The sequence below is a fragment of the Episyrphus balteatus genome, chromosome 2 (genome assembly GCF_945859705.1).
Source record: "Episyrphus balteatus chromosome 2, idEpiBalt1.1, whole genome shotgun sequence".
Lineage (NCBI taxonomy): Eukaryota > Metazoa > Arthropoda > Insecta > Diptera > Syrphidae > Episyrphus > Episyrphus balteatus.
Genome location: NC_079135.1, coordinates 123,659,343 through 123,803,521, shown reverse-complemented (window position 1 = coordinate 123,803,521; position 144,179 = coordinate 123,659,343). Strand labels below are relative to the sequence as shown.

Sequence of the window (144,179 nt, the reverse complement as noted above, 5' to 3'; positions counted from 1 at the left end):
TAAAAGCGGATGGGAAATCAATGATTTTTCAAAGAAAATCCATTTTACTTTTGAGTTCTGTTTTATTATTTTCTTTCATAAGATGCACTAAGTTTTGGCCGAAATTCTATAGGAGAGGACATTGATCCTTTGATGATGGGAATGGAAATTAAAAACATGATATTAAATGGGAATTGATGGAAGAAGGAAAGTTTTCAATGTAAGTACATTGTTGCAAAGTTTTAAGTTGCAAACGAACTTGAATGCACGGATCTTTTGAAATGGAAAAATAAACCGATTTATTAAACTGTAAGACATTTTACAGGGCTCTGAAAAGAAAATAACGGATGGCAACAAGAAAAACTATTTTTAAGTAGCGAAAATGTTGGGTGTTAAATCAAATTTTAGGTAACGTTGCGTTGTAAAGGGTATATTTATGGTGTAAAAATGCTTTTCACACCAGAGTCTAATTGAAACTTGAAATTAAATAGTATTTGGCAAAAAAGATTTTGTTATTTTATGGCAGAAGCGTGGTAAAGGCGTAAGTACATAGTTTAGTTATCAACTAGAGTTAAATTTTAAAGCAAGGCATAAAAGTGTCCGAACACATTTCTTTTCCAACCTAACCGTGTTAAAGTCGGGCAAAGGGGGTATTACATCTTTTGGTCAATGATCGAAATAAACCTTAAACATAGATAATAATTAATAGTTCTTCAATTTTATAACATCAATTTTTTGATAAAAGCTTTTAAAAAAAAAGTTATGGTTAATATAAAAAAAGTGAGCATAGTATTTTACGAAATTCATTATACTTCCTAAATGGTAGGTTTTAGAGTAAAAAGTTACGTAACATATTTTGTGGGAAATAAAATTTACTACAACTTTGTCTCATAACATTTTTCTCTAGGACCAAAACTAGCTCAACTACAAGCGATAGTCGTAAAACTGTTCAAAACAAAATGGCGGCCAAAGTCGTTCCGATATTTTTGTGAAAAATGGGGGGTTTAGCTTCTGTACTAGTGCACTTTCATATTTTGAGTCCGAATTGCAGTTGCGAATTATTTCTTAGATTTCCATACAACCAAAAATCTAAAATGACTGGACTAAAACATCCTACTCGAGCACATTGTCCAGAATGAATTCATACCATACTTTTGACTTTGACTATCAATATCTCAACAAAAGATTACTTTACAAATAACTTTGTTTGAAAAAAATGTTTCCCTACATTTGACATCAATTTAGAAAAGTTATCAAAATATTCCTTTTTTACGGTTTTTTTGAAAAAAAATCGAAATTTTTGGTATTTGAAAAATTCCAATTATTTAGCTATTTTACAATTGGAAATAAAATTTTTAATTTCAAAATCCCAAAACTACAGGAATGTAGCTTTCACATGCTTTTTGTTTTGTCATGATACGATCATTTTTAACTGAGATGCAGCCTATCGAAAATCAGTAACAAAAATTACAATTTTTTTTTTGTTCCCTTAATTTTTTGGGCAAGTGTATAATATGTGAATGTTGTAAACACTTAAAAGATCCACACCTCTAATTATTAATATCATTTTTTTACATAACCTCAAAACTATTGAAAAAGTGTAAAAAAAAAACTTACAAGAAATAGTGTAATTTGGATCAAATTTTGTTAAAACGTATGCTCTAATGTTTGAATTGAGCTTAAATTTAGTAGAAAACATTAATTTTTCGGTTTTAAATTATTTTTTTCTGAAAAAATTACCAAAAAATTAATGTAAAATATGTTTGGTTTTTAAAATTTCAATCAGAATTTTATTGTTAGGTACTTTTAATTTTAGATGTTATAGTAAAAATTATAGAAAATATTATAGAAAAATATAGTCAAAAACTGAAACAACCAAAAAAGCATTTTTGGGTTTAATTTTTTATTGAATGCTTGTAAAAAAATATAGAAAATATCTGCAAAATTAACAAAGATAAATTTGTAAAAGCAAAATTTACGAAAAAAAAACTTTTTTTTGTATTTCTTAAAAAAAATTTTTTCTTAAGCCTTCTTTCAAAACGGATCAATGTTTTTCTTTTGTTTTTTTTTTTTTATGTTTGCAAGTTTTTATAAATATTATAAAAAAAATATTTTGTAAAAAACTGTAAGAAAATTAAAAAAAAAAAATCATGTGTGCAATTCACACGTGGTAGAAGCGAAACCTTAAAAAATCATTTTTCTTGAAAAAAATAGAAAAAATCTACCTATTTTTATTCTCAAATCCATGTTTTTTATATGACAACCTATACAAATTTTATATCATCTGAAAGCTTTTTTGAACTCGATCAATTTCCATCAAAAAAAAGCGAAAAAACACGTATTTTTATCTTCTCACGCTATTAAATCCATTTTTTCCCTGACAACGTATAAAAAAATTTAATACCATCTGAAAGCTTATTGTCTTAGCTTAAAATATTTATATCGATCAGACCTATTAGACATCTACAAAAAGAGCTAGAATTTTTTAAACTCGATGAAATTTCATAAAAAAAGCAAAAAAAAAATTATTTTTATGTTCTCATGCTATTAAATCAATTTTTTGGTTTGACAACCTATAAAAAATTTATACCATGTGAAAGCTTATTGTTTCATTGTATAATGATGTATAAATCTTATTTCAAAGATGTCTACAAGAGAAGTTAGAATTTTTTAAAGTCAACCATGTCGAATTTCCAGACTGAGATTACGGTACTTCCTACACTGGTAGCTGGTCATCGCCAACAGATCTCCACAGGTGTTTTGGATATTTTTTTTTAAATTTTTTTTCAATTTAAGATTGTGTAACTTGTAGAGCACGTAACGTTATGTGTGATATATCAAATAAAAGGTTATGTTATCAACATGCGTATTAAAGTTAAATCAAATTTGTATGTGCACTATATCAAAAGATATAACGTGTGTTGGAAAAGAACATCTTTTTACCGTTATCTCCGAATTTTGAATATGAAATTAATTGAAATTTTGTACAATTATAAATTATTTAATTACCTATCTACAGTACAAATTTCATTCATCTATCTATTAAAACAAAAAAGTTATAAGAAGTTGAAGTCGTGTCGCGTTTTCGTTTCATCTTGTTTCAAATCACTACGATACTAAAGAAGTTTTCACTTCAAAAAAAAAGAAAAAATCATGTGTGCAATTCACACGTGGTTGAAGTGAAACCTTAAAAATCATTTAAAAAAAATCGAAAAAATATAACTTTTTTTTATTCCATCACTTTTTTGAAGTGAAAACTTCTTTAGTATCGTAGTGATTTGAAACAAGATGAAACGAAAACGCGACACGACTTCAACTTGTTATAACTTTTTTGTTTTAATAGATAGTTGAATGAAATTTGTACTGTAGATAGGTAATTAAATAAATTAGAATTGTACAAAATTTCAATTAATTTCGTATTCAAAATTCGGAGATAACGGTAAAAAGATGTTCTTTTCCAACACACGTTATATCTTTTGATATAGTGCACATACAAATTTGATTTAACTTTAATACGCATGCTGATAACATAACCTTTTTTTTGATATATCACACATAACGTTACGTGCTCTACAAGTTACACAATCTTAAATTCAAAAAATTTAAAAATACCTAAAAACACCTGTGGAGATCTGTTGGCGATGACCAGCTACCAGTGTAGGAAGTACCGTAATCTCAGTCTGGAAATTCGACATGGTTAACTTTAAAAAATTCTAACTTCTCTTGTATGCATCTTTGAAATAAGATTTGTACATCATTATACAAGGTGAAACAATAAGCTTTCACATGGTACAAAATTTTTTATAGGTTGTCAAACAAAAAAATTGATTTAATAGCATGAGAACATAAAAATAAATGTTTTTTTTTTTTGCTTTTTGGATGAAATTTCATCGAGTTTAAAAAATTCTAGCTCTTTTTGTAGATGTCTCATAGACTTGATCGATATATATATTTTGAGCTAAGACAATAAGCTTTCAGATGGTGTAAAAAATTTTATAGGTTGTTAGATACAAAATGCATTTAATAGCGTGAGAAGATAAAAATACGTGTTTTTTGATGGAAATTGATCGAGTTCAAAAAATTCTAGCTCTTTTTGTAGATGTCTCATAGACCTGATCGATATATATATTTTGAGCTAAGACAACAAGCTTTCAGATGATATAAAATTTATATAGGTTGTCATATAAAAATCATGGATTTGAAGGTGATAGAATAAAAATAGGTAGATTTTTTCTATTTTAATTTTTTTTGCAAGAAAAATGATTTTTTAAGGTTTCACTTCTACCACGTGTTAATTGCACACATGATTTTTTTTTTATAATGACAACCTACAATAAATTGTATACCATCTGAAAGCTTATTATTTCAGCTCAAAATATTTATATCGACCATGTCTATACAACATCTACAAAAAGAGCTAGAATTTTTTTAACCCAATTAGTTTTCATAAAAAAAGCAAAACAATCAATCTCTTTTCTCTTCTAACGCCATTAAATCCATTTTTTAAAAGACAACCTATAATAAATTTTATATCATTATTATTTCACCTTTTATATGACGCTTCAACCATATTTCTACCATGCCTACAAAAAAAGTAAGATTTTTTAAGGCCAACCATGTCGAAATTTCAAACTGAGATTACGGTACTTCCTCTACTGCTGGCTGGTCATCGGCAACAAATGATGTTTTGACGTATTTTTCAAGTTTTTCAATTAAAGATTATATAACTTGTAGAGCACGTACTGTTATGTGTGATAAATTAAATGAAAGGTAACATTATCAGCATGCGTATTAAAGTTAAATAAATTTGTTACCTATCTACTGTATAAATTTCATTCATCTATCTATTAAAAAAAAAATGTTATGATCAATTGATTTTTCGTGTCGCTTTTTTGTTTCATCTTGTTTCAAATCTCTACCTACGATACTAAAGAAGTTTTCACTTCAAAAATCCAAAAAATTTTTCCTACCAACAAAATATACTAGCATATCTAATTTATATATTAAAACCATTTAAAATGATTTTTTGTGCATTAAAACAAATTTTATATATTTTTTATATGTATTTAATTTAACATAAAAATTAAGATTTATTTTTTTCATTTTTTTACACAAAAATGTTTAAAATTAAAATTATTACTCTGTATTTGGCCATACAAAGAGACATAATCTGAACCATTTCTTTTTTTAATAATCGTTACTCTATATTTGGCTAGACAAAAAATTCTATCGAAAAACGCTCCACATCAAATCATCCTTCCATTTAAATACTTGAATTCTTTTAAAGTTATTTCCTGGTTCAATAAATTAATATTGTATAGAATATGGCACAAAAGTCAAGTATCTTTTACAATGAAAAACTGTTCAAAACACTTGACGAGAATTTATATTTAATTCTTGTTTTTTTTTTTTTTTGTCAACATTATTGCCATCCTGCTTACTATCCTGGAAATAGAACGCAATAATACTTATAGATATTGAAGTGAATTCAGGAGAAGTTTTGTTTTAAAACAATTTAGAAGTGTTATTGGTAAAGCACTTGTAACAGGTTGCTAAGCACTTAAAGGCTTTTAAATACACAGGAAGTTATAATAAACCATAGAAACAAAGTTTACGCCTATAAAAAGCCCTTCTCATCATTCAAAAAGGACGAGTACAAAAGTATACTGTTTTCTCCACACAAGTTCTATATTTACTTATATGATTTGAAATTAAATTCATTTTAATTGCTACTTTATGTTACACATAGTAACGAAATGAAATAAAAAAAAATCAATTTAATAAAAGGATCTTCTAAGAAATTACTTACACACTATGGCAACTAAGTTTATCTGAACAACCTCCTTAAAAACTCACAATCTTCTCAAGATTATATTTTTTATGGACTGCTCCACTTTCAATTCAAGTCTCCAAAAACTTAGCTTTTATCCATGTTCGCGCTATTAAAAGCCCATAATATCACTTAAAGGACCAAACAGGAGCAGGCTACAAAAAAAAAAAAAATAAATAAAATACATTTTCGTTAAGAATGTAGAACATAAAACTCCCACACTAAATCATGTAGATGGGAGAATGTTGTTGTATGTGGTAAAAATAAAATTTGCGAATCGATTCTTATAACCGAAACGCCATGTTGGCATCTGTGTTTTCTCCGGTTCTGTTCAAACGAACGAAGCAATTAAATGCGATTTATGCCGTTGTCTCTAGGATTCTCTCCATTCTCCACTATACTCTCACTCACTCATACAACACGCACAACAAAGTAAATTGTACATAACTTTGTATAGGTTTTGTACACACAATTTATTAAGCGCCAAAACGAATGCTGAGTCTCACTTAATTATGCAACCATTGTCACTTGTGTCAAGTTTTAGGTTTGAGCAAAGATTTTTGTGTTCCTTATACACTAAGAGAAAATATCGGAAGAGAGTTATACAGAGTCTTTGTTTGAGACAGCCGTTAAAAACAATTTTTTTGAGAATTTTTTTTTTAAATCTGTTATTGTAAAGTCGATGTTCAAATCAGTTTAAAACTTTGGCCTCTAGAGGGCGCTGTATTAATTGCATTTATAAATCGTATAGCCTATAACCTGCCGACAAGTAAAACGCTTCTAACGATACCCCATTTGCAATATTTTTGATAAGAAAGTTAGAAGTTATGAGGGAACATATATGAAACATTATCACTTACAAAAATGTTTTGCGCTGTACCGGAGTAAAAAGTATTAAAAAGCGAGTAAGGAATACGTCTAAGTACTTCAGTCTGAAGTCTTCAGACAGCAGAGAAAAAAAGAGAGATGGAGAGAGTGGGAAAGAGAGCGAGAGGAAGTGATAACGATAAGTCGAAGAAAAAAGATAAAGAAACATTAACTGGCATAGTAACTATATTTGCCGAAATAATATCATACCGAATAATTTTTCCAAGTGCATGTTATCCTTTTTTTCCAACTTCCCTTTTATGTCCATTTTAATTTATTTGAATTTCCCAGCAAACCTACAAATTTTATCCACCTGCCATGTGGAAATGATTTATACTAAAAACCTTATTCTGGTGCGAATGTTGCTATATAAGATTCTGCCTTTTCGCCCATTTCTTTTTTGTGTGTGAATGATTTATCGTTCTGTCTTGCCCGCCTCTGGTATACACCTCAAATGAATATTGCTTTTTGAAAAATTAACAGAAAACAATCTGCACGCATTTGGTTTCGAAACCTTGTAGAAAGGTAATCGGACCAGAAAAAAAAAAAAAAACACTTGAGAAAAAAAAGAAGCTACACATTTATTAATTCCCATTACTCTGGTTGGTACTAAAAATTTATATTGTCCTTGAACAATTATTTATCAATTAATTAGTTCCCTTTGAATGGAGATATTTTCAAGCTCCAATTAGTCCGAAAATTCCAAAATACCATCATGGAGTAACTTCTGAAGTTTTCCCATTTAAATATAATATGAGCCTCATTCATATTGAAATCGCAAATAACCACCAACACATCGTCCTTTCACACAATAATTTTGCCTAATATAAAATCCAATATCAATTTTATCTCCACTGAATTCGAAATGCATTTTAAATACATGCACAGTTCAGGCACATTCAAAATGTATATATAGTATACTTTGGGGCTTGGAAAATATGTATATATGCAATTCAAAAATCCTTTTTGCAACACAGAGCTAATTCTATTCATTATATTCCTTCTTCCTTGCAGCGATTTCCTTAGTTGCAACATTTTCATATTTCACATTTCAGCAATTCCACGCTTTTATTCATTCATATGGTATAGATAGAGGCTAGAGGTATCTTTCTATAGTGTGTATTCTGAGCATGACATAAGGATGTGTGTGGTAAGAGAGAGCTTACATCGATGGTAGGTTACTAGTTCCATGTTATATGTAGCTTGGGCCTCTCAAGTCTTGCAATTAGGAATGCAATTCATTGATTCGCATTCACTTTGATCACGTGTGCACTCTGTGGTAGCACATTCTCTAACCGAACTCTCCTTTTTCTATATATCTATGTGATGGGTTGGGTAGGTACTTCCAGTGTTAGTACCCTATTCAATAGAATTGGAAATTATTACTATTTCATCGCTAGACGATGATATTTTTTTAACATGAGCGGAATTTCAATTGAAAGTCGGATTTTTTCTGAACAAGATATTTTTTACGAATTTGTAATACCTAATAGTTTGGCCTAGGGTCCTAATTTTCATAAATTTATCGGTTTTCACCTCAGACCTCTTAAAAAACATTCAAGAAAATTTAAAATGAAATTAACAATTTTCCGGAACATAGCGTTTTATCTTTGCTCTTATATTCTAAGGTCCTATCAAATCAAATATTTTGTATGTACGAGTAATTGTTGGAGCTTTCATTTGATAACTTTATGAACATTTTTCAAGGCAAGTTGGAAATCGAATAAGGATATTTATTACAGATAGTATTGTGTTGTGCCTTTTTATTATAGGGTCCTAATTAGCAAAATCATTTTTTTTTTAATTGGATTGTATTTCATGGCTTTAAAAATGACATTTTAAGATAATTTGAAATCAAAATAACATATTTTTTGTTATTGTCATTCACTGAGGAGTTTGAAAAGACACCGCAAATGACAAAGGAAACAAAATTAAAAATTTTCCAAAATCGAACGTACAATTTTCATATTAAGGGTCATTACTTACAAAATATGTTTGGCATGGTCCTCACCGGATTATTTAAAAAAAAAAAAGAAGTTGTCTGTAAAGCCGGTTTACGGACGATGATTTTACGTGATAACGTCGTAAGAAAACAGGTTGTGTGCTTTGAAAATGAGCCATTTGAAGCGTGTATTTATTTCAAACAATCATAATTTACAAGAAAAAGCTAAAAAAAATACCTTTTTTCTTTTTTCATTATATTAATTTTTTTATTTTAAAAGCTCACAAAAAAAAATTATACCATTAAAAAGCCAAATATTTCTTCTAAATAATAAAACCATTTTTAAATTTTTACAATGAGAAAAAGTTTGAAAATAATTTATTGAAAACAATCATTTCTTATGAAAAAAGTGAAAAAATCACTTCCCCAAAAACTCATTTTTTTGATACAACAACCTATAATACATTTTATACCACCTAAAAGCTTATTGCTTCAGCTCAAAATATATATAGGTATAGATCATGTCTATTAGATATCTACAAAGAGAACTAGAATTTTTTGAACTCGATCAAAAGTCATTAAAAAAAGCAAAAAAACATTTATTTTTATGTTCCCATGCTATTAAATGAATTTTTTACCTAACAACCTATACAAAATTGTATATCATGTGAAATCTTATTGTTTCACCTTTCAAATGACGTATCAATCTCATTTCAAAGATGCCTACAAGAGAAGTTAGAATTTTTTAAAGTCAACCATGTGGAATTTCCAGACTGAGACTACGGTACTTCCCACACTGGTGGCTGTTCATGGCGCAACAGATCTCCACTGGTGGTTTGAGGTTTTTCGCAAGTTTCTTGATTTAACATTGTGTGGCTTGTAGTTAGTCTAGCGTTATGTGTGATATACCAAATGAAAGGTAATTGTATCAGGATGCTCATAAATGTTTAATCAAATTTCTATCTGCTCTCGGTAAAAAGTTATAACCTGTTGAATTTAAAAATTTTATCTCAAAATTGTGTTTACAAAAATGATTCAAATTTCGCACACATATAGTCGTAGTCATGGTCTATCATTACTCCATATGTAATATTCCTCTACCTGTTAAAGAAAAACATATAAAAATAAAAAACGATGAAAATCGGATAAAAACGGCAAAAAAACCTGTTTTCTAAAAACTTATTTTTCTCCGTTTTCAGTCAAAACTCTTTTAACGATTCCAATTTTTTGCACATGTATGCGCATTTATCAGCCCTACATGTCCTATATAATTTGAATTTTTTTGAATGCTCCAAAAAAAGATACATTTTTTCCTTCATCGTTCACCTGGCACCTTTAGAATTGTCAAAAAAAATTTCCCCTACCCATAATCAACATTTTGTCATACCCACAACACCTGATCAACGTTCAAACAAAACGTTATAGCGGAGTTCCAGAATTTTTTAGAATTTTTTTTTTAAATGCAGTTATCCTTAAATCAGTCTTTTCTATCTATAGCAAAAAAAATCAACTCTCTACGACCACGCGTTTAGATTTTAGCCCAAATGTCATCTTTCCGTTTTACCCTTGTTTACCCTATTAAATGACGGAATTTTCAAAAATCCTGCATTTGGATTAAACTTTAGGTTATTATCTTTCAAATAAACTATAGGAGATTTTTTTATATCTAATAGTTTATTTTTAATTTTTAATTGAAATTTTTTGCCGCACTGCGAAAGTGCGAGAGTGGAACGGGAGAAAATGGCGTCACTTTTTTGTGGTGGCTGCCATGGTTCATCGATTTATAAGACGTTATCACGTCAAAAAATATCTTTCAAGCGAAGTTGAAACAGAACTAGCAAATTTCGATTTTTCAAAAGACACTAATAAAGATAATTACTAGAACATATCTTAAAAGCAGTTTTTGGACTTCAGAGTATTGATTTTGAGACCCATAATTCTTGGAGACGTTTTCGGAAGAATTAATTTATTGTTTTCTGCATTTATTTGAAGATTTTCTAAGCTTTAACAAGTAAATAGCAATTATTCTTTCAGATATGTGGTGTTTCTTAAGACCTTATGTTCTGAGTTCAAACATGGGGACTTTATGTTTCAAATATACAAAGCAAATAATTATATATTGATATTATTAGATATTAAGTCAAGACCCATAATTTTTGGGACCCTACTATTAAGATAGAAGGTTTTTCTTCAGGACTATAATTTTATCAACCGGAAATTGAAAACCAATTTTTCTTTAATAAAAGTTGTATGTTCTAGACCTTTGAGAACCAATCTATAAAATGAAAATAAGTCTTACAACCTTGGACTCTGAGTTGTTTAAAAATTGTTTACTCTAAATTTTCGGGACCTTGCCTTCAAGAACCAGTTATTTTGTTTTTCTGTTCTAATTGTTTCTCTTATATTTCAACCAAAATTTGCACTCTTGTACTCTTGTCATTTTTGGAACTGCCTGGGGTCTTGTTTGCTATATTTTTATTGTTTCTTCTTTTTTTTTCTTAAAATAATCTATGGAATGTGAATCTAAAAAAAATTAAAATTGAAAAGATGTTTTTGATTTCTAACATTCAATTATAGTTTTTGGGACCCTATTCTAAGAACCTGTTAAATTTTATATGCTTGTACCTACATCAGAAGTTCTTCTCAGATTTTGAAATGGAATTAAAAGACTTATTTTTTTGGTTTAAGGAATATTCTAAAATATTTAATTGTTGGGCTTTTAATTTTTGGGACCCTAATATTTTGTATACCCCATTGGACCCATAATTTTTAAAACTTTATGTATTTAATTTACCTCTACTTCTACTTATAATGTTTGTGTTAGAATTTTGGTTAAGACCTTAAAAATAATAATAAAATTTGTGGGCCCTTTTTTTCTCATTCTCTCACTTTCAATTATAAATTTCTTGAGTATCTTCAAAATTTGAATATAACTTTGAAAGTAAATACGAAACCAAGAACTGAGTTCCCGATCTCTAACCATCAACTCTTGGACCCTACAATAAAGAATCTATTACTTTTTCACTTCTTTCGTCCAATTTCTTGCTTCAAAAACTAAGATAAGTTTATTTTTTTAAATACGGTTGGTCCGATATAAAATATCTATTAATTTTGTAAACCATTACTCTGCTTGGACCCCATTTTAAGTAATTTCTTATTTTTTGTATAGCTTCAGTATTCTGAATTTGATTAAATTCGGCAAATCCTTCCCTGTTTTTAGTAAAATCAAAATCAGTTTCGACTTTGTATGTCTCCCGGTATGTGTTACTGAACACTGATAATGGAATATTATCTTGCATAAAGGGATACGAATGGATATAGTCTTAGATAAATTTTCTATACTCTGAGTGTCTTAACCCTATTAGATTTGCAGCCACAAAGCCATCTCTCTCTTTCTGTGATACAAATAATACCATATCCCCGATATACCAAAAGACTGTTGGTGATCTAGATTTTTTTTTTTATTGGTTAAGCACCGTATCTAATACATTTGTATATGTTGTATAGTATCCCCATAACGAAGCATGTTCATCCTTAATTCAAATTCAATTACCCAAATCTGACAGACAGATTTATTTTGCCATAGATACTATCTCGCAAGTATTTATCCAAAATTCAAATGTTACCCTTTTATATGGAAATGGCTTAAAGGGTTGCGAGCGAGAAGGGCTGAGCGGATTCTGGATTTGGCTTTAGTTCTGACCCCGGAACTGGAAATAATGTAATCAGATGGTCAGTAGTAATACGATTATGATTTCAATTTGCCATTTCAAGTAAAATGAGCCATTTTGGTTATATTCGACTGGAAAGGCAATTACATCAGGCTGGCTGCTAAATAAATGAATATTAGATGCTTCCGGAAAATTTTGGACTTACACATAACCTCTCTAAGTCTGGGGTGCATTTAAAAAAAAAGTCCAAAAAGTAATAGCCCTTCTAGTTTTCTTTAAAGAGCTCTTGATTATTCTTTAATAATAAATAAATGAGTGCTCAAAACCTTCGTTCGAATATAAACCAGAAGTATACTTGTATAATAACAATATACTTAGGCTATATTTACGTATGTATGTGAATTATGGTTGCGAAAGTCTTGCTTTGAGCAATGTAGTCTATCTCCGGAGTCCGGAATGTCTTGGACTATAAAGTCTCTGGGTGCGTTAAATTACCATACATATTAATGTGGGTGTGCTATGTGCTTGCTAGGGTAATTTCTATAGAGAGCCAAGTCCCTCTGGGTGAATTCTTCACAGTCATACGTATACACATAGCATATTATAATAGAGGAGTTGGCAAGTCAGAGCTCAGAAATGAAGACAAGAAGTAATGTGTTTTGGCATTACTTATATTCAAAAAGGAAAATATTATAGAATAAGGTAGGTTGTGTGGATTTCTCTGAGTATTTATATTTACAGGGTGATTCTAATTTTAAAAGATCGCATTTTAAGAAATAATGAGTTTTGACAAAGTTTTTCATTTCTTCATCATACTTTTATAGCCCATTTATATATATAACGTTTATTCTAATTTTTTCCTAGCTTTACCCACCATCATAATTAAATAATTTGAAATCATCATTCCAATGTTTTTGAATGCACGTTATAATGTGGAAGTGTTTTTAAAAACATTTTATTTTATACGTTATTCCTATGTATTGAAAACACCCTATTAATTTATTTGTATGATATTGATTTTCAAGAAGACTATATTAAAGCTGCTATATCTCTAAGGTATATCTTCATCTACATACTTGACGAATAAAGTCAGAAAACGAAATTATATCTTATAAGTCTTGGATCTTAGATGGCAAAGAGTAAATGTAAATTTATACCATATAATGACACTTTTTAGTTTTTATGTTTTGACTTATTATAAAATTCAATAAATTTTTATTGCCAATAAACTTATAAAAAATAGCTGTTATGTTAAAGTGAACTAAAATTGCCATTTGAAGCGGTTTCTGTGTATAGCACACCGAAAATGGCCAATGAGTGAAAAAAAAAACGACCAAACCTAAGTAGATATAGTGTTTTGAAAACCATTAAACCCGGAGTTCGTTGATTTTTTAATAACTTTTTTTTGACGTGATAACGTCTTATAAATCGATGAACCATGGCAGCCACCACAAAAAAGTGACGCCATTTTCTCCCGTTCCACTCTCGCACTTTCGCAGTGCGGCAAAAAATTTCAATTCAAAATTAAAAATAAACTATTAGAGATACAAAAATCTTCTATAGCTTATTTGAAAGATAATAACCTAAAGCTTAATCTAAATGAAGGATTTTTAAAAATTCTGTCATTTAATAGGGTAAACAGGGGTAAAACGGAAAGATGAAATTTGGGCTAAAATCTAAACGAAAAGTCGTAGAGAATTGATTTTTTTTGCTATAGATAGATGAGATTAATTATAAGAAGATTAAGAATAACTGCATTTCAGAAAAAATTCTAAAAAAATTTGAAACTAAGCTATAATGTTTTGTTTGAACGTTGTACACGTGTTGGGGCTATGACAAAATGATGATTTTGGGTAAAGGAAATTTTTTTTTGACAATTCTAAAGATGCCAGGTAAAAGATGAGGGGAAACAAAATAAGGCGTCTAATACAGATTTTTTTCCAACACTCTGCGTTTCAAAATATGAATTTTTGAAAAACACCTTGTTTTTTTGTTGTATTTTTGGGTAATTTTTGATTTTTGGCTTTTTTTTGGAGTGTTCAAAAATATCAAACTTATAGGACATGAAGGTTTTGGCCTTATGCATACATGTGCAAAAACGGAAGAAACAAGTTTTTAAAAAACACGTTTTTTGACCGTTTTTAACCGATTTTCATCGTTTTTTATTTTTATCTTTTTTTCTTTAATAGACACAGGAATAAAGTATATGGAGTAATGATAGACCATGACTACAACTATATGTGTGCAAAGTTTCAATCATTTTCAAAAACACAATTTTGAAATAACGGTAAAATAAAATTTTAGAATTCAACAGATTATAACTTTTGGCCAAGAGCAGATAGAAATTTTATTAAACTGTTATGAGCATCCTGATACAATTACCTTTCATTTGGTATACCACACATAACGGTAGACTAACTACAAGCTACACAATGTTAAATCAAGAAACTTGCGAAAAACCTCAAAACACCAACGGAGATCTGTTGCCCCCCGAACAGCCACCAGTGATGGAAGTACCGTAATCTCAGTCTGGAAATTCGACATGGTTGAATTTAAAAAATTCTAACTTCTCTTGTAGACATCTTTGAAATGAGATTGTTACGTCATATGAAAGGTGGTAATAAGCTTTCACATTGTATAAAATTTTGTATAGGTTGTTGAACAAAAAAATTGATTCCATAGCCTGAGAACATAAAAATAAATGTTTTTTTTTGCTTTTTTTAATGAAATTTGATCGAGTTCAAAAAATTCTAGCTCTTTTTGTAGATGTCTCATAGACCTGATCGATTTATATATTTTAAGCTAAGACAATGAGCTTTCAGATGGTATAAAATTTTTTACAGGTTGTTAGGGGAAAAAATGGAACTAATGACGTGAGAAGATAAAAATTCAAGTTTTCTTTTCTTTTTTTTGATGAAAATGATTGTTTTCAATAAATTATTTTTATACTTTTTGCGCATTGTAAAAATTTAAAAATGGTTTTATTCTTAAAAAGAAACAGGTATTTGGCTTTTAAATTGCATAATTTTTTTTTTAGCTTTTAAAATAAAAAAATTAATATAATGAGAAAATAAAAAAGGTATTTTTTTTTTAAGCTTTTTCTTGTAAATTATGATTGTTTGAAAAAAGTAAACGCTTTAATTGACTCATTTTAAACAAAAGCACACACCACACAACCTGTTTTCTGACGACGTTATCACGTAAAATCATCGTCCGTAAACCGGCCTTACAGACAACCCCTTTTTTCCAAATTAAGTAAATTTCTTAGAAAATGGCCTCTCGCGGCTATACGGGAGGAATAGACAAGACACCCCCTTGAAATGATGATTAATAAATTGCTACAAAATAGCATATCAATATTATTTTAGAACTTTTTTTTCCAAAAAATTATTTATTTTTAAAAGACGGCTCTAATGATTTCGAATTTATTTTTCTAAAAATGTATACATAAGTCATACTACATATTTTTTTTTTAGCTCAATTTCATTTTAAAAGTTCGTCACGTGAGTTCTTATTTGTCCTATAGACCATTTTTGCCGAAACTCTTTCGGCCACGCTCTTTCTATTGTTGCAATCAGAATCGTCCTATCTCTTTTAGTTTTCGAGATAAAAAAATGATTTTGTCCTATAGACCAAATTTTTTCGATGAATTTTTTTGCTTATTTGTCCTATATACGTTTTTGTATGTAGTAGGACAAATACTTTTTTTTTATAATTATGCAAAAATTGGGCTTAAATGTCCTATATCCAATGAAGTTATATTTTTCACACAAAATTACTTACGTCCCCATAATAGCTCCTCCAAGGAAGAGGTGATATACTCAAATTTTGAAGTCATTGCGCATTGCCAAAAGTATCTTTGCTTAATGCTAAGGTACCTAACAATCTCTAATGAAAAAAAGAAGGACATCATCCATGTCGTCCCGTTTCTGCGTGAACCACGTATCTACACAGCAAATTTTGTTCATTTTTTAAATGAAATATACATTTTTTTTGATTAAAAGTATGAATTGAACAAAATCAAATCAAGTTATGTTTAAGACATAATGAGTTGTCTTCAAACTAAATCCCTTGTATAATATTTTCGTTTATTTTTTTAAACTCATAGTGGAGTAACTAAAGCTCAAAAATTGGCAATATTAGGGAACCCGGCCGAACAGCTTAGATTTTGATGATCTTTTTTTTCAAACGTCGGTAATTAAAAATACTTTAAAGGGTATAGATTAAAAATTGCCGGTGTTGCCGTTTTGATTTTTTAAATTTTATTGAAGATTTTTGTGAACAAAAAAATTTTTTTTTCAAAAATTTTTCTTAAATTTCACGAATTAATTGATGCCAAAAGATTGTCTAGAAAATTCAAGGAAAAAAAATATATGGGAGTGAGAAACAATCTTTCATCGTTCAAGCGATAGATGCAATTTTCTTATTAATTGACTTCAAACACAAAAAAAAATATTTGAACACAACGGCAACACCTACAATATTCAAATGTACATTTTTAAAAAGCTAGAAGCTTAGTCATATTTGTAAAATTAAAATTAAGTCAATTGAATTAAGGGCTTTTGAAAGAATGGTAACTCAACTCAGATTTTTGAAAAAAAAATTATTGAAAAAATTTTAACATGTCGTTTTTAAAACTTTTTCGTAATATAAAATGCATTTTTTTTTTCAATTTTTTTTGGCCACATTTATTATAATTTGAAATTATAAAAGGAAATGTCAATATTTATTACGGTTTATGAAAAAAATTAAAAAGCAATTCATTTTCGAAGAACTTTTTTGAATAGATGTTTTGGAAAAAAAATTTAACTTATTTTTTTTTTTAAGTTCAACTTCTAAATATAAAATTATTTTTTATTAATTTAATAACCCTTACTGTTGAAAGCTAAAAAGCAAAAATTTAAAGTTCTTATTTACCAAAGTCTTTGAGAAAATCAATTATTTTAATGCAAAAATTCAGTTTTTATCAAAAAAACCCATTGAAATTGAAGAATTTTTTTATTTTTTTTTTAAACTGTAATATATGTTGCCTTTTCCTCTTCGGAATTCAACTGATAATATTTATGGCCAAAAATTTTTTTTAAATAAATTCATATTTTATTACAAAAAGTTTGGAAAAAAGTCATTTAAAATTTTTTTTTTAAACATTTATTTTTTAAATTCTGAGTTTGAGGACCATTTTTTCAAAAACTCTTCATTAAATTTAGTGGATTTAAATTTAAGAGATAAGAATGAGCTTCTGGCTTTTTAAAAATGTATTTTAAAATATTGTAGGTGTTGCCGTTGTTTTCAAAATATTTTTTTTGTGTTTGAAGTCAGATTGTGAGAAAATTGCATTTATCGCTTTAACGATGGAAGATTGTCCCTTACTTCTTTATACTTTTTTTCATTAAATTACCTAGAGAATGTTTTGCTATCATTTGTTTTATGAAATTTAAGCAAAAAAAATGGTTTTGTTAAAAAAAAATTTAATTTTAATTTTAAAAAACAATACGGCAACATCGGCAATTTTTAATCTATAGACTTTAAAGTATTTTTAATTACCTACGTTTGAAAAAAAAATCGTCAAAATCAGAGCTGTTCGGCTGGGTTCCCTAATAATTTGCTTTAGTTACTCTACTATCAAATAAAGAACGTATTGAGTTTCGATTTCAACAAAAATATTTGGTTTCCTATTTTTTCTGTTTTTTGTGTCTTATATCCAATACAAATTTCACTGGAGAAAAAATTTTTAGCTTTTGTTTTTCATGTGTTTGTATTTACCGTATGGACTGGTGTTCTGGTGTTCTGGGTCCATTTTACTACTTTTTTTTTAAACTCAATTAAATCAATATTGAAAAACCCTAACATGCAGATTGCTTTATGTTTGGTTGGGAAAATATCTAATCTTTCAAAAAACTTACAAAGCACTGTGATTAGGCTAAAAAAAATAAGCAAACCACCATTTTAGTTTTACGTGCGACCCAGTCGTGTATTTTATTTTTGTTTACCTCTAAAAAATGTAACAATTTTGGTTGCTGAAATAAAATTTGTTTCTTCAAATTTAAAATAAAAGACAAATTTATTCAAATAAAATGAATTTGTTAAAATTTAATTTATTTTTATTCATTAATTAATGTTTATATAATAACAATCACATTTATTTCTTAATTTTTTTTTTTTTTGTTTTCTTTATTTTTATTTAATAATAACCTAACTTTAATATTCACAACTTTTCACCGTATGCATGTGTTTTTTTTTTTTTTTTTTTTTTCTCTAAAAACTTAATTCTCCTTCAGTGTAACATTATTTCTTAATTTAAATATTATAATTTAAGACTTTATTTTTTAATGGATTTTATTTCTTCACTTTATGCAAAAATCTCTGTAAAAATTCTACACGATTCTGTTGGCGGAACTTTGACGCCATTTTCTCGTATCGTGTCGTGTCTCACTTCTGTTTTTTTTTTTGTCTTGTATTTCTATTGTTATTCGCTTAAAATCTATAAGTAGGTGTATGTTATATTTTTTCTTATTTAGTTTTTGGTGTGTTTTTTTTTTTTTTAATTTTAAATTAGCTTGGCCAACGGGAGAAAAGACATCATATTTATATAAATATTTTTTTTATTATCAAATTGAGAGGGACAGTAATATATATTTTAATATATTTTTTGTTTGGGTGTCTAGTGGGTTATTTTTATTTGTTTGTATTTTTTGTTCATGCATAATAAAGGACGAGAAACATCTATTTTTTTGGTTTAATTTTTACTCTACAATCCATAAGGTTATTTATTTTATTTCTTATTCAATGAGTAATAAAGTTTTATACTTAAAACATCTATATAACATTGTTATAGTTTTTTTTTTTTTTTTTATTTTGTTTTGTTAGAAAAATTGTTATTTGATTTTTTTGTTACGTGTTTGGAATTTTGTATTACTAAATTTTTCATTTTTTCTGTATTAAATATTTTCTTAAAGATAATTTTAAAAACATTTTTTGTATTATTAATCTAATGTTCTTAAATTTAAATATATATTGACACATTCGCTAGAATTTAATTAATTTTCTTGCAAAAACAATCCTTGGCCATTTCGATTTTTTTTTTTTATTAATTTTATGTTTAAATTTAATTTTTATAATAAAGAAAAAAATTATTGAAAAACTAAATAATATTGTTTTGACATTTTGTTAGGTAAGTTTGTTTGACACTTAATGAGTAGTATAAGTATACAGTAAATATATAGAGAATTTTTTTTTTCTTTTTTTTTTTATCTTAAATTTATATAAAGAGAGAAAATGTTATATTGTATAGTTTTTTTTTTTGGTACAATTTCTAAATGCTTAATTTCTGCATTGGTAGGTAATTGTTATGTTTTTTTTTTTGAATTTAAAATTTTTCTTTGTTAACAAAATTATTAAATAAAATTTGTTTTTTTTTTTTATTAATATTAATCCTTCTAAGAGCACGTTCTTTTTATTAATTTCATTGTATAACCTAGTTATACAGAAATTTATTTTAAATTTAAATTTTATTTATTTATACATGTTTTTTTTTTTATTTAATATTTTTTTCTTGTAAGTTGTAGTGTAAAAATTTTCTGTATAAAAAATAACATAATAACATTATTATAATGGGCCATACAAAAAAAAAAAAAATGTTTTATGTATAAATTTTTTTATTTGGTTTTTTTTTAATAATTTTTTGAATTACTTCGTATCCTTTTCCTAAAATAAAAAATTAAATTTCCGCAGTTTTTTATTTCACTTTATTCTTTTTTAACCTAAATACTTGCAACCTTGATGTGTTGCCGGATGTTAAAGTTGTGGGTATGTGTGGAAAAAAACTTTTCCTCGTAGGAAGAGCGAGGACAGACAAACCAGTTTTTTTTTCCTGTGTTTTGAGAAAACAATAAAAGTACGTTGCGACCATTTTGCATTATTCAGATATTTCCATCCGCCTTTATACCTACATTTACATTAAATTTTTTCTTATTTTTAATGTTCAGGATATTCAAGTTCCATTTTTATATATATTTTTTTTTTTTTCTTTTGGTTGTGTAGGTGTTTTACAATTCATTTCCAGTTTGTCGGATTTTTTTTTCCTGCAAGAAAAGTTGTTTTTTTTGTCGGCTTCTGCAATGGGGTCAGTAGTGTGAGTTTAATTTTCAGTAATGAATGTACTTTTTCTGGCTTTAAGAATCCTGGGAAGTGCTTAATATAAAGCAATTTAAGGACTATAACATCTTAGATAGAAGAAAATCTTTAGTAATAAATTTGTTGAAAATTTAAATAATCCTCCGAGCAGATACAGGACATAATATTTGGTTTACTTTAGTGGATTTAACTTTGAATGTAAATATACTGGATAGCTGGCTTGTTTTATATATGTACCTGTACCTACGTGTAATTTAAGAAGTTGGTCTTTGCTAGTATTTTGTCAAGTTTAAGTCTTTTTAAATAGATTTTTGAACTATTTTGATAAAATTCTTCGCAATATTTTTATGCTTTGTCGCAATATTAATTTTTTTACTTTGCACATTATGAGTGACCACTAAAAGCTAGCAAATTTTCACTATATGCGGTTGATGTATCTATACATTTTCATTGACATGAATGTGGTTTATTTTTCTCAATTAGCAAATTTCGCATTTTTTTTTTGGTACAAGTTTTTCAAAGTCTATCATGTTCATATTTTGCAAAGTTTATTTGACTTATAAAATCAATTTTGATCAATTCTGTGCAAAGTAAAATAATGATATTAACATGTCTGTTTGCGATATATATAAAAAGCCTTGCGAACTTATAAATATTCTGAAATAAAATCATAACGTTTGTGGTGTTAAATATACTACCTAGTGACGTACACTTTTAAATGATCCTGTGTGTATTTTTACATTCATTTTTATCTTTTATTGTTAATATTGGCATCGCATAGTTATGATTTTCAGATTTGCAAAAAAATATATATGCGAAAAAGGTGTTAATAAAAATACTTATGCAGAATATTAAAAAAAAAATGTTGCAAAAAGGCCAAAAAGTTGTACATGAGCCATTGCGAGAAAATATGCAAATGTATTGAATAAAATAAATACGCCAGCTAAAAAAAAATAACAACACTTACATTTTTTTGTAATGCAAAAAAACACAAATTTGGACAAAGTTCGTATAGAAATTCAATTGCAAAATCAAATATGCGAAATATTATTTCTTTCTACCATATTACTTTTGCGAAAAAATAAATTGTTGCGTATTATTGTATTGACTTGCAAAATATATATGAATTGCGAAAAAATTGTTTGATATTGAATTCAACCATACAAAATTAGCTTTTTCTGACTCTGCAAAGAAAGCTAAACAATAAAAAGCAAAATATGGAAAGCAAAAATTGCAATAAACTCATCAGAATCATTTTATTTTCAAAATTATAATGTTAATCTGATATTTTGCAAGAATGCGAATCAGCAAGTTGCGAAATATTAACTGAGAAGAAAAGATTATATAAAGAATTGACTCTTAGCTTTTTACAAATTACCATGATATAAAATATACTAACAAAAAATGCGAAAGCAAAAAATTTATTGCGGAACTGCAAAAGTTATCAAAATCAATTTCTAATAAATGCTAATTGAGTTAATAGTTTTATTTAAGATATCACGATTGCAAAATCAGAAATTCTTTAAAAATTGCTAATAAAATTACTGAAAACTCGTTGCGAAGATATATAATGAAGAAAGAAATGTTAAATTTTTATAAAGTCTGCCGGCAAAGCATAATAGAAGCAAATAAAAATAAAAATTATCAAAATCTGAAAAAGCTTAATTGCAAAGTAAAATGAAACTATGATCGCAATGAATTCCGCAGTTAAGATATTTTTTGTGTCAAAATTTCACAAATAAAATGAAAATATGATGTAAAAAAAGGGAAAAACTATTATTTGAAAAATGAGTCTTGATTGCGAAATAAATAATAATTTGCAAAATGACATAAAAATTTGCAAAGAAATGGCAAAATATCTGCAAATTCATTGCGACGAAATAATTAATTTTGAAAGTCAGAATTAACTCAATTGCGAAAGCACAATTGCAAAATGATAAAAATGCAATTTGAAATATAACAAAGAAACAAAAGAAATAATTATTGCGGAAAATTATTTTGGAAATGTTTTGTATGAAGTTGGTCTTTCTTAATTACACTTCGCAAACAAAACCATCAATCTATGCTAATTGAATGATTTTATATGACGTTGTGAAAGATGCAACTTGCAACAAGGTATAAGAACCTTGTGCGAAATGGTGCTCATTTGCCAAGAAAGTTATTTGCGAAATCAGAATCCCTTGCAATTTCAAAATCAAAAATTTGCGAAAAGATAAAAATGTTTTGCAACATAATTATGTATTTGTTTTGCAAAATAGCCATTGCGAAATTTGTTTACGAAAACTACCCTTACCGTCTCGTATGTGATTATGATATCAATCTTGAAGTTGCTCTAAAACTCGAAATCTCTTGGGACAAGAATACCAGAAACATTAAAGTTAGGTATTTGTGTGAGATGACGAAAACAAAAACTTAACAACTCCTTGCAATTCCTTAAGAATAATATTTATTTAATGATTCCCCCTAATAACCACGCACGTTTGTTAACTTTTCTCATTAAAATCAATAAGCAATAACCCTATCTTTTTGTGGAAAATCCCTTTTAAAACAAGAAAAAGACCATAAAATCACCATTATGGGATTTAAAAGTACGAAATTCCTGTTCAAATATTAAATTTTATTGAGCAATTTAAAAACTTTCTCATATACATACCTACTATTTGCTTGCTTTTGAAAACTAAACCGTTTTTCGTATTCGTGTACATGTAAGTTTGTATAAACCCTACTCACAAATTCAATTACTGTCCTTGTTTAACTTTTGAGTGACTGTGTTACTTTACCTATACACATTCTGGTACAAAATCCTTGTTTTCAAGATAAAGGATTGCCATAAAAAAAAATGGACGTAAGCTGGTAAGATATCTTGTGTAGGTGGTTTTGGTTGGCTTATATAGCGATTTGATGTGTTTTCATACTAAAATTCATATAAACTTTCAGTAATGTCCTCGTGTTTCCTGCGACAGTATATATTTCCTTATCTTACATGCAGTCCAGTTTTCCTGTCATGTTTTCTTTTTTTTCTTTTTATAATCAGATATTTTATGTAGTTCAGTTTTGTAATGTCGTATGCAGTTTCCGGTCGACTTTAAGGAAGTATTATATCTGAAAGAGTGCCACCGTAACCCCATGAGAGGAGGACTTTCAGGAGATTTTATAGTAGTTATTTTTTTCTTGCCAAGTGGAGATTTAAGTTTCATGGGAAAATGTTGCATTTTTATGTTTATTTGAATTTATTTTTGATGAAGAGATAAGAATACGAAAAGAGAGGACTTTTAAAATAAAAAAAAAAAAACTCTTTATTACCACAGGGTGTTTCAGAGGGAAATGGATATCGATTGAAAATTTCTAGAATAACGAAGTCAGCAACTTTCCAGCATAGTTTTCCACAAGAGTGAATGAAAAAAAAAAAATAGATTTTTTTTTTTACATTTTTGTTGGGCGCCATTTTTTGAGATGGCAGAGAAGAAATAAGAAAAAATAAATTTGCTTCCATCTTTGATCCAATCATATCCATTTCAAACTGACATCCTGTAACACCCTACACCGGCCATTTGCCTTATCTTGTTTTTGAAGTGTTTCTTCTATTTTTTTTTTGTTGGCATTTGGTCATTATCCTTAAAATTTTTTGGGGCAGCTTTTTCTTCTTGCAGACTTTGGTTATTTTTAAAAATGGTGGATGGATAAAGTATACTCTTTCTTTTTTTAGGTTATTTTTTGGGTTTTTTTTTAAATATTATTTTTTTTTTTTAGTATTAACTACTGCCAGAGACCTCTACAGCGATAGCAGTAGTTGCATGTCCTGTCATGCAATTTCCATTGGTGTGTACAGGGATGTCACTATTTGTTGTAAGCGCCGAAGTGTCTGCGACCGTTATCGTCGGTGGCACCAATGGCTTCATCACTTTGGTAGGCGTTTGTATGGGTGATTCAGACGATACTATCGAGTGTGAGTCGCCATTTTGGTCGATGCCAGAAAACGGTACATTGCCGTTGCCATTGTGATGTTGATGCTGCTGATGGTGGTTGTCTGTGTCTATAGTTGTTGTTGCTGCTGGTGGTGGTGGTGGGGGCAGGGAATCTAATTGATTCGTCTCCATTAGGATAATGTCGTTCATTTGTTTAATCTCTTCGGTAGATGGTGGATCGGGAAGGCTGATTATGCTGTCGAAGCCATTTTCGGTGTTGGCGCTGCTGTTGTAGTCATCAGCAGGAAATGTTTTTATTTCCGCAGCGGTTGGTTCACTGCTCTTTTCTATGACGATGGTGGTGGTGGGAATTTGTGGAGTAGCTTTCTCATCGTTAGCCTTCTCATCGTCGACCTCCTTTTCATCCTCTTTTTCATCTTCGTTCTCATTACCGTTGTCGTGAATTGAACCATTTGTCACTTCATTGACAACAACTGTGTCCTGCTTCAATAGAGCGGCTGTGATTTTTGGCTTCGATTCTACAACGGTGCCGGTGGTGGTTCCAGTTCCCTGTCCATGTCCATTCATATCATGTACCTTGTCACTCGACGACGCTGAAGGTGCTGTTTGTATGGAGGAAGAATTACATTTTGGAGCTGGCGGTGGACTCTTTTCATGGCAATGACCATTTTCTGGATGTCCATTATCATCGTTGTGGTTCTCAGGCTGAGGATGTTTTGACTCGGCATGTGGATGTGGCGCCTTAGTGGCTATCGGGGACGGAGTTGTGTAATCTTGTTGTTCGATGGTATAGAGTTCTTGATTGCCATAGGAATAGCGTTTGTTCGAGTCCACCGACGACGATGAACTCAAATCGGATTGCGACAAACCGGTGTTGGAATTTTTGGCAAATCTTTGGCATTCTTCGAATTCATCAACTTCGTCGATTTGATGTAGATGATTTGTATCAATATCATCGTGATTGATGAGATTCTCGGCGGTGGCAGATGGAGGTGGTGGATGTACTTGGACTTTTTCGTGATTGGATAAAAGTGCTTCGGTGTCGCTTTGGACAATTTTAACATCAGCATCAATATTGAATGGACGTTTTTCTGGTTCGACTGGACTGCCAGGCATGATTTTTGAATCAGCACCACGAGATACTTCGACAACAAAGACGCCATCTTTTTCGGAATTGTTGTAATGCATTTTTGTTACTCGAGTGTCACGGGAGATGTCCTAGAAGAAATACAAGAAGAACAAGAGATAACAAATAAATGAGATGAATTAAATTTTTGCTTAAAGATATACGGAATGTAGAGAGATGACAAAAAAAGACAATTATTAATTTTAGAATGCAATGTACAATCATCCAAGAAATGAGGATATGAAGCATTTAAAAAGAAGTTAAATTTTTAAAAAGTACGATGCAATAGTATACAGCTTTTATTGATATTATACAAAATTAAAAAAAGGGCTTGACAACACGGATAGAAATTATAATATTGCATTTGACTATTTTTTTTTTTAAGTCAATTGTAGATTTCTCAATACAGAAAAGGGAAACCAATAAAAATGTTCTGTTTCGAGTTAAGAATCCCCCAAAACCTTCGCAAAAGTATATTTTGGATCTTGATTGAAAAATCTTTTAGACCAGTGTTATTTTTTTCCCCTAAAAACCCGTAAAAATTATGTGACACTTTTGTGTGTAACGCTCCATGAATTTCTGTTTTTAGCAAAGTTCTGATGGAGAGCACCCAAACTAGATTTTTTTTTTTACACAATTTTTGAACTTTCCTTCGGGAAACGATGTTAAATTAATAAAAATTACTTTTCTTGTCAAAATAAATTTGATAAAATATCATCTTCTCGTGCCAGATTGAATTGACCGATTTAACCCTTTCGGACCCAGCGTTACTCTCGTGTAACATATTTTTAAAAATTTGTAAAAAATATTCAATAAAATAATTTTTTAGGTTTCGTTGGCTTAATTGAAAGATAATAATGCCTAGTTACTGGATTATTACAAAAAGTTAGTCAGATATCATTTTCTTGTCAAAAAAGGGACTGAAGCTAAAATTTTTTTTTATATAGGAATGGTCATAATTTTGAAAGAAAAGGTATAAAAAATGTTAATCCACAAAGTGTTTTGTTTTTTGCTTTAGAAGAAGTAGCATACATTATACAGTACCTTGCCATATTATTAGGCCCAAGCGAAAAAAATACAATTTTTCGGTTCAGTTTTTGCTCAGTTTTTAAAGTTTTTGTCGAAATATCTTGAATTTTTTTTGTCCCATTTACTTGCACATATCATGTAGATTGACTCGAAAAAAGTTTAAAAATTCATACTTTTTGATAAAAATAACGTACAAAAGGGGATAAGCTCCAAGAAACGTACCCTGTGGAATTCACGCCCGGATAATTACCAGACCGGTCCAATACTTAATTTCTTGTACCGAGGAATAACATGACATTCTTAACTTTATGGCAAGGACCCAATCTTGCATAAGTATAGAAGCTCTGATCGTCTGGAAAGTAAAAAATGTTCTTAGGTTTGGGGTAGTTTTTTTCTTTTTTATAAGACCAGACGAGCACAGCTATTCAAAGTACATTATTCCAATAAAAAATCATCCTCTGGTCATTATTGGCTGTTGTACTATCTCAGGGAAAGGATAAATTTCTTTTTATATTGTGTAAAACGCCATAACTCCAGACCAACACAAAAAGGAGCTTGGGAACGTTTTGATTCTACGATTTCGGAATAGGCTCGAGGCTCTAAGCTTCTATATTTATGCAAGATTGGGTCCTTGCCATAAAGTTAAGAATGTCACGTTATTCCTCGGTACAAGAAATTAAGTATTGGACCGGTCTGGTAATTATCCGGGCGTGAATTCCACAGGGTACGTTTCTTGGAGCTTATCCCCTTTTGTACGTTATTTTTATCAAAAAGTATGAATTTTTAAACTTTTTTCGAGTCAATCTACATGATATGTGCAAGTAAATGGGACAAAAAAAATTCAAGATATTTCGACAAAAACTTTAAAAACTGAGCAAAAACTGAACCGAAAAATTGTATTTTTTTCGCTTGGGCCTAATAATATGGCAAGGTACTGTAGTTCCATAAAAAGTTATTTTCTCAGTTGTCCGAATTTTTTTGGTGGTCATAGGCAGTGCATGTTACTTACATGTAACATGAGAGTAACACTTTAGTTTTGCTACTTATTATTTTGGAAAATAACTTTTTGCTATTCATAATTCTTAGTTGTGATCTTTTTGATACTGAAAAAACATTTTTTAATATTGATTTTCATAGCTTGGGTTCGAAAGGGTTAAAAGATTTTATTGTTATTTCGGAAGTATTATCTTTAAATCATATTTTTGAGCTGATATCACCGAATTTTAACTTAAAACTATAATACTGACGTGATTTCAATCCAAAAAATATAGTTTAACGACAAACAAAAAAAACTGCCGTTTTCTTGAAAAATAAGCGTTTTTGCCGGTAGAAATTGTTTGAAAGAAGTTGTTTCAAGTGGCAAATGAAGATGTTAATAAGGAACTCCCTAATTTCCATATGTCGGCTTAAAATCGTTTTAATGTAGCTTAAAACTTAGCATTTTTAGTAAAGCAAGGCTGAAATTATAATATTTCTGCGTAATAAAAACAGACGGTGGGTTTTCCTAAAATAAAAAAAATTACAAGAGTAAACAATTGTTTGCTTAGAAGCTCTGCATGGGCAGACATTTTTGAGAGGAAACGCCTAAATTTAAGGTTAGTAAACTTAAAGTAGGTACTATAGAAAATAAAAGTTTTAAATACTGAATTTCATTTTACTATAGTACTACAACTTTTGAGATGTATTATATCCGAAAATTCCAAAGTCGACATACATAGATCTCCTAATGTACAGTATCTTACTAGTCCGAAATTTTTCAAAAACGAAGTCCTTTATTAAAAAAAAAATAATAATAAAAATATGGTGAAAGAATGTGAATTTTCCACCGAAATACACCAAGGTTTATGGCAGTCATTACAAAACATTTCATTAGGTAGATATGTAAAAACTTCATTACATCCCAAAACTTAAATTAAGGGGCAAAGAAGGTTTCTTAAACCTAAGCTCATTGCAAAAATTCCAGCTTCACCAATTTTGAACAGATTTTAAGTTATTTGCCTTAGAGGTAAGATCGAACACATTCAATATTATAATTTGAAGTTCAAGTTGGGTTAAATGCCTTGAGGTAACGAGCAAAAAAAATTAAACGTTTTCATCCCAATTCAAAGATATAGGTCCCCGGTCCTTAGTAAAACAATCATCTAATTTATTTATTTATCATATTGTTTTTTTTTTGTTTCATGTAAGTGACAACTAATAGTTTTCTGTCGTGTTGCTGAAGATTACCAGTACACTGGTTGAAGTGCATCCATTTAAGTAAACTATTTTTTTTTCGGTGTTTTCTTTTTTTTTTTGTAAATAAATACGTTTGCTTAAAAAATTAAAAAATAAATTAATAAAAAAAAAAAAATGAATAAGTTTACTCAAATCTTATGGTTTTAATTTATATTAAAATTGAAATTATTCAAAATAATCTACAATTTATTGGGGTTTGAACAAAACAATCTTTTTGTTTTGAACCCAAATGAGGTGCAAAATGCAGCTAACGCCTAGTTGCATACCGAAAGACCAGTGATTTATCATTCCCTTACATAGTTTCGATCTTGCTATAAAAGCAAATTTTAACTAACGTTTTAACTAACCATTTATTCTAGGATCTCAATGATGTTTTTTTTTAATTTAAATGATTTTATTTTAGGCTAGCAATTTTCGTCTTTATTTTATCTTTAGTTCGATGCCTTATTGTTAAGAAATCTAGTTTTTAAAAGTGAGTGAGTGATCAAATCGGCAGTGCATTTCAGGCTTCAGGGGATAAACTAGATAATACATATTTTTTTTATTTTGTCAAGTCATTTGAGTTTGACTCGAGAAAAGGAAAAATTATTTAATTTAGGGGAAGTGGGGGCAAGACCGCCCACTTAGTATTTGACTGTCTTAAAAACCAATAAAAAACATCTTTTAAATAGAATAAAGTTTTTATTCATTAAGTTTAATGTTTTTTTGCAGAAACTCTCATTATTATAAAAAAAAAATTAAAAAATACTAAACAAAAGATAATACGTTTTAAAAAAAAACATTAAACAAAAAACCGTATTGCCCCCACATGGGGGTAAGACCGCCCTATCAAATTTTGTTGGTAGAAAGACCGTTTCTATTGTTTTAAATGCAGCCTATTTGTAATAATAACACTATTATGCTATATTTTCATCAGTTCTCACTCCAGCACAAGCTTTTTGGTACCATTTGGTACTTAATCCAACCATACTTTGGATTGGATCAAAAAAACAGTTGCAGATAGAAGGTACAAATATAATTTGCAAAGTGCTCTTCATCAGAATCATCAATTACAGTATTGTTTGGCGCTTGTTGCTTAGCTTTTTGGAAGATTTAACGGTGAACTTCTTTTTTCACTTTTTTTGAGCTACCAGAGCTTCCAATTCCGCCCATGGGCGGTCTTGCCCCAGTCATATTATATTTGATGTTCTGTATTATTATTTTTTTTAAATTTATCTTTATGACTCCTTCTTTCGCAGAAAATACTTTTTAATATTCACTTTCTATTATAATAAAAGGAAAAGTTAAAAATTTTAATTATTTCAGTGTAAAAAATACAACTGACTTTTCACATGAACGATAACAATTTGATGAAAAATCACAAAATTTGGCGTAACTCTTCGGGGTCTTAACCGAAATTGCTAAAACTTACAGACATGATCCTATTTTATATTACAAGTGTTGCCAATTTTACTTTTTTTCATACAACATAGTACGAAAACCGACTTGCGCTCATAGGCGGTCATTATGGGAACCATTTTTGAATCATATATTCAAGACTTGGCTTAACTTAATTATTTTCAAGAATAGCAAAATCCCTTTAATAAGATATCGATTTTCCGTGAAAGAATGAAAGCAACTATAAATATTTCCTCAGTAAGCCAAATTTTGTACTAAATTAATTAAACATTTGTGCAACTGTTTTACTAGTCGGCCACCTATTTCGAATAGATAAAGGAGAATGGGCAAGTTTGTATGGAACACGGACGTTACGCGGCCAGGAATGAATTTGTTGTTTTATGATGTAGGTAATTGAGTCTTACATATGTATATTGCGCAGAAGTTTTATCCTTGTGACGTACCTAAAAAAAAGGATAAAATGAATTTTTTGCATATAACACTTACATAATACAGATTGTCTCCATATTTTAACTTAAATGTATATTTTAGGTGCAAAATATGTTACTCTGTCTTTTTCCCTGAGTCTGAAGACCTTTTTCTTGAATATCCAACCAATAGAACCCAAACTATAAGCATTTTAAAACAACAATTTCAATCCTATTTTGTGAGTTTTGCTATTCAATTTTTTGTTATTTTGAATTGTTTAAAATTTTTCTAATAAAATTTTGTAATTTTTGTCTTAAAAATCTTATATTATGAGTTCTATTGATCTGATTTTCAAAATTAATGTCTTCAGACTCAGGAAAAATGACAGAGCATCATATTTTATGTTTCAAATAAAAACATAATTCAATTTGTACATCATACATTGAAGAATGCATTAACAATACTAATATTGCAATATCTTACATTCTTAACGCAATACAGCAAAACGTCCATAACGAAAGTTTTTCCTAAGTTATAGTTCATTCATTTGATACCAATTTTATTAATGGCCGCTCAACATCCAAAATGCCCATTCTCTTTTATCATAATGTAACTGTGGTTTCGTGTGAGGTATTATAAATTATTTGTCCATACAAAAATATTACATGATATTAACATAAAATGGGTCACTAAACACACCCTAATATTTACTTTAATCTCTTTCAATAAACATTTCGACTTAATTTTAAACCGATCTATTAGTAATATAGACCCATAATATTACATTTAAAAGAAGACATATAGAAATTTAAAACGTGGTTCTATGAAGCTAAATAACCATAAACTAACATACATATATTTAGCTTGATAGGTACTAACTAAAAGTTCAAATTAAAAATTCCCTTTACTCTTGTCCATCAGTATTCTTCATAATGGATGAATATGTATGTACGTACTTTACAATACAATAAAGGACTCTATTTTGTAAAGGTATTCAAATACTTAAATATTCAATTATGGCGAATTATAAATTTTAATTAGGTATGTGGTCATTATTTTTCCTTGTTAAATGTGATGGTACAAATAAAATGCTGACCTAGAAATTCATTCATCCGAATTATATCGATCGGTTTCCGACCGACCCTTAGTCTTAACACCCAGTTAGCACCACAGAGAGGATACTTAATCCTAACAACTCTGTTCTAAGAATTTTATAAATTAAAGTTTAAAGTTAATACGAGTATAATATTCATATATAAAAAAGAGAAAAATAGATAGCACATCAAATATTTCTTTATAATATTTACATCATATACGAATATATTAGGTTTAGCAAAACAAAAAAAAAAAGATATAAAAGAGACAAATTTTGAAACAGATTTACAACATCGAGATAAAGATAATTATTATCAAAAAACGAAGATTTGAATCTGAGCATCCTTAAAAAAAATTTGTATTCTATGTACAAGACCATCAAGCAAAAAAGCATACTCTGTCCTTATATGGCACATCTTACATGTATTTGTATACCATAAACGACCACACACATTTAGACATTCACATCACATCACAACACAACACTCAACTTACATTTCGCTCTTCAGTCTCAACAATGAGGTGATTATTTTTAAGGGTCATCGTGGTAATTGAACCATTTGCCCCGGAATAATTACTATGCATTGTTCCAGGACTCGAACCATTGGCGGCAGCGGAGACGACGACGACGTTGGCGATGGTGTTGGTGGAGGTTGTGGCACCAGTAGAACAAGCAGCGTTGGTGGTGGTTGTAGATTGTGGTGGAATATTTGATGATACCATTTGTTGTTGTTGTTGGCGTGATGATTCAATGTTGCAACAATGAACCGTTAGTGTGGAATTTTCTTCTTGGAAATCACCCGAATTATAAGCTTTAATTTCACCTAAGTCCATTGTATCGGATGCTGACCTACTATTTGAATTGCTACCATTACAATTACGACCATCACCATCGCTAGCATTGCCGTTTGTTGCCTCGTTTGAATCAGTGCAAATTTCGAGACTTGGAGTTTGTGTTGTGGCGCCGCCAAATGCAAGTGAGGATGCACGCAACTGAAAATGTACAGAGAGAGAGAGAGAGAGAGAGAGAGAAGAGAAAAAAAAAGAAAATTGGATACACGAGTAGAGATACATTATGATACTGCTTGGCCGTGATGGTGAAAAATGTTTTTTTTTTTGGTTTTAATTTTGGGTTTGAAAGACTTGGAGAAAGGCTTGGAGATTTTTAATTTAAAAGAGTTCATATAAAATACTGCACCCATCATTCTAGGGAAATTTAAAATCTAGCCAACAAATTGAATGGTGAAAATTGTGGTTTAATTTAGACACTGCTCCAAAAATCAAAAAATGTATGGAATTCTTTTCAAGAAAATAGTATGACGTCAGAATCTGTTTCTCATTGCAACGTTTCATAATAAAGACTGGCTAAAATTAAACTTATTAAAAGTTGAAAAATATCTAGTCATCTTATTATAACAAAACTCATTTATTAGTTATTTAAGCTTTGTATAGGAAAAAAAATGTTGCGTATACGCCACCGTAACCTATATCGAAATATCGAAAGTGTTCATATTTGGAATATTCAGCCATTGGACGAACCATCTACATCTCTCTACCGGCTGTAGAGAGATGAGATTTCACTCAGAAAAACCGACAAGATAAAGAGTTGCCACAGTATAAAGTTAATTTTTTAAGTTTTTTTTTAATTATTAGAACCGTTTTTTTTTTATTTTTTCCCAAACAACTAATTTGATTCAAAGAATTTTTTTGAAACACAAAAGCATTTATATCATTTTTGTTTAAAAATAAAATTTAAAAAAAAATTGATTTTTTTTATCACATTTTAGAAAACGGAACATTGAATTTTTTTGAAATTTAGGATTAAAAAATTATTTAAAAAAAATTATCTCTGGCGAGTTTTGATTTTTTTTCTCTAAAAATCCAGCCTAATAAAGGAAATTAAATTGCATACTTGTTTCAGAGGTCAATTATATTAAAAAGATGTTTTTTTTTTTTCATTTGAAAAACGAATTCTGTTTTTTTATTTATTTTTTTTTAGGTGTGTCAAAGTGATCAATTATTCAACTTTCTTGTAATTTTAATAATAATTATCACAAAACAGTCAAATTACTGACACTTTCAGCCTGATGCGAGTGGAGTATCCACATTGTTTATAATAACCGTTTAAATTTTTCAATACACTCAGAGAAAAGTATTTAAAATCGGAATGGATATTTGTGACTATTTTAATAGACTATCGAAAGATTCTCCAAATTAACCGTTAATTAGTCAATTTTAACTATAAAAATAGTTATTTTGTTAAACTTGGCTATTTAATAGTTACATTAAAGTATTAAATAGTCAGTTTAACTTTTGAAATATTTGTTTTGTTAAAATTTAATATTTAATAAATTATTTGGAGAAAACTTCAGTTATAACTATTACACAAATAAATCCCGATAGTAACCATTTTTTTCTCTAAGTGTAGATATAAATGTTGCGTATACACCACAGTGACCCACGTAGCTAGTATTTAATAACGGACTCTTTAACTCAAACAATTCAGATACATTCACAATCAGATACATTCATCAATATGTATTTCAAAATGTCTTAATATTATTACCTAGTGACATTTCTTTTACAAACCAACAAAACAAACAAATCCCACAAAAGCTGAACAAACTTTTGAAGCTTATAACATAATTGTTAAGTATTTTTTTGTGCAAATAGAACACAATATTTCTAATAAATGGCATTTAATTGGCAGTTAATGTTGAAAGTTTGACTTTTTTGAAAATAAGCAAATTTATGTAAAAACTATGAAATTCAGCATAAATAGTTTTTCTGAATAAATTTTTTTTTATTTTAGACCAGTGCCGAAGCCTTCAAAAACATTAAAAAGTAAGAAAAAATCATAGTTGGATGAAACCCATTGGAAAAGGAGGTGAATATGATAAAAATTATAGGAAAAATATATTTAATGGTAAAAAATGGTATATCTCGATTTCCGGCAAAACTACAAGTTCTATGGAAAAAAGTTGTATGGCAAAGTTGTAGGTAATAAAAAGATCTACAACTAATGCAGTAACAATTTTTTCACATAACCTCAAAATTTATATGAAAAATTAAAAAAACCGAGTTTTTGGTTTTTTATTTTTATCTTTCTTCAAAAAGATGTTTTTTTCTACAAAATTTGGTGAAAACCTAACTTATTATGTCTCAAATACACAGTAATTTATTTGATTTAAAATATTAATTTTTTAACCTTATTTTGACTTAATATCAAAAAACACCCTAATTTTCAATCGAAAATTCACGTGTCAAAATATCAGTTTTTTTTTTCAAAAAATCGGTGGGTAATTTGTTCGTTAAAATCTCTTCTTTCTGATGGTGTAAACATAAATTTACATTAGTATACCATAGTACATATTCTCGGAAAATGCAAAAAATGAAAAAACCTTAAATTCGAAAAAAATTTGTTATCATTATTAACAATTTTGGCCTATTTATTAAAATTTACACTTTTACTACTCAATAACCAATAGATTTATCAATGTAACATAAAATCTAAAGGTTTTTGAGTAATTAAAGTGTAAATTTTTATAAATAGGCCAAAATTGTTAATAATGTAGAGCGGACAATTTTATAAAAGAAAATGATTAAATCTAGCCTTTTGGATGAACCATTAAAAAGATAAAAAATTCTAAACACAAATACACAATCTTTCCCATACAAATCGTATGGGAAATAGAAATTGCGATGCGGCGGTACTAAATGTTAACATTAAAGGCTGAAACTTTTACAGTATTTTTTTTTCGTCATTTCCAACAATATTTTCAACAATGCTTTGAACAAAAAAAAAAAAATTTTTTAATCAGTCTAATATATATAATATATTGTTTAAACTTTATTTTTTGTATTCCTTTAATTACGAAATAACTAAGTTAGTAATCAAGATATTGAATTTTTAAAAAATATGTGTTATTTTTAAAGGCCAAGTCGTTTGAAATTATTAATTTTAAAATTTACAATCTTGGGTTACAAGAATTGATGTTTTACTATGCGAATTTATTACAAAAGTTAAGTTTTTTGTACTTTATTTTTTTTGAAGGTCCATTGTGATCGAGGATAATCCAAGTCAAAAAGTTAGGAACACTATGTTTTTGAAATATGAAGTTAATTTTTTTAATCTAGGAAAAAAATGTAGAGTTACGAAATTATGAAGTTGAATACGTATATAAGTGTTGTAAGTGTTGTAAAAGTACGAGCTTGATGAGACTTTAAATGTTATTTTCTGTATTTTTTATAACAGCTCCGTTCTCTTAAAGTTTTATACATATCTCTTAAATACTTGGTACACGACAATGAAAACTATCTTCCATACAAAAATATTACTCTTTCCTTAATTCCTATTGACATAACAGTAACTCACTCTCTATGATACCGATTGGCTTTATGAGTTCTTTGCTACTATAAATATACCCAAGTATTTTTTATCAAAAAAAAAAAAAAAAAAAACATGATACAGTATCCATAGTCCGCTACAAGAATATCCTGAAACACTCTCTCATCATGACATTTAGAAAGAATCCTCTGTGCACTGCAAATAAAACCAACCAACCTAAAAAAAAAGTAGATACGAAAATACAAGGAAAAAAAAACTGTAAATGTCATCCCTTTTATATCAATACCAGCCTTGTTGCGCTCGATATAAATAACCTTTTAGCCAATGTGAGCACTTGAAAGAATCACCTTGAGGACCATATACCCAACACATATGAGATATATATAAACAGACATACATGTATCTATGCTGATGGCCAGACCATCTATCCTTTATCCAAAACAGAACATGGACAAAAACCAATATTTACTTGTTTTTTTTTTTGTTTTTTTTTTTTTGCAGTAGGACAAAAATCAACGACGAAAATACCTTTGAAATTTCGATTTTTTCATCATGGCCATGGAAGAACGAAAAAAAAAAAAATAACCAAAATCATATACATTCCGAAACACCAGTGAACTATATGGACACAATCGAGACATTCAGGACGAAATAAAAAAGTTCACAGAAACAAAAAAAAAATAAAAAGAAAGAGCAGATTCAGATTCGATTCAGGAACTCAATTGATGCGCACTGTTGCCCATCAAAAATGATGTCACGTTGCGTGGCATGAAACTCCTTTTTTCGATTATATTCGAGTTGTGTGTTCACATTCACGTTCTGGAAAGCAGGACCGTAGTTTAAAAATTTGAAATGGCGCCCAATTTATAACACATTTTCCAAAGATCCATGGAAAAGAACTTTCACAGTTTGAGATATCTTTTCAATTTAACTCAATATTGGTTAATTCTTACAGTCCTGACAACGATTATCAAAAATCCCCCCCCCCCCCCCATTTTCATTCCTAGATTTTTCCAATGAGAATCAATAAACTCAATACCACTTTACTTAGTCCTTTTTTTAACTTCGAAACATCATTCCATAACACCCCCTTTGTTACGTTCCTGCCACACGTCATGATTTCATCCTCTTTCCCAGCCAATACTTATTGCTCTTCCTCTTAACCCATCTGAGCCAGAAACTGATAAAGGCATAGAAAACCTTATTTCCTGAAATTTCCCTCGCCTTTCTGCGAATTTTATTGTGAACGTGGCTAGTAGATTGTTTTTTTTTTTTTGTGTTGGAAAGGGGAAGAAGGAGAGCTTGAGCAACGAGGGGTGAATAACATCCGCTTAGTGCGGGAATTTTTATCTGACGATATCACGAAACGAAATATGGAGCAATTTCCTTTTTATATAGGTACATTTTTTTTCTCCTCTCCTTTTTTTTTTATTTTTGCTTCACTCCACTCATCCTGATAGATAATTTCATTTATGAGTAAATATTGTTTCAACACTTCAGAAAAATAACAAAAAAAGAAATCCTGTTCGTCCTGTAAAACATCCTGGGCGTTTGGTTCGTTCGAAATTCGTTTGTTGGGGAAAAGCATGGTTTGGGTTGTTATCGAAGGTGCGTGTGTCAAGGCGTTTATGTTTTTATTATTTTTTTTTTTACCTATATTTGTATTCTATCAAGTTATTATTATTATATACTTTTTTTCTGTTTCTTCCTTGAGGATAACGAAACGTTTTGTGCGTGTTCAAGTTTAAGTTGTTAGTTATTTGATACTTGGAAACATAGAAAGTAACGATTTGCTTGAGGATAATTGAACAATTTATCATCATTTTGAAGAAAAAAATGAAACAGTTTGAAAAGTTTATGATTTCCGTTTTGTTTTTAATTCTGTTTAGGAGATTTATAATATTGATACGGTATAATCAAATATGTATGTGCGAGTAGGCATATTTGTTTTTATATAACAAGATCATCAAATATCAAAGCCTGGTGGAGGAGAGTCTTAGTTAAGCAGGAACATGTCAAAACTATGACTAGATTTTCAGCCAAAAATACTTTACTTTTTGATGCTACCCACACATTTTTTAGTTTAAACCACTGACAATTATTAAAAGACAAAAATGAAATATGACAGGAAAATAAAAAAAATCATGTGTGCAATTCACACGTGGTAGAAGTGAAACCTTAAAAAATCAAAAAAAAAAAAAAAAAAAAATCTACCTTTTTTTATTCCATCACCTTTAAATCCATATTTTTTGTATGGCAGCCTATAATAAATTTTATATCATCTGAAAGCTTATTATTTCACCTTGTATATGTCGCTTCAATCATATTTCTACCATGCCTACAAAAAACAAAGAATTTTTGAAAGCTAACCATGTCGAAATTTCAAACTGAGATTACGGTACTTCCTACACTGGTGACTGGTCATCGGCAACAGATCTCCACGGGTGTTTTGAGGTATTTTTCAAGTTTTTCACTTTAAGAATGTGTAACTTGTGGAGCTCGTAAAGTAAATTGTGATATATCAAATGAAAGGTTATGTTATCAGCATGCGTTTTAAAGTTAAATCAATTTGTATGTGCACTAGATCAAAAGATATAACGTGTGTAGAAAAAGAACATCTTTTTACCGTTATCTCATAATTTTGAATGTGAAATTAATTGAAATTTTGTACATTTATGGTTTATTTAATTACCTATCTACAGTACAAATTTCATTCATCTATCTATTAAAACAAAAAAGTTATAACAAGTTGAATGTTCGTGTCACGTTTTCGTTTCATGTTGTTTCAAATCACTACGATACTAAAGAAGTTTTCACTTCAAAAATACAAAAACAAAAAAAAAAAAAACAATTACAAAATCAGAATCAGAAATGTTTAGTTCTCAACCATTTTACTTGAATATTCCTCGATTTAAATTGATTTTTAATAAAACATCAAAAATTAATGATTTTGTCTGCTATAATTTAATACCTCAGTCTTACGAATAAATATCGAAGGAAAATTCTGAGTTATATAATGTATATTATAAAAGACATACTTCCAAAGTCAGTCACTGTGGTGTATGCGCAACATTTATTCTAAGTTGTTTAAAGTCTAAAAAAAAGAGCTCAAAAATCAACTATTTTGATTTATTGCATGAAAAAATGTTAGAACCAGAAGCATTTTTTAAAGTAATGAACATGTTACTGTGAAAATGTTAATATATAATTAAATGACTCAAAAAGGTATGCAATTATTGAAGTATGAAATTAATTGCTTTTAATTTTACGCTTTGCAAGTGCAAAATATGTTTAAAACCACTGAATATTTTGTGCTTAATGTGAAGTTTTCTAGAGAGATACACTGAGGGAAAAAACAACTTAAAATCAACGAAAAACCACGTTTATTCAATTATTTTTCGGAATGATTTTGCGTTGAAAACGAAAATTTTAAAATCAAAGTAGAACATCGTTAGTTTAAAGTGGTTTACCGTTATAAAACATCTTTTAATCAAAGTTGTTTCAACTTTAAAAAAAAGCATCAATTTATTAAAAAAAAAAGAAAAAATTGGCAGCCGCTGGGGATCGAACCTACAACTCTTGGGTTACTAGGCGAATGCTTTACCAACGTGCTATCTCACTGCTGAAAATTAGAGTGATAAAATTTAAGAAAAGCTGAAGTCCGACAAGAATAAAAAAATTTCTTACGTTGTTTCAATTTTATTTTGAAGAAGTTTCATGTTAATTTTTTTATCTTAAAATCAACGTTGAACATTTTACATTTTACGTTGCGTTTTTTCCCTCAGTGTACTCTCGTCAGATTTTGTTTGCGCAGCTTCACAACAGCTTCTATATATCACTCAGTTGTTTTCTTCAAATCAATCGATTTATCAATAGGTCGCGGTAAACCATTGAAAAAGGCTTAAATATGCACACTTAAATATTTTTCTCCGTTGACAATTTGTCAAATATCAATAGAAATAAAGTGCACGACTAAGTTCAACGTATTTACTCTTGTGTTTTATTACGGTAATATTTAAAAAAATAAGGCCAGTTAATTTTTTCTGACTTCGGATTCAAAATCAGCACTTCCTAAAAAAGGTTAATTTTGTTGACCGGTATTATCATAAAATGTTTGGAGCTAATAAAGCTGCTTTTTGTAAAGATAGTAGGTAAGTACTCTGAAAACTCTTTGAAATGGGAAACCGACGAAGTTACGAATACCAGAGTTACGGGCGACAGAGTTACGAGCTTAAAAGTTACGCGAAACCGAAGTTACGAAAAACTAGAGTTACGAATTCTAAAGTTATGTTAAGCTATGACATGTGATTTTTGGGTTGGCAACAATTGCGAGGAACGATATGGAATTATGGAAATACAAACAAGAGATTAACATTTTTCTCATTGGTCAGAACTAAATGAGTAAAGCGAACATGGGTGTTATTTAATGTTGTAAAATTTTGATTGGATAGGTAGTATTGATAGTATACCACCATTGAATTAATAGTCTTATACCATTATATCAATAGTATCATACTCTTGTTTCAATAGTATTAAACCATTAAGGTGTGTGTTCGAAATTATTTAAACTTCGAATTTCGAAATTTCTTATTTCTTATTTCGAAATCTTTTATAGGATATACCATTGAATTTATAGTATGAACCTATTATTTCACATCGCCTAAACATAATGGTATGAAAACCATTGAAATAATAGTACAAATCCCATTGACCAAATTTAATAGTAGAAAACTATTGGAACAAAAGTTTTTCTATTGATTTTATGGGATTTTTTCTCTGAGTTATATACTCGGGCCCATTTTCAAAAGGCTACTTCCCTGTTTTTATTGTTCTATGTGACATTAAATTATAATATCTTCGGAATGAAATTATTTTTGACAAAAACGGAATTCAAATTCGGAAAAAGCACCCTCAAATTAGTAAAACTGCATCATTAACTCATTTTCGGTAAAAAGTGGATTTAAAACAATTTTGCTTTACGCCCGACGAATTAACAGCAGGCGAGAAAATTACAAAAACGCATTTTCCAAAATGGCGGCCAAAACAAAATATATTCTTTTATGTTTCTCTCAATATGCCTCATATGTACCTCATTATATGAAATATAATATTCAAATTCTTTCCAAAAATTCTCAGATAACCCATTTTCAACTCCCTATTTCCTTACTAAAAATATTTTTAGTAAAGGCCAATTTAGAGGATTTTCAGTAATGGTTTAGGTTGTCCTTTATAACCACCAGATTGAATGCAATACAATATCAGAAAATGGTTAGTCCTTAATTTCTGGTATATGGTTACGAATGCTCTGATTTTAAATGGCAACTTGAAAAACATAAGTGTCCAATTCACATTGCAGGTCAACTGTAGCCTGTTTGGAATCAATATTTTCACCTTTTCAGCCAGATTAGCAGAAATGTATTCTTGAAAGCCTTCTAAAATCTATAAGGAAGTTCGGCAACACAACAACAATGAAGTATTAAAGGAAGCCATCATATGAACTTGGCATAACATCCCCCAAGAGGTAATCACGGGTCACTTTATTACAGTCTACCACGACGAATCATTGCATTATACAATAGAAAATATATTATTAAGACAAAAAACAGCAAACGGTTCTTACCTTATTGCATTGGGCACAAAAAAATTCCAAATACATTCAAAATGATTTTGGAATAAATGTCTTGTTCAAATACAATAGGTACCTAAACCATTAATAAAATAACAAACAAAAAAATAAGAAATTTTCATTAGTTTTATTTACAATCATTTTTTAATGTGGTTCTAACCTTTATTCGTGGACTGTATATCTATTAAAAAAAAACTCAGCTTTTCAATAAGAAACAAAAACACGTCAATTAAAATTAAAAAAATCAATTTCATCTAAACGACTATTCAAATGAATCTAAACCATAACTCTAGATTGATGCAAATAATTGAGGCACGTTTCGAAATAAACGTAATATATTCCTTAACATGTTACTTTCACATTTCAAATTACCCTTTTTTTTATCGTCTATACTCTCGTACGGGCTATATCGACAATAATAAAATAAAAAGGAAGAAAAAAAAAACAACATAAAATAAAATCAATTCGCGTCTGACAAACACCAAACAGAGAATAAATTTTAAACTTTTTTCTTCTTTTCATTTTTATTTACGAGAGAAAAATTCTTTTTTTTCCAACCTTGCTTTGGACCAACATCATTTCCAGCTCCACAAACAAAAACCATCTCATTCTTTTGCCGTGAAATTTATACGGACGTTAAATTTATGTTATTGCCTGCAAGGACATTTGCCAGTAATGTTTGTTCGAAGCAATAAATTTTATATGTCATTTAAAATGATATAACTCTCGAATTGCTTTTTTCGCCTTAGAAAATGGCGCCCAACGGAAGGTCGTATAGGTATACTATTTATATACATTCTCTGAATATATTATAAACAAACGCCAACACAGATATGTATCACATCTAATGGACGGGACAAATTTGTCCGGATGTTAGTGTAAACTGCATACACTGCCAGGATACAGACCTCAGCTGCAAAAGCAAATCCTTTTGGTCTAATGAGGACACACGAATATCTATAGAATCGCTACGAATAAGGCCAGAGCAAATTTTAATGACCTGTTTTGTATTTCAATAAAAAACAAAAAATAACGATGTTTATCAAAGCGATAAGTGTAAAGTGTTTGCTGCACCTCCCAAAACAAATACGAATAAGCATTTAATTGCATTTGAAGGTTTGGCTAATCTTTTAAGTGGCCGTTTGCACTCTAACACACATTTAATTTGAAAACAATAGAAACACACAAATGGGTTAGAGATTTCGTTTCTGTGTTCTACTGAGTTTTATGTTAAGGACTCTATACCAAAAAGGCTGAAGTGCCGTTTACAGTTAGAAGATCGGCCACAGAAGACATCTAAACAGCCAATAGCCCTGACAATGGTTTAAATGTGCCGTAAGAAAACAAGTACAAACAGAAGTGGTAATTAAAATCCTTTTGTGTCTTTCACTTCCGCATATCCTGTGCCACTATAGAGAGAGAGTGTTAGCTATACCTCCATTTTTGAGGCAGACAAACTAGCCGAGTCGGGAATGTAATCCAAATCGAGACAATACGACCTGTCTGTGTATGCTTTGAAAGCTCATCAGAAAACTTATTGCAAATGTTAATTAAGTTTTCCGGCAGATTGTCCTTTGTACCAGAGCAGCATCTCGTTTCTATAGAAACCAGAAAAACAGGACTTTGCACTAAATTAATTCTATCAGCAAAAAAAAAAAAAAAGAAGAAGAAGAAAAATAATAAAAGTTACATGAACAGTATGATGGAAAAAAGTGTAAGGACCCAAGTTGAAATTAAAAATAAAAAAAAAAAAAAAATTGAGGAAAAAAAACAGGAAACCCCATAACGAAATCAGCTTTCGAATAACATTATGTAGAATAGTGAGTGTTTAAGAGCTCAGCGTACAACGTTTTGTCGTCGTCATACTTAAATATGGAATGGGGGCAAAAGCAAGCCATAGCAAAAAAGCGATCACTCAAAAAAAAGTGATTTTTGTTTTGTAGAACTGAAAAACACACTGTCTACAAGTTTTTAATTAAAGTTTTTAATCAACTTCGCCAAGCAAGTTGGAAATTGTATTCATAAAATGTGAATAATTTGTGTAGTTTGAGAGAGAGAGAACAAAACAAGAAAAAAAATGATATAAAATAAAATAAATTAAACAGGAAATGTAAAAACATCAAAACTAGTTATTCTTTGATTTGTATTATTTTTTTGTAAGTAGTTTTAATTTTTTTTTTGTAGAGTACCAACTTGGTATTTATAAATTTAAACATTAGTCATTTAATGAGTTCATTTGAAATAAAATGCACGACTGGGTCGCACGTACTTGCTCTTGTAGTTCACAGTATCTTTATCTTAAATATCTATTGGAAATTAAAGATTTTGTTTAGTGTCGAGAAAAAAAAATCCAAACAAAAAAATCGAAAGTTTAAAAAAATTTTTTTTTTTTCAAAAATGTTTTTTAAAAATATTTTTTTTTTATATTTTATACTTCAAAATGATGTCTGTAAATTTTTAATAAAATTGACTTAGAACTTAAAACATATGTCAATTTTTGAAAAACGGCAACGCCATATTTCCGTTCTCCGCATTTTTTTGAGAAAAACTAAAAAGCAGTTTTGTTAGAATCAATAAGTCTATTACGTATACCAAATTTTATCGAAATCGTTAGAGCCGTTTTCGAGAAAGTTGCAATACCTCAAAAACGTTATATGGGAGGTATGCGTTAAAAAAGCAATATTAAAAAATAAAAAAAAACGGGTCTAGGGAATAGCGTAAAAAGCATCTGTACCAAGTTTCAAGCAAATCCATCCATCCGTTTAGGACCTAGCTCGATGTACAGATGGACGCACAGACGCACAGACCGACGGACGGCATGACGAAAACCACTTTTTTGATATTCTCCATCATCGTAATGTTGGTTTTGATTAAAACCTCAATATTTTTTTCTACACGAAACCAATACTTGCCCTATAGAGCAAGTTAGTAAAAATATATGCATTCTAAATGAAAACATAATGGATATTTCCTTCTTTTTTCATAAAACTTATTTTAATTCAAAATCAAACAGTAGAAAGTTAATCTGCATCTTTGAAAAAAAATTGCCAGGAGACAGTCAACATTCACATTTGTCAACATTAAGTCAAAAGGACAACAAAATCACAGTTTGCGTTTTGTTGGGCTTGACTTTCAATCGAACCAGATATGAAAATATAATCAATTGATTTAAAAGGCCCTGATTTTATACAGATTTATGGCTTTCTAAGATATAACTCTTAGTTGTAAGAATTTTTTAATTTCATCAATTGCACAAATTTTATTATTTAAGAAAGGAAACATATTTGCACATCGAGTTTTTCCGCTGAACGAACTCATCGATGACCTGACCAGTAATCTCGCAGTTTGAAATTTCGACATGGTTGGCTTTAAAAAAATTCTTACTTTTTTTGTAGGCATGGTAGAAATATGATTGAAGCGTCATATAAAAGGTGAAATAATAATGATATAAAATTTATTATAGGTTGTCTTTTAAAAAATGTATTTAATGGTGTTAGAAGAGAAAAGAGTTAGATTGTTTTTCTTTTTTTATGAAAACTAATTGGGTTACAAAAATTGTAGCTCTTTTTGTAGATGTTGAATAGACATGGTCGATATACATTTTTTGAGCTGAAACAATAAGCTTTCAGATGGTATAAGATTTATTGTAGGTTGTCATATAAAAAAAAGTGATGGAATAAAAAAAAGTTATATTTTTTCGATTTTTTTTAAATGATTTTTAATGATGAAATGATCACTTCAACCACGTGTGAATTGCACACATTATGATCCTGGGACACTGAATGGGAACTAAATGCTAAAATTTAGCGGTTCTACGTGTCAATGTCAAAGCTATACAATAGGACCAAAAAGTGAATGACATTTATAGCAAAAATTTTTGGCAAAAGACAAACTTTGCGTTGGTAAATGTGAGTGGTTTAGTGATTTTTTTTTTTAAAACTTCTTGTCATATGTATCTTTGGGGGTCTATGAGAACAATAGTGACATAACACACTTTTTTTTCAAAAATGAGTTTTTCATAAAAATTGGTCTCTATTTTAATACAAAAAATAGATTAATGCAGCTAACTACACTCAAAACTAGATGGCACTCAAAACAGTTTCTTAAATCTTTCGTAGCTTAATACTGAATTTTATGAAATACGCCACTATTGTTCTCATAGCTTCATATCTAGAGGTAATGATACATGGGTACAGCTGATAAAGCGAACCAACCCCATCAACAACCATTCAAGATTTGAATTAAATTTATTGCGAAATCTTATGTGGTTTTTTATAACGAAAATCGAATTAAATTTATCTGAAACAAATATTTTAACGTTTTTAACTCAACAAAATAAAAACAAAAAAAATATTCAAGAATTTTGAAAACAAGGAGCAATACACTTATTTAATTATTTTTTACTGAAATTTATAAAAAGTTCTTTTCTTTCTTTTGAAGTTAGAATTTCAAGATTTTATAGTTAAGATAGGTACACCGAAAAAAAAAACCAATATCAATTTAACATTTTTTAAATATCAGCAAAAAATGCTCTATAAAATGTGTTTTATGATAATTAAAATATCAAAATAATATTTTTATTATCAGGATGATATTTAAATATCACATTTTTGAAATTTTTTAAATATTTTATTATCAATTTCTCATCCCAAATTATTAAAAAATATTAAACAAAAAACTCTTAATGTATACTAATTTAAAGACGCTTTGTGTTTTTTCGAAGTAAAATGTATGTATCACTGATAAAATTTGATCGGCAATAAGATTTTACTTCACATGGTTTAGGAGAAAATAACAAAACAATTATATCACCTATAATAAAAAAAATAATATCCTTTTTTATTTTATAAAGAATATTCACTTTCAGTAATGTTTTGTTTGATTTGAAAGAAAAAAGAAAGAAAATACTTAAAAAATAAAAATAATAAAAAAGAAAAAGAAAGAAATATCATCATAATAAACTAAAACGTAAAATCTAGTCAACATTGATATTTTAATTGTGTCAAAGTGAAATTTTCACTATCCCCCTTAAATTAAAAAAATGTCAAAATGATATTTTTATTGTCAAAGTTAAAATTTTACTATCCACCTAAAATTAAAAAATGTCAAATTGAAATGATAATCATATCAAAATTGATATTTTAAATGTTGGACGACTTTTGTCACTGAAAAATGTTAATTTGATAGCTGTTATTATCAATTTTTTTTTTCGGTTTACATCATAAAATTTTTAACCAGTAGTGCGTTTTATTATGATGAAATGAGTTTTAACTCAAGTAAGCAAATATTTTAGAGTGTTACATACATACAATGAAAAAAATCGTCAGTCACTGATAAAACTAATCAAAAATATTTGAAAGCTTCGATAGGAGACATACAAATGTGAATAAAACAAACAACTCAACAACAAAAGTTTAGCCACAACCTAGCACATTTTTTTTATTTTGCTATTTAAATCCGTTAGAGATCATATTTTAAAAATAGATTTTAAAAATATCACACAAAAATTGACGTCAATAACATCAAGTTTTTAACACATAGTGACTTAAAAAACACTTTCTATCAAAATTAATTTATAAACCCAAAAACTAATCATTCATTCAAGTCAGCTCTACGATTTGAATATACTTCTTACATTTAAAACTTTAAACAACCAGCAATTCTAAAAATTTAGAATGTTTAAAAGTGTTAATAAAAATCAATAATAAGATCAGCAATAGAAAGCTATGATAAACTATAAAAGTTTTTTTCTATGTAATTAAAAGTTACGCATACACCACAGTGACCCATAAAATCGTTCAAATTGCCTTTGGAATGAATAAGCAAGATAAATTTTAGAATACAAGACGTACAATGTATACATAGCTTAAATCAATACAAAAAATAAAAACTTAAATACTTAATTAAATTTCAGGGTTTTTGTATTGAAAGCAAAATGGTAGCAACAAATTTCATGTGTTCATTTAGTGCAGCTAATTAAAAAGAGGTTGTCTGTAAAACCGGTTTACGGACGATGATTTTACGTGATAACGTCGTGTGTGCTTTTGTTTAAAATGATTCAATTGAAGCGTTTACTTTTTTTAAACAATCATAATTTACAAGAAAAAGGTAAAAAAAATTAATTTTTTATTTTCTCATTATATTAATTTTTTATTTTAAAAGCTTACCTAAAAAAAAAATTATGCAATTTAAAAGGCAAGTATTTCTTCTTAATAATAAAACCATTTTTAAATTTTTACAATGCGCAAAAAGTATAAAAATAATTCATTGAAAACAATCATTTTCATCAAAAAAAGCAAAGAAAACATGAATTTCTATCTTCTCACGTCATTAATTCAATTTTTTTTTCCCTACCTACAACCTATTAAAAATCTTATACCATCTGAAAGCTTATTGTCTTAGCTCAGAATTTTTCGAACTCGATCAAATTTCATTAAAAAAAGCAAAAAAAAAAAACATTTATTTTTATGTTCTCAGGCTATGTAATCAATTTTTTTGTTTGACAACCTATAAAAAATATATACCATGTGAAAGTTTAAATTCTTTAAAGTCAACCATGTCGAATTTCCAGACGGTATTTCCCACACTGGTGGCTGTTCATGGCGCAACAGATCTCCACTGGTGGTTTGAGGTTTTTCGCAAGTTTCTTGATTTAACATTGTGTGGCTTGTAGTTAGTCTAGCGTTATGTGTGATATACCAATTGAAAGGTAATTATATCAGGATGCATATAAATGTTTAATAAAATTTCTATCTGCTCTTGGTCAAAAGTTATAACCTGTTGAATTCTAAAATTTTATTCTTACGTTATCTCAAAATTGTGTTTACGCACACATATAGTCGTAGTCATGGTCAATCATTACTCCATATATTTTATTCCTGTATCTATTAAAGACAAAAAGATAAAAATAAAAACGATGAAAATTGTTTAAAAACAGTTAAAAAACGTGTTTTTAAAAAACTTGTTTCTTCCGTTATTCAGTCAAAACTCACTAAACGATTCCAAGTTTTTGCGCATATATGCATACGGCGTACATGTCCTATAAGTTTGAGATTTTTTTAACGCTCCAAAAAAAAGCTAAAAATCCAAAATTACCCAAAAATACCCCTAAAAATTAAGGTGTTTTTCAAAAATTCATATTTCGAAACGCAGAGTGTTGGAAAAAAATTCGTATCAGACGCCTAATTTTTTTTCCTCATCTTTCACCTGGCACCTTTACAATTGTCCAAAAAAATTTTCTTTACCCAAAATCATCATTTTGTCATAGCCCCCAACACGTGTACAACGTTCAAACAAAACGTTATAGCTTAGTTTCAAAATTTTTTAGAATTTTTTCTTAAATGCAGTTATTCTTAAATAATTAATCTCATCTATCTATAGCAAAAAAATCAATTATCTACCATTTTCGTTTATATTTTAGCCCAAATTTCAGCTTTCCGTTTTACCCCTGTTTACCCTATTAAATGACAGAATTTTTAAAAATCCTTTATTTGGATTAAGCTTTAGGTTATTATCTTTCAAATAAGCTATAGAAGGTTTTTGTATCTCTAATAGTTTATTTTTAATTTTGAATTGAAATTTTATGCCGCACTGCGAAAGTGCGAGAGTGTAACGTTAGAAAATGGCGTCACTTTTTTGTGGTGGATGCCATGGTTCATCGATTTATAAGACGTTATCACGTCAAAAAAAAAAATCAGAAAAATGTGTAACAAAATGGTGACTCTACAGTCAATGTTAGTACGCATTTATATAAAAAAAAAAGTACCTCAACGGATGCAGCAAAGCTCAAGCAGTTTCGAATATTTTCATATTAACTAAACTTATAAACTTTTTGTTGTTATTAATCAATCATAAAATCAGTACATATTTTTGCTTCTAGTGTTTTAAAGAAAATAAGACGTTCTTTCTTCTTGTAACAAAAGGTTAAAAACATTTTGAATTTCATCGAAAATCTTTTCAGTGATGAAATTGTTTTTTTGATTCAAAAGCAAATTTTAGAAAAATGATCATTTTAACACACATCGCAACCTGTCAACCTATTATATGGGTATTTCAGTGTACTAACAACCAAGTAAAAATTTAGCAAGCTCTTAACTTTATTTTACTCAATAACTAATAATTTTAAAAATAAAACTCTGACTAACACTTGATATAGAAGAACATAATTTTTAATTTAAGCAAAAAACTGACATCATTAAAATGCATCCATATCCATACTCATTTTTTAACTCAAAGAAAATCATTCTTTATTCTCATTCTCAAAATGAATTTATTCATCATGCGTGTCCTTCGTTTTCCACTCAAGATTCACCGACTTTTTTTTTTTTTTTTTGCTACTCAACTCTCGCTTGATTAAAATATTTACCTCAAGGCATTCTACAAAAGCTCCAGCAATTTAAAATACGAAACAAACGGGAAAAATTCAAAAATTCCAAAATTCATCCACTCGCTTCTATTCCCTTTAAATCATTCACTTTTTTTCATCCTTTTTTTTTTTGTGTATGTCTTCAATTGAAATGTCTCTCTACGTAAAACTAAAAGCCTTTTGGTTAAGAGATTTTATAGATTAAATGCCCAGCGGTCATTTTATGGGGGGAGGAAACAAAACACAAATCAAAGGATAAAATCTTGACTCTGTCATTTGAACTTACGTCGTCGTTGTTCTCTTTTTGTCTAGGTTTATAAAAAAAAGGCTAAGCAATGTTTACCTTTGGCTTTGTTATTTGTGTTGTCCAGTTTATTAACTTTATCACAGCTTGACTTTTATCTACCAGAAAAAAAAAAACTAAAAACAACAGAAAACAAAAAACAAAAAGAAAACCGTAAATATGCCAAAATCCTTAAAAGCCTTTTACGCTATTTTGGTCATTACACCTCCCAAAAACACGACTGAAAATGGCCACCCAAAAACCACTAAATTGACCTTTTTACACCAAAATTAAGATCCTTTATAAATACCGTAAAGTAACATTTTATTTCTTGGCTTAATCTTAATTTATAGAGGTATGGCAGGTAGCTATAGGTTCAGCTACTTAAATTCTTAGAAATGCATTAAACAAAAAAAAAAAAAAAACCTTATCTCTTTGTTAAGAATCGGTTACGGACTTTGTGTCATGTGGGTGAATACATAAATATTTTTCCTTAACTACTAGAAAGGTCCTAGTTTGTATATACTCACCTCTTCAGGAGTCTCTAGACCATCGCCATCACCATCGCCGCCATTGCCTTTTTCGGCATCCAAAGGATCAGTGCTGCTATTGCGACCCATCGCATTGAACGGGTTCCTTTTGTACTTCCGGTTATAGTCCCTACATAAAAAAAGGACACACACAAAAAAAGACCAGAGGTTAATGTAAATGTAATACGTGACATGAAACTAAAAGATAGACAGTGCCACAAACTAATTGGCCATTGGAAACGGGACACGGGACACAGAGGGTAACGGTTGGGACAAAAACACGGTGACGAAGGAAACCCACAAAAACCCCAAATGACACATCCTTGAATGAGAAATTTAATTTCATATCCATGAAGTGAATTTTTAATTGCTTCCCATCCGGACAATCGGTAGTGGTGGTTGGCCGCTGCTGGAGCAAAGTAAGTGCGGCGGCGGCAGTGTCTGTGATGTTTTCCAGGGAAACCACCTCAAATTTTAATTAAATGATATTGAGTTTGGTTTGGTTCGTATCTATGCGCGGTGCAGAGCGACGCGAGAAGTCAGAAGAGTTTAACCCCGCACCACTATCTACCTATTTCGTTAAAAAGGAAGATGAGTTTGAGTCGAGAGATACCACAATCGCAGTACCGGAAATTGGATAGCAAACCTTGCAGCGGATGGCGGCGTCGACAACGACCGACGCCATTTCGAAATTGAATCCTCTTTCTCTTGGCAATTTTTTGGAGTGCAGTTTTTTTTTTATATTTTTATATTGCATACGAGTATAACAGTATATAGTTATACATATAGAAAGTAGGAGGAATATAACACTAAAGGATTTGTGCGGTAAGTGTGGTCAATTTTTTTTTTTTTTCTTCATTTAGTTTTCGTTGGAAGGATGGATAGTTGTAGAAAAACCACACAAAATAATTGAGGAAAAACGATAGGAGTAAGGTTGACAGGGGCTGGGTGGGGTAGTAGTGATAGTTGGGATATCGTAGTTTGACTTCTATTTTTTTTTTTTTTTTGTGGTTTTACTATCGCGGGTCTTTGGATGGGAATTGAATTTTTTTTGCTAATCAGAGATAATCTAACAGTTTTTTTTGTTTCATTTTATTTTCATTTCCATTTTAGGATAGTAAAGATTGTTAAATTATTTCATGCAAATTGGCTTGACATTTAATACTAAGAAGCTTTTTTAGATTTAAGATTTCCTTTTTTTTCTTTACAAATAAAGTAGAAGAAAAAGTGTCCAGAATATACCTACTTGAAGATTATTTAAATTTTTAAGTATAATAGTAATATAAAAAAGTTATGATCCAATTTATGCTAGAAAATATACAGATTGAAAGCACTTTAGAAAAAGCAACTTATGTTTATGGAAATATGATGTTAAAAAAAATTACACGAAACAAAATTTGAAAGAATTCACATTTTGAAAGGTAAAAAAGCTAATACCTGAAAAAATTTAGAAATTTAGTTAGCAAAAGTCTTTCGAAACTGGAAGCTTAGTTTTTTATACTAAAAGTATCTTTATCTCAAAAAACCAGCACCGTGCAATTTACGCGATAGATGCAAATGCTCCCGTCAGACTTTTAGGATCAGAATTCAGAACTCTTATTGAGTTTGACGACAATTCTCAGCTGTTTTACTAACATATTATCGATTTTGTAAATACATATGTATATCGATTTTTCAAAAATGTTTGATTTGGTAAAAAATTCGATTATGTAAAAAATAAAAATTTTATTTAACTATCGATGTTGTTAAAATTTCGATTTTGCAGAAAAATTTGTCAAAATATGGTCATTAAATCTAGTGATGGGAACTATCGAATGATTTGAACTATCGATAGTTAGTAACTGAATGATTTGAACTATCGAATAGTTCATTCATTCATTCATTCATTCGAATAAAAACTATCGAATAAAACTATCGAATAAACTATCGAATAAACTATAGAATAAAAACTATCGAATAAACTATCGAATAAAAACTATCAAATAAACTATCGAATAAAAACTATCAAATATTCAGTTGCTATTTAAAAATAATATTTTATCAAGTTTTTCACTTTTCATCCGATTTCATCTTAAAGAAGCATCCATCATACATTGAAGTACATAATATAAAAATCGTAAAAAAAAAAATAGTCGAGAAATGACCACTGGAAAGGATTTGTTTCCTTTTCTTACACTTTTTATTTTTGCTCGTCCACATGCAAAATTGCAAATATCAAAAGTATATACATACCTACCTACAATAATCCAAACCAACCACACAGTTGCATCATATTTTTGTCTAACCCATTCACAACCCTTTACAAAATCCACTTGTTGACACATATACCTGCTGTTTGTGCGTGCGCGAATGTTTTGCTTCTTCCGGCGCCATGTCTCGTCAAGTGATTGAAAAGATGGGTTTTCCCACTAATTAGGATCATAAACTATACACTGGCTGAACAATGAACATGTTCCGCTTTCCAGGTCAAAGAGTTATTTTTTTTTTCTCTTTTGTCACTTTTTTATGACACCGCACTGACCGACAGATAACTTCTATTTTTTTCATGCACCGTGCCGCCTTTCTTTTTCTTCTTTACCGCCTTTGTTTTGAAAATATGGGCACTCCAATATAAAACACATAAATTCAGTCCGAAAAACTTTCAAAATATCATTTGGAAGATCACACAATATGTGTATCATCATTCATCTTCCTTCAGTCCTTCCTTCAAATGCAGATAAAATCATTTACAATTAAATTGTGAAATCAAGAGAAAAAGCAAATAGTAGAGAAATAAAATTATGACTGAATTAAAAAAAAAAAAAAAAACAATCTAATAGACTGAAAGAAAACAGTAACTGAATATGAAAAAATTCAAATGAAAAAGCTATCGTTTGAAAAAACTATTCAAATGAAAAAACTATCGTTTGAAAAAACTATTCGAATGAAAAAACTATCGAATAAAAAACTATCGAACGAAAAAACTATTCGAATGAAAAAACTATAGAATGAAAAAACTATTCGAACGAAAAAACTATCGAATAAAAAACTATCGAACGAAAAAACTATTCGAATGAATGATTTTAAACTATCGAATGAATGAATATTTTACAACTATCGATAGTTTGATAGTTTTTATTCGATAGTTCCCATCACTAATTAAATCGCATTTTTTGGGGGACAACATTATTTTCATGGAATTTTTTTTGGGTTCATGTAACTATCATAAAAGTCAATTTGTTGGGATGATAGGTGATCGGCTATCTTGGAAAAGAAGTTGGTATAATTTGTATTGCAAATAAGTCCTTGATCATTTTTGGTTAAAATTAGTAAAAATTAGATAAAAATTTATATTAGATTTTTCGAGATGGCGGCTGTTTCCAACCACCTTTAATCCTAAAAAAAATTAACTTTTTTGATAAAAAACATGAACCAAAACACATTCCATGAAAAATGTGTTTAAATGTCAATTTAAATAGTAATTCCTTATGCCCAAAACGCAAAACTTTTTTTTCCTTGATTTCGGTAATTTCCAGTTTATATCAATGGAGAATCTATCTATTTTCTTAAGACTTGTTGAGACTAAAGGGCTCTTCATCAAGTCGATATTGTTAAAGTTTCAATTAATTGATTAAACGTAGCCAAATTATTCCCAGAAAGCCCATCTGAAAGCCTATATCAGCCTTATTTCAGCTCAAAATATTTATATCGATTATGTCTGTGCGACATCTACAAAAATAGCTAGAATTTTTTTAACCCAATCAGTGTACATCAAAAATCTTTTTTACCTTCTCACGCTATTAAATTAATTTTGTTTAAATTTTATATCATAAGAAAGCTTATTATTTCACTTTTCATATGACGCTTCAATAATATTTCTACAATATCTACAAAAAAAGTTAGAATTTTTTAAAGCCAACCATGTCGAAAATTCAAACTGAGAATACGGTACTTCCCACACTGGTGGCTGGTCATGGGCAACAGATCTCCACGGGTGTTTTGAGGTATTTCTGAAGTTTTGTAATTTAAAATTGTGTAGCTTGTAGTAAATACACCGTTATGTGTGTTATATCAAATGAAAGATAGTAATATCAGCATGCTCTATAAATACGGTGACCATCCGCCCGGTTTACCCGGGACCGTCCCGTATTTCTACATCGTGTCCTGCGTTTTTATTCAAGAAACCCGGGACGTATAAGTGTCCCGTATTTTGTAATTTGTCCAGTGATTATCCCGTATTTGGACATTCTCTGATTTTTGTATTCAATATTTAAAATACTTTGTACGAAAACAAGAAAACATTGGGTGGAAATTCAAATTTTTCTAATTTTTCGGATAAAGCATTAAGCCTATTACGTTCCTGAAGCAAACCGAAAATTTTTCCAAGTCTCCAAAGTCAAAAAACTTTTGCTGCAAGAAAAATTGCCTGGAGAAATAATAAATGGGAGTGACAAACTATTAAAAGTTCTCCATATATTCTAGCACAGGTAAGAATTTCGTTACCTAAGCTGAGTGTGCAACGAAAAGCAAAATTTGGTGCTGGTTTTGTATGAAAATTTTCGTTTCGTCTCTAGACTAGGCTAGTTTTTTTAAAATGTTCGTCAATTATTTAGTTCCAGCTTCTGTTTGTCAGGTTGCTACACTAGGTAAAATGTTTTCGAAAAAAGGACAACATATAGAAGAGTAAAGAACCCAGATAAGTTTCAAAACTTTTAAGGACATGCTAAAAGTTGTGTTAAAGATCATATACAATTTCAAAATCATTTAAAATTTGATTAAAAAAATATTTTTTTAGAAGTTTTTAACAGATATTATTATAAAACCCTTTTCTTGATTTCTGATTTCGTAAACGACTTAATAATAAATGATTTTAACAAAAACGCTCCCATAAAATCGTTTAGGAAATCTTGATATCAAAATAAGGAAGAAATATGAAAACTCATTTATAAATTTTTTTTTTTTTGAAAAATCAATATTTTCAAAATGATCCAACGAATTTTTTATCTGTCCCGGGTTTCGCTTCCAGAAATATGGTCACCGTATCTATAAAGTTAAATTTGTATCTGCTCTAGATCAAAAGAAAAATACGTGTTGAAAAATAGAACTTTTTTTTACCGTTATCTCAAAATTGTGACTAAAAAATTGATTGAAATGCAGAGTTAAATAGTTCTGTCTATCTACAGTTTAAATTTTATTCATTTATTTGTTGAAGAAAACAAGATTAAAATAAAAAACGGTTAAAAACGGTCAACAAACTTGGGACAAAAAACTTGTTTTTCTCGTTATTCGGTCAAAAATAATTTTAAATCATTAAATAAGCATGCGCACGGTCATAGACTATTATATGTTCTATAAGTTTGAGATTTTTTGAACGTTTCGAAAAATTTATAAAAATAAAAACCCAACCGACAACACCCCAAAAAAAGTAGGTGTTTTTCAAAAAAAAATTTGTAGCAGACCCCTAACTTTGTTTTTTAATATCTTTTGAATGACGTTTGTCAAAGGTCTACCTCAAGTTTTAGTTTTAAAAAAGCATTTATAACTTGGTTTAGAATTTTTTTTTGAATTTTTTTCATTACTATTGTCAACCTTACAATTCAACTTTCTACAGCATCGCGTTTACAAAATATCCTCATTCTTTCAATTTTGTTTACCCCTATTTACCCTATTAAATGGTTTTTAAATCCTCCAAATGTATTCAACTTTAGGTTATTATTTTGTACCGACTTCCAAAAAGGAGGAGGTATTCAATTCGTCTGTATTTCTTTTTTTTATGTTTGTTACCTCATAACTTTGGATTGAGTGAACCAATTTTGATAATTCTTTTTGTATTAGAAAGCTAGTAGCTGCATTGTGGTCCCAATTCATTCAGTTCTAGAAACTATTAGAAAAAATATAAAAACCCATTTTTGATCCATGGAAGTCGGTTTTGTTTTTTTGATAAAAATGATTATTTAAATAAGCTATAGAAGATTTTTGTATCTCCAATAGTTTATTTTAATTTTTATTTGCTAAAAATTTCAAGTGGAACGGGAGAAAATGGCGTCACTTTTTCGTGGATGCTGCTATGGTTTATCGATTTATAAGACGTTATCACGTAAAAAGATTGCTTATTCAACGAGATAAACTGGACAACAGGTGTCATAACTCATAACTTTCTCTAATTTACTTTGGAATGGCCTCGTACTAAAAGTTACTTCGGATTTAAAAAGAGCAATGGATCGTGACGATTTTAGGGTAATGGTTAGGGTAATAATGCAGAAGACGCAACGAAATGGTAACGGAGTTACGAATAACAGAGTTACGCGCGACAGAGTTACAGCCGTCAAAGTTACGCGAAACCGAAGTTACGAAAAACTAGAGTTACGAATTCTAAAGTCATGTTAAGCTATGACATGTGATTTTTGGGTTGGCAACAATTGCGAGGAACGATATGGAATTATGGAAACATAAATAAGAGAATATCGATATTCATTAGTTATTCTAATAGATTTTAACGAAAATGGGTGTGGTTTAATCTTTTTATGCAAAAAACAACCCCATTCCTTGTTTATTTATTTGGCACATAATAAGTTAAAAATCAAACAAAAACCCCACCTAATAAAAAGAATTCTAATATACCTATATATTTGCCATTTGTGCAGGTCTTTTGTGTCATATTTATGTACCTGCCAAACTATCAGAATTTTATGTTTTTTTTTGGTTCGTTAGCAGATTGTCACCCCAATTGCTATTGTCAACTATAGTTGATGTATATTAAAATTTAATACTTGAGTTTAAAAAGACAACGAATTTCAGTATTTATCATCAATTATCCAATCAAAAATTTACAAGATTAAATAACACCCATTTTCGCTTTACTCATTTCGTTCTGACCAATGAGAAAAATGTTAATCTCTTGTTTGTATTTCCATAATTCCATATCGTTCCTCGCAATTGTTGCCAACCCAAAAATCACATGTCATAGCTTAATATGACTTTAGAATTCGTAACTCTAGTTTTTCGTAACTTCGGTTTCGCGTAACTTTGACGGCCGTAACTCTGTCGCCCGTAACTCTGGTATTCGTAACTTCGTCGGTTTCCCGTTGCATATTTATTAAATATATTTAAGTCAAATGACATTGAACATTATCAAGGCATATCTCCGTAAGAATTATCTTTTTTCATTAAAAATAACTTAAAGGATAAATTACCAAAAAAAAGAAAAAAACCGAATTCAAAAAGAAATATTTTATAATTCAATAAAAATGGAACTAATATAAAAAATCCACGTTGTTAATATTTTAAAACTCGTGTGAATTTTATTTTCTATTATTTTCAACTCTCGTTAGATATTATTATTTATATTAAATTTCGAATCTCAAATAAATATAAAACCAATGAAACATAAATTTAATTATTTTGTAAAATGATGAAAATATTCCACATACCTACGCCACAGTGATCTTTAAAAAATCCATATTTTTATTTCATTATTATTTTAATAGAACAGGTGTATGATAAAAATATTTGGTTTAAAGTTAATAATGTTATATAAATTGAAAAGATTAAAGCTATTGGTTGTAAACTGCATTTTTATACGTTTGGCCCTAAAATTGAATTTTAAACCAATATGCTTGGTAAAATTTTAAATGGGTACTATTCGAATTCATGTAGTATTTAGCAATGATTTCATCAAGAACCTTTTTATAATAAAACAAAACTAAACTTAAAAAATCAAAATGTATTCCATGGTTGACCTCAAATATTTTTTTTTTTTTTTTTGGCTCATATATTTAATAATGTTATACAAAACCATAAAAAAGAACCCCTAATTGCTATTAATTCTTCTTCAAAGAGTGTCAAGTGTAAACATTGTGTAAAAGTGTATCTATATTTACATTATTTTCACCATCAAGCCACTCGGAGTATTTTCTGATTAAAATTCCTTTCGTCTCTTCCTCATTTTCCTTTTAAAGTATATATCCTCGTACCGAAACTTAAAATATTTTTGTGTTTAAAGTGTTGAATTATTTCTGCGGCTCTGCTCATCAGAAGTGTGAATGCTTTTAGCGGCGAGATGGAAATATAAACAAGATTTTGTGTATTCCTGACACCAACACAATACAGTGGGGTAGAATTATATATTCTGGGAACTAAAATTAAAAATTGCAAGTTTCAAAAAAAAAAAAAATTGAAAGTCAATCAAATAGGAATAATAATTTTCTTTTTAAGTATTAAGCCAAACACAATATCTCATAATTTGGTATAAAAATAATGAGTTCCAAGAAGCATTTAAATAAACAAAGTATACAAAGTTGAAGGATTTGACATAAATAGGTTCTATTCAAAGATTTGATGGTTCTATGGGAATCTTGAAAAATATATCCTTGTCATTAAAGTTCATTCCATCCCACTGTCTGCCTCCTCTATCGTTCTGAGAGCTGTCAAAGGACTTCTTGTTGTAAGCCTTGGAAAACTAATGACAAAGAATGTCAGGCTAGACACTGACAAATGTAAATCTCTAATTATGTTGATGTCCTTTGTTTTCAAGCAAAAGAGAGGGCACACAGATAGACGACATAGAGATAAAACTGTTTATATTTAAGTTGATGTGGTGTAGCGTGCGGGGAGGGAGTGTGAAAATTTTCAAAAGAAAAAAAAATTCAAATCCCAAAATCACGTTTCTCAGTTGGTTTGGTTAATGGCACTTGAGACTGCTTTGCTCACTGCCTCAGTGTTTATTTTCATCTGAAAGTTTTTCATGTAAAAAAATTATAATTTTCTTGTGAAAAGTATGTATATCTTTTGCTTGTTTTGCGGTTTTTTCTGTTTTTATTTTTTTTTTTTTATGTTCTCTGTTCTGTTTTGCTTTTGTTACTTATTTTTGTAGTGTTAGTCTTTTGAGTAAGAAAATATAACACAATTTTAAATGGAAAATTTGCATAACACAAACATTTTTTTGCGTGATGTTTTTTTTTGTAGTCTATGAGTGTGGTTTTTTTAACTGTCTATGAAGGAAATCCTTGGAATTTTTAAGTTTTTTTTTGTATTATTTAATTTTGTATTCTTCCTATACTTGGCACTAGCAAAGTGTTTATTTGAAAATTGATCTCATTATGCAAAAGGATAAAAGACGACAAAAAAAAAACATCGCCAAAGTGCCTAAGTTTATAAGTGAATAAAGAGTATTGTAGAAGTACATTATTCTACTTCTACAAAATATCATTTACTACAGAAAATTAGTAAATCTTAATTTACAAACAATTGTGGAACGCAATTTGTGAAGAGGGAAAATATATGATTAGTGAATATGGCATAAATAATGATACGTTAAAAAGTTAATAAAATATAAAACTTTTGGTAATAAAATAATAAATTTAGCTGAAGAAATTAAAAAGTGTGTTGATAAGGACCATGTCACATTCCCACTCTCTTCGATTTTACAAAACCATTTGGCAACGTAGACCACCGTATTTTATCCGACAAACTTAGGAACGAATTTCTTAATTTTTATCTTTCAGGTACCAAGCAGTTGTTGCGAATAATCAAAAATCTTCCTACTTTCCTCTTAGGAGAGGTGTCCCACAGGGGTCAATATTAGGACACCTGCTTTTTACCATGTATAATATAAATGAACGTCATTTGGTTTCAACTGACGATGTTTAAATTCGGTATAGTTCTTCTTTAGGACTTATTGAAAATAGATAACGTGAAATAAATGAAGATGTTAAACAAGTCTTGCAATGGTCCCGATCAAATGGACTCTGTTTAGATCCGACCAAGACCAAATGTTTAATAACTTCAGGGAACCATATTAAAACTTAATATTTTCCTGAAATATTTCTCCACAATACACCTGTATAGTTTGTCGAGACAGTGAGAAATCTAGGCGTAGTGGAATTCTCTATTCTGTTAAATTTACTTGACACATAAAAATAAAATGATTTTCTTCTTTAATTAAGTGGATTTTTTTAAAATTTGCTATATCAAGAAATCAAGAAGAATTGTATGCTTTATTTAAGACGGAAGTCATCTTGATAAAAAAAACATGAAGAAATCCGCTTAATTTAATACAGAAATCGTTTGTTTTTATGTGGTCTTTTTCATCTGTGTACGTATTTTTATTAAAAATATGAAAGAAAAATCAAGGTAATGTTGGTTAACTCTAAAATTTCAAAATCAATATTTTTGGCAACCTAATATCCCCTTAAAAAAATGCATAATGATGTGGCTCATAAGCTTAAATTTGTTTAAAATGTTATAATCATACTCATCACAACAAAATTGTTTTTCTTCTATTAATCAACTCATACCTATCCTCTATTTGTTTTTTTGTTTATTTTTTTTCAAGCAAAAAAAAATCAATACAAATTAATGTATCCACTTTCAGAAAGTTTTTTCTCTTTTATTTTTCCACAGCATCAATTCATCAAGATTTACCCAATTTTCCCGTCATTAATTAGAACCTTCGAAACTCTCATCGAAAAACCCTGAACTTTAATCATTATTTCTATACCTATAAAACATCTCTCTCATTTCGAACGACTTATCCAAACTTATTTTTCATACTAAGTATCCAGGTCACGTTTCAAAGTCATAAATTAGGGTTTGATTTGTCCGAAAAAGAAAAAAAAAAAAAAAGAAGCAAAACAACAATGATCTAAAAAATAAATCGTTCAAAAGCTTATAGAAGAGGACAAGCCTAGAATTTTTTTCCCATAAATCATCATATCAAGGACGAGACCGATTCGACTATGGGATTCGTGACTATTTGAAAACAAATTAAAAAATTTTAACTTTGCCTTCATAAAGGGAAAACAAAATAATATTTTTTTGAAAGAAATCCCACGCACAATTTAGCTTCATGCGTGTGACCATGATGCGATTTATGGCATAAAATTAAAGCAGGAGATTGAAGGCGCCTTTGTTAATTAAGAATACCCACCTAAAATAAGATTGAAAATATCCTTGAAACTAAATTTAGATCAAAAATGATTACTATGACCTCCTATTAGAAAAAAAAAAAATAAAACTATAACGGAACTGGAAATGGAACAATTTGAAGTAAAACCGGATAATGCTGGTGGCACAGGACACTCAGCTGCTGTCGAACAAAAGCTTCTAACTTTTGCATCATGACATTTTAATTTTTGCCACCCCTCATTACTGCAGGATGTAGGTTTGCGATGGAGATGATGGTATTTATATCGAAGTGGATCTTTTTATATAAAGGTCAAACTTTCAAGCTTTAATCTTCCGACCAAAAATTTCCAGTAAAGTTAAATTTCAATATTAAACTGAATTGCTCTCAATGTGTAGTTAAATATTTACCATCTGTTGCACTCTGGGTCGTTGTTTGGAAAAGTTTTTGTTCAAAAAGTATTAAAGTACATATCTCCCTTTGAATACCCTCAATTTAAAAGCTAAAAACTGCTTTAGATTGACCAGAGTTTAAAGACTTTTTAAAACAAAAAGACATTGCAACATGGGCACCAATTAAAAATACATTTTCCTGCCTTAAGCTTGTTTGGCTCTTTACTTTCCTCTCACTCAATTTTTTTATTTTAATTCAACACGTTTCGGAAATGCGAGTCCTTGATGTAAAAGTCCTTTCCTACTTAGGGGAACTTTTTCAAAGTTCAGAACACAGTTCGTTTTGTATACTCTGTGAAAGCCGCGCACGTGACAAGATATTAGAATTATACATAAAGGAGCAAAAAAGGATTAGTTTTTGTTGTTGTATTCAGAATAAAAGTTTTGTTTGTATTTTCCTGAGCCGGAACTTAAGGGCCATATCAGTCTTACAAGGTCATGTTATTTGGTTATGGTATGGTAAAATCTTGAAAGACATAAACAAGACAAACTGTCATATGGATGAGTGGTGAAAAATGAGAAGACATTTTATTCAATTAAGAGTAACCGGGAGGAATGGCAAAATAAATGTAGGTAAGTACTCGTATCATATACCTCCAAGGATACATGATTCTATGCTTTTACACTCTTATACTCTGTCTGGCCCTGAAGCTAAAGGATATGACGATGTGTCATTTAATCTTAACATACAAATATAATATATGTATGTACGTCACATAATTGATATCACCGCAAGGGTTGCTTGGGAAGTTATTTTTCTTACTTTCTTTTTTCTTGTTTTTGTATTCTTACTCCATCAGAAGTTGAGAATATGTACTTAGAGTCCTTACATGGATGGGTTCGTCCTTGTTAGTGCTCACTAATTAGGGTAATGGGTATCTTAAAGTTAATCTTTGATGTAAATTTGCAAATGGGACATTTTTAGTGCATATATAAGCAAAGGTTCAGTGGAGATAGGTTAATTGTGAAATTTCATGTCACAGATGACTTTGACAGGTACTCAAGAGACTTGACAGTAAATGGTTTTTTTTTTATATAACACAGGTTTATGTAATGACACAACAACAACAAAAAAGTTTCTGACAGAGTTTGGATATGACAAAAAGGTTGTACGTTATTTTAAGAGAGTCTGAGAACTTATATAATTAGTTTCATGTGGCATCTTTTTTGAAATTTCGTTTAAGGTTAAAAATAATGTTATCCCTAGGTAAGTGGGTTTTAAGTTCAAAAGGTCTAGAAATAATATCCGGGACAAGAGATGGAAGTTTTCTATGAAAAATATTAAATTAATATCAGAAAGAAAATTTAGTTGCTACCCACTGTCGTGTTGCTTCACTAAACTATAAGTTAAAGTGAAGCAGCTTAGTTTTTTGTTCTTTTAAGTGAAAGAAAACTTTTTCAAAACATTAAAATGTTACACATACGCCACAGTGGACCGTGCAATTTAATATCAATGATTTTATTAGACATTTTATACATATGACTAAAAATTACACCCAGTTTTGAGTAAAACATTATATTTTAATTGCAATTATATTCATATTACGGAAAGAATTTAGCTTCATCCATATTTTCATTACCAATTAAATGTTATTAAAATTTTACCACTTAACCATTGTTAACCAACGTCATTTTAACCTATTAGTACTGGTTCCAAGTTATTTAATTTAAATGAAATTTTTTCGAATCTTTCATTTAAATGTTCTTTTATGTGAAAAATAATTTTTTTATATAAAAATTTTAACATTTTCCAACAAAAAAAGTTGTTATGACATTTTAAAGAAATAATTAACATTTAAAAACGAAATTTCGAAATATTTAAAAATCCTAAAATGAGCTTTTTGAAAATTCTAAAATTTCAACATTACGGTTTCTTAAAAGAATTTGTATCGGGCAAGTCAACAAAAAAACAAAAATTCAATTTATCCTCTCAGTCTAGGGAATCACAAAAAAATTTTAACTACACTAGCCCAAAAAATTAAGGGAACAAAAAAAAATCGTCATTTTTTTAAGGGGTAATAACACCTTGTAAACCATGAAATCGAGCGTCATTTTCATCAGCGTATAAAACAAAGAAGAAATATTATTTTCTTTTGGTGTTTGTTTAGTTTAATTAAGTATATTAATAAGTAACAGAATAGGCTAGTGTTAAATTTTTTAATGATGTAAAATTTTTTAAATGGCGGTGTAGTTCAGGATGATAGTAAAATCCTGTGCTCCCATCGGGCGACCAACTAACTCCTACAGTTTTTAACCGATTGAACTGAAATTTTGTGTGGAGCTTAGAAATACTATTCTCTATTCAATTTAAACGATATTTTTCAATAAAATTATCGAATAAACTCAAAAGAATTTGATTTTGCTCATAAAAAAGTTGCAAGAAGTAAGTCATTTAGACCTGCAGAAATATGGTGTATATTTACCGAAAGTCAAAAGTATAAAATAAATTTGTTAAATTCAAAGTCTATGTTTTAAAGGAAACGGAAAAGCAGAATCGGACATTAAAAATGGAATAAACGGATATACCTCAGTTATACTTGCTCTAATGGTAAACAAAAAATTAATCAAAATCGTGAAAGTTATTTTTAAAATAATTAAGTTTTTTTCCCTCCTGGCTTAAAGGCAAGTATTGTTATAATTTTAGTCCAAGAAACACAATAAAAATATCAATATATCGACACCTTACTTAATGTTTGCCTCACTAAAGTCAAGCCTTGGACCAAAACGTTTTGAAAAACTATACTATGCAATTTTTTGATTTATGATGATTGATAGAAAAAAAGAGAGTCCGAATTTACTAAACACAAAATTTCTAATATCCTTATGCAAATGAAACCTTTTGAACAATATTATATTTTAATAACTTATTTGTTGGTCTTGAATCTCATAATATCCTCAAACATATTCTATTTACAGTTAACACAAACAAATTTCCCAAAGTAGTCAGTTTAAGGATTAAGATATAACCCCAAATCCAATACCTATACCCACCTTATAAATATTATTCACTTCTGTTAAATCTTATATGAACTCTAAACCAAATGATATACCAAAATGTCAATCGAAACCTTAATTCTATAATTCTATCCCTCAAAGTATCCTGAAAAAAACATAATAACAGAGATCAAAGAAGACATATTATAAATCCTCATTGGGAGACGAACGGAGTTTGCATATTTTATAAAATGGGGTTTGTTTTGTTCAAAATAAAAAAAATCTATCAAAGAAAGAAGATCCTATAGCCTTTCATTATGGTCGATTATATTGTGTTACCCAAAAAACCATTTTGTACTTAGTCCTTCTCTTTCCCATCAAATTGTATACAAAACAAGGTATCCTTCTGAATTTAAATAGATTATACCAAAACCAAAAAACCCCTTCAACCCCAAACATCCAATCCCTGGGATTAATGAATCTCATGTCACAAATAATAACAAAAGGTATCCTACAATTCTACTACACCCAAAACCCAGAAAAAGGTCCCCTTCACACAAGCTTCGAACCTGAATATTTAGAAAACAATATGTCTCCAATCGAGATTATTCCATCTCCTACAGATTATCCCGGTTTTCGAAAATATCCTCCTTACCAAAGACCCATTTCTAATTAACGCCATTAAAATATAATTTCTTTATTCAAATCGACCTTATTTGGTGAAGGGGGAAAGGAGGGTATTGAAATTGTTATGAGGGTTAATTTTAACAAACCACAATGGTACTTACCGCCATATAAATATCAAGAATATTGCCAAAATAAGTGGAATCATTGTGTAAAGTCCCATAAATACCAAAGTACGCAGGGTCAAGAAATCTGTAAAACACAATAGAAGTCAAATAAATGCCCTCAAGTTTTGAAACTATCAATACTTACACATTACATCACTAAAAGGAGTCCGATCTTCCATCACCGAATACGCTGTAGCATTTCCCATCTTCTCGCCCGTCCCATTTACAGCTGAATCATTACCCTGCCGAAGAAGTAAGTCATTACCATCGGCTGTAGTTTCCGAAGAACCACCACCAATATCCGCTGAGAGAACATCCTTCTTCAAATGATTCACTCGATGATTGAAGAGCATTTGAGATGAAATAGCAACACCATCACCATTCCTATTACCCATACCCAAGTTCCCGAGTGGATACGAATCCATATCAAATCCCACTCCCATGGCACCACCCTCATCAATAAGATCTCCACCATATTGAATCGATGATTCTTCCTTGTTGCCATCGAAATTTGGCATATAATCGATTTCCTTCAGCTCGATTTGTGGTGGCAACTCACCAATTACTGGCACTCCTATAGCCATTTCTGGCAGGACTGCTGGTTCAATGATAACATCCGGTGTGGAACCGGTCCCGGGCCCAACTGATGGCTGCTGTTGGGGTATTTGTGTTGTAGTCAATGTGACTTGTTCAACTTCCATAATAGACTCTCCGACATAACTAATGTCCAAGGGTCTTCGAATTACCTTTAATGGGCCATTCTTTGGCGGTGACAAAATGATGTCCTCTTCATATCTTTGCGGTGCTGCTGCTACTGCTGTCTTCTTGTGCTCCTCGTAATTGGCCGGAAAGAATTGACTCTCTAGGCGAGATTTCTTCATTTGCGTGTCATAGGTATTGGCAGTGGGTAGTGATTCGCCCACTTTTACTTCGGTATTGGAAATATAGAATATCGTATCGGAGTCTCTGTCCATCAGGGGTTTATTGGGACTAGATGGATGTTGACCGACATGCGGGACAAAGAAATCATCAGTAGATGATTTTGGGACATCTTTTGGTCTGTCCTCGGGGTAGTATTTGACATTTTTGAGTTCCACTTGGGAGTCATCATCCGAACGGAAAGTAAAGACCGGATTTACATTGAGATTCTCCCGGCTAGCTGAATTCTCAGTACTGTTTGAATTTCCATCGATTATTTCGACGACAATTTCTTCAGCAGCTTCGTTACTAGTCTCGTTCTGGGGAGCTGCATCAAATGGTTTTAGAGAATTTGGTGGTTTTTTTGAGGGAAATTTCCGAAAATCTGACTGCCGATAAAGAAACTCTAGGTCTTCACTTTCATTACCAAAACCTTCGGAAACATTTATGTGAATTTCAATTGCTGCTGGTTCAGGTTTTCCCGGAGTTCTTGCAATCGAAGAAGACTCTTGTGTAGCAAAGTCTGATGATTTATCAACAACATATTGGGTGAATCTTTCTTGAGTGTGTTCTTTGTTTGAAGAATGTTTTGATGTTGTATGGGAAGATGGATTGGAGATATCAGTGCTGTGTTTGAAATTGGTAGCAGCAACTATTGGTTCAAGGGTTGAATCATAGACTTCGATTTGGATATCGGAGATTTTTGACTCAGCAGGTTCATTATTTTGTGTGGGTACTGGAATTTTGGTTGGATTTGCTGAAGAAGATGGATTAGTTATTGTTGGTGAAGGTGAGCTGGTAGAGGAATCATGTTGAACAGTTGGAGGAAAGTCAGTAGTTGAAGAAGAAAGCAGGTGAACATTTGTCGTAAGAACTACCAAATTTCTAGGAGTAGTTGTATCAGTGAAGATTTCGGTATGTGATTCAGAATTTCCATATTTTGAAGAAATATCGGTTCTTCCGGTAACATGTGAGTCAGCACTAATATCAGTGGTTGTCAAAGAATTAGATGCTAGATTTGTTGTTTTAACAGTCGAAGAAGGTATTGGTTCAGTGTGAATCACACGAGAAAGATCATTTTTTGAGGAAGCAGGTTCTGAAATATCAGTGACCAAGTGAATTTTCTGATCAGTTACAGTGTTTTCAACTATAAGATGTGTCACAGTACCTTCTGTCGTAGTTGTTGAGTAGTCTTCATCATGATTTTTATTAGTAGTTACTTCAGGGAGAGTTGGCAACAGAGATTTCTGTGTTTGAAGAATTTTTGTTGATGAAATAGAGCTCTGAGTAGTTGAAGAGCCTAAATCTTTCACTAAACTTGGGTCAGAAACTATTAAATCATCTGATAAAATTATCGAAGAAGGTTGTTTGACTTCTTTAAGTGGAGAAAAAGTGGTGGGAATAGTGTCAGCACTTTTCTTTTCAGTCAAAATTTTCTCGCTGATACTCAATTCTTTCACAGGAGTAGTATCAACTATTGGAATCTTTGTAACCATTAACGATGGTCTTTCAGATGGGGTATTAACTTTACTTTCAGGTTCAATAGTGCTTGTAGATGATAATGGTGGTACAGAAGTACTGGTATCAATTTTCGAACTATCAGTTGTTGTAGTACTGATTTTTCCACTTCTTCGAAGTATCATTTGATCAATAACTTGCAAGTTTTCTTGAATCTTCTTCAAATCTGTTGAACTATTACGAGTCAAAGTAAATGTTACAGGGTCTTTAGTAGTTGTTTGATCAATATTAGTTGCTGACGAAGTGAATTGTTCAACTGGTATTGGTGTTTCATCAATTGGTGGTGCTATTGTTGCTGAAGTAGACTGTTTCAGAGAACTTGGATGGAAAATGTTCAATGTTAATGGTGTTCCTTCCATGTTGAAACTTGATTCAGTTGATGGAAACATAAACTTTACCATCTGGTTCTCTTTCGACGACTTTTCGGAATCTTTAACATCGTCTGTTTGATGATCATTCTCTAAGAATTGTTCATGGTCACTATCAAATGGATGTAATTTGTTATGATTTGATGGATCAATATTGCCAGTTTCGGAAATTCTAGATGCCGTTGAAGAACTAACTGGTACTTCTGTCGAGGTAGTCTTCCCTCTAGAACCTCCTTCCATAGCATTAATAACTTCAGCATAGATTTCTCTCAATGTGCTTTCAATTTCTCCTGAATTCAGTGGTTCCATTTCAGGATAAACTGGTGGCCTAGCAGTTTCTCCAGCAATTTCTTTCGAAGCAGCCTGTCCATCTTGTGTAACTACCAAAAAATAAGTCGTCGCTGTTTCAGACTCAATTTCTTTCTTTTTCCCCTTTCCAATTATTGGAATTTCCGTCGATGTACTACTAACGCCATCTGTTGTTGTTGTTGTTGTTGGTTTCATTGTTGTTGTTGCCATTGCCATTGCCATCATCATATTATCAATAGCAACAAAATCGGGTGGTTGTGAATGTGAATTTTTTTTACCAGCTTTACTTATCGGTTCCATTAGTGCCGTGGGAGCAATAATTTCAACAAGCTTCTTATCTTTCAACTTTTGTTCGACAAGGGATGGTGACTTTGGCTTTGGCTTTTTGCCAAAATGTGAAACTGAAAATGTTTTCTCTTTCATCATAATCGGTCCCAAGTATCCATTGGGGACTTCCATTAACTTTTTGCCACCACCATTGCCGTTACCATTGCCAGCGAAATTACTCTTCGTTGGTTTATTCTTTGACAGCGACGTCCATGGATTATCCTTTCGCATCGAAGAAGAATGCAACGAACCCAAAGGACTAGTACTCTTCGATGCAGCAATAAAATGTTTATCAAACAGCTGTTTCTTTTTTGTAACTTTAACACCATCATGGCCAACGTCTGATGGTATTTTTGGTGGCAACGATGGTAATGGTGGTGGTTGTGAGACTATAGTCGTTGAAGGACTTGAAAAGGATACCAATGCATTAACTGGCATTGACTTACTCTCTAAAGTAGAAGTAGGAGTGTAAGTCACTGTGGTGGAGGAGACTATTGATTTTGCCATCACCTCCTCTCGAACAGGTTCTATGGAAATGGTGGCTTCCATATTGGAAACGGGATTTTCCACTCGGCTAGTTGGCATTGTTGTGGTAGATGATGCTGCTTCTACTGCTGCTGGTACTTTGGCATGATATCCTTCTGTCGTTGCATAAGTCTCATCAGCTTTTGTTGTTCTCGAATCAGATATGAAGTCAATATCCTTGCCAGAATCCTTCTCGTCACCATTCGCATTTGTAGAGAGTACATCAGTATCTTTTAACAAGGAAGTCGAATGGGTGAGGGAGAGGGTGTCAACGTCGTCGAAGTGCCGCAGGGTGGAGGTATTAGTACTGTTCTTGTTAGTGTAATCTTTCGGGCCATTGACGTTGTCAACAACAGTGTCTATGGTGGTGGAAAATGTTGATGTTGTTGTTGTCAGTGGTGCTTCTGCTTCCTTATGACGGCTTATATCCTTTTCCACATCATAACCTGTCGGGACTAATGTCGGGGAAAGAAATGGTACTTTAGCCCAGCCACCCCTATCTTTAGAAGGTTTTTTGTATAGATTTGATTTTGTTATGTGTTTACTTCGAGACGGTTTTTGTGAAGACCAGGATTTGGCTGAAGTCATCGGCATTGTCGTCGTCGTCCTTGTAGTTCCTGTCGTCATCGTCATAGATGTTTGTGGTGCTATTGTTGCTGTTGGATAGATGCCAGTAAAATGGTCGTTGTTGTTGTTGTTGTTGCCTGGGGGTGAATTGATTTCTGTAGGTGCCGAATTGGTGAGGTCGGTGTTGTGGACGAGAATCGAACAGATTATGACAAGAAGCCAGCTTGTTGTCTTCATGATGGTGCACCTAGTATGTAATAATACTTTGCTCTTCATTTTTGCACAAAATGGCGGTGTATTTTAGTATCTTGTCTGCTTTTCTTCTCTACGTCTTCTTCAATAGCCAAAACGGGTCTCGAATGAATCAAATTCCCATTGGAATTCAGACAGATTCCAAAGGAAGAATCTTATAGATATTGTATCTTTTTGGTTTTCTTTTTCTTCAGTTTTTTTCTTAGAGCAGTTAAGTTAACTTTTACATTCCAACTGCATTATTGTCCCCATTTCTCGATTTCAATAGCCAACACACAAATAAAGAAAATGTGTTGCACTTAAGTACACTTTATGGTTCGGATTTGCAAAAGAAACCGAAAAACCCATATAACAGAATGGAACTTTCTTGCGGAAAAGTTTTTCTTCACACACACACACACACACACACTCAAGAAGAGAGATCCTTGAAAGAGAGATGGAATTTTCTTCTTTTCCGTTGCACGTTAAGAAGTGTGGAAAGTTTATATTTTATTTTTTTTTTTTTTTAATTTTTTTTGTGAAAATAAAATCGTAGTCGTCGTTGTCTGTTGTTGGTTAAGGTGGATACCGGATGTCCGTATTCTTAAGGTGGGTTGATTATATTGGAATTTTTTTTTTCTTCGTATTATGCAGCTTTTAGGTATAGAGACTTCGTCGGTTATGGTGTGTGCACTCTGAAATGAGGTTAAAAAAGAAGAAGAAGAAAAAAATTTAAATTAGGTAGTGAAACTTTCAACAAACGAATGAGAAAAAAAAATCAATTTCAACGATATTGTACTAGAATAAAGGTTTTTTTATTTTTTTATTTTTTTATAAGAAACTTATGCAAAGTGAGCAGAAAAATGTAGACAAGATGGGTAGTTGAGTACAATAACAAAAAATAAAAAAAAATAAAAAAAACTAGACAGTTATAGTGAATGTATTCTTATAAAATATTTAAATTTGTTTAGTGGCGTTTATATCCGTTAATCTGGATGCGGACAAATTGAATTGAAAGCACACTCTGTGTCGTTTTTTGGATTTAATAAAAATAAATGGAAAATGAGAGAAGCAAAAAGGAGGTATCTTGGGGGAATAATAATAATAAAAAAAACATCTTTATTATAACATTTTTATGAAGAAAATTTTTTTATTTTTTTTTTGAAAATAAGGAAAATTCTTTTCCTTTTATTAAGATTGGCTAACAGTGTGGGATTGAGGTAAGGTTTTTATAAGTTCTATTATACTACTAGCAAAAGACCACTAGAAAGGAGTTCTACTTATTTAATGCAAAGAAAAATATGTTCATTATAAACTAAAAATTCTTTGTAAAATTTATTGTCAATTTAGAAAAAACCTTTTTCGGTTTGCCAGAAACTATTCAAAATTTTGTTGAATAAAAAAAATGGTAGGTAGCATCTTTTTTTTTTTTAGGAATAATACAGTTGATTATTAAGATTTTCTTGGAAATCTACTTTCATATTTAAGTTTGTAAAGAAAAGAAAATATTTTGTTCTTATTCTGAAATCTTTGAATTGTAGTAACTACATTCAAATTATGTTTTTATTTCTCAAAATTTACTAACAGTATTTTTTTTGCATTATTTTGTTGCTTGAAATATTGGATATACAACATTTCGTAAGCAAAAAATATTCACTTTTAAACAGGCTTGGTGTTATATAATTAGGTACTGCTAAAAAATATACCTTGAGTTTTTAAAAATCATTATTATTATTATTTTTATTTTATCACTTTCTATTTCAATTTGAAGTTTATAAAGTGCACTTCCTGTTCCATGCACCAATGCACGAAATTTTAAAAAAGACTTTTGCACTGGTGCAGCGAACAGGAAGTGCACTTTTTAAACTTCAAATTGAAATAGAAAGTCACTGAGAGGAGCTACAATATTAGTTTTTGCGCAACAAATTTTGTTTTGCAAAGCTACAATTTCTAAAAAAGAAAAAAAAAATTGAAAATTCAATTTTTTTGAAAATTTTGACCGTTACATATGAAATTGAGTCTTATTTTAGCGGAATATTGAATAACAAAAAAACTAATCGAGCTACAAAATCGAGGTGTTTGGATTTCGTCTAAGTTTAGGTTACTTCAAATTTGTGCAAAAAAAAATTTTTGAATTTCGCATTTTTGAAAGGTTACTTTTGAGCTATGTTTTTAAAACAAAATCTTGAATATTTCAAAAACATTTTGAGCTACAAAATTGGGGTTTGTATCAAAAATAATGTATTCAAAAGCTACAATTAATGGAAAAAGAAAAAAACTTAAAAAAGTGATTTTTTAAAAAAGTCTTCACTGGCCTCATCAAACCGGAAGTGCACTTCTAAAACTTTAAATTGAAATAAAAAATGACTGGGTGAAGCTACAAAATTAATTTTTGCGCAACAAATTAGCATTTAATTAGCTACAATTTTGGGCATCAAAAAAATATTAATTTTCCTACTTTCGTCCGCTAACTTCAGTCTTATTTTAGCGGAATTTTGAATAACAAAAAGAAAACTGTTTAAGCTACAAAAACCAAGTTAATGTAATTGAAAAGCGTTCAAAAAGCTACAAATTTGGAGGCCAACTAAACTCATTAATTTCAATCATTTCAGATTTTGTCCGCTACAAAAACTATGCGAGCTACAAATTTTATGGTTTACGCAACAAATTAGCATTTAATTAGCTACAATTAATGAGATATTTTTTTTTTTGATTCCGCCACAAAGTGTCCCCCAAAGTAAGGGACGTCTTTTTTGAAGGTAACCAGTGTTTTTTACATTGAGTTTTTTTACATGGTTTTTTGCATGTAAAAAACTCACTGATGTAAAAATGGTAAAAAAAATATTTTTTTTTAGAAAGACAAAACAAAAATCAAATGATTTTTTACTGTTTTTTTTTGTTTCAACTTTTTGGAGAAAAAGAAAACTTCACTGTTATTAGGCTGTTTTGGTCTACATAAATAACATGCAAATAAAAAAAATTCTATCACATTATTTTTCACAACGTTTCGTAAGTGTTTCTTACTCCTTTGCACTTTTTTTTATTTCTCACCTAATTATTTTCATTAAAACATAGTTGGCAACAATGTTACACCAATAAAATCAATTTTTTATGAAGATAAATAGAAAAGAAGTAAAAAAAGTGCAAATTTAAACAAAAAATCCAAGAAATAGCATAAAAAAAGGTCTAAACTGTGTTTTACTACTATGGTACTTTGTGGTCTTTGTTTAATTTTTTTTTTTTTTTATTTCTTTTTCATTGAATATGAACAGTTCTACATAAATCCAAGAGCAAACGTCTATTTTACATTCATTTAGTAAAATTTCTAGGTTATGTACGGTTTTGAAAAAGAAAATTCTATTAACACTTATTCTGTCCGCCATTTTGGAACCAAGATTTTTACCTCTTATTTGATAAAAATAATAATTTACCATATGGTCCATAAAAATGAAAAAATATTCGTAAAAATAGTTATTTTGCATCATTTCGACAAATCTCATAACGCCAGAAGTCTGGAATCTCTTACCCAATTTGAACAATTTTTTTTCTACTTAATATTTAGCTCATAAAAGAGTTGCCTAAAGCTATTATATTAAAAAAATAAGGCGTTAAGGCGGTCAAATTTTTTTTCTAAAAATAGAGTTTTTTAATTTTTTTTTCAAATTTCAAGGTCAAATTGGCGGCAGAAGATATTAACTGATTTTGATTATTTTTTAAAACCTTCTTAGTCATCACCATTCGCCACTTTTCCGCGCTATTAGGATTTGAAATTCGAAAAAAAAAAATTGTTTCATACATTTTTGACCCAGCCTAATGTAGGGGAGAGTGGGGCTAAATGTAACAGGGGTAAGAATTAACAGCTAAAAAAAGCGATGTTCCTTTTAATATTAAGAAACGCGTAGAGGAGAAAAATGCTCAATTTTTTCATATCTACCGGCACATTTTCTTCAGATGAAGATTAGAAGACAGGGTGAGAAGTTACACTAGTGGTGCCCAAAAAATGCATGTTTGTAACTTTTTTTTTTAATTTTATTTTTGGTCTACCTCTTTACCCGAAAAAGATAGAGTGCTAAGTGTTTTTTTGTTATATGCAACTGTGTTTTGGCTCAAATTGCGTGTATATGTTATGTCTATATCAGTTTCGCTTTTTTTTTTAATTGATTTTATGTGCCAAATTTCATGCTGGGGCTAGTTGTAACATTTTTCCGGGGCAAGTTGTACCATGTAATGAAATTGGAAACACATTTTTGAACTACCACTTGAATTCATAAAGCTTATAAAACAATTTATGAATTCGAATAACTTTTATTTAAGACTACTGTCAAATTTTCTCTGGAAATCTTGGATTTGCTCCACTTTTTACAAATTTGCACCAAAATTTCATGACTGAGGTTTGTTTTTATTGTTATTAATTAAAAATAAATAAATATAAACAAATAAAGGTATTTTTCTCTTATTTTTAGTTCTTGGTACAACCTACCCCGGTATGTGTTACACTTTGCCCCGTATGTGGGGTAAGTTGAAACAACACGATTTTTTTTTTGGAAGCTTTATTTTTCAACATTACCGTTATGTTTTGCTAAATTTTTATGATGGATCTTGGAGCTAAAACATGGGTCTTTAATTTAAAAAAGGTCTGGTTGACCAACTTTCAAATTTGTAGGAGAACCATCGATTTTAGAAAAAAGTGTTACATTTGGCCCCACTCTCCCCTACACGAAAACAGCCTAATATCAGTGGAGTATTTACACTAAAAAATTGGTCAAAATCATGTCTGTGTGTTATTTATAATCTGATTTAGCAGCTTGTTTGTACCATCTCCAAACTTAAATATTATATGATAGAAAATTAGCCGATAACCAACACCTTGAGTTTTCGAACTTGCAAAATTTATCTTTGGCTGATATCTTAGATTTTTGCCAATTTCTTTGGTTGAATAGAAAATTTTAGAGAATAAAAAAGTAGTAGGAAAATGAAATTTGTTATTTTATATGTTATGACAAATTTTTCGTGATTATTGATACGTTGTAAGAAAGTTAAAAGTGAGAGAAAATACAGAAAATTATTAATATTTTTTTTTTAATAAAGTTACTGAATTTATACCAAAGTTTTAAGCAACTTAAACTCTAAGAACAACATTTCGGGCACTTGCGCATTTTATTTTGTTTTTACCTGAGAGTAACACTGTGTGCAAGTCGAAATTTTTGACATGTGCGCTGTTGACTGTTTCCCCCTATTTCGGACCTTAAAAATCGATTGGCATCATTAGTTTTTCGATTTGTCAGTATGACTTCGAACAAAACTTTTTTCGCAAGTCTTTTCAATAATTTTAAGCATTTTGCCCGGTTTAAAGTAATTTTTCTTGTTTATATTGCTATTTATTTTGCTCAAAGGTTATTTACTATACCAGCATAAACTACTGGCTCTGTAAAAATGTATATATTAGTAATGAATGTGTTGCCGTTGTGTTGTAATACATTTTTGTTTTTTTTACATTTGAAGCCGATTTGTGAGAAAATTGCTTCTACAGCCTAAACGATTTAATCTTATCCTTCACTCAAATACAATTTTTTTCTGTAAATAATCTACATAAATAATCTTTATACATCATTTTATTTATGAAATTCAAAAAAAAAAAAAGCTTTGAATATAAATTTATTATTAGTTAAAAAAAAAAAAACAAAACGGCAACACCGGCAATTTTTAACACATAGATTTTAGAGTTTTTTTTTTATTATCTACGTTTAAGAATAGAAATGATCAAAATTGGATCTGTAATTTGCTTTAGTTACTCCACATAAACATAATAAAACGATAACAATGCAAACAAATCAAAATTTCTTGAATTTTTTCAACAAAAACTTGCTAAATTCTTAAATAAATTGCGTACAATTGTTTATTTGCCTTTATGCTGGTAGTTTGTTTCTTAAATAAAATAAAATGGAATATAATAAAATGGAATGAAATGAAAATCAATAACGATATCGATAAAAACAACGATAAGGATAACAAAAACGATATCGATAACAAGAACGTTAGCTAAAATGAAAAAGATAACGATTGTGATAATTATATCGATTTTAATAATGAAACTGATATCGATTTCGATAACGAAACTGATATCGATAACAAAATTGATATCGATAACGAAAATGATATGAAAATGATAACGATTACGATAATGATGAGAGAACAATAGCAATAACAAAAAGGATTTAGATAACGAAAGTAGAAACGATAACGATAAAGTAACAATGCTGATCAGGGATGGGACTTTGCTGCAATTGCAGTAGATCTACTGCATTTTCTTCAAGAAACAAATCTACTGCCTTTAAATAAAATCTACTGCACTTTTTGTTCTACAAAAAAAAAAAAAAAATTATCAGCCTATTGTGAGTTTCATGTGAACAAAATTTCACCCGAAAAAATTGAATTTTACTTTTATTTCTATTATGAGTTCCGTGAGGAAAGTTGTTGACGTTCAGAAAACTCCTCGTATTTTGTTCAGGTAATGTGCGAGGCAGTGTTGCCAGAGCCGGCTATTTATCGCCAAACAAGCTCCTTGAACATTTCACCCGCTACTTAAAATTTTGATTTGCGATTAATCGGAATTTAGCCCTTTTAATTTTGAACTTGGCGACTTAAGGCTTCTTTGAAATCAAAGCATTTGAACAGAGATAACCAATTTGCATACACTATTCATTATTAACTACTACTAATTTAATTTCATGCCCGTCAATGAGCATAAAAACCAGAATATACAAATAGGTATCAAATAGGTATGAAAAAAAATTGTACTTGAGGTCTGATATCCAAAATTTTTCTGAAAATTAAAAAAAATAAATAGCAAAACAAAACTATATGCGTTTTTTATGCCATATTTTAAAAAGGTTATTTTTGGCTCCAAGATTTTTCAAAATCGGCTCCTTGCTTCTTAATATTCTGGCAACACTCTGCGAGGTAGTCGACAGATCTCTTTGCACTTAAAATTTAGTGGCGAACAAAAATCTAGTTTTGCCGTTATTAAAATTCCATGCGAACAAAAATGTTTCGTATGGAAAATTTCCAAGTGAATCTCATGTAAAAATATTATCTGCATATTATTTTTTATATTATTTGTTTGATCGTTATTCTGAATGCAGTCAATCTCATTCTAATACGTAACGCGTGTTTTTACGTATAATTAATACAAAAATGCATACATTTTTGTTTTGGTCCGTTTTTGTTATATTTTCTAAAAAGAAATGAATGTTTAGTTTTTGTTATTTTTTATGAAATTCTAAAAATATAAAAATCTACTGCGATAAAAATGAATGTACTGCGTTTTTTGTTCAAATCTACTTCGACATTTTTTTAAAAAAGTCCCATCCCTGATGCTGATTAGTCTTTATGCTGGTAGTGAATAACGTTTTAGCAGAAAAAATAGCAAATAAACAAGAAAAATGACTTTAAACAGGGCAAAATGCTTAAAATTATTGAAATTACTTCCGAAATAAATTTTGTTCGAAGTCGTACCGATAATTCGATTCTCAGGTCCGAAATAGGGGGGAACAGTCAACAGCGCACTTGTCTCAAATTTTTTTTTGAAAAAAACTTGCACATTGTAATTTGTAAATAACACTTCAGGACTTGAATTATTCAAAGCTTATCTCACTTCCCTGCTAGTTAGATAATATTAATTCAATTGTATTCTCATGAAATTAATCAGCATTATGGTACTTATTGTATTTGAGCTCAAAACATTTTGTTTACATAACATAACAACTTCCGTTGTCTTCGAATTTATGTAATTAACATTCTTCATTAGAAATTTAACCAACACTGTCCAATTGATACATTTCTAGATTCAATTTGTGTAGATAACGTAGATATAATCATATTATCACCTCAGGTTTAATTGGTATGAATGTTTCAAGGATTTCTCTCATTCAAAAGCGAGTGCAATAATTTCCAAAGTCCGAATTGTACAAATAATAATATAATCTATAATTTATGTTATGCTTTTGAATTAATCCTGTGTGCAATTATTGTTGAGTGAGCACACGTAAAAGGAAGTCTTCCTCTTCTACCCATCTTATTGCATATACCCAATTCATTTGAAGCTGATTACGCTAACACCCTTTGGCCTTCCCAGATCCATAATATCTCACAAGATAATTTCAATTTGGCTGTAAAGCTTCCTTCTACCATACCACCACCTACCCACTAACGATGTCGACACAAGGACAACAACAACACTATAACAACGTACGACGCCATCATTAGGGCGACGGAAGTTCTTTTGCTCGCATCCGGGGAATATGAAATTGCAAATTTCGAACACATCAACTAAAGAGTCAGCGAAGAGCGAAGGCGAACACCGAAGAGTCTATATATTTTTCCACATCCTCACGCAGTTTGAAGAAGAAATTAAATTTAAATGCGACTTTCTCTCTCGGGAGGAGGATGAATAGCTTATGTTCATAGGTAGGGTTTTTTTTTTCTTTTTTTTTCTTACAAAAAACAAATCTCTAAAGACTCACATCCCAGCACCACTTTTAGCTTCCCCTCCTCCGTTTCACATCTCTAAAATACTCTGCTAATGGCTCATTCATATGCACGAGCTTTTGACTATACAATTGACGCCAAGAAGTACTTCCGCTCGTCACCGTTGTCGACGTTGTTGTAGTCGTCGTTCGAGATAATCCTAGGGAAATGTTCCGCTTTGGGACCAAATCATATAAATATCCCACCCTCACCGAGTTTTATAAACCTTGTCCTCAAAAGAAATAGAAAAGTGTTGACACTTTATGCAGTTTTTAGTTTGTTTCTTAAATAAAATAAATTGGAATATAATAAAATGAAATGAAATGAAAATCAATAACGATATCGATAAAAACAACGATATCGATAACAAGAACGTTATCTAAAATGAAAAAGATAACGATAGTGATAATTATATCGATTTTGATAGTAAAACTGATATTGATTTCGATAACGAAACTGATATCGATAGCAAAATTGATATCGATAACGAAAATGATAACGATTACGATAAATATAGAGAGAATAATAGCAATAACGAAAGTGAAAACGATAACGATAAAGTAACAATATGCTGAAATCGATACTTAAGAAAAGAAGTTAAAGCCTAAAAAAAAAATCTATCATTTTTCGAAACATAGTTTCCATAGGTATTAAGTATAATTTCGTTAAAGTGGGAACCCTCACCATGAGGTGGTTACTCCATTTTCACTTCAAGTTTCTTTGATCTAGAAACTGGGGCAATCTTGTGCATTTTTTGTAAGAAAAATTCTATTTAATATAGTACCAAGGACGAGATATTTTTTTATACTTTTCCAATTATTATCCCAAACAAGAATTCCAAGAAAAACTCTGGTGCTCCAGATTAGCAAGAAATCTACGATTAAGAAATTAACACAGCTAACATTTCGTATGAAAACCCACGTAACCGTGAAAGACATTGATAAAAATAAGTATATTTGTGTCAAGGCGAACTTATTAAATTTTATTGAATAGAACTTGGAATTTTCGCCAGATGTTTATCCGAATAATTTTTAACTCACAAATTTTGCGAAGATGATAAAAAAAAAATTGTTCAAAAAGTCCTCAAGCTTAATTTGTCTACTTTAGTTAGAGGGTGATTGGAAAATATCAAAACAAAAAAAAAATATGGCTTTCAGAAAACTGTACGAGAAATTTCAAAAATCAAAGAAGAAGAAAAAAAGGAAATAGATTTTGTTTTTTTTTTTTTTTTGTCTTTTTTTCTAAACATAAAAGGTTATTGTTTAAAGAAATAAAATTCCTAAATCGATGAAATTTAATAAAATGTCCTTGAGGCAAAATCTTTATTTATAGGTTCTCAAACTTTTATTTCTTTTGGTCTCTGTTTTTTCAATGAAAATTTATGGCTATGAATTTATTCTTTTAACTTTATGGAATTTTTCTTCTAATGGAAGCCGATAGCAGAAGAAAAAAAATACAAATAGGTATATAATACATTTCCTTTTGAAGATAAAAATAAAAGTCAATCTCCTTATTATTTTATCAACAACTTATAATTGAGTTTCTTTATTTACTTTTTATTTTTTGTCTCGATGCGGATTTAAGGAATACCTAAGTATTTTGTTAGATGGGGTTGGCTAGTCAACCATTTGCAAATATATTTTTTAATGGAGAAAAATATTTAATGGTTATCCATTTTTGGTCATCAAATTGTGGTACAAGAAAAATATACAAATAGACCTCCTTTGTCTATAAAGAAATAAATGGATTAGATAAAGAATAGTCATCAGAAAGTCATGAATTAGGATGATGAAATAAAAAATGTGCATATTTAGTCCTTTTTTAGTTTTTTTTTTTTTCTGAAAAAAGTCAGCTGAAAGTCCTTTCGGATAAAAAAAATAATATTATACAGACAGACTTTGTTTCTTTATCTCTATTTTTACTTTCGACTTGGTAAGGCATAAATAAAAGGCTTATATCGATATTAACCCAAAAATGTAAATTATTTCTTCGAAATATATTATCTTCATAATTTGTTTGGAAAGATATGACAGAGGATAACATATGCTTCGAAGACATGCTAAGGCACATGGATGATACAAAAAAAAAAAATTGGAATGAAGATATAACTGTGTAAGAGTTAATCAATTCTGCGGCTTTTATATAGATAAAGACTAATATTTGTTTGTAAAGGATATACAATGTATATTATACATAAATACCCTAATTGTATTTTGTATGGTTGAAATAAAATGACCTTGAAAGTTCGAATAAATTCGTTTTTTGCCTCAAGTCGTCCGTTTGAATAAAGAAATTTGCTTGAATATTTAACCTCTTTAAAAAAAAATTGTAAACTTGCTAGACTTAAGTAATGCTTTTATTTATAAAAATATTGTTTAATTTTTTTTAACGGTAAGCAAAGTGCACGAAAAATGATGAAATTTGGTTTCCTGAAGAAAATTAGTATTTAAAATAGGAAATAGCTGAGAACTTTTTTTTTATTAAAAATGGCACCTACAAAATGGTGAACAGAATATTTAAATAGAATCTTATTTTTCAAAACGCGTTCCATAACGCATCCAAAACGCGCCCAAAACGCGTCTGAAACGCGTTCCAAACGCGTCCAAAGCGCATCCCAAACGCGTCCAAAACAATTCCAAAACGCGTCCCAAACGCGTCCCAAACGCGTCCAAAACGCTTCCAAAACGCGTCCAAAACGCGTCCAAAACGCTTTCAAAACAATTCCAAAACGCGTCCGAAACGCGTTCAAAACGCGTCCAAAACGCTTTCAAAACAATTCCAAAACGCGTCCGAAACGCGTCCCAAACGCGTCCAAAACACGTCCGAAACAATTCCAAAACGCGTCCAAAACAATTCCAAAACGCGTCCGAAACGCATCCGAAACGCGTCGCAAAAGCGTCCAAAACGTCAATTAAAAAAAAATTAAAAATTTTGAAAACATTCCAAGAAGGTTAAAATTAGTAGTTTAGTATCAAAACTAAAAAAAAATCATGTGTGCAATGCACACGTGGTAGAAGTGAAACCTTAAAAAATCATTTTTTTTTTTTTGAAAAAAAAATAGACCATTAAAAGCTTACAAAGTTTTCTAAAGAATTAAGCCATACTTAATTTTTTACAGTGCGTAAAGCATAAAAATAATTTATTCAAAACAATAATTTTCATCAAAAAAAGCGAAAAAAACACGTAATTTTATCTTCTCACGCTATTAAATACATTTTTTTCCCCAACAACCTATACAAATTTTTACACCATCTGAAAGCTTATTGTCTTAGCTCATATATATATATCGATCAGGTGTATGAGACATCTACAAAAAGAGCTAGAATTTTTTAAACTCGATGAAATTTCATCCAAAAAGCAAAAAAAAACATTTATTTTTATGTTCTCATGCTATTAAATCAATTTTTTTGTTTGACAACCTATAAAAAATTTTATACCATGTGAAAGCTTATTGTTTCACCTTGTATAATGATGTATAAATCTTATTTCAAAGATGTCTACAAGAGAAGTTAGAATTTTTAAAGTCAACCATGTCGAATTTCCAGACTGAGATTACGGTACTTCCTACACTGGTAGCTGGTCATCGCCAACAGATCTACACAGGTGTTTTGAGGTATTTTTAAATTTTTTTCAATTTAAGATTGTGTAACTTGTAGAGCACATAACGTTATGTGTGATATATCAAATGAAAGGTTATGTTATCAGCATGCGTATTAAAGTTAAATCAAATTTGTATGTGCACTAGATCAAAAGATATAACGTGTGTTGGAAAAGAACATCTTTTAACCGTTATCTCCGAATTTTGAAAATGAAATTAATTGAAATTTTGTACATTTATAATTTATTTACTTACCTATCTACAGTACAAATTTCATTCATCTATCTATTAAAACAAAAAAGTTATAACAAGTTGAAGTCGTGTCGCGTTTTCGTTTCATCTTGTTTCAAATCACTACGATACTAAAGAAGTTTTCACTTCAAAAAACATTGTAAAATTGAACATAATCAAAAATTACAATTATCTTTACTACAAAAACGTGGCGTCATGTATATATATGCATATTTTCGACTTGTTATGAGTCTAAGAAATAGTTTTTATAATCAAGTCCAAGAAATTCATGGTTTACGTATATATCTACCTATACCATCTTTGACAACGAAATATGTATTTTCTAATTGAAAAATGTTTGTTATTTTTAAAGTGATTTAACTTTTTTCAATGAAAATTTTTTTTGTCAAATACTGCAAATAAATAGAAATTAATCAATTTCAAAATTTAGATATTTTAATAGTTAAACCTAGATAACTTACAATTAAATGCAAAATAGAAGAAACCATGATAGATAACAGCCTCTTATACTTAGGTACATACATATTATGCACTTTGAAAATTATTTTTTTTTTTGTTTCTAAAATTGCTTTTTCTTTCATCTTTCTTTTTTTCGGGAGCGGGTCATAATTCTGCTTGTCAAAATTCTGTACGACAAAATTCTGTGGGGTCAAAATACTGTAATACCATAATTCTGTACGTCATTATACTGTAAATACAAAATTCTGTACGTCAAAATACTGTATGAACAAAATACTGACTTGCAAAATTCTGTTTTGTAAAATTCTGTACGGCAAAATACTGTATATCAAAATTCTGTAAAAATGCTGTAAAAAAATATCGTTTTGATAATGTAAAAAAGTGCGCGCGCACTTTTTTACATTATCAAAACGATATTTTTTTACAGCATTTTTACAGAATTTTGATTTACAGAATTTTGATGTACAGAATTTTGAAATACAGTATTTTGACCAACCAGAATTTTGCTATACAGAATTTTGACTTTCAGAATTTTGTTCCTACAGCATTTTGCACATACAGAATTTTGACATACAGTATTTTGGCATACAGTATTTTGAATACAGAATTTTGCAACATACAGAATTTCGACCCCAACCCCTTTTTTTCTTTTGTTTTCTATTCTTTCTCTATGAAATGTAATCATGAATTGTTAAATATATTAAAAAAAAAAACTCTGTAACATTATTAAAGCTTGTGCAACTAAGATTTTATAGATCTTATATGTACAATGAATACTTTGTTAATAAATAAGAAATGTAAAAAAACCATAAAATTTGGTCTTAAACCAACTTCTTAAAAGGTCTCGAGCTCCAAACAAACAAAATTTTTTTGTGCTATTTGTTAGTGTTACCTTTCATTCATTTTATTATGTAAGAATAAGTCACTATGGCGTATGCGTAACATTTTTTGTATAGAACAAGTAAAACTGTTAATAGTACCTACAAAATTTTTACCACTGACCAATTAATCCAACGAATTGATCTTTTGTACTTGTTTCTGAACGGTTAAAAGATGTTTGTAACTGATCATTTGAATTTTATTAGCAAAGTAAGATAAACAAGTTGGGTTTGAATACTTTTCTTTTCTAATAAACCGGAACTTAGCTTTTTTGTGATTCATTTTTGTGTTTGAAAAACTTTAAATGCTAACAAACGAAATATAAAATGAGAATAAAAAGAATAAACATATTAGGTAGACAACGTTTTAAAACATAAGTAAGTGGGTTCGGATCCATTTTTTTATGAATATTGCATACATTTTCAATAAATCCTAAATCTGAAATGGTTGTTTTAAAAAAAAAAAGAGGTTGTCTGTAAAGCTGGTTTACGAACGATGATTTTATGTACGTGATAACGTCGTCAGAAAACAGGTTGTGTGCTTTTGTTTAAAATGAGTCAATTGAAGCGTTTACTTATTTCAAACAATCATAATTTACAAGAAAAACCTAAAAAAAATACCTTTTTTATTTTCTCATTACATTAATTTTTTTATTTTAAAAGCTTTCAAAAAAAATTATGCCAAGTATTTCTTCTTAAGAATAAAACTATTTTAAAATTTTTACAATGCGCAAAAGTATAAAAATAATAATTTTTGAAAACAATCATTTTCATCAAAAAAAAAAACAAAAATAACATGAATTTGTATCTTTTATCTTAATTCTATTTTTTTTTTTCCATGGGCGTAGCTAGAGATTTTATCTAGGGTGGGCCAGATGATATCGTCGACCTGAAGCCATAACCATGAGTGTGCAATTTTTTTTTACTAGGTCTATATAAGGCAAGCATTGGTTTCGTATCGAAAAAAAATTTGAGGTGTTAATCAAAAGCAACATTACGATGGTGGAGAATTCTGAAAAAGTGGATCTAGGAATTCTTTCCGTGCACCTGTACGTCCATCTGTACCCATTTCAACAGTCATAAACGCGTGGACGGATTTTCTTCAAATTTGGTACAGATGATTTTTATAGAATTCTGAAAGTTGTTTTTTTTTTTTGTTCTTTTTCTACCTTAATTAGAAAGTGTACCTCCCATACAAATTTTTGAAGTTATACCAAATAACTGGAAACGGCTCTAACGATTTTGATTAAACTTTGCAGACGTAAAACTGCATTTTTAGTTTTTCTCAAAAAAGTCAAATAAAAAAAAAATGATTTAACAAAACTTTGCCCTAAATGTCGACTCTTCCCCAACATCAACAAAATTTCCTTGAAATTTATATAAATGAAGCCCTTAAAATCTGTAAACTAACATTAAAGTGTTTTGAACTACCAGCAAGTACATGACACAGTCGTGCATTTTATTTACTTTGCTCCTTTAATTGGCAAATAATTCGCCAATCTCTGTTGTTTTTAATAACTTAAAATTTGCCAAAAGTTTATTTTTAATAATATATTCGATCGGTTAATGTGTTGTTTAAAATAATAGTGGTTTAACTAATTAAATTAAATGTGTGTTTTTTGCTCAATGGTATCGTATTTTGTTAATTTCTTTCAATATAAAAAGGAACCAACTCCAAATACGCAATATATTTTTGATAGTTACTGGTTTTTGTTTTTATATTGTGTAGTGTGATATGGTATTCCGTTTTTTAAAAGCTTGCTATATCGAAATGCAATTGGATGGAGTTACATCACTTTTATTTTGAGCGACACAAATGTTGAATTCAGTCACAATTTATGACAGCGATTGCCGATTGGCTTTAAAAACTGACCCTATTTTAGGTGCTCTTGAAACTTAAACCAGAAGTGTAGGTACATATAAAAATAAAAATTTGTAAAAAAAAGTTGTTGTATGAGGGTGACTATAAGGACGTATGTTAAATATTTAGCAGAGGATACATTTTTGACATTTAAGTGTCTGGTGAATAAGAAATTATCTTTGGCTTAATTTAGCTGTGTGAATTTGGATACATTTTTAACGTAGATTATTTTTCTGCAAATCGAAAGAATTAAAGTTTTTAACCCTTTCGAACCCAAGCTATGAAAATCAATATTAAAAAATGTTTTTTCAGTATCACAGCAAAAAGTTATTTTCCAAAATAATAAATAGCAAAACTAATGTGTTACTCTCATGTTACATGTAAGTAACATGCACTGTCTATGACCACCAAAAAAAGTCGCACAACTGAGAAAATTACTTTTTATGGAACAATAATGTATGCTACTTCTTCTAAGCCAAAAAACAAAATACTTTCTGGATTAACATTTCTTATATCTTTTTTCCAAAATTATGACCATATATAAAATTGAAAAAAAATGTGAATTTCAGTCCCTTTTTCGATAAAAAAAAAATAAAAGTATAATATTCGACTTTATCTTTCAATTAAGCCATTGAAACATAAAAAATTATTTACTTTATCTTTCAATTAAGCCATTGAAACCTAAAAAAATATTTACCTCAGAAAGATAAAGACGAATATTATCTAACCGTTTAAAAGATATTTGACGTCCAAAAATCTTAATTTTGTAAAAAATCAAATTTAATTAAAAAATTAATTTTAATTAAAAAATTAATTGAATTATTAAACATACATACATACAGCCCTTTAATTCTCAGCAAGCGATAATATAAAAAAAATGTTAGTGGGAGCTAATATAAGACTAAAAGTTCCGTAGAACTGTCGATTTTTCTAGGGTCTGCCATTGATTTTCTAGGGTGGGCCTGGCCCACCCAGGACCCCCCCTTCCTACGCTCATGATCAGGTCTATGAGACATCTACAAAAAAGCTAGAATTTTTTGAACTCGATCAAATTTAATTATAAAAAGCAAAAAAAACATTTATTTTTATGTTCTCAGGCAATGGAATCAATTTTTTTGTTTGACAATCTATAAACAAATTTACCATGTGAAAGCTTATTACTTCACCTTTCAAATGACGTATCAATCTCATTTCAAAGATGCCTACAAGAGAGGTTAGAATTTTTTAAATTCAACCATGTCGAATTTCCAGACTGAGATTACGGTACTTCCCACACTGGTGGCTGTTCGGGGGGCAACAGATCTCCACTGGTGTTTTGAGGTTTTTCGCAAGTTTCTTGATTTAACATTGTGTGGCTTGTAGTTAGTCTAGCGTTATGTGTGATATACCAAATGAAAGGTAATTGTATCAGGATGCTCATAAAAGTTTAATAAAAAAGTTATAACCTGTTGAATTCTAAAATTTTATTTTATCGTTATCTCAAAATTGTGTTACGAAAATGATTGAAACTTCACACACATATAGTCGTAGTCATGGTCTATCATTACTCCATACTTTGTTCCTGTATCTATTAAAGAAAAAAAGATAAAAATAAAAAACGATGAAAATCGTGTTTTTTAAAAACTTTTTCCTTCCGTTATTCTATCAAAACTCACTAAACGTTTCCAAGTTTTTGCACATGAATGCATAAACCTAAATATCCTATAAGTTTGACATTTTTTGGACGCTCCAAAAAAAAGCTAAAAATCAAAAATTACCCAAAAATACCCCTAAAAACAAGGTGTTTTTCAAAAATTCATATTTCGAAATGCGGAGTGTTGGAAAAAAATCCCTATTAGACCATTAATTCAATTTTGCCTCATCTTTCACCTGGCATCTTTAGAATTGTCAAAAAAAAATTTCCTTTACCCAAAATCATCATTTTGTCATAGCCCCAACACGTGTACAACATTCAAACAAAACGTTATAGCTTAGTTTAAAAAATTTTTGGAATTTTTTCTTAAATGCAATTATTCTTAAATTAGTCTCATCTAACTATAGCAAAACAAAACCAATTCTCTACGACTTTGCCTTTGGATTTTAGTCCAAATTTCATCTTTCCCGTTTACCCCTGTTTACCCTATTAAATGACGGAATTTTTAAAAATCCTTCATTTGGATTAAGTTTTAGGTTATTATCTTTCAAATAACCTATAGAAGATTTTTGTATCTCTAATAGTTTATTTTTAATTTTTAATTGAAATTTTTTGCCGCATTGCGAAAGCGCGAGAGTTGAACGTTAGAAAATGGCGTCACTTTTTGTGGTGGCTGCCATGGTTCATCGATTTATAAGACGTTATCACGTCAAAAAAAAAAAAAACTTTTTAAAAATTGTTGTTTTTTTTATTGAAAACCCTATTTATTGATTATTTCTTTAACTCTTTTATTTTAAGAGAATAACATTAAAATTGACTCAGAAAATTTTATGTGTGTCTGGTTTGTTCAAAAGGCCACTTTTTTTTGTTCAGTAACCATTTTTTTAAACTCACTTGTCATCAAATAAAAAATAAAAAATAAAAATAAAACTTGTCATCATCTTATTGATAAATTATCAATATGTTAAATGACCTGATCTTAGATACTTATATTTTTTTATTAATTTGAAAATATTTGAGTCACATTAAATTGGAAATAGTAAAAGCACAGCCATTCTCAACCTCAATTTTCTCAACAATTTGAAAAATTAACATAGCATAAGAAAGAATGCAGGTGAAATAAATTTGTGTAATAGCTATTCAATTTTATTTTTTTTTTTCGCAAAGTTTTAGTATTCCATGGATTTAATAGTTTCCTATTTAACTTGAGCAAACATAAATCTTCAATTTATATTTATTTAAAAAAAAAAAATACAACATTTTTTCCCGCCCCATTTAATATATCTTAATTGAACAAAAAATAAATATTTTTTCTTTGTATAGGTACTATTTCGCTGAAAAATTCATTTCGCCTGAAATTATATTTCAATACAAAAAAAAAACTTCCTTATTAAATTTCTTTTTAAATTTCTTTTCTTCTTACACTTTTTTTTTTTGTTTTTTTTATTAAATTCTAATATTAAATTTTCTCCTCTCCAAGATAAAAGATAATATATTTTTGTTTGTACCATGATAAAGTTCTTCCTTATATTCTTTTGATAAAAGCTAACTTCAGCAAGCTTTCAAGAGAATAATGATAAGGATTACAATCTTCTCATGAGAATACATTTAGAATTTATGTCCTCTTGATTGAACTTACTTTTATGATGTTTACTTACAAAAAAAAAAAACTGAGACAAAAAAAAACAAATATATCCTGTATCTACTCCGTAAAGATGTTTAATATTAAAGACAAGAAAAAAAAAATACTTTTTTTGTCTTCGTCGATGTAATCAGTTTCAGGAAATGGTGGGTCATTTTTATGATAGCTTGTCACCACCATTGACCATCATGTGACACAAGTTGTCGACTTAAGTCGAGTGATGTTCCATGTAATACTTAAGACTTAGCTCTAGCCCAAGGGAAATTGTCATCACCTTAATAACAAAATTCTTTCAGTTCTAAGAAGACGACAAAAAAATTGTCCTTGTGTGTGTGTTATGAATAATTTTTTTTGTTGTTGTTGTAAATAATCTCTCTCTCTCGAAATTCACACACCCACACGTACTAAACTTCTGTTGTCATCCCTTAATGTTCGTTTATTAAACAAAAGAAGATGAAAAAGTGAATTACTTGAGATGAGATCAATGACATACCTAACTTGGTCTATTATGAAAAAGTTGACCAACTAATATAGGCTTATATAATATCTCTAAGGTTTCGCCAGGAAGTGCGTAATAAAAATTCCAATTTATTGAGTATATACAAGAGGTCATCTTTTGTGAACACGTGACTTATGGAAATATTAACTTTTTTTTTTTCGGGTGTACCTTTTTCTCAGAAAGAAGATTCAACCCAAAAAAAATAAGATGAAAAGTAAAATTAATTCCTATTACTTAAGTGTAAGTATTTAGTTCATTTTGACAGGTTAAATGGGCTGGGTCGGGTAACATTGGTGGTTACCCAAACAAAAAAAAAAAAAAAAATACCTCCCCCACAGGAATAAATTGATTTTACCAAAGAACGTTTTACTTTAATTGCAAAAAAGGATATCTACTCAAGGAAATTGAGAAAGAAGGAGAAGAAAGAGGAATGTAAAAGGAATAACAAAAAATATATAACAAGATGAGGGTTTCCTTTAAACAGGTGTTGTTCTTCAAAAAGCAGCAGGAATCTACTTAATGAGTAAATTTAATTAAAACCCATACCCTAATGGCGTCAATTTATCAAAATTAATTTTAAAAAATTGAAAAAAAAAAAAAATAAATAGGAGGAGGTGATAACAAAAGCAAATTTTGAGAAATAACAAATTGATTAAGTCTTAACCAGATTGCGGTTTTAGTTACTTAAGTTTTTAGGGAGAAAGTTTAGAAAAGAACAAAATTAGTATTAAAAGTGAAGGGAGATGGTTTAAGAAATTATTTGTCAAAAAAGTGATTGTGAAAATCTATCTATACCTAAAACTTCGAATTTCTGTATCTGGGTTGAAATCGAAGATTTTTTTTCTAAGCCAATTTTGAAATGATTTTTATAAAAAACTAGCTGACCCGGCGGACTTCGTTCCGCATTTTTCTTGTATTTATTTTCAATTTTTGGCTTTGTAATGTGTTAACCTTTTCCAATACAAAAAAATCGGGCCACAACTTGATATATGGAATACAAACATAAAATTGTATAAAGTATTAAAAAAAGCAAACCATTTGTCTGACAGCTATCTATTATAATTTTAATTGGAATGTGTACGAAGTTTCATTAATATTATTATTAAGGTATAACAACATAAAACTTCAGCGGAAAGCAAAATGGTATTATGTCCTTAACAGATCCTATATGGAGTTACAATAATTTTGCTTTCCCAGGCGATATGTATGTTGTATGCATGCCACTGTTTTTTTCTGTTATTGGCACGGGTTTTTTGCGTCAAATAGTAAAAAAATGTTTTTAAAAACTTAATCTTATGTGTCTCGAACTCCTTTCAATCACTTGCAATCGCTACTAAAATTTGATAATCCAGTCAAATAAGGGTTTCACCTCGGAATGAATGCTAATAGAATTTTTTTTGCTCAATACCTTCGTTTTGGCATTCTATAACATACCTCAAAAGTCTAGAAAGTCGCGATTTTCAAGCTCAAATCGCGAAATGGAGATTTTTAAAAATTAGAATTTCAAGAATTACATAACTTCGAGGCATTTTTTAATGCTGATTACAAAAAATTTTTGTTTTGATTTTTGACATAAGTTATAGAATATCCAAACAAAGATACAAACAAAAAAATTAGCCTATCAGCACTAATTATAAGATTGTACCAGGATGTTTTTTAGTGCATATCCCAAAATTGTCCCTTTTCTCATATGAAAACCTTCATGAAAAATTTTGTCCCTCTACCATAACTTTTAAGGGTTTTTCGGTAGTAAGTTGGCAACTGTTATAATAATATGGGTTGACAATTAAAAAACAGATATAACTTTTTTTAGAGACGTCAGATTGTCTTGATCTTGTCTAGATTTTTTGGCATCAGCATTAAAAAATACCTCGAAGTATTGTATCATATGTGAATATAATACCATTGTCTTTTATTGCTTATTTTGAAAATCTCCATTTCACGCTTTGACCTTGAAAATCGCGACTTGCGGACATGCGATTTTTCTATACTTTTGAGGTATGTTATAGAATGCCAAACCGAAGGTATTGAAAAAAAAAATTTCTATTAGCATTCATTCCGAGGTTTACTCCTTTTTTTCACCTTATTTGACTGTATCGTGTATCATGATATTTTTTGGCTATTTAGGAAATTAAAAAAATAGCAATCTTTTTTTGTAAATTGTAAAGAAACCGACTTAAAATGAAAAGATTCCGTCTTAATTCTATACATACGTCTAAATATTAAAATATTTTCTTAAGAAGATTAAATCATTTTAAATTAATGCGGAAATTGTATTAATAAATTGGTAGTTGAAACAACTTAAACAAATTTTAAGTTTCAGTTTATCATACCAATTTTCAACTGTGAGATATAGCTTAGTGGTAAACAATTTTAATTGAGGAAATTACATTTTAAAGAGTTAAATCGTGTTTGTTTTTATTAGCCTTGAATATGAGCTCTTTGAACCCCAAATATTGCATTTGGTCATAACTTGACAGCAGCGCCACGTACCAGGTCCAACAGGGGCGTACACACCATTGGGGCAAGGGGGGTGGTGCCCCGGGGCCCCCAACACGCCAGGGCCCCGTAAGGAGCGACAATGTAGAGAAGGCAACTGGTTATAAAAGTATCGAAGCAAAAAGATAAGATACTTAACATGAATCACTTCGGACACAAGAGAGACACATTATATTTTTCAGTGAATTGGTAGCCAGTCACAAAAATGTAGTCTTGCCCCGGGGCCCCGACAACTCAACGTACGCCCCTGGGTCCAACTATAAAACAAAGCCTGTCTAGAATGAACCTTATCAAACGCAAAAAAATTCATAAAAGTCTATACAGACGTTCGGACTCCAAATATGGAATTTGACTATAACTTGACAACAGCGTCAAGTCTTTCTATATATAATTTGACAACAGCGCCACCTACCGCATACAGTTATAATTTACAAAACATGGATGGAACTTATCACACAAACGAACTTTCACAAAAATCTGTCAAGTCTTTCGCACTCCAAATATGAAATTTGTCTATAACTACTTCGGCAAAAGCGCCACCTACCGGGTCCAATTTATGAAACAAAACATGTTTCGAATAAATTATATCAGACACAAAAAGTTTCACAAAAATCAAAATATGCAATTTTCCTAAAACTTGACAACAGTGCCAACTACTGGGTCCAATCATGAAACAAAACTTGTCTAGAATGAACCTTGTCATAACAAAAAATTTCACAAAAATCTGTCCAGTCATTCGACCCCACCTATGGAATTTGCCTATAACTTGAAAACAGCGCCACCTATTGGATCAAATTATAAAACAAAACCTGTAACGGATAGACCTTATCAAATAAACAAAATTTCACAAAAATCGACCTCAAATATGGAATTTGCCTATAACTTGACAGCAGCGCCACCTACCGGGTCCAATTATAAAACAAAACCTGTTTCGGATGGACCTTTTCACATATATTTCACACAAAATTTCAGAAAAATCTGTCTAGTCGTTTAGGAGTAAAGTCACAAACAAACGCACAGGAGAAATATATATAATATGTAGATACAAACCATAACTCTGATTGATGTGCCAATGCTTTACTTATTTGTCCTCAATGAAAATCAGAGATATACATTTTATTTGTGAAGTCCATATGTGGATTTAATATCACAAGACGAATAATTATTTGTTTCACTCAAAATCAGACTTTTTTAATTATTTTGAAAGCTTTACAAATTAAGCTTAGTTAAAATTTTTAAAAAGCGAGAGTGGTTTTTTACTCGTACATATTGACAGCTATGTAAAGATGCGAGAAAAGGTATTATTTTTTTTTTATACAAACCATCTACATATTAATACCTTTCAAACAAAAAAAAAATTACCAAAATCGGACCAGCCAAACGCGAGTTTATCGGCCACACACACTAAACGAACTCATTTTTATATATAAGATACCTCGTTTGATTTGGAAATTAATATTATTTTAGAATATATTTTTTAAAACAGCATGTTGTTGAGAAATTATATACTTTAATTTGATGTCGAAGTTGGATAAATGACGAAAAAAAATGGAATTTTCGAACTTTGACAGCTTATTAATTCTAGGTGGTTTAACCGAGTTACATTGTTGAAAAGGTATATTTATTTCCTGTTAGAAACTGTAAAAAAATCGAAAATGGGTAAAAATTTGACGAAGCTAGATTTTTTTCAATGGGTGAAGGTCAAAAAACCGTTTTTTGCCCCTAACTCTAGATTTTGGGTTAATTTTTAAATATTGTTTCGTAATCAGTGCGACTAGCTCTACAAAACGTGATAGGTCTCCGCCCGCGTATATTTTAAAAACTAATTTTTGTAACACCGTGTTATTCCTTTAAAATACCAAGTATAGGTTTCGCGTACCCATACCTATTAAAAAGTATCACCTTGTACTTTTAATTTATCATAATGGATTTTATTCATTTAAACACCTAATCCAATCAAGTGTATTTGATAAAACTTTGAATTAATAAAACCAACCCTTCCAAAAAAAGCTGAGCCAAAATGTTCTATACTCTTGCGTGGAATTTTAATCGAAATTGTCTACGAGTGTGTGTTTGATGTTTGACATTTTGATTAATTAATTTTTCAAATCAAAGTCACGTGATATGTCAAATCCATGTTTTTGTTTTGTTTCAATTTTAAGTGTACGAGTTAACCAAACAATTTTTATCATTTTAGGATTGATTAAAAACACTGGTTATTATTAATTTGCTTGGTGTTAAGAACATATGTATATCAATACATACAATCAAATTTTTAATCGATTTTTGCACAGTTCGTGGTCAGTGACCTTTTTTTTCACTTCAGATTCTTTGATGTAGTAAGCTTAGAACAAGCTTTTAACTACAATCAGAGGCTCATCATAAGTGCATGTTAGTGGTTAGTAGACAAAAAATACAACCTCCCACATGCACAATATAAAACAAAATAATTACGAACAAATTTACAAGTTATAAATTTATAAGTACAAAAAATCCAACATGTACATTTATTTAAAACATTGATTAACAGTCACGATTGTGGAGCACTGGTTCGAAACAATGTTTTTAAACCCATTTTCGTCAAATAAAAGTCTAAGGATGAATGGTTCAAGTTAAAAAGTTTACTCATGAGACTAAGAGGCTCATTAATACCATAGTTTGTTCTATGAAAGTCGATATGCAAAGGTTCAAATCTTCGTAGGAGGTGAGATCCACCCGGATAATTTATACCAATACAAGCTAATAGATCAGGGGCGTCAATTTGGGAATTAATAAGCTGATGAAGAAAGATTAAATCATTATTTACACGTCTCTGTGCTAAAGTTTGTATCTGAAGAAGTTGAATGCGATGTTCATAAGGTGGCAAGTTGAAAGGGTCGGTCCAAGGAAGACCTTTTAGAGCGAAGCGTACAAAATTGTGTTGAATAGATTCGATTCGGTTTTTATGAACTTCATAAAAAGGACTCCATACTTGAGAAGCGTACTCAAGATGGGGTCGAACGTAGCAGTTGTACAAAGATAGAGTAACAAATGGATCATCAAATTCCTTTGCCCAACGTTTAATAAAACCAAGCATTGAGCTCGCTTTATTTACTATAAAATTGATGTGTTCAGTAAATCCTAAATTTGAACTAAATTGGACACCCAAGTCTTTGAAGCTAAATACTCGACATAGCTTATGTTGCAAGATGTAGTAATCAAAAATATTAATGACTCGTTTTCTAGAGAATGTAATTGTTTGGCATTTAGCTGGGTTAAGTGAAAGGCCATTTTTACCACACCAAACATTAAAACTGTTAATATCGCTTTGAAGAAGGATACGGTCATTGTCAGACTTAATTTCTTTAAAAATCTTCATATCAACAGCAAATATGAGAATATCACTTGAAGTTATGCACGAGATTACGTCGTTTATAGCTAAAATGAATAAAAATGGGCCTAGGTGACTTCCCTGAGGGACGCCAGAGTTGGCTATAAAAAGATCTGAAAGACAGTTTCTAAATTTGACCCAGGCAATAAAAATACCTTATTTTGGGTAAGGTTCAAACGTCGTGCTAGGATCTTTTATTATTAATTTAACGGATTTAAAGGGTTCTTAGTAATCTAATACAGCATAATACGAAACATTAATAAAAAATAAAATTTTAAAATATTTAAAACAATAACCAGCGGACAACCAAGACGCTTCCCACAATGCCTCTTTCGTTAAATTATAATAAGTAGTTTAGAAACTATGTTGGAACAGATGAACATACCTAAAATTTTTTTATCAAAAAAAATTTCAAGCCCTTTTCAAGTTGAACGAATCAAAAATATGGCATTATTTTGAAAACATATTTCTCCCTTTCACGCTTAATATTTTTTTTTTTGTATTTAAAGTCCAAATAAGTTTTTGTTTTCGTTATAATTCAAATTTATGCTTGTTTTTTCTTATGTAACCTGGTAATTTCCGGGCCGCTATATCTTAATTAACAGTTAACAAATTATATTTTTAATATTGTTTCTATATAATTTGTCTTTCAATCAATGCAAATTTTGAATTTCGTCTGTAACCAGAATTTTATTGTTAATGTTAATAATTATTTATTTAATATTTGTTCCTTCTGTTTGATGACTCCTTTCTCGGCATGCATCGACGATTCATCCATGAGTTCGACCAAATTGTTATAAAAAATCTCATAATTATTCTTCAAATCATCAAATAAGGCATCACTTGTGGAGTTGGTGCTTATTCTTCTCCACCTTGTACCAAATCACTTTTTAACTAGCTTTGAAGAATTTTCGGCATCATAACTTGCTGGAAGTTAATTTTTTCTCCGAACGGTCAAAAAAGCCATAATTTTTGATAACTGTCAGATCGTTATAGGCTTTCTATTGAAAATAAACACAATATACTCGTATTAGCATGATTTATCGCATAATCAAGAATACCCCAAATTTTTCTTTTCCAATTTTATAAATTTGAGAAAAAGCAAAACGGTGCAATACTTCGATTAATTTCTTGTGCAATGACACATGGCACTAAAACTTTTTTTTTTCAAAACCGATTCTTTCAAAAAGAAAACCTGTGCAAATTTTTTCTAAAGTGAGTTTTTCGGTCTTATTGATAAAGTCAAAGCCTACTGACAGTTCCCTATTGTGTAAAATGCGTATAGACATTTTGGGTCAACAAAAGTTGAGCAGCGCTATTGATCAACACTTCCACTGTTACTCCACTTTGAAATGGAGAAATAATGTGGAAGCAGCTTTAGGTTTTGAGTAGTTGTTTTTTTTTTTTTTTGAACTCGAAAACGACGCCACATAGGAGTATTTGCAGTAAAAACCTAGTCATTAGTCGATTTTCTGAAAATCAAAATTGACATCAAAAAGTTTGGCAAAATGGGTGCTAAATAAAGATGGGTCAATATGCTGCACTCATTTTTTTGTTTTTCGATTGTGTCTTGTTAAAAAATGAGTTCAAAGTTAACTGTTTAGCCCAGGGAAATTAGTAATTTAAATCGCATTTTTCGCGGGACAAAATTTTTTTCATGGAATGTGTTCGGGTGGTTGTCCTTATCATAAAAGTCAATTTGTTGGGAAAATTGGAGGTTGGGAACAGCCGCCATCTTGGAAAAGAGATTGGTATCGTTTTTATTGAATAGCTCCATTGTTATTCATTTTAACAAAAAATGACAAAGGTAAGACTTATTAACAATAAAATTATCTAAAAAATGATATACAAAACAATTCCGTGAGTTGAATAAATAAAATTTTATAGTTGGTCAAAGTGCGGGTTTGTATCGCAAGGTTGGGAAAAAATGACATTTGTTCATATATCTGACGAACTTTTGATTTGTTTGGATAATTCTTCAAGAATGAATTATAGTACTTATAATTACCTATTAAATGAGCCCACAATCGTTATTGTAACCATCGTATTGTAGAAGTAATCTAACTCCGAAACTCTCCATGTACTAGTTAAAAGTGAGAAAAAAGCTAGTTTTTTGCTAGAAGGCCTAGAAAATTTTGGGAGTAGAGGTATAACCAAAATATAAGTACGCAGTTTTGCAGCCATACGCGTGTCAATGTCGATTTCAAAGGTCTGACAACTCTAATTTTGTGCTTTATACGGTTTTTGGGGGGTTAAATAAGGTAAGTTTTCCAGTTAACGTGAATGGGCTAAATTTATACTATTTGAAATTATAAATATACAAGCTGATGCTCTATTATTTTTCGTAAATCTAGACACCCCAATCTTGAGGATGTGACCAATAGAACTCAAGATATAAGCCGTTTATACGATTATGTTTTAGAGGCTATTTTGTTTAGATTTTTGTTTGTTTATTTGAATTGAAAAGCCTGATATGGTTAGTTAAAAAAGCCTATATCGTGAGTTCTATTAACCCCATAGCCAAGATTGAGGTGTCCAGATTTAGGAAAAATAATAGAGCATCAGCTTGTATATTTATAATTTCAAATAGTATAAATTTAGCCCATTCACGTTAACTGGAAAACTTACCTTATTTAACCCCCCAAAAACCGTATAAAGCACAAAATTAGAGTTGTCAGACCTTTGAAATCGACATTGACACGCGTATGGCTGCAAAACTGCGTACTTATATTTTGGTTATACCTCTACTCCCAAAATTTTCTAGGCCTTCTAGCAAAAAACTAGCTTTTTTCTCACTTTTAACTAGTACATGGAGAGTTTCGGAGTTAGATTACTTCTACAATACGATGGTTACAATAACGATTGTGGGCTCATTTAATAGGTAATTATAAGTACTATAATTCATTCTTGAAGAATTATCCAAACAAATCAAAAGTTCGTCAGATATATGAACAAATGTCATTTTTTCCCAACCTTGCGATACAAACCCGCACTTTGACCAACTATAAAATTTTATTTATTCAACTCACGGAATTGTTTTGTATATCATTTTTTAGATAATTTTATTGTTAATAAGTCTTACCTTTGTCATTTTTTGTTAAAATGAATAACAATGGAGCTATTCAATAAAAACGATACCAATCTCTTTTCCAAGATGGCGGCTGTTCCCAACCTCCAATTTTCCCAACAAATTGACTTTTATGATAAGGACAACCACCCGAACACATTCCATGAAAAAAATTTTGTCCCGCGAAAAATGCGATTTCATGCCCATATTTTGACTAATTTCCCTGAGCTAGTTACAACTACCTCATTTTTATTTGAATGCGAAGTATTTTGGTAAGTGTTATTCTATATGCGATATCGAAGTGTTGTGATAGAAATCTAAAAAAATTTAAATGGAGAATTCTTCTTCAGTTATTTATTAACGATATTAATAAAGTTTTGAAAATGTTAGATGGTTTTTTTCTATTTTAATGCGGCCTTAGAACTAGTATCTAAAAACTTGATATTTTTGATAAGTTATTATTTGAACTTTAATGATTTTGTTTTAATATAACCCGTTATTCTGCGATGAATTGAAACTTATGAGTTAGTTTATATATTCTTTAACACAATGCAACAAAAATCAGGTGCTCTTAGGTGCTCTTGAGAGAATCGAGGGTGAATTAGTTTTTCACTTTGTGATAGAAAATACTCCTTACTTTATGCAACGTTTTTTATTTTTAAATTAAATTTACTGATGTTATTAGTGTATTTTATTTTGGGTGATCTTAATTAAGGTTGGGGAAGAGAGGAAAAAAAACTGAGAATCGGGTATTAGGGATGAGGAAACAAATATGAGAAAAATAATGTTAATCAAATTTTTGAGTTTTTGGTAAAAAAAATAAAAATAACCAAAACTCGGTGTATATTGTATTTTCTTGTAGAAATACTCATTTTAAACAGAAATAATAACAAAAACCACGAAAAATAATTATGGCCAGGTTTTTGATGACAATACTCCTGTGTGTCGCGACGTGCCAACTTCAAAACTTCTTTAAATACAAGGCTGTCTGTTGGAAGATTAAGATTTTTGATATTCTAAAGAACGAGTTTATCATTTCATTATGTTGCTTTAAAATTAGTCCCTCTGTATACCAAGTATTTGATTGATTTGAGAAAAAGCGGATTTTTATCGATTTTATGGACTAAATTCTTTTTTTCATTCCGATTGTTTGGAATTAAAATGAAATTAAAATCCTTAAATTCATCATCCCAAGATTCTTTTTTCACAACAGCACCTTTTTAAATATCTGTAGGCTGTATGTGTGCATGTATACGTAGATGCTTAAAATATACACTCCACTGAATTCATTCCTCATTCACTCATCCGGCTTCAATTTTCCTTTTTTTTTTCTTTTTTTTTTTTTATTCAACAGCTAACCACACTTCTTATGCTTGCTTCGATGAATACTCATGCATCGCAGCAGCATTGTTATGAAATCATATTGCATAAAACTAAGTTCCACTCCAAAGTCGTTCTCGAGAAATATTCCAAATCCCATAACCAATCATTCTGCACACAACCATCAGGAGAGACTTAACGCTTGACTGCGATGCACTTTGAAATCGTGGTGGAAAAACTCTCTCTCTCTCTGTCTGTATGATTTCTACATTTTGCCAGCACATCATCCATTTGAAGGTACTTTCATGCATTATGTCTGTGACTCAACTTTATGTAGGAGGTTTTCATCATGGAATAGTATAGAAAAGGATTATCAGACAAAAAGGCATTAAGTTTTCAGGATTCTTTTTCTTATACTCTTTAACTTACGAAGCACCTTCAAAACCTCTTCAACTCTATCTAATCTAACTATCTTTCGTCACATATATCTCACAATTTCATCGTTGCTTCGAAGCATCCTCTAAAAGAGGAAAAACTTTTGTCATGATGGTTTTTAATAAAAGTTAAATGCAATTTCAACTAAGGTTAATATGAAGGTTGAAAATGGAATGTCTTATCTAAAAATAAACTATTTGAAAAGTTGGAAACTTAGCAGACATCATGTTCGAATCAAGGTTAAGGTGCTTTATCTCTTTGAAGAAGTTTCTTCTGATTATTACAAATTTCTAATATTAGAAACTTTGACGTTGTTTGAGAACAGTAAGTAGTAATCATGAGGTAATTTTATTACCTTGTAGTTATTGATGGTCTTCTAAGACGTCTTGTTCAATACATATAGATGTTAGGTGTCCATTTTTGAAGACAAAATTTAAAGTAAGATCCTTAGACTTGTTTTATTCACTGAAATTACGCTGTATTCCTCTGATTATGTCTCTATCGTCATTTATTCTTCACAAGAAAACGAGCTTCGAAAGGTAGTGAAAATTATACAGCTCATCTCTATAGATACTGTCGTAAGCGGGCTTGAAATCGATAATCAAGTAATGGGTATCACTACGATGTTTTTTGGGTTTTTCCAAGGTCTACTAAAATGCTAATATTTGGCCGATGGTAAACTTTTCCGGCCTAAGGCCACACTGATAAATACCTAAAAGATTGTTGACGAAAGACCTCAGACGTTCACATAATATGGCAGAAAGGGTCTTACAGGCAGAGAGTCTGGCAGACAATGAAGTAGTTTCACTCTTGGGACATGCTGTCTTTTGACAGAATTCAGTAGATGAAGCCATTGACGCATACTCCCTACCGGTTTTTTTATTGCTCTATTTCTAAGGCCAACTGAACAAAAAGTGTAAAGGACTGCCGTTTTTCTTAGTTCCTGAAAGTGTTGGAAAGGGTTCGCTTCAACGATTGTTAGAACGTACAAAAGTTTCTTAAACTTGTGTTTGCTAAGAGTTTGTTGAGTTCGTACTGCTGTACGGCTGTAGCACTTGGAGTATATTTTTGGCTCAAATGTATAGCCAAAGAAGAGCTTATTAGTAGAACGGATTCGAAATCTATTATAAAAAAACATAAGTGGCAGTGTATTGGGCACACGCTTCGAAAATGCTGTAATGGTAAGCTAAGCAATGCAGTGTAACCCGCTCAATCAAGATGCCAGAAATGTCGGATGACTGAGAAACTTTTGGGGTAGAACAGTCGACGAAGAGTCAGAGCTGGATTGACCTGAAGTACATTTTTGGAAACTGTACACAATGGCACACAGGTGTTAGTTGAGGTCCTATGTGCTATATCCCTTTATTTAGAGTAAAGTTTGACATTTCTCATTTGTTCTAATTATAAAATATCAAACCAGAACAGAGGACTATGACTATTTCACAGATTACTACATCAGCTACATCAACGACTTTTAACATTAATTGGTGTGTCCTGTAGGACTTTTTGAAGTAGGTACTTTATTAAACATTGGCAATATTTAGACCATAACAAGTATTTCCCGAGGTTCAATCGGACTCAACTATTGATTTTTGAGGTCGCTGTTGAAGTTCATGTAGTAGTTATGCATCTTGATGCTTGCGCTATATCTTATAAGATATTGTATTTTAATGTGGGAAATAAATTGAAATTGTAATTTTAAAAAAAAAAAAAAAATTGAAAAGTTTATAGTAAGTTCTGAAACAATCTCCTGTTATGGTGATTGGTAAACGACACGTTACGTAGAATCATCATATAATAAAACGGCGAACATGGTTTTTGTGGTACAAAATATCGGGCCCACAAAAACCGAAGAGGCATAAATTATACACTGAATGATAGAGAATGGCCTCTATAAGTGCAGAATCTATTTATTTTTTTACCTTTTTAAATCGAAATAATGAAATTAAACAAATTAAAATTCGATATAAAAAAAACAAACCAAAACAAAAACAACTGGAATATCTGTTGGAAAATTTCCAATCGACTGGAATGAAATGTCATTCATGACTGACTGAATGATTGAAAGCATTCAGCGAAAATAAAAAAACATTAAGGAGGTTTCACATTGGTGCGTTGTTTTAAGATCGCATGTTAACTATGGTTAACTTTCATTGTTTTAGTTATATAAGTTTAGAAGTAAGATATTTGTTTTATTACCATGAATTTTTTTCTTAAAATCGAATTCTATTAAAATCAAGTCTATTACCCGACAAACAATTTTGGTTCTATAAAGCATTACAGATGCAGTTGTTGTATCTATAAAGCATTATAGAAGCAAAATTGTTAGTAGGATACTAAGGTCCAATCTTTTGTAAATACTTTTGATACAAATGAAATCTATCTTCGTCCTTTTCTCTCTTGAAAGAACACAAGAATTTGACAGTTCCTTTACCATTTTACCAAGTTTTCACTTTTAGACGTTTACATTTTTGCATAAAAGGCACTAATATTTTATCGCACACCAAATACCGCATGACAAAGCGTTTTTCTTATGAGGTTCAGGGAAAACTAACAAAAACGTCTTTTTTGTTTCTTATCTACAATAACAATAAAAAAAAAGGGAAATTTACAATATTAATTTTTTTTATTTCTTTCTAGCGCTATTTGTTTTTGTTTATTAAAGCAAAAATTAAGCTTTCTGCATCATTATTTTTGATTTTAAGGTAAGAAAAACTGTCAAAAAATGAGTTTGAAAATTTTCACTTTTTTTCTCGCTAGAGTAATTTTAAAAAAGAGTTAACAAATTGTTTTTTATACAATAAAATAAGTTTTTTTATACAAAAAATAAGCGAAAAAATCCATTTTTTGCAAAAAGTGATAGAAATTTCAAACTCATTTTGCGACAGTTTTTACGACCACAAAATTAAAAATTATGATGCAAAAAGCTTATTTTTTGGTTTCAAACAAAATTTTTGTAGTTTTTTCTAAAACTAAATAGCGCTAGAAAGAAATAAAAAAAATTAGGGGTATTCATGATCCGGTGTAACAAAAAAGTGTAAAAATGCAAAATTTTGTTTTCTACTACTACAACTACAATAGACAAATTTTGCACCATTGGATTTTATTTTTGCAATAGGGTTGGGGTATAGCAAAGGTGTAAAAGTGTAAAAAAAATTGTAGTCTGTATAGGTATTTGGTTGTTTTATTTTAAGAAAATGTTACACTTTACAACGATACAAGACCATTTGCACGAATCGTGAATACCCCTATTAATTTTGTAAATTTACCACTTTTTCACTTTTTAGGTCATTGTATAGGTGTGGCTTTAACATAAAAAAAACGTTATCGTGCGACGCAGTTGGTGTGGTAAAGCCTTAAGAATTGATTTGTTTGATTAAAAAATGTCGATTCTCACTTTCAAAGGGATGTTTTGCTTAAAACTTCACTGCCACACAGTACCACGGATTACCTTTTTACTACTGTATACTGTGAAGATCAACACCTGAACGCACCTTTAATAAATGTGAACCTATCTTTAATCTCTTATTAATATCTGAACGCATTCATTAAAATTTTCACAAATATCATTCCAACTTGAAGTGCGATAAATAACGCCTTCTCCTTTCCGGAAATTTAAACTTCTACAAGCTAAGCTAAGACGAGAACCTCCAAAAGACATACAATGGTGTGAATGACAAATTTGAGTGAAGTTGGTGGAGGTTGAATGATTGAATGATGGAATTTGAACGAATGGAACATGAAACAGTTTGAATTGAATCGCAAAATGCAAGGTGCAAACACAATGCATTAAGGCGATTACACTTTGCATTTTCTGTTTCGATACATTTTTTACGTAGTTGAGCGTAGTTAAAACGTAGTTCAACAATATCTAAATCAGGTTTAAAAAATATCAAAAAGTATGTATATTATATAAATCTGTGTATTTTGTCTTCAAAAAGTGTAGTTAATCGCAAGAAAACAACAACAAATACTATACAAAATTATTAAACTATTTTGGTATAATTGTGTTTAAAACTGTGCAAATAAAAAAAAAAAGAAATTGGCAGTCGAATTTCGAGGGCGGGGTCGGCTAGTGTATTTTATTAGAAGATCTCGGTAGTAAGTTGGCCAAGAGTATTTTCTCTCTGATAGTTTCTTTAAAAATAAAAACAATTATTTCCAACTGCCTTTTATCTTCTGATCCTATTGAGTGGTTTGATGGATTAGTAAATAGAATAAGGTCTGCTGCGTTGCTTGGACGGCCAAGAAGAGTTGCAGAAGATAAAGTGACTTTAAAATTGTTGAAAGCTTCTTCTTACTCTAGTGTTCAATTAAATGGTTGATATCCTTTGAGTTGGGGTTTGCTGTAGCATTTTGAAGGGAAGCCTGAATTTCGCACTATTAGGTATGCTTCCTTTCTTTGCGGTTTTTTTTAATTCATTGAAAATATGTGTCAATTTAGCACATGGCTGTTTGCCAGCCAATGATAGTGGACAGGGAAGTTAGAACCGAGTGTAAAAAAAACTTACGTCAAGAACATCAAATCTCCAAACGAAACTTCGTCGTAGTCCTTCGAAATGCATATATATATGTACTTATAACTGTATCATTCTCAGCACTTAATTCATTATCAGTTGAAGTCAGATCCGATATCGATAAGAAATTAATATTTAAAGCCCTGGTCCATTACAAAGGGAATGCTTCCAGGAACATTGCAATCATTCGCCGTCGTTATGGACCATTGTTAAAATTTCCCTAAAAGGTGTAAGGTTCAATACATTTCGTGCTTTGTGCTGATATTTGGAGTAATACCAAGTACCAAAAACATATTTCTTTCCTTGCAGTCTTAAAACAGTTTTTTGAATTTTGTCTTCTTCGTTCCTTGGAACGATTTCGAAAAGTTCTATATTTTATATGAACAGACGGCAAAATGTACTAGTGGTGGAGAAACAACAATTTTATCAGCGAGCTCCAAAAGGAGATCAGGAGAAAGATCTGATCTTGATGTTAGTATTGCTTGAACGTTCAATGGTAAACGTCGAAACGCAAGTTTTCGCAATAAATTGTCTTGCAGAACTGTTAAAATTTCCTACCATCAAGTTCTTCATTGCTGATGAGTTCTAAGACACGTTGCTCTTCAGATGCTGATAAGCGTTCAATGAGCTCATTTTTTCAAAACAGTGAATGAATCCCCTGGATATTTGCAAGTTTTTGAACTTATTTGAAAGTCTTTTAATGGCTTTATATAGCTTTATAGAATCGAAAGATGAATTAAATTTGAAAAATAATAAATAATAAAACTTAAGTTTTTATTCAGGAAGCAAAGGGACCTTAAATTTCCATAAAAATAGCTTTAAGGTTTTTTTTTAAATAATTTACTAAATTTTTTTCCCCCACTACATTAATAAGCCTGAAAAGTGATAACCCATTAATGGAATACAATTGTTTTGAACTATTATTGATTTTGTAGTACCTCGTGACTCAATGGTTAGGTAAGTGCAATGAACTATGACGCGAGAGGTCTTGGTTCGAGTCCCAGCCTCCACCAGCTAAAACCAAATCGATAAAACTCTCAATAATTAAACTGTTACGGAATTATTGATGAATCACTTCATAATAACAAAAATAATACAAACCCAATAACATTTCCTATCTACATCTCCACCAGGCAATTACCATAAAAACCTTTAACCGAATATACACATATCGTTTATAGTCTAGGTATATTATTAAAATATCATAAAAACCCTTTCATTTTTTCATTCTCATTTTTAAAATAACAATAATTACCTACCTTCTGAATTACCCTTGTTTATCCTCTTGAAATATTTATATCCATTCCATTCACATAATTAAATATCCTTGCACGTTTAAAAAAATATCCTTTTTTTTTGCTCGGTTATCCAAGAGAAAATCTATTGCTGCGCACACAAAAAATATTTTTTTTCTTCTTTTTATTATTATATTATATTCTCAAACCACTTAACACATATTCTGTGTGGATGGGAAAATGAAATTAAAAAAAAAAAACGCATCAAATGCACTCAATTCTCTTGAGAAAAACGTTTTCGTTTTTCTTGTTTTTTTTTTTTTCAATTTTATTTTTTTTTTTCTTCTTTGTTGTTGTATATGTAGGTTATAATTTAAGGACTTTTTATATTTAAGTAAACAAACTTAAAGGAAAGAGGAAAAAATAAACGCACTCAAGCGTTTTCTCCGAAAGCCCACATCGGAACAAAATACACACACACCAACGAAAATAATTTTTTCCGGTTTTTCTCGAAAAAAGGAAAAAACGAACACACTCACACAAACGCTCGTTTTACGATTGTACGTACGTTTGCTACAACAGCAAATATTCTTCTTGACCTACTCTCAACTGAAATGCACTGAATTACCGCGACGTATCCTTTTTATTTTCAAGCTTATCAAGAAACACAATGATACACCGAACCGTACAACACACGAATTAATATATTACATATATATTTCCGAAAAGGAAAAAGGGAAAATAATTTTCCTTTATTTTCTTTTATTTCCAGAGAATGTATAATTTCCCTTTGTCTACACTCATAATATCATTCGGGGGCCCGCGGCAGGATGAAAAAGGATATTTAAGAACACCAAATTGAGAGAAAAATACAGCAAAATATTAAAGTCCTTATTGGGGCAGGCAAATAATAAAAATACTGAAAAAAATTTCACATGTGATGGTGAGTTTTTCCTAAACGTGTTGTGTCGTCCTTAATAAACGATGGTATTTTAGGGAAATTATTAATTTATTATTTGTTTTATTAAAATATCCTTTGAAAGAGAGATTTTTAGTTATATAGTCTTTGTGAAAGCAAGGCGCGACTCTGAATGAGAAAAAAACGGACCGTAATTCCTTGCTAATGTTTCGTGCGAACTCTTCAAGTACCGAAAAGGAACTGATTGGAATAGACAGTCGAAGCCGATGATGATGGTAATCTTTTATGGTACAGAGAAGAGAGAAAAAGTTTAAGATGGGAACACACATCTATGATGTAATCGTGGAAAATTATACAAAGCTTTGCGGACTGGAATGTATGGATGCTGCTGGTTACGCAGGACTTTTTTCGGGCACTTTTTGACATATTTGAATTTTCAGCTGTTCCATGTTTTTTGTTTTTCCAGCTGAGAGAGAGAAAAGCTTTTCTAGGAATTTTTTGTGTTGTTTCACTTCAATTATCCTGTAATCATTAAACATTAACCACAGAATGAATTTGATGTGTTGATTTGCAGGATACGGAATTTATAATATCATTCAAGTACTGGAAATTTGTAATTAAGGACTCACTCCTGTTTCTTGAAGGTTAGTGGTCATTATTCAAGGTTTCTGATTCTTATATCCTTGATGAAAAATTTCTGTGACTGAGAACTCTGACATTGTGAAGGATATTTATCGTAAAAAAAAAAACTACATTCGAAAAAGCTCTATTTTTTGACGTTTCTTTTCAGGTTTAATTTTTAATGTCTCGTATAAAAAACACTTAAAACTGTTGAATAGGTGTTAAATAAAATTGAAATGTTCCAGTAAAAAAAAAAAGAAAGACAAAAAGGATTGAAGTTGTTAAAAGTTTAATCCAATTAAAGTTGACTATTAAATTGACCTCTATCACTCTCTTAACTCCCTCCCACTCTACCAGGCGACATTAAAACAAAACCAATAAATTAAAAGCAATATTCTTATACAATAAACAGTAATTAAAAGAGGGGTTAAGTGCCAGTAGAAGTGATATTGTTTTGTGGTTTGAACAAAATGGCAGTTAAAAGTATTTTTGGGACAAAAGGATTGTCAATTGCTTCGACATAGATTGGCATCAATCTGAAATTAGGTTTTTTTGGTCAGTTTTGAAAGCTTATTTTTATTTTACAATATAGGTTAAATATCTTTAAAGAAAAAAATAAAAAACACTTATATTTTATGGCGTTGAAAAGAGTACTTTCCGGGAGTGTATTTTTAATATCATATGGGAAGGGTTTTTATTGTTTTAAATTTTTGAAAATATTAATAGGTTTTGAGAAATGCTATTTTGAGGGTTTAAGATATATTATTAGAAACTTTATTTGTATTTAATTATTTGTAAGTGGATCTTATTTAAATAACGGTATGTTTTTGATGCTCTTCAATATTTATACTGAAAAATATTCAGTCTTTGATCCGAAAATTGTCAAGGATTTAAATTTAAATCATTTCTTCTTATAATTTTTGAAAAAGTCTTGTTAATGAAAAATACTTGTCCTAATAATTTTGCTTCAATACAGCTTTACATGCTTCTCTAAATCAATTGAAGCAAAATGTTAAGTTGGACATGTTTTCAGACAAATATTTTTAAATAATGGTGCCTCACAGTCACAGCGGTAGACGAAATCCCTTTGTTCCTGAGGTAGATATCCCTAAATCCAATTTGGATTTAAATTTATAAAAGCTTTAATTTGCGTTTTGACTTCGGACATACTCTTGCCTGTTTTTCAGAAACTATGAGGCAATTCAGAACATAACTTAGTAAATTCTTCTAAAGTGAATAGATTTCTTGTATTTTGATAAACAAAGACACAAAATGTAAAGACTTTAGCAAAAAACTTATGTCCATCGTGAAGAAACTTTGGTTTGAAAGACCTCTGAATTACACTGGTTTACAAGGGTTTTGTTGCCCAAAACAAAAATATACTTTTCTGAAGGTTTTTGGTGTGCTGAACTCGAATCCGATGTCAGAAAAAACTAATCAGCTCCCGTTTTTGAAATATTACCGTTAGAATATGCTGTACTTCAGACCTTATTTTTGAGCATATTTGGTAACGATTTCTATAAGAACTATTTTCCACCTTTCAATACCTGTTTAAATCTTTATGATATCTTAAAAAAGTAAAGCGCGCTAACAACTAAAATGAGCTCAACGCTTTTTGATCTAACCATTTGGTATAATTGAGAGCCTGATTATCAAAATAGCAACAAAAAGCACGTTTTTTTTTTTTTATTTTTCAAAAAATTGCAAAAAAGAGGTTGTCTGTAAAGCCGGTTTACAGACGATGATTTTACGTGATAACGTCGTCAGAAAACAGGTTGTGTGCTTTTGTTTAAAATGAGTCAATTGAAGCTTTTAATTTTTTCAGCCAATCATAATTTACAAGAAAAAGCTAAAAAAAATACCTTTTTTATTTTCTCATTATATTAATTTTTTTATTTTAAAAGCTTACAAAAACAAATTATACGATTTAAAAGCCAAGTATTTCTTCTTAAGAATAAAACCATTTGTAAATTTTTACAATGCACAAAAAGTATAAAAATAATTCATTGAAAACAATCATTTTCATCAAAAAAAAAGCAAAAAAAAAACATGAATTTTTATCTTCTCACGTCATTTATTCAATTTTTTTCCCTAACAAGCTTCAAAAAATTTTATACCATCTGAAAGCTTATTGTCTTAGCTCAACTTATATATCTATATTGATCATGTCTATGAGCTAGAATTTTTTGAAGTCGATCAAATTTCATTAAAAAAAGCAAAAAAAAAAACATTTATTTTTATGTTCTCAGGCTATGGAATTAATTTTTTTCTTTGACAACCTATAAAAAATATATAGCACGTGAAAGCTTATTATTTCACCTTTCATATGACGTCTTAATCTCATTTCAAAGATGCCTACAAGAGAAGTTAGAATTTTTAAAAGTCAGCCATGTCGAATTTCCAGACTGATCTCCACTGGTGTTTTGAGGTTTTTCGCAAGTTTCTTGATTTAACATTGTGTAGCTTGTATTTAGTCTACCGTTATGTGTGGTATACCAAATGAAAGGTAATTGCTCATAAAAGTTTAATAAAATTTCTATCTGCTCTTAGTCAAAAGTTATAACCTGTTGGATTCTAAAATTTTATTTTACCGTTATCTCAAAATTGTGTGTACGAAAATGATTAAAACTTCGCACACATTTAGTCGTGGTCATGGTCTATCATTAAAGAAAAAAAGAAAAAAAAATACATATAAAAAACTTTGAAAATCGGTTAAAAACGGTTAAAAAACGTGTTTTTTAAAAACTTGTTTCTTCCGTTATTCAGTCAAAACTCACTAAACGATGCACATGTATGCATAAGGCCAAAACCTACATGTTCTTTAATGTCGTTTTCGATTGGTTTCACTCAAGGATTCACTCATTCTGAAATCCAATAAAACAGCTTGAATCGCTTCCACCCAATTCTGATAGTTTGTATCGGTGTTAGTGAATAATCAAATATAAAATTTTAATTTTGTATGAGAAAATTTTGTTTGACATTTATTTTCTATGTATAAGTAATTTTGAGTCGATTCTGATTTGAAATCGAGAAGAGAATTTTTCTTCTGAGAAGCGTTCTAGCTGTCATTTTTTTGTGAATAAAACGCTTTCAGAAGGCTTCTGAATGTTTCCGGACGCTTCCGGACGGCCAATCGAAAACGACATAAGTTTAAGATTTTTTGAACGTTCCAAAAATCTAAAAATCAAAAATTACACAAAAATAAACCTAAAAAACAAGGTGTTTTTCAAAAATTCATATTTCGAAACGCAGAGAGTTGTAAAAAAATCCGTATCAGATGCCTAATTTTTTTTCCCTCATCTTTTACCTGGCATCTTTAGAATTGCCAAAAAAAATTTCCCCTACCCATAATCAACATTTTGTCATACCCACAACACCTGATCAACGTTCAAACAAAACGTTATAGCGGAGTTTCAAAATTTTTTAGAATTTTTTCTTAAATGCAATTATCCTTAAATCAGTCTCCTCTATCCTCTATAGCAAAAAAAATCAACTCTCTACGATCACGCGTTTAGATTTTAACCCAAATTTCATCTTTCCGTTTTACCCCTGTTTACCCTATTAAATGACGGAATTTTTAAAAATCCTTCATTTGGATTAGGCTTTAGATTATTATCTTTCAAATAAGATTTAGGAGATTTTTGTATCTCTAATAGTTTATTTTTAATTTTTAATTTAAATTTTTTGCCGCACTGCGAAAGTGCGAAAATGGCGTCACTTTTTTGTGGTGGTTGCCATGGTTCATCGATTTATAAGACGTTATCACGTCAAAAAATTTGATCTAGATGGATATAATTTAAAAAGTGTGTTCTGAAATGATTGTAAAATCTCAAAACATTGAATCAAATCTGAACGAAGGACGACCTCATCAACCAAAATTGCATAACGAGCAATTCTCAAAACAAATATGTGGATAAATTAACTTAAGTCTATTGTGTGTGTTAGAAATGGAGACGAAACAACCAATTTCAGCTGAATTGTTAAATTCAATAGATCCGCTTGGGTTTCAAAGTTTCAGAAATTTCAAATTCTGTTGGTTGGAGAATGAAAGTGTAGTCAGCAAAAAATGACAATAACCAACTTTATTAGTTTTTTCTTCTTGTTGCTAAATTTTTTTTTTTTTTTATAAAACAGGATGTTAATTTTCTAAAATCAGTCTAAAAGCAAAATTTTTAGTTAAACATGAATATTGCTTTTTAAGAAAAAAAAAGATTGATAAACTTTTGCCGAATAATAATTCTAAAACAAACGACTGTATTCCTATTACCCTCATGACTAAAACGAATGCCTTATAATTTAAATATCAACTTTATTTAGAAATCTAATTACAGCAGTTGTGATAAATTTATAAAAATATTGTGAAACATTGTGGTAGGTACATTTTTAACCATCCTCCATCCGTCCGTTCAAAGTCTAAAAAAGTATTTTTAATACCATTATCTACCTCAGAACACTGATAATTCTATGTTGAGTTGAGTAATTGCTGTGCAATTATTCATAAAATAGGTTCTCCACTTTACATAGTGTGTTGAGAGTTTCAAGTTTCCATCCTGTTTGCCAGGACTTGCATAATTTAATAGTTTCTATACCATAGTCACTGGATATAGACAGATACATAGTTATATAGAATGTTTATAGTCAACTAAATGCGTAAATTTAATATTCAGCCAATGCACGAGTTCACATCATTTTCAATTAAAGTTTAGCAAGAGTTGTAAATTGTAAATTTAGATGCTGTAACGTGATACACAAAACACCACCACCTCAACCGCTATATATTTAGAAGGACACTGATGTACACACACAAAGTAAGTTGTAATACCTTCCTTCGTCCAGTTAATATACACTCAGAGTCATAAGATTGATTTAAGAGACAAAGTTTTACAAAATTCGTGTTTTTAAAAGCATTTAGTTTCTAAAACTATAATTTTTGGTTCAAAATTTTTGGGATTATATAATACACAGCTAAAAGCTTGAAATTTTTAAAATATCCTCAAAAAACAATGAGCTCTATTTTAAATATTTTTTAAAGAATCTTGAATTTATTTATGTGGCATTGAGTGTTTTTCAACACAGAACATTTACTTGGCCAATAATTTACTAGGTGACTATTTTTCAGGCCAGGGAAATTGTTTAAAAAAGGATTTTGAGTGCGTTTGCTACAAACACAAACCATTGAATAGGTATGCGGATGTTGTTGTATCGACGGCGACGGAACCAACAGCTCGTATTTCCTGGGACTTTTGCATATTTTGTTGCACACTCAATGTAGTGCCGTTTCGGAAGCCAAAAATGGAATGTATATATCACTACGTTATAGTGTAGTGGTAGAAATTTAAAGGATAATTAGCTACGTGACCAAACCACGAATATTTCAGTCTGTGACTATGGACAATTCTGTAGTCATTGTAGAATGCGGTGGTAAAAATGTAATAAACATCCTTTTGTGCGTTTTTGAAATACAATGAGGTACAAATTGAGTTATATTTTGCGATGATCCAAAAAATTTTATTGCTTATCAAGGATAATTACAAGGATATTCTTGAATGCGTGAAAATATGAGTTAGGTTTTTTGACGTGATAAAATTCTAAAAAATTTTGAAACTATGCTATAACGTTTTGTTTGAAAGTTGTACACGTGTTGGGGCTATGACAAAATGATGATTTTGGGTAGGGAACATTTTTTTTGAGAATTCTAAAGGTGTCAGGTAAAAGATGAGAGAAAAAAAATTAGGATTCTAATACGGATTTTTTTCCACAGCTGCGTTTCGATATATGAATTTTTGAAAAACACCTAGTATTTTAGGGGTATTTTTAGCTTTTTTTTTGGAGTGTTCAAAAAATCTCAAACTTATAGGACATGTAGTTTTTGGCCTTATGCATACATGTGCAATCATGTGGAATCGTTTAGTGAGTTTTGACTGAAAAACGGAAGAAACAAGTTTTTAAAAACAGGTTTTTTGACCATTTTTTACCGATTTTCATCGTTTTTTATTTGTATCTTTTTTCTTTAATAGATACAGGAATAAAGTATATTGAGTAATGGTAGACCATGACCACGACTAAATGTGTGCGAAGTTTCAATCATTTTCGCAAACACAATTTTGAGATAACGCTAAAATAAAATTTTAGAATTCAACAGGTTATAACTTTTGACCAAGAGCAGATAGAAATTTTATTTAACTTTTATGAGCATCCTGATACAATTATCTTTCATTTGGTATATCACACATAATGGTAGACTTACTACAAGCTACACAATGTTAAATCAAGAAACTTGCGAAAAACCTCAAAACACCAGTCTAGATCTGTTGCCCCCCGAACAGCCACCAGTGTGGGAAGTACTGTAATCTCAGTCTATAAATTCGACATGGTTGACTTTAAAAAATTCTAACTCTTGTAGGCATCTTTGAAATGAGATTGATACGTCATATTAAAGGTAAAATAACAAGCTTTTACATGGTATATATTTTTTATAGGTTGTCAAACAAAAAAATTGATTCCATAGCCTGAGAACATAAAAATAAATGTTTTTTCGGTTTTTTTTAATGAAATTTGATCGAGTTCAAAAAATTCTAGCTCTTTTTGTAGATGTCTCATAGACATATTTTGAGCTAAGACAATAAGCTTTCAGATGGTATAAAATTTTGTATAGGTTGTTCTAGAAAAAAATGGAATTAATGACGTGAGAGGATAAAAATTCATGTTTTTTTTTTTTTGCTTTTTTTTTGATGATTGTTTTCAATAAATTATTTTTATACTTTTTGCGCATTGTAAAAATTTAAAAATGGTTTTATTCTTAAGAAGAAATACTGTAATTTTAAATTGCATAATTTTTTTTGTAAGCTTTTAAAATAAACAAATTAATATAATGAGAAAATAATAGAGGTATTTTTTTTTAGCTTTTGGGAAATTGCAGAATTGATTTTTTATTTTTTTTACTGACCCCTTAAACAAAGGTTTTTTTTCTCAACTTTGAAAATAGAACAATGGTCTGTTAGAAAACGATATTTTCAAAGGCGTCACTATGGCCTATACGTACTTTTTTTTAGTAAGAAATGCCTGTCATAGAGTTTCTAGTTTTTCAAAATATTATTTTTTCAATTATTTTATATTTAAAAATTTAAAATCATATCTATCAACAGAAAAATTCACAAAACTTTATTCCAGGATTTTTTTAATTTGAATCTATTTTAAAATTTATTTTCTTTTATTTTATTTTTTTATTTTCAACCCCCATCGCCATATCATAACCACAACCACCTACAAAAAGGTACTACACAATTAGTTTGTTCTAAATTGAGTGAAAATGTTATTTCTTTTGTTCTTCAAGATAATTAAGAAACACGTAGGTACAAAATACAAACATAAAAATGATATGAATAGGCATTTTAATGGGTTCATTTAAGTCAAGACCTGTGTTTTCTTTAAAAAAAAAAAAGGGTAATTAAGGTCTGATTTAAAAAGCATTGCAACAGATGTGTTAATTTGTATTATATTGCAAGGAGGAATTTAAAATAACTATCATCAATCATTATTAAATACGTTTTATGGTATGAGGGCATTAAAGATGGAAGAAAACCCATGTCACAAGACAATATGCTTCATCTCACATAGGTATTAAGCAAAAAAAAAAAAAAATATTTTAAGACTTGTTGTGAATTAAGTTGCCCATAACCAATTAACTTACACACACTTATAACTTTGATTTAAAACAAAAGAAATATAAAACACTTTTAATTGACTGAAGCCAGGCAAAAAAGAATTTTTTTAGACAATAAATGATTTTCATAGAAAAAAAATACTCATACACCACAGTGACCCGAAAGTTTTCATAAGACTCGATATAATTAGTTATATTTACCTAAGTTGTTCTCACAATAAAGTGTTAAAATAACGATAATTTGCAAGGAGTCACAATGGTATAAATAAGTAGTGCCCAGTATAGACTTTTAAGATAATTATGAAAGATTATGTAGTTTTAGTTCTTTTTGGTATTTTTTTGTTTATTCTACAATCTTCTTCAAAATATTTAATAATATTTGTATTGATTTAAATATTTGTATAATCATTAAAAATCACCATTTTAAAATAATAAAAAATTCTTTCATGTAAATTTAGCTTTTTGTACTTAAACTATTCCAAGGACGTTATTAATTACTCAAAAATGATTTGAAATATTTATCAAACTATTTTTAACTTTTTAAAATTCCATTTTATAAATTTGTCAATAATTAAAGTATTTTAGTAAAGTTTTCAACTAGTTCTTTGAATTTAACTATTGTAACCATAATTTTGTCAAACTTTATTTCAAATAAAATTTAACAAAAGAGCAATCAATTTCATTTCACTAAAATAGTTTTTAATTGAATACTTAATGAAATAATTTTCTTTCTAAAATTTTGAATGCAACATTCATATTCAACCACCACACCGTTTCACCTCCTCCGTTGCAAAATTTTCTAAAGTCTATTCATTTGGCAGTAATTCTATTTTAATGGAAAATTATTATTCAACACAGAAAGTTTCAATAGTTTATTTTTGTATGTTTGGACTGCAATGAACTCCCACCTTGTTAATGGGTCACTGTTGAAAAATTATATTTAGTGAATGAAAGTTAAAATTTATGGAAAAAAAGGTTAAAAGTTTCGATTTATTTTTTAATGGATGGAATATTTTTTTTTAATAAATATACTCGTAATTAGTAAAATTTTTTTGTCATAATATATAAATGTTAAGGGTTAATTGTTCTAAGAATAAACATTTTGTCAATAGTAACTACCTATTAATTCATAGAAAGGAATTTGTGGGAAAAATAGTACCTAAACAATTATTTACGTAATGTTGCAAATTAAACACAAAATAACATATAAATGCTTTTTTCCTGAAACAGTATTAAAAAAGAGGTTGTCTGTAAAGCCGGTTTACGGACGACGATTTTACGTGATAACGTCGTCAGAAAACAGGTTGTGTGCTTTGAATTTAAAAGCCAAATATTTCTTCTTAAGAATAAAACCATTTTTAAATTTTTACAATGCGCAAAAAGTATAAAAATAATTTATTGAAAACAATCATTTTCATCAAAAAAAAGCAAAAAAAAAAACATGAATTTTTATCTTCTCATGTCATTAATTCATTTATTCCCTAACATCTGAAAGCTTATTGTCTTAGCTCAAAAGATTTATATCTATCAGGTCTACGACACATCTACAAAAAGAGCTAGAATTTTTTGAACTCGATCAAATTTCATTAAAAAAAGCAAACAAAAAAAAACATTTATTTTTATGTTCTCAGGCTATGGAATCAATTTTTTACTTTGACAGCCTATAAAAAATATATACCATGTGAAAGCTTATTATTTCACCTTTCATATGACGTATCAATCTCATTTCAAAGATGCCGACAAGAGAAGTTAGAATTTTTTAAAGTCAACCATGTCGAATTTCTAGACTGAGATTACGTTACTTCCCACACTGGTGGCTGTTCGAGGGGCAACAGATCTCCACTGGTGTTTTGAGGTTTTTCGCAAGTTTCTTGATTTAACATTGTGTAGCTTGTAGTTAGTCTACTGTTATGTGTGATATACCAAATGAAAGGTAATTGTATCAGGATGTTTATAAATGTTTAATAAAATTTCTATCTGCACTTGGTCAAAATGTATAACCTGTTAAATTCTAAAATTTCATTTTACCGTTATCTCAAAATTGGTTCTGCGAAAATGATTGAAACTTCGCACACATTTAGTCGTGGTCATGATCTATCATTACTCTTTATATAATATTCCTCTATATATTAAAGAAAAAAAGATTAAAATAAAAAACGATGAAAATCGGTTAAAAACGGTCAAAAAACGTGTTTTTTTAAAACTTGTTTCTTCCCTTATTCCGTCAAAACTCACTAAACGATTCCAAGTTTTTGCACATGTATGCATAAGGCCTACATGTCCTATAAGTTCGAGATTTTTTGAGCACTCCAAAAAAAAGCTTAAAATCAAAAATTTCCCAAAAATACCCCTAAAAAATAAGGTGTTTTTCAAAAATTCATCAAAAAAAATTAATTCTCTACGACTTCGCGTTTAGATTTTAGCCCAAATTTCATCTTTTCGTTTTACTCCTGTTTACCCTATTAAATGAGTGAATTTTTAAAAATTCTTCATTTGGATTAAGCTTTAGGTTATTATCTTTCAAATAAGCTATAGAAGATTTTTGTATCTCTAATAGTTTATTTTTTAATTTTTAATTGAAATTTTTGCCGCACTGCGAAAGTGCGAGAGTGTATCAATAGAAAATGGCGTCACTTTTTTTGTGGTGGCTGCCATGGATCATCGATTTATAAGACGTTATCACGTCAAAAAAAATATTCTTTGAAGTATCCGTTTATTTGTAAACCATTTTATAGTACTTTATATTGTAGATACAACCAATTTAAATTTAAAAATTCTTAAAAAAATTTATAAATTGTATTTCTGATCTTTCAATCCGTAACTTTTTAGTAAAAATTTAAATCATTTTAGAGATCTCGTCTCCCATGCACGCTATTATTTCAAAATTTTCATAAAAAGTGCTTATTTGACAGTATTATTTGATGAAATTAACATCCATAAATCTTGTAATATAATGTATATAAAATTACATGTGGTTTGCCTAAGTGAAACTTTAAAAGTACAAAATAGATTAATGGATTTCCTGAATACTTTGTTAACAGTTTTAAGGATAGTCCTTACATAATTTTAATTTCCAACAAAATTTAAAGCTTTGCTGTGCAAACTCTTGAATGAATTGAAAATTACATAAAAAAGTTGAAAAATAATTTTATACAAAACTTTTTTAACCTTTTTAAGTTATAATGTTTTATACTACGCAGTCCTTTTTAAAACCCAATAAAGCTTCAAATGATTATTGATTCCTTAAAAAATTAACTTTTCCATAAAAATAACATCAAAAATGATTAAAATGTAGTCAACTGGTTTTAACTTCTATGGCTTTTAATATTTCTCAAACCTACGCCTTTTTTCTTCTTTCAAATTTAGTAAACAATAAATTTTCAAATATCCTACGCACCCTTATCTACATAAGTAAAACTCAACTTATCGTATATAAAGTTATGGGGATAAGTCTCTATGAACCAAATTTGACTTATGCATTCCCCCGAAACCCTAATCTGCTTTTTTTTTATTCACATTTTATTAGGTCTTTTTTCAACGAACCCCAAGGGTTTTACGAAAATCCTTCCTTCAAAGGACGAAAACTCCCTTCGTGTCTATTTTCCTTATTTTTTTTTTTTTATTTTATTGAGTCTTCCAAGCTATATGATGGTATAGAAAACTCATGTTACTATTCTATTCGTCATGGTGACTTTTTAAATGGATTACGCTTGGCTGGCTTTTGCTGTCGTGTTGTGTATGTTTAGTGTCTACATTTTAACAAGTCCAAATATGATGGCACCGCACCGTTCTTTGTCGTAGTCAACTAACGTCGATTCTTCGTCATCGCATTTACATTTTAGCGCTAGCAATTTTTGCTGTCCTTCATTCATCCTCTCTCCTTTTGAATGTTAAATGTAAATTTTTTTTTCTTTGCCATACAAATTTTGTTTATATTGAAATACTGGCCTTGTACGAAGGCGCGCGTAATTTGTTGCATTTGAAAAAAAGGTTGAAAAATCTTGGTTTAACCCTCAGCAGAGTTCCTCTTCCTTTAACACACACTTTAACATTTGTTAGAGCAAATTCATGGGAAATGTTTGTATTTCTACTTTTTTCTTTTTATTTTGTTTTTGTTTAAATTGAAATCGACAGTGTTGTGTTGGCACGATGTCAAGGCTCAAATGATGGGTGTGGGTGTTGAGTGAAAATAAAACAAAGATGTGCTGGAATTTTTATTTTTGGGTCTGGTTTTTTTGTGTCTTTATTATATTTGTTGGTTTTTTTTTCTTTTTTTGGTTTTTCTTTAACAAGAAAAATCGTTGCTGTTTTTTGTGGTAGTTCTTTGAAATAAAATCAGGATAATGAAACCATTAAAATTCCTGACCTTTTATTTGGGCCTGTTTATAGAAAAATGTTGGTCGTTTATACTAAATTGGATGAAATAAATTAGGTAAAAGAGAGTTTTGAAAGAAATTTTCGAATTTTTTTTTTGTTTTTCAAACGAGCCATCGTGGCATCATGTTATATGATTGGATTATTCATGGGGTTGGTTTTGAAATATTTAAACCCTAGAAGTTTTTTACAAAGACAATTTATGTACAATTTAAAAAAAGCTGTTAGTTGAGCAAGAGTAATTTGCAAATGATTGCAACTGGAAATGGACACTCGTTTAGTTTTATTACATAAATCAATGCTTGAAATTATTGCACGTACTACTTATACAAAATTATTCTGAAGCGATTTTTCTAATAATTAGAACTTAAAATGATGAAGTCATTTGATTTGTTGATTTCGTTTGTAAATTTTGCTTCAAAATTCGTATATTCCAATGATTTGGAACTTCCCGAAAAAAAATCTATTTTATTTTTATTTTACTTCTAAAAAAAAGTTACGTATACGCCATAGTGAATTATTAAATTCTTTATTTTAAACTTTTAATAACGCAAGCAATACAAAAATATAGCAGTTTTTCTTTACTAAAAAAATACACTACAGATAGGCACTAGGAATTTTAGATCAAAAAATGAAAGTTTTGAGAATTAAAACACCACATCTCGTGAATTTGAACATTTTGGATACCTAAGTACGAAACAGGATAACTATCAAATTACAAACGTGAAGAAATGTAGTTTAATGTATTGAAATTTCAAATAAACTCTTTGCTTATAATAAATACTCTATACAACAGTACTAAATTTTAAACCATTTCACTTTTTAGAACCCAATAGAAGATGCCCAAGTTAACAACGTAATAAAGAAGAAGAACTCGTATGACAAGTGGGACTGTAAAAGTAACTACAAAATGAGTACCCGCATGTATACTTAACTTTTTATACTAGTACCCTCATCAATAATATCGTTACTCGTTACTTTCGAATGTTTCGTATGTTTCGTGTATTTCGTATGTTTCTTATGTTTCGTTACTTTCGATACTTTCGCATTCTTCGTATATGATTCATACATTTCGTACACTGAGGGAAAAAACGCAACGTAATATGTAATATGTTCGACGTTTATTTAACGTTGAAAAAACTAACATGAAATTAAAATTGAAACAACGTAAGAATTTTTTTTATTTTTGTCGGATTTCAGCTTTTGTTGCATTTTATCACTCTTATTTCCAACAGTGAGATAGCACGTTCCTAAAGCATTCCCCTAGAGATCCAAGAGTTGTAGGTTCGATTCCCAGTGGCTGCCAATTTTTTCTGTTTTTTTAATAAATTGATGATTTTTTTTTCAAAGTTCAAATAACGTTGAAAGATGTTTTATAACGGCAAACTACTTTAAACTAACGATGCTCTACTTTATTTTAAAATTTTCGTCTTCAAAAATAGTTGATTTTAAGATGTTTTTTCCCTCGGTGTATATTTCATGTATTTGATACGTTCCAGATGTTTGGTATTTTAAGTATCTATATTTCGTATCTACGTTTATATAAGGGTGTTAACATTTTTTTTTAAACCACAAACCATTTGTATAATCTAAGCTACATTTTAAGGATATAAACATTAAAATTACACTGAGGGAAAAAATAAATTAAAGTTGAAACATCGTTGTTTCAAAGATGAACTACTTTGATTTATGTGACTTTAAGATACGAAACCATCAAAAATTAGCCTTTTTTTCACGTTGATTTTAAAATGTTCATCTTCAACGCAAAATCATTCCGAATAATAGTTAAATAAACGGGGTTTTCATTGATTTTACGTGGTTTTATGGTGGCTTTTCCCCTTAGTGTAGTTGTGTCGTTCTCATGTTGTAAAAGTTTAAAGGTGGTATATTGATTTTTTTAATCAAACGTGGAAACTTTTTTTAATTTTTTTTTAAATTTTTCCACAAAACTTTGGTGATTTTATGTTTATCACAATTCTTTAAAGACCTTTTTTTTTTTTGAAAAGTACATCGCGCAGATCTCGGAAAATTAACTCTTCAATACAACCATGTCGAACAAATTCATTTCATTTATTTTTATCTATTGAGAGATTTTCAAACCTCGTTTTCTCTGCTTTTTTTTGTATTGAAAATTTTTCACTAAAAATAAACAATTTTTTTGAAAAACCAAAAAACTTTTGTACATTATTATGCTACATTTCAAGACCTTAAACAAAAAGGCCATAAACACATTGGTTTCGGCGGCGTGGGTACATTTCGGCCACATTGAAAAAATACCAAAATGTCTCTTTTGATATTTCTGTATAAGGGCAATTCCATGGTAACTCACGTTACATTCACAAAAATTTCCAACACATAAATAATTTTTTTTTTTTTTTTCAATTTTAATGTAAATTGATACGAAATTACTATCCATGAATGGAGCATAACTATTACTTTCATAATTAACTAAAAAAATTGTCTTTATTTTTAACATTTGCTTGGGAAAAATAAAAGTTTGATGGTAACTCACGTTACAAAAATCGGACACGAATTTTAAGAGTCCGACAGTATGAAGTTTTTATGTGATAATTAAGAATCTTAATTTGTTTTCAATGAAGATTCCATACATACAAAATTACAAGCTTTTAATATGAGTGACAAAACCAAACATTTTTTCAATATTTCGAGGAAAAATTTTAAAATATTTAGGTAACTCACGTTACATTATTTTGGTAACTCATGTTACCTGTGATTTGTGGTTCCAAAAGTAAAGAAAAGATGCATTTTCACTCAAGTTTTTTTTTAATCGAATAGTGTGTAACGAAGCTTGCTTAAATGTTAACTTATTTTAGCACTCATCACTGAAAAAAGTATTATTCTTTAAAACTATGAATCTCGTTCATAAACCAAAATTCATACATTTTTAAGAAAAATTCATTAAATTTAAGCACAAATTCTTAAAAAAAAAGTTTAGTTTTAAGAAAGATTCATAAAATTTAAGAATCAGTTTTCATAAAAATTTTCGTATGGAAAATATTTTTATGAATTTTTTTTAAGAACGAATACGAAAGTTTATGAATAAATTCATAAATTTCTAGATCCAATTGGAAAGATTTTTTTTGCTGAATTTTAGAATCTGTACATACCTTTATAAACTAAATTCACTATTATTTTGCATTAATTTGTATTATGAGTTAAAATAATTTTTATAATTGACGTTTTTTCCCTTCTAAAATTGAAAAAATCTATTTTAAAAATTACATTTGTAAGAAGTTCATAAATTTTGTAATTTTAAGTATTTTTTCTTAAAAAGAATGTATTTTTTCATTAATCGAAAAATAACGAATATTTTACCGTTATCCTGTATTCGGTATTAAGAACTTATTCTTAAAATTTAAGAATCTGTTCATACTTTTTAAGTTCGAAATTCATATTTTTCCAAGATTTAAGAATTAATTCATTAAATATTATGAAAGTATACTTATAATTTATGAAAAAATTCTTACGTTTTGAGTTTTTAAGTATATTTTCTTAAAATCTATGTACTTTTTCATCAATCTAAAAAATAATAACTGTTGTTCTGAATCTATGCCTCAGAAAGATTTCTTTGAGGATTTAATTTAAAATCTGATATTCAAAGTGGACGGTCGTTGCCGAAATAAGTTATAAAAGTTTGTGAATAAAAGACAATATTTATTATAAACAGTGTTAAGCATTTCAACCATGTAGACAATGTTGAAGAGTATAAGTACATTTAACAGTGTAAAATATTGGTGGTCGCCTCTTTCCCATATACTCAGATAAGTATAAAAACATAGAATGTTAAAAATTGCTTTCTTTTATATATTAAACATATTTTAATTTTTTTTTGTTATAGGTGCATATTTTAAAATTAAAAATCGTGATTTGATATTTTTGTGAAATAAGGAGGCAGAAACGTAATCTTCAACTTTGGACTTTGGAATTTAGTAAGTAAGTGTTGAATTTTATTTTATTTCTCTGAATATTTAAATTTTGTTTTGACTTAATATTATCAACATTTCTCAAATTATTCTATATGATGTAGATACCTACCTAAATTCTTTATATTTTTATTTTGCCCCAACTTATTCAATTCTGTATTGTTTTTTTTTCAGCTCCAGAGTCTAATGCTGCCGATTACAATAAGGTAAAAGATAATTTAACCTTTTAGCTATATTTCAATTTTTTAAACCAAATAGTACATATTCATTTTACTAATACAAACTTTTTTGTATCTTTTCAGATGATGCATCTATTAAAAAAATAAAATTAAATTAAAAATTAACTTTAAAGTGAAGTTCATAGTGATAATGATCAATAAAACATTTTTATAACGTTTAAACTTAATAATTTCTTTTATTTTTATAAACAATTTTCATTTTTTTTGTTTTAGATTTTGCGATGTTTTCTTTTGCTGTTTGTTTGTTTGGGATACAAATTTTTTTAGGAACAAATTAAAGGTTTGGAATGGAAATGGTAATGTATTATATGCATTTATATAAATAAATGCATACATTTTAATGAAAAGTGTATTATATTTTATGAAAACAATCATACAACTTCAAGAAAAATTCTTAGTTTTTATGATTTTTTTCATAAAATTTAAGCAACATTTCATTTAAATTTTTACGAAATTTATGAAAAAAATCATAAAATTTAAGAAATAATCTTAATGTAAGAAACTTTTCTTAAAATCTAAGAATTTTTTCTTAAAATCTAAGAAACTTTTCTTAAAATCTAAGAAACATTTTTAAAAATCTAAGAAACTTTTCTTAAAATCTAAGAAACTTTTCTTAAAATCTAAGAAACTTTTCTTACATATTCAAAAATTTTCGAATTCGTTTATGAACAGAATTCTTAAAATTTAAGAACTTATTCTTAATTTTTAAGAAAGATTCATTCCCTTATGAATTTGTTCTTAAAAAGATTCTTAAATTTAATGAATTTTTACATTGGCTCATTTGCCATGAATTTTTGCATTAATTTAATGTAAAAATTCATTAATTTTATGTACCTTTTTGGTTCAGTGTACAGTTCTACCTGAAAGTAATTTATTAAATTATTTATTACGTATACGCCATAGTGAATTATTAACATCGTTATTTTAATTCCTATTAAATCATGCCTGTATTTTCTTTATTCCTTCTCGTATGGACTCCTATTTAAATGTGATAATTGATGCATAGAAATTGGACAGCATTAAAATTGAAAAATTACTTTAAAAATATGATATACATCAGGTTATCAGGTCAAAAGTTGCATACAATTCAAAACAGTCAACTATTATCACTCTACAATTTATTCACAATCTCTTAATCCATTTAAATTAAATTTCAAAAAAAAAAACTTAATAGTGCAATTTTAGATTAATTTTAATAAATACTATGGCCACTTGTGTCGACAAAAAAAAAATAATAAACCAAAATAAATCTGCAAATTATTTTTTTTCTAAAAAAAAAAAACTGTTAAACATAATGACATTTTTAAATCACAATATTAAACAAAAAAAAAAAAACAATTCTCTTTGCTATGATAATGCATTCATTTTAAATCTGTCCATGACACAATTTTCGTAGAAAATTGCACTTTTTGTCGTCGGTCGCCGCTGCCGCCGCCGCAGCAGTTTTTCAATAAATAAATCATTAGCTTTGACCCCCATCTCGCCAATGTCACAGGCAAATATTAATCCTCAAACAACACTATTCTAGAACATCCCGGGGTCGGTTCTGGCTTACCCCAAAAATAAAAAAAGAGCAAACAATAAATATTAATGTACAAACAGCATAAGCTGTCGCCTTAACAAAAAACTAAAATGACAAAAAATAATAAAAAAAAAAAATGTATACAAAAGCCATTTCTGTCTAATATAATATTCACATAGGAAACGGATATTGTACATTTGCTGTTGTTGGGATTCATGTTCAAACATAAAAAACAGTCGTTCTTGTTGGCAGTATGTGCTTCAAAGCGTTTAGAAAGTTTTCTGTAAATAATTTTGCTTTATTCTTTTTTCCCCCATCTATGAGATCGAGATGGGACTGGGAGATATTATTGCTGTGATGTATTTTTCAACTTAAAAAAAAATACACAATTTTTTAATGAATTCACTTCATTTCGTCCACAAAAGACCAAATCAAGCCATACCCATCGCCATCATGAACAGAGCTTTGCTCAAGTGTGTGAGTGTATATATTTCCATATATCCTTGCCATCATATCAATTTTATGGAAAAGTTTCTATTTCAATTTCCATTTTAAATTAACGACCTTGAACGAACGACGATGAAGAGGAAAAAAATGAAAATGGTCTCTGGGAAGTGGCTATAGCCAGAACTGGGACAAGTTTGTGGTCTTTCCCTGTTTTTTTGTCCGGGGTTGGTTCTATAGTGTGATGAAAGTTTTTTTTTTTTTTTTTTTCTTTGCTATGTGGGTAGTTAAGGTAAATTTCCCAAGAGCGATGGAAATATAATTAATTACTAGAAACTAGCCACATGATGGGCCTTTCAATGTGCACCATGTGGATACTTTGGTGAAGAATATTTTTTTCTGTTAAATGCATTTGGATTTTCTCAGAGGAGTTTTTCTCATTACGAGTATAGCTAGTTCTAGGAAAACTATTAAGTTATGATGACTATGACTTGACTTGGAAATGTGTAATTTACAATATTAATGGATTGGAGTAATTGAACTAATTAAAAGTATAAAATTGACCTTTGAGACTTTGGTCAATAAATGTGAATATGGGTTTGGATACTTTAATAATTGAGAAGTAATAGTAGAACAAGGTGGTTATAAATTTTAAAATCACCTTGCCGTTATGTTTTAAAATTTGTTGCGAATGTTCCTTTTAGTGGTAGACATTAAGTTAAAACTATTTTTAAGCAGATTTAAGCTAAATAATTGGACAGTATTGCCCTAGACAAGTTTTTTAATTGTCAAATTGCAGCTGTTACAGTAAAAATTACAATGTTCAATCTTCATTCATATCCAAATTTTGTATGAATTCCAAACAAACAATCATGAAAAGCGTACCCATATAGTGAGAATTTTTTTTCAAATTTTTCATTAAAAATTGTTTTATTTATTTTTGTTGCTTATTTTTGTTGCCTGCCATTTTTTTTTACACCCAGAATCTGATTTCAGTAAAGCCTTTAAATCTATTAAATATCATACATTTTTAGAAGAAAGCGTCAGCTAGCTATGTCACAATCAGCATGCGGTCTCACCGTTTATATAAGAAATCATATTAGTACAGGTAAAATATGCATTTATAAAAGAAAAATTGTTACACTCATGAAAATTGGCAAAAAGTTTGCTTTTGGGATAAGAACTAAGAATAAAAAAGTCTATACAAAATGTTGGGTGGAGAGTGTTTTTTCGCGGACAAAAGAGAGGGGTAAAGGTCAAAAATATAGTAAAAAAAATTGTTTGTGGAATATCATCATATGACACGATTGCTCTAAGAAAAATTACTGTCGATTAGAACAAGGGTGCTTGTTTTTTCATAAACTTCTTAAAAATATTTTTGGTGAAAGGGTATTTTTTTGATGGGTTGAGTTATGTGTGAGAAAGGTATCATAACAGCTGACTTAAATTTTATTAATTTTTTAAACTTGGTGAAAAAGTTTTGTTTGTTATAAGAATTAAGAATCTATATATATTCTTCAAAATTATCTTGAGTGAAAAAGTGTTTTTTTTTTAAAGAAATTATCAAATTCGGAATTAGTAGGTACCACAAATACTGGGGAAAAAATGTTACATCAATGAAAATTGGTACAATTGTTTGATTTATCACATTAACCAAGAATCTAAACAGCCTATACAAATATTTAAGGTGAAAGGGTGTTTTTTTTGAGAAATAAGGAAAATCCGCGATTATTCCAATAAAAGATAAGTTTATACATTTTTACTTGCGATATAGGTACTATAGGGCAAGTTTAGGATTCGTAAAAAAAATCGAACTCGAGATAACAATTTTACATGACATTACGATGATGGAGAATGCCAAAAAAGTGGGTCCGGCAATTCTGTCTGTCTGTCTGTCTGTCTGTGTGTAACTCGAGCTACAGCCTAAACTAATGGAGCGATTTCCTTCAAACTTGGTAGTGAAGAGTTTTGGGATATTCCCTAGAGGACAAATTGAAATTTTTTTTTAAGACTAAAACTAACGGTAAATAGAAAAGTTAATTTTTTTTCAAAAACGGCTCTAACGTATTTGATTAAAATTTTTGTGTGTAGTGAGAACATAGAAGCTTTCTTTGAAAATAAAAAAAAAAAAAACATTTTTTGAACCGTTATTAACGGTACCTGCCATAGAACGGTTTTTTTGATTTATGACTTTCTCGTAAACGACAAAACATATTTCGACCAACATTTTTGTACAGACATTGCTAAACTATCGTTATTTAAAAAAAATTTAAATTTCTCAAAAAACACATTTTTGAATTTTTAAAAAATATTTCAAATTTTTTTTTTTTTAAATCAATTTTTTGGAAAAAATTTTGAAACTCCGTTTTTATGAGTAAATTAATTATTTCCCAAAAATGGCATACCAACTTTTTTTTTTTTAAATGTTTGAAATTTTTTATATACAGGGTGTCCCAAAAGTAATGGATCAAACGAAATATGCTGATAGGCCAACCTTAGGGCTCTCAGAATTTGGTAACTTGTTAATCCCAAATCCTTACGGTTTTCGATTTAATGCAGTTTTTGTGAAATTTCGAAGAATCTCGACTTTGCAACAGTATTTTGCTTCCTCCGCTCATAATTGATTTTTGTTTTTTACAATTTTTTCACTTAATGCCAAATAATAAGAAATAATTTTTTAATCAAAATATTTTTTATTTCATACACCATTTTGCTGCAAATTAATTAACAGTTCCATGTTTTATAAAAACTCAATTTCTTGATTTTTTTTCAGAGTAATACCCTGAAAAAAATTTGTATGGTGTGACACAGGTTAATTATTTTAAAAACTTGCCGTGTTATTGCACTTTTTAAAAATGTATAAAAGTTTAAAAACTTGAAGTTAGAACGAAAGATATTACAATTTAAATGCAACAAAACAGGCCTTTTCAGAGAAAAATAACAAAGAAAAATAAAAACATTTACTCAAATGTTGTTTTAGTGGAGTCAAATTAGCTTTATACCTCGGAATCCAGGGAAAGTCGATGCATCTGAAAAACGAGTATAGGGCTGCATTATAATAGGGTCAAATAAGAAAGTTAAAAAAAAAAATTTCACCGCTCTCGATAACAACAGTTTTTATAGACCGTTTACTGTCATTCCGTATGCAAGCGTCAATCGGAATTGCTGTCTCATTTTAGATTTTGATCAAACTTTGTAGGGATGTTCTCTAGGACTGTAAGGAAGCAAATCCATGATGATTTAATTTTAAGTTGCGTGGTTTTCCCGCTACCCGCATTCGAACTTTTCCAAAGTTGAAGTTAGAACTGAAGATATTACAATTTTAAAGCAACAAAACAGGGCTTTTCAGAGAAAAATAACAAAGAAAAATAAACACAGTTTCTCGAGTGTTGTTTGTTTATTTCTTTTTGAATGAAAGTCTTGATTTTTGTTTGTTATTTTGCTCTGAAAACATCTGTTTTTTTGCATTAAAATTGTAATATCTTTTGTTCTAATTTAAACTTTGGAAATTTTTATACATTTTTAAAAACTGCAATAACACGGCAAGTTTTTAAAATAATAAACCAGTATCACACCATACAATTTTTTTTCGGGATGTTCCTCTCAAATAAAAGTAAGAAATTGAGTTTTTATAAAACATGGAACTTAGGGTGGGTCAAAAAAATCGAAATTCTTTTTTTTGAATTGGTACTCCGAAAAATCGATTGCTAGACCCCTCTAGAATATACACACCAAATATGAGCTCTTTATATTAATGGGAAGGTCCTCCGCTTTGCAATTTTCCATTTTTACATCAAGCTTCTACTAAAAAAAAATAATTTTTTTATTAATTGACTTTTTAGCAAATTTCTTTTCATATTCTTCTAGGAAATTGAACGCTCTACAAAAAAGGCCCTATACACTTTTTTCGTTTATCTAACCGTTGAATAGATATTTGAGGTCCAAAAATCGAGAAAATCTTTAAAAATTCGTTTTTTGTTCTTAATTTTGTAACAAATTGAAAAATTATATTGATCAAACGCGCAAGACATATTCTTGTTGAAAATTGATTGCTCCACAAAAAAGGTCTTGTTAACTTTTTTCATTAATCTAACCATTCTAAAGATATTGGAGGTCAAAGTAAAAAAAAAATATAAAAACATTTTATATTTTTAAAAAATTTCTAATTCACTGAAACTTCATTATTTTCAAATTAGCAAGATATGTTCTTGTAGGGGCTTAAACGTTCTACAAAAAATTCCTTGGAATGAAATTGATTGCTTTAACCGTTTAGAAGATATTCGTATCCAAATCGCAATGCATACGGGTCATAAGAAAACTATTGAAATCAGTGAGCATTGGTTTGGATACGAATATCTTCTAAACGGTTAAAGCAATCAATTTCATTCCATGAAATTTTTTGTAGAACGTTTAAGCCCCTACAAGAATATATCTTGCTAATTTGAAAATAATGAAGTTTCAGTGAATTAGAAATTTTTTAAAAATATAAAATGTTTTTATATTTTTTTTTAACTTTGACCTCCAATATCTTTAGAATGGTTAGATTAATGAAAAAAGTTAACAAGACCTTTTTTGTGGAGCAATCAATTTTCAACAAGAATATGTCTTGCGCGTTTGATCAATATAATTTTTCAATTTGTTACAAAATTAAGAACAAAAAACGAATTTTTAAAGATTTTCTCGATTTTTGGACCTCAAATATCTATTCAACGGTTAGATAAACGAAAAAAGTGTATAGGGCCTTTTTTGTAGAGCGTTCAATTTCCTACAAGAATATGAAAAGAAATTTGCTAAAAAGTCAATTAGTAAAAAAATTATTTTTTTTTAGTAGAAGCTTGATGTAAAAATGGAAAATTGCAAAGCGGAGGACCTTCCCATTAATATAAAGAGCTCATATTTGGTGTGTATATTCTAGAGGGGTCTAGCAATCGATTTTTCGGAGTACCAATTCAAAAAAAAGAATTTCGATTTTTTTGACCCACCCTAATGGAACTGTTACATAATTTGCAGCAAAATGCCATATGAAATAAAAAATATTTTGATTAAATAATTATTTCTTATTATTTGGCAATGCTTTAGTGAAAAAATTGTAAAAAACAAAAATCAATTATGAGCGGAGGAAGCAAAATACTGTTGCAAAGTCGGGATTCTTCGAAATTTCACAAAAACTGCATTAAATCGAAAACCGTAAGGATTTGTGATGAACAAGTTACCAAATTCTGAGAGCCCTAAGGTTGGCCTATCAGCATATTTCGTTCGATCCATTACTTTTGGGACACCCTGTATAAAAAATTATTTTTTTTTAAAAACGGCTCTAACGATTTTCGAAAATTTTTTTCTAAAAACTCTTATTTATACAAGAAATAATATGGCATACTTAGTTTTTTTGTAAAATATCATTTAAAACGGTATTTAATTATTTATAAAAAAAAGATTTTTTTTTGTACCACTTATGAAATTCCGTGAAAATATCAAATTTTAACTTATTTTGTTCAATGAAAAGCTTTAACATTAGAGTAACTTTTAGGTGCAGGGAACTAAGTCCACGGGAACTAAGTCCACTGAGGGACTTCGTTCTCATTGAGTGGGAACGAAATCCACTTTAGTGAAGTGGTTTTCTTTCCCATTCAAGGTGGGTTTGAATTCCACTCTCTAATGGGAACCTAGTACACACTCAAAAAAATCAAAAGAGAATTTATTTTCAACAACGATTTTTTAACGAAAAACGAAAGTATGTAATCAAATAAGCGTGATTTTTCGTAAAAGTACTTTTTAGTAAAAAAAAAATCGAGCAGGGGCATAAGTCCCGATTTTTTTTCGGAATTTGTGTCCCACTTTACTAGAATCCAATTCGGGACTTAGGTATGTCCCTCACTACTGAGACATAAGTCCCAAAAGAAGAATTTCGGTACTCATTTCCCACATGTATTTTTTTTTATTTTTAATATGACCACTGCTGATGCAATAGTAGAACCGGTCTTGATTCATTTATGTCGGTAGTACCTAGTCCAATGCAAAGCACAATTATAAGATGTTGAAAAACAAAAAAGAAGTTGGCAAACTTAATGGTTAGTCGAAATAGCATCGTGACAAAATAAGATCATGGAAAGTGAAAGTCTTTTCGAAAATATTTTTGATATGTATTCTTTTTAAGTTGATAACACGGTGAAGTGGAAAAACTTTTGCTCACATGAGAATCTATTTAATTTGTACAAGCCAAACGCGAAGCGGAAAAAAAATTTGCCCAGGGGAGAATCAATTTTGAGGTGTGAAAATAAAAATTCGCGCGAATTTTTATTTTCACACCTCAAAATTGATTCTCCCCTGGGCAAAATTTTTTTCCGCTTCGCGTTTGGCTTGTACAAATTAAATAGATTCGAATGTTAGCAAATGTTTCCGCTTCGCGTTTGCGATCTAACATTACCTAAGCAGAGGAACGAGCTTGCGTGAGCGGTCCACTTAGGATATTTAAAGTCGCCAATGTCGGGGTCTTTTTAACTAACTGAAACCTTGCCCGGCTCGCTTCACACGCGTTCTCAGTATTTTAAATCCCTTTTAGGGTTCTTTGTTCCGCTCATGTAACTTCGTTGCTCCGCTAAGGGTATGTAAAATCGCCAGGAAGGCGCCAATAACAACACTTTTTTAAGTAAACTGTGCCTTGTCCCGTGGATGTTAATCTCAAATTAAATGGAACTAACATCCAATTGGGTTAGTTCCGTGAGTGTTACACTCTTTTCAATTTCTTGAAAACTGGATTTCGAAATGAACTGCTGATTTTCCAGATTCTGTAAAAAGTCAATTTACAAACTCGCGACTCTTTTTCTTCTTATTTTACTTCTTCTTGGTGAAATGGGAATTAAGTTAACATTCAGAGGGAACGAAAACCACACGTTTTTTTGGGAATTAGATTCCCACCTAGCATGGGAACTTACTCCACTTTACTAAAGTGGGTTTCGTTCCCACTGAGTGAGAACTAACTACCTCAGTGGACTTAGTTCCCGTGGACTTAGTTCCCCGCACCTAACTTTTACCATAAGAGCAAGTACGTGCGACCCCAGTCGTGCATTTTATTTTCATTTGAAAGTGTGTTTTTTTAGGTGTAGAGAAAATGTGAGTGTATCGAAAAAAGTAAGTATAATAACAGTGGTACCCTGGTACCTTATTGAAATTCAGGTACAAGGGATAAGAAACAGGAATCTAAAGTGTCTATAAGAATATTATTCTTAAAAGGGTGTTTTTTTTTAGTGAAAAAAAAAAAATATGGGTCACCGTAATGAAATTTGGTAAAAATGTGGTATTATAGATAAATAGCAAGAATAAAGGGTTTTTATAAAAAAAAATTCGCTGAAAGGGTGTTTTTTTCAAAGAGACAGTAAAATCTGTAATTGGTGCCAAATATGTCAACTTTCTTGCTAAATATTTGGCTTTGTCTTAAATCGAATATCAATCTGTTAGTATTTTCACAATTTTTGACGATTCCTTAGAACTCTTTAATTTTCATATAAAATTTCTTCATAAAATAAAAGATTTTTCTTGTTTTGCACTTTCAACATATACACGTTAAGGTCTTTCAAGTGGTAGGTATCCAAAAATGTTTAGGCATAAACTTAAAAGAAATATCAATTTTTTTCAATTTTTTTTAATATTTGTACATTAAGCTATGTGAACAAATTAAAATACTAATACTTGCGGACGCAATAATTTGTAAACTTTTTAATTGCAATTCAGTGCACAAGATCTAAAATCGTGAATAATATTAGAAAATCAACATACATAAACTGCTTAGTCAACATTACTACATTTTTTTGCAAAACTCTTTCGATTAAAACAATAATCTGTTTTCATTTTAGTTGCAATGAAACAATGTTAATGATTTTTATGCTAATACAAATTTTAATACTAAAAAAAATAAAATTTAATACAAAATACAGAAATTATATACTCATATTTTGCTTAACATGCAAAAGTTTTCAAATAAATTATGTTTTATTCTGTAACAGAACTTCATTATGAGATTTTTATTATATAGCTAGTTGATGAAATTCATTAAAATTTTTGTTAGTTGAATAGAAATCATAACTTAAAATAATATTTATAAATATTTTCTTTATCTGAGTACCTAATTCAAGAATTAAAAATAATAATTTACATACATTTCTATATTTATGTTAATAAATTGCACACAAAAGCATATAATTCTCAGGTTGAACTGTTATTTTTATTAGAGAAATTATGCACGACTAAATCATAAACAATTTATTATGTGTTTTAATGTGATGTGTTGAAACATCCTTACTATAGCCACTAAAATGTTATCTTCAAAACAAATTAATACCCTTAAGATTCATCATAACGTTGATGAACAAGATTTCATAGATTTGCATCTTCTATGGACATCTAAATGTCGTTGATTGACAAATGGTTGTCATTAAGCATTAAACTTTAAAACGAGCTTCAAACCAATCATTCTGATGTCCTAGAAGATTACTAAGTTGAAGGTGAGATATTTCTTATGGAATATGCTTACTCAGTTGCAAAATATTTCTATATTGCTGGCTGAGAATTCAAATGTTTTATATCAAACCAGGGTCTGACATATTTTTAACAAAAAAAAAAAAAAAAAATTCCTTTTCCATCTTTATTTTTTATACATTAATCCTGGACTTTTAACCTAAATCCGTCTATTCTGCCAGACTAGACCACCGAACAATACTAAAAAAGATTGTCATTCAACGTCAGATAAAATCGATTATTATTATTATTTCAAACCAACAACGCAACCCTCGTATTATTATTATTATTTTTTTCCATCCAATTCTCATATACCTAAGACACAAAATACAAAAGAAGAAGAAAAAAAAAACCTATAAACGAAAGTCAAAACTTAAATATTTGCTCAATTTACAAAGATGATATAAAAACATCCTTTTTACTGTTCTTCCTTTCGATATATATTCGCCAAAGAGGAATTTTTTTTTTTTGTAGGTATATTCCTTAAAGTTAAGCGAAAAAGGAAGTTTGCACAATATCTTCTCTCGAGGGGTGGTTTGGTATATACTTTTTTTTTAGGCTGTTTGTTCAGGATTTTTCTTTACTGGCTTTTGTGTACAAAAATCTCAAGTCATTTCCTATGGATTTTTACCATTCAACCTTTGCTTTTCTTTGTAATGGATGCAGAAAAATGTTCATGTTTGTTTTGCTTTGTTGTGTAAGCTGCTTCAAGGAGTTAAGATATATGTATTGTATACGAATTATTGTTGCTCAGGTTGCCATTATTGATAATAATATGCATGGTTTGCTCCTAGATCCTTAAATAAATAAAATAGGATCAAAATATTTACTTAAGGTAATAACATATGAGTTTGAGTAAGCAAGCCAATGATTTTAAATAAAATAATTAATATAATGTTACAATATTCAGAAGTGGGATTACCATAAGCTTAATTTTGTACATTCTTAAGAAAAATACAAACCATTTGTCTTTCGTATCTATTCTTTAATCTTTTTTAATCCAATTTCAATTATTATTTCCCCAAGACCTTTGATGCTCAATGCACAGGCAGAAATAAAATTAATACAAAAAAAAAGAGTATAAGTAGGTAGGTAAACTTCAGTCGCAACAACATGAAAAATGGTCCCCATCCTGGATGCTGATGAAAAAAAAAATAAGAGCAAAGATCTCAAACCGACACGATATATCCAAGTAAAATATTATAAATTCTCGAAACACAGTATGCTTCCTTGGTTTATTTTCTTTAACGTCAAACGACACAACACAACGACGAACGAAGCAAAAGAGTGATTAAATAATAAAATGGAGTTTTCATGTTTCAAAGTGAAAGACAATTACTTACTTCTTGACAGATTCGTCCTTTAAACCCAGTTTTTGTTCTATGAAGAAAAAAGAGACGAGACTTTTGTTGTAAGAAAAAAAAAATTAAAAAATATTATTGTGTAATGAAAATTGAAAAACTGAACGCATGATGGATTAATTTTTTTTTTTAATAAAAAAAAGAATATTGTAACAAATAATTTAAATTATTTTTTTTTTTTGTTCAGTCTGGGGGATGACGTGGATGATAAATAACCAAGATGATACTCAAGGGTATTTCGGAAAGAAAACGAAAAATAATTAGTTATCTTTCAGAAAACATGTAGGTAATGCGTTTGAATACTATATAATGATTGAATACTACTTTACCTTATACAAAATCGAGCACCTACACCATTTTTTTAAACAGAAAATTCAAAAAATATTAATGCTTGAATTTAGTATTATTTTTTTTTTTTAATGTTAAAGTCTCAAAACTGCCATAGTAGCAATGTATTCTTATTAATTTTTTACCTCTCACACAGCAACATCTACCTTAATAAGCCATAAAACTAAAATTTATTGACCCTTGTGGTTTCAGCTTGGACATAGTACACGTTGTGGTATATTGTAAATTTGGTTTTAATAAACAATGCATGCAGTTACAACATTAACTTGTAAACTTGAATAATAACTGTTAAGCAAAGGTTCTATCGTACATATTTCATGTAAATGGTAGCAGACAACAGAAGGTCAAACATGTAGTCTCTAGTTAGTATCTATTTTATTTCAGTCATTTTCACAATATTTCAGGGTAAGACTGAATTTTGTTCACAAAATATTTTGAGACTTTATTGAAAAATGTGTTGCACTTCATTCATTTTGGCCGGAACAAATACCTTTTCAACAATAAAATTGTTAGAAGAATATGAGAAATGAGTAAATTTAGAAGAAATAAACTAATGCGGTGGGTGCAGAAGACTAACTTCACAGGAAGTACCTTGGAAATAACATCAATTACTAAATGTGAGAAAGAATTCTCCTTTTTGTTGGGAACGAAATTCAATTTTGTGCGAAATTATTATAGTACAGGTAAAATAGTACATAAAATCAATAAATTAAAAAACAAAAATTGTTCCACTCATGAAACTTGGCAAAAAGTTTGCTTTTGAGATAAGAACCACGTGCACAAAAAGTCTATAAAAAAAAGGTTGGGTGAAAGGGTGTTTTTTTCGAAGAGACAGTAAAATTTGTAATTGGTCCCAAAAAGCCAATTATTCATTTTTTTTATGGTTTTGATGACAAATTAAACATTTATAGATAAGTTTGGGACCAATTGCAGATTTTACTGTCTCTTCGAAAAAAACACCCTTTCACCAAAATGTTTTTTATGAAAACTCTTTATTCTTGCTTTCTATCCCAAAATCAATTTTTTTACCAAATTTCATTAGGGTGACCCATCATGTTTGTTTTCACTAAAAAAAAAAACACCCTAATAACCATGATATTTTTATAGAAACTTTATATTCTTGTTTCTTATCTTAAAAGTAACATAATTGCTAAATTTCAATAGATTACCACTAATATTACTCTAGTAATACACACTTTTTCAAATACAGGGTGTCCCAAAAGTAATGGATCAAACGAAGTATGCTGATTGGGGATCTTAAGGGCTCTCAGAATTTGGTAACTTATTCATCCCAAATCCTTACGGTTTTCGATTTAATGCAATTCTTGTGAAATTTCGAAAAATCCCTACTTTGCAACAGTATTTTGCTTCCTGCGCCCACTATTGATTTTTGTTTTTTTAAATTCTTTTACAAAAACATTGCCAAATAATTAGGAACAATTAATAAATCAAAATATTTTTTATTCCATACGCCATTTCGATGCAAATTAACTAACAGTTTCAAGTTTTATAAAAAATCAGTTTCTTACTTTTTTTTGAGAGCAACACCGTTAAAAAAATTTGTACGGTATAAGAATGGTTTATTATTTTAAAAAGTTGCCCTGTTATTGTAGTTTTCAAAAAAGTATAAAAGTTACCAAAGTTGCAGTTAGATCTCAAAAAATTACAATTTGAATTCAACAAAACAGGGTTTTTCAGAGCAAAAAAACAAACAAAAATAGAGGCTTTTGTTCAAAGAAAAATAAACAAATAACAGTTCGAGAAAATGTGTTTATTTTTGGTTGTTTTTTGTTCTGAAAAACCCTGTTTTGTTGAATTCAAATTGTAATATTTTGCGATCTAAATGCAACTTTGGTAACTTTTATACTTTTTTGAAAACTACAATAACAGGGCAACTTTTTAAAATAATAAACCATTCTTATACCGTACAAATTTTTTTAACGGTGTTGCTCTCAAAAAAAAGTAAGAAACTGATTTTTTATAAAACTTGAAACTGTTAGTTAATTTGCATCGAAATGGCGTATGGAATAAAAAATATTTTGATTAATTAATTGTTCCTAATTATTTGGCAATGTTTTTGTAAAAGAATTTAAAAAAACAAAAATCAATAGTGGGCGCAGGAAGCAAAATACTGTTGCAAAGTAGGGATTTTTCGAAATTTCACAAGAATTGCATTAAATCGAAAACCGTAAGGATTTGGGATGAACAAGTTACCAAATTCTGAGAGCCCTTAAGATCCCCAATCAGCATACTTCGTTTGATCCATTACTTTTGGGACACCCTGTATACCCATATTTTCTTTACTTCTAAAAAAAAAACACCCTTTCACATAAAAAAAATGTATAGACTTACATTATTCATAATTCCCATGGGAAAGAGAACATATTTAATGAATTTCATAAGGGTTCCATTTATACCATTAATTTTATCGGACTTATCGCGGATTTTTCCCTATTTCCCCAAAAAAACACCCTTTAACCTAAAATATTTGTATAGACTTTTTGAGTTCTTGTTTCTGTTATAAGTGAATTACTTTTACCAATTTTCTTTGGTGTAGCAATTTTTTCCCAGTTTTTGTGGTACTAATTCCGAATTTCATCATTTCTTGAAAAAAAAAACACCCTTTCACTCAAAATAATTTTTTACTTTTTATAGATTCTTAATTCTTATAATAACCAAAACTATTTCACCAAGTTTTAAAAATTAATAAAACATAAGTTAGCTGTTGTGATACCTTTCTCACACACAACTTAACCTATCAAAAGAACACCCTTTCCTGTTTATCTTAAACCTTCATCCCAAATTTTGTCAGTGTAGCATGTTTTTCACATGGGTTTCGGTTATATTTTACCTGTTGAGATCAAAAAACAAGCACCCTAGTTTTGGTTTTTAATCGGAAATAACTTTTTTTAGAGCAATCGTATTGACTTTATTTTTATGTCATTAGATTCAGCATCAAAAAATACCTTAAAAACATGTGTCATATGATGATATTCAACAAACAATTTTTTTTAGTAGGTATATTTTTTACCTTCACCCCCTCCCTCTTGTCCGCTAAAAAACACCCTTCCACCCAACTTTTTTTATAGACTTTTTTTGTACTTGGTTCTTATCCCAAAAGCAAACTTTTTGCCGAGTTTCATGAGTGGAACAATTTTTTTTTTTAATTAATGCCTATTTTACCTGTACTATTACCCGGTAGAAATTAATTTCACTTATCAATACTGTACAGGCTTAGGGGTATAAACGGATCGTTTAGACACGACACTACTCGAGGTTTCTTGCACTCCAGATTTGTTGTCTGCAGAGCAGAAATGTTCCTTGGGGTCTAAATAGTACAAAAGAAAAAATTTTGTTTAAAAATTTTTTCTAGCTATCAAAAAAAAAAAAAATTAACAATTAATCTTTTGCTCTTTTTTCTTGTATAATTTAATGAATATGTCAAATTGTTTTTCAACAGACGGCACTTTGTTGCCATGTTCTATTTTCTTTACTTTATCTCTTTCTTCATAAATCTGAATAAATAATTGTTAATAACACTGGTCAACAAAATCTAACTTTTTTTTGCCACAAGAACCAAAATATACTTTTCTAGTAGTTTTTGGGGTGCTAAATACGAATCTGAAGTCAGAAACATTGTATTAGCCTCCATTTTTGAAATATGACCGTTAGAAAATGCTAAAAAAACGTCATTTTGGCTGTTTTCGAGGTTCTGTTTTTATGTGGTATAATTCAATTTGTAAACAAATTTGTAACGGTGATTATAAGAACAGATATTTTTCTTTCAAAAACTCTTTAAATTTTTCCGATATCTCTTTTATTGCTCGAGATATCTTAAGTTTCAGTTAATAAGCCAAAGAGAAACTAAATTTAATATAAAGTGTAAGTCACAGGTCACAGAATTTTTTCTACAAGAACCAAAATGAACTTTTCTGAAGGTTTTTGGGTTACTGAACTCGAATCCGCAATCAGAAAAATTCTATTAGCCTCCGTTCTTGAAATATTACCGTCATAAAAAAACCTTTTTTTGCATTTTATAACGGTAATATTTCAAGAACGAAGGCTAATACAATTTTTCTGATCGCGGATTCGAGTTCAGCACATCAAAAACTACTAGAAAAGTATATTTTGGTTGTTGTGGCAAAAACCTTGTTGACCAGTGTAATTGTTGTTAATAATAACATTCGCTTTTGAAGGCTTAATTCGTTGAAAAAAAGGCGTCACTAATTTTGACCTAAATAACTCTGTTAATAATAATGGTAAAATCTTAAATAATAACTTTATTTTTAGAACAAATATGCCTCTTTTTAACTGTGCGTTTCAATGAAATTGATATCATTTTTAAATCTTCTGATATTCAATTCTAAGTCCGTTTGATTTTTTTTTTACACTGGTCGACTTGAAAAAGAATAGTTATTTTGTAACTATTTGCATAAAGTTATTTTCAAGAATACAATGAAATTTGGCGAATAACTATTTTTTGACAGAAAATAGTTACAAAATAGTTAAAAATGATTATTATAACAGACACATGTAAAAACAAAATAGTTAAAAATAACTATTAAAATTGTTAAAATTGGCTATGTCGTAGTAATTACGTAGATAACTATTAAAATAGTCATTTTTAACTATTTTGCTTACAGTTAGAAATAACTATTATAATAGTCACATACCAAAACAAAATAGTTAAAAGTAACTATTTTGTATAGTTACAGAAAACAAGAGATGTCGTATAGTTACAGATGACAAAATGTCGAAGCGTAAAAATGTGCGAGTACAAGTTTCAAGTCGTGTGGGTACAAAAATGGAGACTTTTGTTTAAAAAGAATTAAACCTTTCGATTAATTCTTTTTAAAAAAAAGTCTCTATTTTCAAAAAAAAAAAAACAGTATCAAAGGGATCGGGTCAAAATTCTGGCTTCCAAATTCTGCTTTTCAAAATTCTGCTTTTTTAACGAAAATTCTGTTTTTCAAAATTATGTTTTTTTTCTATTCTGCTTTTCAAAATTCTGCTTTTTAAAATTCTGCTTTTCAAAATTCTGCCATTATTATAATTCTATTTTTATAATAATTCTATTTTTGAAGTTATACTTCTTATGGGAGGGTGGGTATGAAAATTTACTTTTTGACAAGAATGTCAAAGGGATTATGACGCGATCACCCTGGGTAGCAGGGCTGTCGTTTCACCTTTAAAGTAGGCAGTACTTTAGTATTTAAAAATGCAGTACTCCGCAGTACGGCAAACATAAAACACACAACACGTTGCAAGTAACATGTTTCATGTGGCAAGTTGTATGTGGCAAATTGCATGTGTCAAGTTGCGTGTGGCAAGTTGCATGTGGCAAGTTACATGTGGAAAGTTGCATGTGGCAAGTTGCATGTGGTAATTTCCATGTGGCAAGTTGCCAGGGTTGCAAAAAGCTCACATTTCAGCTCAGCTCACAGCTCAGCTCAAATTTGAGCTAGGTACCATAGCTTAGCTCATTTGAGATGAGCTGAAAGTGAGCGCCCCAACTTCCAACGCCTATATCTCGGAATTTTGAAGAAAATGAAAAAAAAAAATTTTTGATGCCACAAGGTAGCGGGGACTCTAACCTACATTTGGGTACAACTCTCATCCCTGTAGGTCCACGCGTTCTCAAACCGGGAGAACTTAAAAGTAAAAAAAAAATAGGCACGATTCTGAAAAAATAGGCATGATGTGGCGGTTTAACATGGAAGGCGATTTTTTAAAAATCTGACAATGTGCAAAGCGTAGGCCCATGACACAAGCTTTCATTAAGCATCAGTCCCAAAAATTGCTCTCAAGCGGTTTAGCTTCCAGGAGCGTTCAAAGATTCGGGGACTTTTCGAAAAAAAATTTTACCCCAACTTTCAAACGCGATTTTCTCGGAATTTTGAAAAAAAATCGAAAAACCGGATTATACTACTATCGGCTAGCTGAGAATATAAGCTTTCATATGGCACCACTCCCCTGTCTCTAGATCAAAGCGTTCAGCTCCCAGAAGTTTTTTCGCGCCCCCAACTTCCAACGCCTATATCGCGGAATTTTGAAGATAATGAAAATAAAATTTTTGATGCCAAAAGGTAGCGGGGACTCTAACCTTCATTTGGGTACAACTCCCATCCCTGTAGGATGTAGGTCCACGCGTTCTCAAACCGGGAGAACTTAAAAGTAAAAAAAAAAAAAATAGGCACGATTCTGATAAAATAGGCATTAACATGGAAGGCGATTTTTTAAAAATCTGATAATGTGCCAAGCGTAGGCCCATGACACAAGCTATCATTTCGCACATGTACTACAAAAGTGTCACAACTCAAAAAACAGATTTTTTTAGTTATTGACAAAAAAAAATATTTGAAATTTTCCCGGACAAATCTATCTAGTTGCCATTGATATAATTTGAATAGTTTTTATTCCAGAAGGTAAAATGTCGTTTTAGATGTTTCATTTGAAATAAAAACTACTTTGACAAAAATGACACATTTTTAGTCCAAAGATCACGAAAATTGTCACAACTCTAAAAACGTGAATTTCCAAGGTTTAAGATAGTTAAAATGATGGTGGTTGTCTAAAATTGGTTAAAAGTGTGTTTCCTATTCTAAAAATTAAGTAAATAATAAATATACTCGTTCTATTCTCCTTAAATTGGTTTATCGTCTCTATTGAAAAATGAAGATTTTTGAGTTGTGACACTTTTGTAGTACATGTGCGATTTGGCATCACTCCCAAAAATTGCTCTCAAGCGTTTTAGGTTCCAGGAGCGTTCAAAGATTCGGGGATTTTTCGAAAAAAAAATTTACCCCAACAACGGAATTTTGAAAAAAGTCGAAAAATTGGATTGTACCGGAATTTTTTTTTATGATAAAAAAAAAATAGAAATATATTTACTATTAAAAAAACCAAGAAAGCTTGATAGAATTAGAAGTACAAAGATCCGAGGAAGCCTTCATGTTAAAAATACCATCTCCCAAAAAATTGAACACGACCGACTCAGTTGGTATTGCCATGTTCAAAGGAGAGATCCTGAGAACCCCGTCAAAAAAGCAATATCATATAACGTTCCAACACGAAATAAAAAAAATAAATAAATAAAAAGAAAGAAAGGTAGGTCTAAAAACTCCTGGTACAAGCAAATGCAAAAACACCAGCATTCAGTTGGCCTCAGAAACGGAACAATACAAAACCGGGAGGCTTGCCGCCGTCGAACCCCACAGGCGGATCACTAGTGTGAAGCAGTAACGTGGGAAGGTTATGATCCCTTTCGACATCGAGATCATAACAGCGCCGAGAAAAAGGAAGAAGAAGAAGATTAAAAAAACCAAGAAAAAAGATCACGAAAAATTATCTGTCTTATTTATAAAAATATCCATGTGTTAAAATAATTCCATTTATAACTAGAACCAAACATCTTAAGCTATGCTGTTTTATAAAAGTTTAAAATATCTTCATATTTCATTATACTTTCCAAATAAAAATCAATGTATCCTCTCACCCATCACAGCTCAGCTCAGCTCACTTTACCTTAGCTCACCCAACAGCTCAACTCAGCTCAGCTCACCGACAGCTCAGCTCACCCAACAGCTCAGCTCAGCTCAAATGAGCTGAGCTATGGTACATAGCTCAAAAGTGAGCTAGCTCAAAATTTGAGCTGAGCTATGGGCTGAGCTCAGCTAACTTTTGAGCTTTGTAGCAACCCTGCAAGTTCCATATTGCTACTACTAGTGCTGAAGCACACACAATTCTCATAAAATTACCATATCGCACATTTTATGAGCAATTCATTTACTTTCGTTAACCATATACCAAACGTTCTGAACCGCACAACA

At 29.7% G+C, this 144,179-nt stretch overlaps 1 protein-coding gene across 1 annotated transcript; it reads right to left on the bottom strand.

The window, feature by feature from the left end:
- Nucleotides 1-22,508: 22,508 nt before the first annotated feature.
- Nucleotides 22,509-107,570, bottom strand: LOC129909718 (mucin-2). The gene is made up of 6 exons (XM_055986791.1): nucleotides 106,429-107,570; nucleotides 65,996-71,308; nucleotides 65,848-65,935; nucleotides 50,792-50,921; nucleotides 32,135-32,632; nucleotides 22,509-25,566 (listed from the first exon to the last, which is right to left on the bottom strand). Exons 2-6 carry the CDS (start codon nucleotides 70,656-70,658, stop codon nucleotides 24,175-24,177), a joined length of 6,771 nt encoding a protein of 2,256 aa, XP_055842766.1. The 5' UTR covers nucleotides 70,659-71,308; nucleotides 106,429-107,570; the 3' UTR covers nucleotides 22,509-24,174.
- Between the last annotated feature and the right edge of the window lie 36,609 nt (nucleotides 107,571-144,179).

Bases quoted from the DNA above. Each gene is read 5' to 3' on its own strand.
- LOC129909718 (XM_055986791.1), bottom strand. From the start codon at position 70,658: ATGAAGAGCAAAGTATTATTACATACTAGGTGCACCATCATGAAGACA. The intron at 65,936-65,995 runs GTAAGTATTGAT...TGTGTTTTACAG, and splicing joins TCCTTTTAGTGATGTAATGT to ATTTCTTGACCCTGCGTACT. The intron at 32,633-50,791 runs GTGAGTATATAC...GTACATTTTCAG, and splicing joins GTCTAGAGACTCCTGAAGAG to TTGCGTGCATCCTCACTTGC.